The following is a 144,179-nucleotide window of genomic DNA, read 5'->3' as shown; positions in this document are numbered from 1 at the left end:
AGCAGAGACATTACTTTGCCAACAAAATTCCATCCTGTAAAAGCTATGGTTTTTTCCAGTAGTCATGTATGGATGTGAGAGTTGGACCGTAAAGAAAGCTGAGCATCGAAGAATTGGTGATTTTGAACTGTTGTGTTGGAGAAGACTCTTGAGAGTCCCTTGGACTGCAAGGAGATCCAACCAGTCAATACTAAAGAAATCGACCCTGACTATTTATTTATTTTTTTTAATTTAATTTTATTTTATTTTTAAACTTTACATAACTGTATTAGATTTGCCAAATATCAAAATGAATCCGCCACAGGCATACATGTGCTCCCCATCCCGAACCCTCCTCCCTCCTCCCTCCCCACTCCATCCCCCTGGGCCGTCCCAGTGCACCAGCCCCAAGCATGCAGCATCGTGCATCGAACCTGGACTGGCAACCCATCTCACACATGATATTTTACATGTTTCAACGCCATCCTCCCAAATCTTCCCACCCTCTCCCTCTCCCACAGAGTCCATAAGACTGTTCTATACATCAGTGTCTCTTTTGCTGTCTCGTACACAGGGTTATTGTTACCATCTTTCTAAATTCCATATATATGCTTTAGTATACTGTATTGGTGTTTTTCTTTCTGGCTTACTTCACTCTGTATAATAGGCTCCAGTTTCATCCACCTCATTAGAACTGATTCAAATGTATTCTTTTTAATGGCTGAATAATACTCCATTGTGTATATGTACCACAGCTTTCTTATCCATTCATCTGCTGATGGACATCTAGGTTGCTTCCATGTCCTGGCTATTATAAACAGTGCTGCGATGAACATTGGGGTACTCGTGTCTCTTTCCCTTCTGGTTTTCTCAGTGTGTATGCCCAGCAGTGGGATTGCTGGACCATAAGGCATGTCTATTTCCAGTTTTTTAAGGAATCTCCACACTGTTCTCCATAGTGGCTGTACTAGTTTGCATTCCCACCAACAGTGTAAGAGGGTTCCCTTTTCTCCACACCCTCTCCAGCATTTATTACTTGTAGACTTTTGGATCGCAGCCATTCTGACTGGTGTGAAATGGTACCTCATAGTGGTTTTGATTTGCATTTCTCTGATAATGAGTGATGTTGAGCATCTTTTCATGTGTTTGTTAGCCATCTGTATGTCTTCTTTGGAGAAATGTCTATTTAGTTCTTTGGCCCATTTTTTGATTGCAACCCTGACTATTTATTGAAAGGACTGATGCTGAAGCTGAAACTCCAATACTTTGGCCACCTGATGTGAAGAACTGACTCATTGGAAAAGAAAAGAAAGAGTACCTTCAGTTTTTTCTGATACTGGGAAAAATTGAAGGCAAAAGGAGAAGCTGGTGACCAAAGATGAGATGGTTAGAGAGTATGACCATTTCAAAAGACATAAATTTGAGCAAACTCTGCGAGAACAAAGAAAGAGGAGCCTGGCATTCTACAGTCTATAAAGTCAGAGTCAGACACGACTTCGCAGCTGAACAACATGGGGCTTTCAAAAATGTGACCATGCCGATCTTCACATAGTACACCAATTACCTGGATAGTGCCTTACTTTTATTTAGTTATCCCAACCTCTGTATACACTTTCAGGTGCAAAACAGATCATACATGTTCAAATGCTTGATCACAAATGTTCAAATTGAAACCATCTGATTTTATTAAGCTTCAAAGAAGAGATTTTATTTTACTTATCTTTGTATCCTTAAATAAAAAGTGTGACATTTGTTAGATAATCAGTACCTGTCTAAACAGTGAAAACTGATGAAATATCTGAAATTTATGATGTAATTACAATGACCCTCATAATAAGATGCAGAAAGAACAGGTCTTCTGGAATTGTTGCTAACATACTCTTTCACATGGAAATTCATGGATATGAATTATAATTCTCTGTATTAGGGTTATCAAAATAATAAAAAATAACAATAATAATAGCTTATTATATGCCAGATATGTAATAACTCATGCAATTTTTGTAATAGTATAAGAGGTAATATGATCTTAGTTATAGAGAAGAAATGTAGTACGGGGCAGTTATGTAAATTCACTCAAAGTCCTACAGACACAAAACATGGAATCAGAATTTTAATTTAGCACTTTGGTTTAGAATCTGGGGGAAGTTTAATTGGGACATTTAAAAAAGAACTTTCACAAACATATAGGGGTCACAAATAGAAAATGGCTCTCTCCCTTACCTCAGGGAAGCTTTTGGACAAGGCAGAACTGCAGAATTATTATTAGACAGTTGCAGAAATAGTCAAACCATTGAAGATTAACTCTTCATTAATAAAATATTGATGCTACAGTAAAATAATGACATGTATTTTAAAATATTAATTTTTTTCAGAAACATAGACTTCATAATTTGATATATTGTGTACTTTATATATTAGATGTATGAGATACATCATTAAAAGAATAAAGAAACTGAAGAACAGCTTTGAAGTCCAAATGTCTACTGATCTGTAGTCTGTTATAAATTACATATAAAAGACTAACAGCTTAATTTATTCACAAAATACACCACATGGTCCTTTTATTGCAGGCACCTCTATAATCAATTCAGCTCAATGTGGAAAGATCCATCAATCACTCACTCAGACAGTTAATCAAAATACACATTGAAAGTTTAATCAAGTCAGAATTCTGAAAGGAATTTAACTCCGATTATTTGAACACTAAAGATGCCTAGGTTTTCAGAGTTGAGTTGCTTTCAAAGAGAAGATAGAGTTATCTTTTTTCTATGAAATAGACTGTCCCAAGTTATTCAAAATGGGGTCAGCCAATCAATCAGCTTTCTGAAAAGCAATTTGTTCTAAATGTTTACAAATAGCCAAGCTTAGAAGAGAGATAACAGTGCAATAACAGTGTGCACTTTGTTCTTTTAACATTTCTACAGAAACGTGTTACCTGTAGAAAGATGAGAACTTTCAGTGACTCTAAACCCCTAAAAAGCAATTATATATCAAGGAAGAAATAAGATGAAGCAAAATCATTCCTGCCAACCGGACTTCTCCCCCTGTTGCTTCAGGCAGCAAGATGTGCGCTTTTATCTGAAGTCTCAAATTTTTGAGTGTCTCTCTCCTAAAGCAATCTCCAAAGTTGACTACAAGCTGTACAACTGGAACAAAAAATCATCTTCAACTTCATCACCACTTACAAACTCATAAGATAAATCTTTCATGTATATATAAACTGGCCAGTGCAGTTTAGAGGTTATTTATGCAGATATTTATAAATGTCTGAGGTCTTATATATGTATATGGAGAGACAGAATATGCCTGTCTAGCTATATATATATATATATATACATATATATATATGTATATATATATATGTATATATATATAAAAATCTTTGTTCTCTATTAGTCAATAAGACCTCAGACATTTATAAATATCTGCATAAATAACCTCTAAACTGCAGTGGTCATCACTTCTAATAGGGACAATTTGCATTCCTAAAAATCAGATGAATAAGTGTCCACCAAATGGGGGATATTTAGAACTTAGAATAAAATGTTAAAAGATAACTAATGTGAGAAACAAAATACATTCATTGCTAAACAATTCAATTCTAGTTTTTAAAAAACATTTGGATAACAATTTTGCACCTTACTTGTGTTAATCTGAGACATATTACAATTTGTTTCTCAAAATAATCTTGCAAAGTTAGCTTCAGAATTAATAAGAGAATTTTTAAAAGGGAACTTCGACTATGTTTGAAGTTGGTAACTTTGAACGAAAAGTGGGTAACTTTCCTCACCCCACATTCTTTATGGGGAAGATAAGAGTAGAGTTATTTCTATATCTATGCGTGCTCCATGACTACTGCATCATCTAGGATGGTTCAGGCCAATGACGTGTTTGTAGACAGCATCCATGAAGGGATAACTCTGTGAGCCCTTGGCTTGAACGGAGTCATTCTAGAATAGATTGCAGAAGAGGTGGTGTTCACCCAGCTACAAACAGGGAGGCAAAAACAAAGCCTGTATATTAGGTTCTGCCACGGTTTTTGCCCTAAGGATTCCCGCACCTTCATCTTGAGTCATTAATTCATATGTACTCAGCTTTCTATGATTTCCACTTTTGTGACATGGCATATTTCTCTTTACCAGAACAATCTGTCATGGTTCTAATCTGTGTTGTGTATGCTAGTAGTCCTTGATTCAGTTCAGTTCAGTTCAGTCCCTCAAACATGTCTGACTCTGCAACCCCATGAACTGCAACACACCAGGCTTCCCTATCCATCACCGACTCCCGGAACTTACTCATTCTCATGTCCATTGAGTCAGTGATGCCATCCAACCATCACATTCTCTGTCGTCCCCTTCTCCTGCCTTCAATCTTTCCCAGCATCAGGGTCTTTTCCAAGCCATTAGTGCTTCGCATCAAGTGGCCAAAGTATTGGAGTTTCAGCATCAATATCAGTTCTTCCAGTGAATATTCAGAACTGAGTTCCTTTAGGATGGACTGGGTGGATCTCCTTGCAGTTCAAGGGACTCTCAAGAATCTTCTCCAACACCACAGTTCAAAAGCATCAATTCTTCAGTGCTCAGCTTTCTTTATAGTCCAACTCTCACATTCATACATGACTACTGGAAAAACCAAAGCTTTGACTAGAAGGACCATTGTTGGCAAAGCAATATCTCTGCTTTTTAATATGCTGTATAGGTTGGTCATAGTGTTGCTTCCAAGGAGCAAGCATCTTTTAATTTTATGGCTGCAGTCACCATCTGTAGTGATTTTGGAGCCCCAAAATATAAAGCCTCTCACTGTTTCCATTGTTAACCCATCTATTTGCCATAAACTGATGGGACTGGATGATATGATCTTAGTTTTCTGAATGTTGAGCTTTAAGCCAACTTTTTCACTCTCCTCTTTCACTTCCATCAAGAGGCTCTTTAATTCTTCTTAAATTTCTGCCATAAGGATGGTGTCATCTGCATATTTGAGGTTATTCTCTGGGCAATCTTTATTCCAGTTGTGTTTCATCCAACCTGGCATTTTGCATGATGTACTATGCATATAAGTTACATAAACAGGGTGACAATATAGAGTCTTGACATACTCCTTTCCATTTGGAACCTATTTGTTGTTCCATGTCCAGTTCTAACTGTTGCTTCCTGACCTGAATACAGGTCTCTCAGGAGGCAAGTAAGGTGGCCTGGTTTTCCCATCTCTTTAAGAATTTCCACAGTTTGTTGTGATCCACACAGTCAAAGGTTCTAGCATAGTTAATAAAGCAGAAGTAGATGTTTTTCTGGAACTCTCTTGCTTTCTCAATGATCCAACGGATGTTGGCAATTTGATCTCGGGTTCCTCTGCCTTTTCTAAATCCAGTTTGAACATCTGGAAGTTGTCAATTCACATACACTTGAAGCCTGGCTTGGAGAATTTTGAGTATTACTTTGCTAGCATGTGAGATCGGAGAAGGCAATGACACCGCACTCCAGTACTCTTGCCTAGAAAATCCCATGGACGGAGGAGCATGGTAGGCTGCAGTCCATGGGGTCGCTAGAGTCGGACACGACTGAGCGACTTCACTTTCACTTTTCACTTCCATGCATTGGAGAAGGAAATGGCAACCCACTCCAGCGTTCTTGCCTGGAGAATCCCAGGGACGGGAAGCCTGGTGGGCTGCCGTCTATGGGGTCGCACAGAGTCGGACACGACTGAAGTGACAGCAGCAGCGGCAGCAGCAGCAGCAGTGTGTGAGATGAGTGCAATTGTGTGGTAGTTTGAGCATTCTTTGCATTGCCTTTCTTTGGGATTGGAATGAAAACTGACCTTTTCCAGTCCTGTGGCCACTGCTGAGTTTTCCAAATTTACTGGCACATTGAGTGCAGCACTTTCACAGCATCATCTTTTAGGATTTGAAATAGCTCCACTGGAATTCCATCATCTCCACTAGCTTTGTTCATAGTGATGCTTTCTAAGGCCCACTTGACTTCACATTCCAAGATGTCTGGCTCTAGGTGGGTGATCACACCATCATGGTTATCTGGGTCATGAAAATCTTTTTTTGTATAGTTCTGTATATTCTTGCCACCTCTTCTTAATATCTTCTACTTCTGTTAGGTCCATACATTTATTGGACACTTTATTGTTCTTTATTGTCCCCTTCTTTGTGTGAAATATTTCCTTGTATCTCTAATTTTCTTGAAGAGATCTCTAGTCTTTCCTGTTCTATTGTTTTCCTCTATTTCTTTGCATTGATCACTGAGGAAGTCTTTCTTATTTCTTCTTTGCTAGTCTTTGGAACTCTGCATTTAAATGGGTATATCTTTTGTTTTCTCCTTTCGCTTTTGCTTCTCTTCTTTTCTCAGCTATTTGTAAGGCCTTTTCAGACAACCATTTTTCTTTTTTGCATTTCTTTTTCTTGGGGATGGTCTTAATCACTGCCTTCTGTACAATGTCACGAACCTCCGTCCATAGTTCTTCAGGCACTCTGTCTATCAGATCTAATCCCTTGAATCTATTTGTCACTTTCATTGTATAATCATAAGGGATTTGATTTAGGTTATACCTGAATGGTCTAGTGGTTTTTCCTACTTTCTTCAATTTAAGTCTGAATTTGGCAATAAATTCATGATCTGAGCCACAGTTAGCTCCTGGTCTTGTTTTGCTGATGATGTAGAACTTCTCCATCTTTGACTGCAAATAATATAATCAATCTGATTTTGGTATTGACCATCTGGTGATGTTCCATATGTGAGTCATGTTTTGTGTTTTTGGAAGAGGGTGTTTGCTATGACCAGTGCATTCTCTAAGCAAAACTCTGTTAGACTTAGCCCTACTTCATTTTGTATTCCAGGGCCAAATATGCCTGTTACTCCAGGTATCTCTTGACTTTTTATTTTTGCATTCCAGTCTCCTATGATGAAAAGGACATCTTTCTGGGGTGTCAGTTCTAGAAGGTCTTGTAGGTCTTCAAAGAACTGTTCAACTTCAGCTTTCTCAGCAAAGGAGAAAGGAGTCCTTGATAGCTGACTCCTTTATCTAGGCATTTGAGAAAGTGGGCCAGGACTTTCCCCACCTTGGCTTGTGTATATGCACTCCTTTTGGGGGCTCTCTTGACAACATGGTCCCAGGTGGGCTGCTCTCCAATTCCTCTGGCTTACCACTGAAGGGATGGGCTCCTGTGAACTAGTCCTTCCTTTGGTTTTTTAATTCTTCTTCATCTGAAGTATCCCTTTAAGAAATCTCTTGAAGGCTGAGTTCACATGTTTCTCTCATTTGCTGTAGCATGGTGTTTCCCTAAAGGTGGAACTGAAGAAATGTGTTGCTAAATAAACAGCAAATGATTAACACCTCATCATTCATCAGTGATTTTATTTTTCGCTCAAGTTATAAAACACTTGACAGCATTAGGAAAAATCAAGGCCACAGTCTCTCTTTATAGGTGCCATTTAGAGAGCCTATAAATGTACAAATTTGTAAGAAAGTAACATTTTTGCCAAGTCAATCCACTGGTCAAGCTGAATGCATAAATTTCAAAGTGAAAATTTTCATGGATTTTCACTGTCTAAATTTATTACAGCATTAATTTTATCTATGTAATTATTTGCATCCTCCAGCATCCTAGGAATCATCACTCTCTGCAGGGAGAAGGGGAAATTGCCTGAATTTCAGCTAAGCTCTCTGAATCAGGCCTTGGAGAATGAGCATCTGGGGTCCATGCTTCCCTCAAGGTTATCACTCTTACATTTTACTTTATTTCCTGTTTCACAGAATTAAAAATGAATAAAAAGGATAAAAGAAATCATAAAATATAAATTTTAGGATAGTAATCCCATAGACAGATTAGCCTGGCAGGCAGCCGTCTATGAAGTTGCAAAAGATTCAGACACAGCTTAGCAACTAACAATAGTAAATACAATCACTGAGGACCAAACTCATTTCTCTGTCTAAAACAAAGTGACTACAAAGCCCTTGCTTAGAGCCTTAAACTCCTGGGGGAAGAAGTTGGGTTTCAGCTTTGGGGTGGAGTTCACTACAGGACCGATTCACTTCAGTTCATTCACTCAGTCGTGTCCGACTCTTTGAGAAACCATGAATCGCAGCACATCAGACCTCCCTGTCCATCACTAACTCCTGGAGTTTACCCAGACTCATGTCCATCGAGTTGGTGATGCCATCCAGCCATCTCATCCTCTGTCGTCCCCTTCTCCTCCTGCCCCCAATCTTTCCCAGCATCAGGGTCTTTTCCAATAAGTCAACTCTTCGCATGAGGTGGCCAAAGTATTGCAGTTTCAGCTTTAGCATCAGTCCTTCCAATGCACACCCAGGACTGATCTTCTTTAGGATGGACTGGTTGGATCTCCTTGCAGTCCAAGGGACTCTCAAGAGTCTTCTCCAAAACCACAGTTCAAAAGCATCAATTCTTCGGTGTTGAGCTTTCTTCACAGTCCAACTTTCACATCCATACATGACAACTGGAAAAACCATAGCCTTGACTAGACAGACCTTTGTTGGCAAAGTAATATCTCTGCTTTTTAATATGCTGTCTAGGTAAGTGTCTTTTACTTTCACAGCTGCAATCACCATCTACAGTGATTTTGGGAGTCTGCCACTGTTTCCACTGTTTCCCCATCTATTTCCCATGAAGTGATGGGATCAGATGCCATGATATTAGTTTTCTGAAAGTTGAGTTTTAAGCCAACTTTTTCACTCTCCTCTTTCACTTTCAAGAGGCTTTTTAGTTCCTCTTCACTTTCTGCCATAAGGGTGGTGTCATCTGCATATCTGAGGTTATTGATATTTCTTCTGGCAATCTTGATTCCAGCTTGTGCTTCAACCAGCCCAGGGTTTCTCATGATGTACTCTGCATATAAGTTAAATAAGCAAGGTGACAATATGCAGACTTGACATACTCCTTTTCCTATTTGGAGCCAGTCTGTTTTTCCATGTCCAGTTCTAACTGTTGCTTCCTGACCTGCATACAGGATTCTCAAGAGGCAGGTCAGGTGGTATGGTATTCCTATCTCTTTCAGAATTGTCCACAGTTTATTTTGATCCACAAAGTCAAAGGCTTTGGCATAGTCAATAAAGCAGAAATAGATGTTTTTCTGGAACTCTTTTGCTTTTTTGATGATCCAGCAGATGTTGACAATTTGATCTCTGGTTCCTTTGCCTTTTTTAAAACCAGCTTGAACATCTGAAAGTTCATGGTTCACGTATTGCTGAAGCCTGGCTTGGAGAATTTTGAGCATTACTCTACTAGTGTGTGAGATGAGTGCAATTGTGTGGTAGGTAGTTTGAGCATTCTTTGGCATTGCCTTTCTTTGGGATTGGAATGAAAACTGACCTTTTCCAGTCCTGTGGCCACTGCTGAGTGTTCCAAATTTGTTTACATATTGAGAGCAGCACTTTCACAGCATCATCTTTTAGGATTTGAAGTAGCTCCACTGGAATTTCATCACTTCCACTAGCTTTGTTCATAGTGATGCTTTCTAAGGCCCACTTGACTTCACATTCCAGGATGTCTGGCTCTAGGTGAGTGATCACACCATCGTGATTATCTGGGTTGTGAAGATCTTTTTTCCACAGTTCTTCTGTATATTCTTGCCACCTCTTCTTAATATCTTCTGCTTCTGTTAGGTCCATACCATTTCTGTCTTTTTTCGAGCCCATATTTGTATGAAATGTTCCCTTGGTATCTCTAATTTTCTTGTCGAAATCTCTAGTCTTTCCCATTCTGTTGTTTTCCTCTATTTCTTTGCATTGATCACTGAAGAAGGCTTTCTTATCTCTCCTTGCTATTCTTTGGAACTCTGCATTCAGATGCTTATATCTTTCCTTTTTTCCTTTGCTTTTCGCTTCTCTTCTTTTCACAGCTATTTGCAAGGCCTCCCCAGACAGCCATTTTACTTTTTTGCATTTCTTTTCCATGGAATGGTCTTGATCCCTGTCTCCTGTACAATGTCCCAAACCCTTCCATAGTTCATCAGGCACTCTGTCTATCAGATCTAGTCCCTTAAATCTATTTCTCACTTCCACTGTATAATCATAAGGGATTTGATTTAGGGCATACCTGAATGGTCTAGTGGTTTTCCCTACTTTCTTCAATTTAAGTCTGAATTTGGCAATAAGGAGTTCATGATCTGAGCCACAGTTTAATCAGAAGGACTGATTAGTGGCCTCCTAAGAGAATACCTGAGGGAAAATAGCCTTCCTCTGCCACAACTAATACCTCCATGAGAAGAGGAACCTATAATCAAGCAAGGCTGTAACTCAGCTATTCCTTTTCAACCCCGTGCAGATACCTACCCCTGCTTCCTCTGGATCCATACATTCTGTGCTCCTAGAGGAGCTTCTCTAGTTTCTTTCTTTTCACAAGTGAGCTCCTTTCTCATTGGTTCCTGTCAGGCTTGAGCACCTTCTCATTGGTTCCTCACTCTGACACTTATGAAGTGCCTGGCTTTGGACATGTTACTGACCTTCTTTGTGCCTCAGGGTCCCCAATAGCAAAATAGGATTAATAATACCACCAACTTCATAGATGACTTAATACATGTAAAGCATTTCAAACAAGATCCCAATAAGAAAGAGTCTAATACACATTAGGCATTGTCCATTGTCTTTTCCACTGTCCATTATCTTTTCTTTGCCAACAAAGGTCTGTCTAGTCAAAACTATGGTTTTTCCAGTAGTCATGTATGGTCTTAGAGTCGGACTATAAAAAGCTGAGTTCCAAAGAATTGATACTTTTGAACTGTGGTGTTGAAGAAGACTCTTTAGAGTCCCTTGAACAGCAAGGAGATCCACCCAGTCCATCCTAAAGAAAATCAGTCTTGAATATTCATTGGAAGGATTGATGTTGAAGCTGAAACTCCAATACTTTGGCCACCTGACTCATTTGAAAAGACCTTTTTAGTGGGAAAGATTGAAGGCAGAAGGAGAAGGGGACAACAAAGGATGAAATGGTTGGATGGCATCACCAACTCAGTGGATGTGATTTTGAGCAAGCTCCAGGAGTTGGTGATGGACAGAGAAGCCTGGCCTGTTGCAGTCCATGGGTTCACAAAGAGTTGGACACAACTGAGCAACTGAATTGAACTGAACTGATTGTCTTTTCAAAGCACACTACACATAGTATTAATCTAATTGTCATAGCCACACTATAACAAGGACTTCCCTGTAGCTCAGACAGTAAAGAATCTGCCTGCAATGCAAGAGACCCAGGTTCAATCCCTGGGTTGGGAAGATCCTCTGGAGTAGGGAATGGCAATCCACTCTAGTATTCTTGCCTGAAGAATCCTATGGACAGAGGAACCTGGTGGGCTACAGTCCTTGGGGTTACAAAGAGTTGGACACAACTGAGCAGCACTACTAGTCTAGTGAGGTGACTATCAGCCCCACTGATCCCACTGATCATGGTTAAGAAATTTACTCAGAATTTAAATGACTATGATTTGCCCAAGTTAATGTAGCTACCAAATGGTAGAACCAAGTCTGGGCCCCAAGTCTTCTTATGTTTTATCCAAAGTTCTTTTTACATACTATGCTGAGTTTTGAAACAGTCTTGGAGTCACCTACAGCAGTCTGTGCGCTTCCTCACATTTCACATCCCTGCCTCTAAGGTACTAGGGTACCAGAAAGAGAAGAGATATAAGTTCTCCATTAGTGGGTTGTGGACTGTTTATATTATGCTACTGCTGCTCATGGTGATAATAAACACTAGTACCTATTATTACCTGTCACTTAAGGAAAGCCAATCATTTCCAAGACTGCATAAGCATAAGAAATAACAAATGGTTGTGCTTTCATGGCACTAAGTTTTGAGGTGGTCTTTTACACAGCAATAGGTAATAGAAACAAGCATCATTGTCTTCAGTGGCCTTTCTAACCTTACACTATTCTGGAAAGTAATTGTTTATTAAAAAAATGAATCAGACCAACCCTATTCTTCCCAAATTCAGATCTCTATGTGATTCTATTCTACTCATTGACAAACATTGTCCACACTTGCCTGAGTCAATACCCAATACCCAGTCAGGCTACCATAAGGCAGAAAATGTGAACATGGAAACAATGGAGACAAAAAGGAGCATGAGTGAGTTTCTGTACCCAACAGAAAGCTTAAGGCTTCCTCTGGATGGTAAAAAAAGGGCAAGTTTATCCAGACCTTTGAGAGTCATCCACTCTTCTGCAGGCCTGAAACTTCCTTTGAAGAGAAGCCCATAAAAAGTAGAACTTTCACTTAGCGGCCCACTGAATTTCCTAATATGGGAGGCAGAATATGTGACTGACAGAGTGATCTCAAGAGTCAGGAGCCCAGGTTCTATACCTCACTTTGCCATTTACAAACTGAAATCTTAACCAAGTTACTTGAATTTTCTGTGCCTCTGGAAAAAAAAAGTGATATTAATAGCTCCTATCTTGTATGAATAATAAATAAGTCAAGCTCTGCCGTTTTCTTAGAAGAATGCCTGCCACTTAGTAATTCTCAGGAAGCATTGGCTGTTAATATTAATGCAGATCTTCCAGCAGCCTTTCTGTGACCTGCCTGCTCTACCACTGAGCAACTTGACTTGGTCTTACAGCATCATGCTAATAATCCCACTGGAACTTGGGATGTGTTAAAGACTGATAATCCTTTAGCTACATGGTTCAGCTTCCTTACCAGTGCCACTTATTTAGCATGTCCTCATTTATCCCCCAGCAGCCTGCCTCTATTATTCATAGCTTCCAAGCATATTTAAACATGTACGTATAAACGTATATACCTCCATCCATCCTTTATCTTCCCAAATTCAATTCTTCGTGTGACTATTCCACTCCTTAACAAACTGCATCCATGCTTTCCTGAGTCAATAACCAAACTCTATTAGTTCTCTATTGACAAGTCATCTGGAGTTGCCACATAACAGTGAATAAATTAATCTTTATCCTCCATTTTTCTTAACTATCCTTTTATTTTCTTACTTTCCCCAGTGACACCTTTACACACATCCTTCATTCTCAGTTTTTCTCTGTCTGTTGTTTCAGTCAGATCACAAAAATGCTCATCTCTGCACACACTAAAAATATTCCCTCAAGTCTACCATCTGTAGTTCATATTATACTATCACATTTCTCAAAAATGTAGTTTATACTCCCTGCCTGCACTTTACCTACAAACATCTTTACATCTGACTTCTGTTTAATAATACTGAGATGCTTTCTTTAAAGCACAAAGTATATGACACCTGGTGGAAAGGAGTACAGAGGTATAGGGTGTGTGCATTCACCCATCTGTGAGTCTTATTCTTCATCTTCCTAGGTCTCTATAACATCTGATGGTGTGATGATTGCTTTAACATTTTGATGCTACTTGTATTCTGTGACACTGAACTTTTCTCGATCTTTCTGCCTTGCTTACTCAGACTCAGAGTGAATAGATTGCTTTGAATCGGCTCATTTTCTTGTTTAAATGATGTATTGTTTTGCCACTACCTCCAATATCATCTTAGGTTATCATTTGTAACTAGCTTGATTTAGCTATAGCTTTTGTTCCTAATCGTTAAAAGTGTTTTATTTGACTATGAGATGCATTCTGTTTGCCACATTTATCGCTCTCTTCAGCCTCTCCCTGCTGTTGTGGCATCCACATGTGGTTATTGAATCACCTTGCTCTTGTCTTGGTCTGAGGGTCAGCTGGGAGACATGACCGCCCGAATTGTTATCACTCCCATCATGAATTCCATTTTCCCAACTTTATTGAGGTACTATTGGCAAAAAAAAAAAAAAAAAAATGTGTACACTTTAAGTATGTACACTATTTTGTGAATACATAGTGAAACATTTCTCCCAGTCAAGTTAATTAACATATCTATCACATTGTGAGGGGACGTGGAAAACCCTTAAGCTCTACTCTTAACAAATTCTTAGCAAATTTCAAGGACACAATAACAAATTCTGTGAACTCATATCCAGAATTCTAACAGGGGTCACCAAAAAATGCCCCTTACATGTTCTTGAAAACACACCTGGAGAACTGATATACCAGGGTATACCTGCTAAAACATTGTATATTCTGTGGAATCATTGATATTGAATTTTAATGTATATTAACTTGTAAAAGATTATGTAAACCGTCCATTTAGCCTTTTATTAATTCAGTAGAAAAATCCATATATAAATATATATTCACTATGTATTGATAATAGAATTCTTGTAGAAACACAAAATCTTACTGTAATCTTAGAGAGAAATTACTGAGTCAAATTTAACAAAAAAGGAAGCCCTTCCCAGGGTTCTACACTGAGCTAATTTTCTGAGACTTGCCTCTGTTTCACATGACTCAATTTTTTGTTCTCACTTCTAGACACAGTGACTATCTTTAAATATTGCAAGTTTTGCCAATGATGTTTTCCATAACATTCTGAAATACTATGCTTCTTTCATGTAAAGACAGTTTTAAAATTTTAGCCTGTCAAAAGGAACTGTAATCAATGCATGAATACTTACTCTGTACATCCTTTTACCCCTGGAGAAAGGCATGCCAACTCACATCAGATTTCTTGCCCGGAGAATCCCCATGGACATAGGAACCTGGTGGGCTGTAGTCCACGGTGTCACAAAGAGTTGGACACAACTGTGAGACTAAGCACAGTGCAGTACACCCTTTTTTAAAAATTTTGCATTTTATATTGGAGTATAGCTGATTAACAATGTTGTGTTTCAGGTAGATAGCAAAGGGACTCAGCCATATATACACATGTATCCATTCTCCCCAAAACTCCTTTCATCCAGGCTGCCACATAGCACTGAGCAGTTCCCTAGGCCATACAGTAGGTCCTTGTTGGTTATCCATTTTAAATACAGCAGTGTGTACACTGTTTTTTAAAGTGATCTTTATTGAGGTATAATTTCGATGCCATAGACAACTCTTATTCTTTTTTTTTAACTTTTTATTTTGTATTGGGGTATAGCCAATTAACAAATAATGTTATGACAGTCTCAGGTAGAGAGTAAAAGGACTCAGCCATATATATACATGGATCCATTCTCCCTTAAACCCCCCTCACCTCCAGCCTGCCACATAACATTGATCAGAGTTCCATGTGCTATACAACAGGTCCTTAACACCACCTATTCTTAAAGAGGTACACTTGATGAATTTTGACAAATGTATACACCCAGGTAATCATCATTATCAAGGTATAGAACATCTCCATCTCATCCAAAGTCTCCATGAACTGCTGCTGCATCTAATTTAATCAACAGAAAACAGGAAGAGAAGCATAGGAAACAACTCATTCACTGCAAGAGCTAGTTGAGTCAGCATTCAATAAAAAGTCACAAACATTTATTGACCGTCCACTGTGAGCCATATACTGTAGCTGAAGAAAAGACTAACAACTTTGTATAAACTTTTATGAGTATCTTAGCAATCAAGGGAAAGAGGAAAATATCATTATCTAATAAGAGAAATAGAAACGATACCAATTTAATGTGAAACACAACATTCTAAGCCCCTCCCTTTTTGTTTTCTGAGTGCTACTAGTTCCTGGGAACAAAGTAATAAATGACATAGTCAATAGCAAATCTAATAGAAATGCAAGCATACAGTTTTCTCACAAATGTTTTTTTGGTAAAATATTAGGACATAATTTTGGGAACAATGAAGGAGAGGCATAAAAAGAATGTCCAGTTTTGTAGCCTATTTATCAAGCTTTGTGGGGCTGTGAATTAAGACATGGAGGAAGCATCATCTTGAGGTTATTTCTTTTAAATTGTGTTGCCTCGGTTGTTGTGCAACAGAAGAGAGTTTGTACAACTTAGGATCCAGGTTGCCAGGTGTATGGGCAGGATTCTTCCGATCTCCATGGAGCTGGGTAATGGAAATATCTGAAATGAAAGAGTTCTCAAAAAGCAGTTGTGCATGTGATGCCATGTGTATCTACTTGCACAGAGCAGAAAAAAAAAAAAATGCTGCCCCATAAAGCTTGAAAGAAGTGCTTCTGAACCTCCTATGACTGGTGCTGTTTTTTTTTTTTTTTTAAACCTTATAAATCAACGTTTTATTTTATTTTATTTTATTTTTAAACTTTACATAATTGTATTAGTTTTGCCAAATATCAAAATGAATCCGCCACAGGTATACATGTGTTCCCCATCCTGAACCCTCCTCCCTCCTCCCTTCCCATACCATCCCTCTGGGTCGTCCCAGTGCCCCAGCCCCAAGCATCCAGTATCATGCTGTTTTAAAGTGGAATTAATGTGTCTCAGTGAACAGTGTGGAGATTCCTTAAAAAACTGAAAATAGAACTGCCTTATGATCCAGCAATCCCACTGCTGGGCATACACACTGAGGAAACCAGAAGGAAAAGAGACACGTGTACCCCAATGTTCATCGCAGCACTGTTTATAATAGCAACCTAGATGTCCATCAGCAGATGAATGGATAAGAAAGCTGTGGTACATATACACAATGGAGTATTACTCAGCCATTAAAAAGAATACATTTGAATCAGTTCTAATGAGGTGGATGAAACTGGAGCCTATTATACAGAGTGAAGTAAGCCAGAAAGAAAAACACCAATACAGTATACTAACGCATATATATGGAATTCAGAAAGATGGTAAAAATAACCCTGTGTACGAGACAGCAAAAGAGACACTGATGTATAGAACAGTCTTATGGATTCTGTGGGAGAGGGAGAGGGTGGGAAGATTTGGGAGAATGGCATTGAAACATGTAAAATATAATGTATGAAACGAGTTGCCAGTCCAGGTTCGATGCACGATACTGGATGCTTGGGGCTGGTGCACTGGGACGACCCAGAGGGATGGAATGGGGAGGGAGGAGGGAGGAGGGTTCAGGATGGGGAACACATGTATACCTGTGGCGGATTCATTTTGATATTTGGCAAAACTAATACAATTATGTAAAGTTTAAAAATAAAATTAAAAAAAAAAAAAGAAAAAAAAATGTGTCTCAGTGAGTGCTGTAGTGGAAGCTGGTGAGTCAGTGGCAGATGTTTGGTTCATTAAAGGAGACTGGACACCTCCTTGTCAAATCCAATTGACTTGGCTTCCTGGGCATCTGCAGTACTAGCAGTAGCCATTCAAGGTCAGTCACATGAATTCATTAGGTCCAGAGTACAATAAGCAAATTGTGTTTTAAGTAAGAATGTTGTTGTTTAGTTGCTAAGTCATGTCCTACTCCTTTGTGACCCCATGGGCTGTAGCCATCTAAGATTCTCTGTCCATGGGATTTCCCAGGCAAAAATATTGCAGTGGGTTGCAATTTCCTTCTTTGGGGGATCTTCCCAACCCAGGGATTGAACCCTCTTCTCCTGCATTACAGGCAGATTCTTTACCCCAGAGACACCAGGGAAGCTCACCAATCACATTATACACTCATATCCTTGAAAATTATTCCAGCTTATTCTGAGAAATCCTGGTTAACTATTAGAGAGATACTACTTGATTAATGATACCAATGAGTTACAGTTAACAGAATTTTCACTGAAAATAGCCACTGAGCCTGGATGCTGAGAGAAGCACTTAATGGGTGGTAAAAGAAGGAATCGGTGGTTTAAAAGCATCTATGTCTATATAAATTTTAAAATATCTCTTGCAACTCCAGTGTTTCTCAGTCCACAGGAAATAAACTAGACAATTTTTTCTTGAAGTGGCTCTGTGTCTTCATATGTAATAAGTACAAACATTAAAATAGTGAAACAAGTAATTTTTCCAGTTAAGGAGTCTTTTCAAGCAAAGAAATAGAAAAATGGACAGTAAAATTGGCAATATTACTTGCTTACACTTTTCCAAGTTAGAATATTGGTAGTGGAAATAACGTTTTGTGTTTCAATATTCATGTTCTTAAAGTTGAACCCTGTTTAGATCAGAAAATGAATCAAATTTGCAAATTATTTTCAGCTCTGCAATCTGGTTATTTAAGCGCCTATGAAAAAATAAATCTGTGGAACTATCTAAAACAGTATATAAACCCTTGATATATTGGGCTATTAAAACTACAGTTTGGAAGATACAATCTAATCCTTGGGCTCAGACACTGAAATTCATAATAAAATAAGTTCCTCCAGTAGCAATATAGTTATAATTACAATAATATTAATAACATGTGTTAACAGGAAAATATTGTCTCCTAGCAGTGGCCTCTACTTGAGGTTGGATGGAAATTTTTATGTCATTAAAAGGCAAATAATTCATTATTCAGATTAATAATGTCAGGAGAGTGTATATTTCTCGGTTCTTGTCTTGTCACAACAATGATTTGGGGCGACGGACATTAAAGCCCTCAGTGCGTCACAGTTCTCAGGTCTTGAACAAACCATGTCATAGCTCTTAGACAAATCAGTGTTACAGCTCTATTTTATTTAGAAGATAGCAGGAGAATACAATCCTCGAAGAAGAGAAGAGAGTGGAGGAGCACGCCAGCGCGGATGGTGCAGGGGTTGGTTGGGGGGGGGGGGGGCGGGTGGATAGAGAGATAGAGAGAGAGTAAGAGTGTACACACGCAGAAGAAAGAGCGAGAGAGCACTTGGCTCCTCCTTTTATATGTTTTCTTCCCCCTGGGCCTGCCCTATACAAATTGGGCTCAGCCAGGAGTGCTGTTCTACCTGAAGTCCTCACTCCGGTCCTTGGACCTTTCTTTGACCTTCTTTTGTTCTATTTTTGTGGGCTTTTCCCTTCCTTGTATTTTAGTCCCCGCCATTTTGGACTCCTTTTCCCTATTCTAACTACCTAACAATGACATCAGAAATTCAACTTGTAGAAAGATATTTTACTTAAATCATTCATTTTCCAAAAACTAAAGAAGCACACCAGCTGCGACAGAACTCGCAGAAGTGCAGCCGAGAAGAGCTACCCCACTTCCAAGGAGCAGCGGCTGCACGGGCAAAGGAGGGCCAAGAGGAGCTACTCCATGTTCAAGGTCAGGATGGGCAACCTCGTCCAAGGTAAGGAGCAGTGGCTGCACTTTGCTGGAGCAGCCGTGAAGAGATACCCCACGTTCAAGGTAACAGAAACCCAAGTAAGACAGTAGGTGTTGAGAGAGCGCATCAGAGGGCAAACACACTGAAACCATAATCACAGAAAACTAGCCAATCTGATGACATGGACCACAGCCTTGTCTAACTCAATGAAACTAAGCCATGCTGTGTGGAGCCACCCAAGACAGATGGATCATGGTGGAGAGGTCTGACAGAATGTGGTCCACTGGAGAAGGGAATGGCAAACCATGTCAGTATATTTGCCTTGAGAACCCCATGAACACTATGAAAAGGCAAAATGATATGATACTGAAAGAGGAACTCCCCAGGTCAGTAGGTGCCCAATATGCTACAGGAGGTCAGTGAAGAAATAACTCCAGAAAGAATGAAGGGATGGGGCCAAAGCAAGAACAATACCTAGTTGTGGATGTAACTGGTGATAGAAGCAAGGTCTGATGCTGTAAAGAGCAATATTGCATAGGAACCTGGAATGTTAGGTCCATGAACCAAGGTAAATTGGAAGTGGTCAAACAGGAGATGGCAAGAGTGAACGTTGACATTCTAGGAATCAGCGAATTAAAATGGACTGGAATGGGTAAATTTATATAACCATTATATCTACTACTGTGGGCAGCAATCCCTTAGAAGAAATGGAGTAGCCATCATGGTCAACAAAAGAGTCCGAAACGCAGTACTTGGATGCAATCTCAAAAACAACAGAATGATCTCTGTCTGTTTCCAAGGCAAACCATTCAATATCACAGTGATCCAAGCCTATGCCCCAACCAGTAACTCTGAAGAAGCTGAAGTTGAACGATTCTATGAAGACCTACAAGACCTTTTAGAACTAACACCCAAAAAAGATGTCCTTTTCATTATAGTGGACTGGAATGCAAAAGTAGGAAGTCAAGAAACACCTGGAGTCACAGGTAAATTTGGCCATGGAGTGCGGAATGAAGCAGGGCAAAGGCTAATAGAGTTTTGCCAAAAGGATGCACTGGTCATAGCAAACACCCTCTTCCAACAACACAAAAGAAGACTCTACACATGGGACATCACCAGATGATCAACACCAAAATCAGGTTGATTATATTCTTTGCAGCCAAAAATGAAGACGCTCTATACAGTTAGCAAAACAAGACCAGGAGCTGACTGTGGCTCAGATCATGAACTTCTTATTGCCAAATTCAGACTTAAATTGAAGAAAGTAGGGAAAACTACCAGACCATTCAGGTATGACCTAAATAAAATCCCTTATGATTATACAATGGGAGTGAGAAATAGATTTAAGAGACTAGATCTGATAGACAGAGTACCTGATGAACTATGGATTGAGGTTCATGACATTGTACAGGAGACAGGGTCCAAGACCATCCCCATGGAAAAGAAATGCAAAAAAGCAAAATGGCTGTCTGAGAAGGCCTTAAAAATAGCTGTGACAAGAAAAGAAGCCAAAAAGCAAAGGAAAAAAGGAAAGATATAAGCATCTGAATGCAGAGTTCCAAAGAATAGCAAGGAGAGATAAGAAAGCTTTCTTCAGCAATCAATGCAAAGAAATAGAGGAAAACAACAGAATGGGAAAGATTAGAAATCTCTTCAAGAAAATTAGAGATATAAGGGGAACATTTCATGCAGGAATGGGCTCAACAAAGGACAGAAATGGTATGGACCTAACAGAAGCAGAAGATATTAAGAAGAGATGGCAAGAATACACAGAAGAACTGTGGGAAAAAGATCTTCATGACCCAGATAATCACGATAGTGTGATCACTCACCTAGAGCCAGACATCCTGGAATGTGAAGTCAAGTGGGCCTTAGAAAGCATCACTACGAACAAAGCTAGTGGAGATGATGGAATTACAGTTAAGCTACTTCAAATCCTAAAAGATGATACTGTGAAAGTGCTGCACTCAATATGCCAGCAAATTTGGAAAACTCAGCAGTGGCCACAGGACTAGAAAAGGTCAGTTTTCATTCCAATTGCAAAGAAACGCAATGCCAAAGAATGCTCAAACTACTGCACAATTGCACTCATCTCACACGCTAGTAAAGTAATGTTCAAAATTCTCCAAGCCAGGCTTCAGCAATACGTGAACCATGAGCTTCCAGATGTTCAAGCTGGTTTTAGAAAAGGCAGAGAAGCCAGAGATCAAATTGCCAACATCCACTGAGTCATGGAAAAAGCAAGAGAGTTCCAGAAAAACATCTATTTTTGCTTTATTGACTATGCCAAAGCCTTTGACTGTGTGGATCACAATCAACTGTGGACAATTCTGAAAGAGATGGGAATACCAGACCACCTGACCTGCCTCTTGAGAAACCTGTATGCAGGTCAGGAAGCAACAGTTAGAACTGGACATGAATCAACAGACTGGTTCCAAATAGGAAAAGGAGTATGTCAAGGCTGTATATTGTCACCTTGCTTATTTAACTTCTATGCAGAGTACATCATGAGAAACGCTGGGTTGGAAGAAGCACAGGCTGGAATCATGATTGAGGGATATGCAGATGACACCACCCTTATGGCAGAAAGTGAAGAGGAACTAAAAAGCCTCTTGATGAAAGTGAAAGAGGAGAGTGAAAAAGTTGACTTAAAGCCCAACATTCAGAAAACTAAGATCATGGCATCTGGTCCCATCACTTCATGGGAAATAGATGGGGAAACAGTAGAAACAGTGTCAGACTTTATTTTGGGGGTCTCCAAAATCACTGCAGATGATGATTGCAGCCATGAAATTAACAGACGCTTACTCCTTGGAAGCAAAGTTATGGCCAGCCTAGATAGCATATTCAAAAACAGAGACATTACTTTGCCAAAAAAGGTCCGTCTAGTCAAGGCTATGGTTTTTCCAGTGGTCATGTATGGATGTGAGAGTTGGACTGTGAAGAAAGCTGAGTGCCGAAGAATTGATGCTTTTGAACTGTGGTGTTGGAGAAGGCTCTTGAGAGTCCCTTGGACTGCAAGGAGATCCAAACAGTCTATCCTAAATGAGACCAGTCCTGGGTGTTCATTGGAAGGGCTGATGCTGAGGCTGAAACTCCAATACTTTGGCCACGTTGACTCACTGGAAAAGACCATGATACTGGGAGGGATTGGGGGCAGGAGGGGAAGGGGACGACAAAGGATGAGATGGCTGGATGGCATCAGTGACTCAATGCACATGAGTTTGGGTGAACTCCAGGAGTTGGTGATGGACAGGGAGGCCTGGCATGCTGCGATTCATGGGGTTGCAAAGAGTTGAACGCTACTGAGTGACTGAACTGAACTGAACTGAAGGACTAGTAACTTTTAGTATATACATTTTGAAACATTATGAAGCTAGAAATTGTTATTAGAATACACACAAGTATAAATGACTTGAGTAAGGCTTAAACTTTCTTTTTAATTAAAAACAGCTCTCTTCTCTCCTTTTCCATCTATCTGTTGTTGAATTAGCTCCTCACCAAGTCTTGTCATCAGACTTTCAGGATCAAGTGATTCGTAGCCAAAAAATGAAACCTGAATTGCCCCATTCCCAATGGATTTGAATAAAAACTAATACAATTATGTAAAGTTTAAAAAATAAAATAAAATTTAAAAAAAAAAAAAAAACTAGTAATAAAATCAGGCACAACTGCAAAAGAAGCTATGGGAGAAGAACCAGTCTGGGTCTATATGAAATCCCACCTGAGTGGCAGCGTGTATATTTGTTCTTTGCCAGGGTCACTTGCATCTTACTTTGAAAAAAAATCACTATTATCCCAACAGCTGGATGTGTTTTATTGGGGAAATGATTTTTATCTCTGTGTTAGTGTTTCTGCACTAGTGCTTTGGCTCAGTAATAAATAAGTGAGAACTTTTGTTGGGAAAAAAACAAATAAAAACAATAAAAACAGAAGCTTCATATTCATAGCAGCTAACTCTGGAAAAATCAGTATTTCTCTTTTCAGTTTTATGTTCAAACTTTAGTAAAACAAGCTTGTATTGTTAATATGGTCAAAATTAAACCTATCAGTCTAATGCAAAAGTTAAATGTTTTATATTGTGTACATGTGGATTTTTTCCAGTTTCCAATTTATTCATCCCCTCCTTCTTTTCAGAATTGGTCCCTATGTCTTTTAAGCTGGAGATTACAATTTATATACAACTGAATGTGCTGGATCACTGCAGAACGGTGCCCAGCTCAAGAGTGTAAGTGTGCCCAGCACACTGAAATCTAGTGTGTGCTCTGCTTAAAATTTTGTGCAACCAGAAAGCTGCATCTAGTCAAAGTGAGGTATGTGTATATGTGTGGATAGAGGAGACTTATAATTTGCTCAAAGAAGCAACATGTGCTCCTAGAGGTCTTAAGAATAAATGAATTTTCTGTGCAAACTGATATTTTTCTTTCCAAGCAATTTTTTTTTATAAATTTTATTTTATTTTGAAACTTTACAATATTTTATTAGTTTTGCCAAATATCAAAATGAATCCGCCACAGGTATACATGTGTTCCCCATCCTGAACCCTCCTCCCTCCTCCCTCCTCCCTCCTCCCTCCTTCCTCCCCATACCATCCCTCTGGGTCGTCCCAGAGCACCAGCCCCAGGCATCCAGTATCGTGCATCGAACCTGGACTGGCGACTCATTTCATACATGATATTTTACATGTTTCAATGCCATTCTCGCAAATCCTCCCACCCTCTCCCTCTCCCACAGAGCCCGTAAGACTGATCTATACATCAGTGTCTCTTTTGCTGTCTCGTACACAGGGTTATTTTTACCATCTTTCTGAATTCCATATATATGCGTTAGTATACTGTATTGGTGTTTTTCTTTCTGGCTTACTTCACTCTGTATAATAGGCTCCAGTTTCATCCACCTCGTTGGAAGTGATTCAAATGTATTCTTTTTAGTGGCTGAGTAATACTCCATTGTGTATATGTACCACAGCTTTCTTATCCATTCATCTGCTGATGGACATCTAGGTTGCTTCCATGTCCTGGCTATTATAAACAGTGCTGCGATGAACATTGGGGTACATGTGTTTAAATAAAACAAGTTCTGTAATTCATAACCCTATTTCTAGACTAGAATTTGTCATTGTTGGGGTAAAGGTAGCTATCTTTAGTGAGTTTCAGGTTATTTGGCCTCTAGATAAGATGCCAATTATGGATGACTTAAGGCATCAGATGGATCAAACATACATATATATATATATATATATATATATATATATATGTATATTTGAATAATTTAGTCAACTGCACAGTCAAGACTAATCTGTGTGTAGAACCAAACTCTAGGAGACAGACGGAGCTGCTCTAAATGGGTGAGCGGGGATAGGAGACTATCAGAAAAGACAGAAAAGAAACACAGCCACCTAAAATCACACATGTGTACAAAGCTTTAAAAAGTAGATTTGCACTGCAAAAAAACTTTAAAACAAATTTAAAAGGTAGTTTTTTTTACTGAGCCCAAGTCCACTCTGTTCCCTGCATGACAGGCCAATAAATAGGGAGACAAATGATCAGGGCAAGGAATAATGAATTTAATCAGAAAGTTAACAGACTAAGAAGATGGCAGACTAGCATCTCAAAAATATCATCTCATTCTAGATCAAATTCAGGCTCCTTTTATGCAGAGGAGTGGGAGAAGGGTGGGGCCACAGGAGTGCCTGCTGAGCAGGGCTGCTATAGCTCATTCCTGCCCCATCCCATTACAGTTTTAATTAAACTTTGTATCTACATCTGGATAATGCTATTTGGAGGCCTCCCAAGTGGCACAGTGGGAAAGAATCCACCTGCCAATGCAGGAGACACAAGACATATGGGTTTAATATCTAGGTCCAGAAGATCCTTTGGAGGAGGAAATGGTAACCCACTCCAGTATTCTTTGCTGGAAGATTGCATGAACAGAGAAGCCTGGTGGGCTACAGTCCATGGAGGACAGACGCACAGTGCTATTTGGAAGAGTTAGGTAGGTAGAATAGGGAAAAGGAATCCAAAATGGCGGTGGCTAAAAGACAAGGAAGGGAAAAGCCCATGAAAATAGAACAAAAGAAGGTCCGAGGACTGGAGTGAGGACCTCAGGTAAAACAAACAACACTCCTGGCTGGATCAATTTACGTAGGACAGGCCCAGGGTGAGATAAACATATAAATATAGGAGCCAAAGCTAGCTCCTTCTCGCACATGCCGGGGCGCTCTTCTCCTTGTGTCTTTGGATCTACGTGCCCTCACGCCTCGAAGATGGATTTTCCTGCTATCTTCTAAATAAAATAGAGCTGTAACACTGAGCTGTAACACTGATTTGTCTAAGAGCTATAACACGGTCCATTCGAGACCTGAGAGCTATAACACGGTCTAACCAAGACCTGAGAGCTATGACATGCCGAGGGGGCTTTAATGTCCATCACTCCAAATCTTTGTTGTGACAAGACAAAGAGCCGAGGAACATACACTCACGGGACAGAAGGATCTCTTTAAAAAATTCTACCTACTGGATTAAAAAACGTTTCTTCACATTGACTAGCCAAAAATACATAAAAAATAAAAATACTTTCCTTTGATGACACATCTCAAAATATTCACATTTTCCTGATAATGGTTGCAAATATTCCCCAAAAAATCATAAAACTCATTTGATAAGATATGAAATAAAGAAAACTTATAGGAGTAAATAAAGGCAAACTATATTTTTTTCTTCCTATAACTCTTCACTGACTATGGGAAGATGTGGCTTCATAATTTATATACAATTTCAACATAAAATATTTGCATTTATCCTTTAATACAAAACAATAGAGATATTTCTAATGGCTAGCTATTTGTTTTAATATATTTTATGGGAAAAAAAGTTTTTTGAAAAAGCAATGCTTAATGCAATGTACAGAATGTAAGAAACTCAGACCTACACCCACACACAGCCATGGATTTAATGAAAATTATTTTATAATGAGAATTATTATGTTATATTATTTTCTTTGTTGTTTAGTTGCTCAGTTGTGTCTGACTCTTTTGTAACCCCATGAACTGTAGCCTGCCAGGATCCTCTGTCCATGGGATTTCCCAGGCAAGAATACTGTGGTGGGTTGCCATTTCCTTCTCCAGGGACTCTTCCCCACCCAGGGATTGAATCTGCATCTCCTGCATTGGCATGTGGTAACACTGAGACATGCAGGAAGCCCAGATAGAAGATTAAAAAAAAAAAACATATTCCTCATTCTCAAAGTCAGGAAACCTCCCTGACTACACATGCACAGAAAGGGGAGTGATGTTAAGTGATACCAACTACCCTTAGTCCTCTTCAGTAAGCCATTTCTATGTTTATCACAAGAATCCTTTCTTAATATTTTCAACCATAGCTTTATTAAAATTCTGAGATGGCAAGCAGGCAGCAACTTGCTTATTTCCAATTTGTCAACCTTATTCCATTTCTTTTCAGAAGTTTCAGTTATTACAGGCATCATACAAGATGTTATATGCCATTGAATAGTGTATTGTACTCTTCACTCACTAAGGCAGCATCTTTACAGTAGGCATAAATAAAAATTGATTAGAAATGTTTTCCTTACCATCTGGAACTTCAAATCTGTCTTATATGAATAACCTTCACTACTTATAAACTATAACATTCTGGCATTTTATGATACTATTGAAAAGGCAAAATCTAGTTATGTTTTTCCTTTGACCGAATAAAACTCCTGCAATTTTTATTTCAATTGACTTGTAAAGTGTGTAAAAAGTGAAAATATTGCAATGAGGTTTAACAAGTTAATGGTAAATTAATGCACTCTCTCCTCTATTAGGCAAATTTGCAAGGCTGTGGAACATTTAGCACTCTCTCCTGGATAGCACTTGACATTTTATATGCAGATGAGTCAACGACATTAGTGAACTTTTGCCTAACCTATGCCTTAATATACAAAATAAAGCAGTGAAGTTTTTTCCAATTGCTTAAGCAATCTGTATGCAGGGAAAAAGCCAATTCACCACTTCATATGGAGCACCATTTCTACTCATGTCACTCAGGGTGTTCCTACTCAAGGGTGAACAAAGAAACACTTATTTTTATTTTAAATTAAAATGTTTAATGTCTTCAATTAATTCTTCATATGAAAAGTGACTATAAGATACCAAACAATAAAATGAGTATAGTTTTCCTGTCACAAAGAATGGATAGCACTTTCTTATCTTGCAATAGTTCCCATCCATCCTCATTAATTCTGGCTGTGTCAAAAGACAAGAATCATTTTCCAATTTTTCAAAAGATGAAATCAGCCAAACAAAAGTTATTGAGGAATGATTCATTTTTATCTAAATCTATTTTTCTTCTGGTTTATAGATCTTGGTGCAGGCTCACCTTTTATTTGAGGATCAACTTGAAATTATATTTCTAAGTTGCCCATAGGTCCACAACTTTAACATTGTCTGCATTAATTCTATGCTTAATTACTTAGACTTTAAGGTTAATTTTTTAAGTTAATTTAACCAGTTTGAAAGTATAATAAAACAGTATATGTAGTGTAGATATAAGAGAAAGCAGAAAATGTTTTTTCTCAATGCAAGTTTAAAAGAAAAATAAGGGATGGCAGGCAGTGGCAGACATGGTTCTCTTTTCATTCCATCATCAGTAATCATATTGTTCTAGTCAGGGACTCCATTTCCATAAATTCACTGAAAGCCCTAGTGCATATTCCCAATTCTTTTATCTGTTTGCTTTTTATTCCTCCTTCACATCATATTTGATTCTGTCCTTCTCACTGCAGTAACTAAGTATATTTTTAATTTTATTTTATTTTTAATTTTTTTATTATTTTACAGTAGAGTATAGGGGCTTCACTGGTGGTTCAGACAGTAAAGAATCTGCCTTCAATGCAGGAGACCCAGGTTCGATCCCTGGGTCGGGAAGATCCCCTGGAGAAGGGAATGACAACCCACTCCAGTATTCTTGCCTGGGAAATCCCATGGACAGAGGAGCCTGGTGGGCTATAGTCCATGGGGTCACAAAGAGTTGGACACAACTGAAGGGCTAATCATTTCACATAGACAATAGCAGTTAACAATGTTGTGATAGCTTCAGGTGGGGAGCAAAGGAACTCAGCCATACATATGCAAGTATCCATTCTCTTCAAAACACCCACCTCATCCAGGTTGCCACATAATACTGAGCAGAGTTCCTGTGCTATAATGTAGGATATTGATGGTTGTCTATTTTAAAATAGAAAAGTGTGAGTATGTTGATCCCAACTGTTTTTCACTATTCTTCTCTTTCCCTCATTCTTGCATCATAACTCTCCCAATAGAAAACAATGTAGAAAGACTCTATATGTCACATTGAATTTTTTACTGTCTTGTCAATATTACCATTTAATTGCAGAAAGAGAGGACAAGTAGAAAACAGAAACAAATTTTTGACAAATTTCTGGAAAGTCAGTGGGAGAAAATAACCCATTTTCAAGGCAGACCAAGGAAAGTGTTATTTTCCAGGAAGTCAAATCAACACACAAAGCTTGAAAAATAACAATTGTATTTCACATTGTGCTAAATTATTGGAGTTGTTCATATATGTTGGGTCATATGGACACTGTTAGTATTTCCCTGTATTTACCATTGGCTTGATTTCCTCACCATTGCTGCTACTGCTAACTCGTTTCAGTCATGCCCGACTCTGTGCGACCCCATAGATGGCAGCCCACCAGGCTCTTCCATCCCTGGGATTCTCCAGGCAAGAATATGGAAGTGGGTTGCCATTTCCTTCTCCAACGCATGTATGCATGCTAAGTTGATTCAGTCATGTCTGACTCTATGCGACCCTATGAACAGCAGCCCACCAGCCTCCTCTGTACACAGGATTCTCTAGGCAAGAACACTGGAGTGGGTTGTCATTTCCTTATCCATTAACAGTGATAAAATTTACAAGTTCACACCAAACAACAATGAACTAAACTAAGGACAAAATAGCATAATGAGCAAAAAATAACATTTTACTCATTATGTAAGATAATGAGTTCAGTCAGTCAGTTCAGTGGCTCAGTCATGTCTGACTCTTTGCAACCCCATGAATTGCAGCACTCCAAGCCTCCCTGTCTATCACCAACTCCCAGAGTTCACCCAAACTCATGTCCATCGAGTCAGTGATGCCATCCAGCCATCTCATCCTCTGCCGTCCCCTTCTCCTCCTGCCCCCAATCCCTCCCAGCATCAGAGTCTTTTCCAGTAAGTCAACTCATCGCATGAGGTGGCCAAAGTATTGGAGTTTCAGCTTTAGCATCATTCCTTTCAAAGAACACCCAGAGCTGATCTCCTTCAGAATGGACTGGTTGGATCTCCTTGCAATCCAAGGAACTCTCAAGAGTCTTCTCCAACACCACAGTTCAAAAGCATCAATTCTTCGGCGCTCAGCTTTCTTCACAATCCAACTCTCACATCCATACATGACCACTAGAAAAACCATAGCTTTGACTAGATGGACCTTTGTTGGCAAAGTAATGTCTCTGCTTTTCAATATGCTGTCTAGGTTGGTCATAACTCTCCTTCCAAGGAGTAAGCATCTTTTAATTTCATGGCTGCAATCACCATCTGCAGTGATTTTTGGGGCTTCAAAAAATAAAGTCTGATACTGTTTCCACTGTTTCCCCATCTATTTCCCATGAAATGATGAGACCAGATGCCATGATCTTCGTTTTCTGAATGTTGAGCTTTAAGCCAACTTTTTCACTCTCCTCTTTCACTTTCATCAAGAGGCTTTTTAGTTCCTCTTCACTTTCTGCCATAAGGGTGGTATCATCTTCATATCTGAGGTTATTGATATTTCTTCCAGCAATCTTGATTCCAGCTTGTGTTCTTCCAGCCCAGCGTTTCTCATGATGTACTCTGCATATAAGTTAAATAAGCAGGGTGACAATATACAGCCTTGACTTACTCCTTTTCCTATTTGGAACCAGTCTGTTGTTCCATGTCCAGTTCTAACTGTTGCTTCCTGACCTGCATACAGGTTTCTCAAGAGGCAGGTCAGGTGGTCTGGTATTCCCATCTCTTGAAGAATTGTCCACAGTTTATTGTGATCCACACAGTCAAAGGCTTTGGTATAGTCAATAAAGCAGAAATAGATGTTTTTCTGGAACTCTCTTGCTTTTTCAATGATCCAGCAGATGTTGGCAATTTGATCTCTGGTTCCTTTGCCTTTTCTTAAACCAGCTTGAACATCTGTAAGCTCATGGATCAGGTATTGCTGAAGCCTGGCTTGGAGAATTTTCAGCATTACTTTACTAGCGTGTGAGATGAGTGCAATTGTGCCATAGTTTGAGCATTGGCAATCTTTGGCATTGCCTTTCTTTGGGATAGGAATGAAAACTGACATTTTCCAGTCCTGTGGCCACTGCTGAGTTTTCCAAATTTGCTAGCACATTGAGTGCAGCACTTTTTCAGCATCATCTCTCAGGATTTGAAATAGTGCAACTGGAAGTCCGTCACCTCCACTAGCTTTGTTCGTAGTGATGCTTTAGGATTCTCTATAATAAGATAACAACTGCAAATGAAGATAGTTTTAATTCTTTTTTTCTAATCTGTCTGCTTTTATTTTCCCATCTTATTGCTCTGTCCTATTTAGAATCCCCAGTACAATGCTGAATAGAAGTGGTGAGAGTAGACATCCTTGCCTTGTTCTGGATCTTAAGAAAAAGAGTTGTCTTTCACCAGTAAGTGTAATGTTGCCTCTAGGGTTTTCATAGATGTCCTTTACCAAGATGAGGAAGCTCAGTAATTCTTAATGAGGGTAAAATGTGTGCTAAGGGACCAGTGTCCAACTGGTAGCTCTCTAGTTCAAATGACAGAATAAGTAAACCACTATTTCTTAAATCTAACAAATTTGACATTTTTTTCACATATTAAACCTCACACTATGCATTATTTCCTCTAATCAATCCTCAATATTCATTGGAAGGACTGATGCTGAAATGAAGCTCCAATACTTCGGCCACCTGATGCAAAGAGCTGACTCATCGGAAAAGACCCTAATGCTGGGAAAGATTGAAGGCAGGAGGAGAAGGGAGTGAAAGCGGATGAGGTGGTTGAATGGCATACCCAACTCAATGGACATGAGTTTGAGCAAAGTCCAGGAGACAGTGAAGGACAGGGAAGCCTGGCGCGCTGAAGTCCACTGGGCCGCAAAGAGTCAGACATGACTAAGCAACTGAACAACAACAACAGACAAATAAAACAACTCTCAGGAAATTGTGTAACTTGCCTCAAATCATGAACACTACAGCAATGCCACGATTTGACCCAAAATCACTCAGGGTCCAGGAAAAACAATGACTAGTGTGAAACGGTGATATTAGGCTTGACTAAAAATGCTTTCTGTGAAAAAATATGGAAGGGTTCTTCCTACTGTACCAGACAAATTAAAGATAATTGGCTCCTTTGGCCATTGTTCTTTTAGGAGCCCTGAACTTTTTTCCACTAAACCACAACTTTCTTAAGATACAGCTTTAACTTATACTACTGTTATAGTACAGATATGCAAAAGTTTTTAATCAACAGTTTCATGTCTTTCTGTTCCCAACAAACAATGATATTCAGTTGTGAGTTTAATAGACAAAATATATGTTTTCCATCAAAAAATTCCCTTACAATGATATTTTCTTTAGCAACTATTTTTTCTCCTCTAGTTAAAAGACAGAATTAATCTTAAGAGTTCTAGCAATATCTGGGTACTGTTAGCACACACATACACACACACACACATACACACACACACACACATGCATCTAGTTATTTGGCAATGGTCTTCTTGCATTCAAATACTCTTTCAGACAGAAGACTGCTGAAAACCATTTGGGGTGAGAATGAGTTTTCTCTTATTTAAAGGAGAACTTTAAGTCAGTGCATTTATGGCCATGCTATTCTGTGCATCTTTAAAAAGTGGGAGAATGTAATTTCAGGCCAGAGCTGATAATTCAGAGGGTTGTATATCTGACAGAGTGAATGGAATTTTTTTCAAAATGCTATTTGGAAAAGGAGCTAAATATTTGGAATCCGGCTCCATCCAAAGATAAAGAACATTCTCCTAAGGAATAACTGCAAATAGAAGGGAGGAAAGGCTATCTGCTTGAGCCCCTTTTTAGCTGCCAGCTTATTATGCAGCATGAGAAAAATCACGAGGAGATTTCAATCTGACATACACACTCAGGCTGTGTTTGGCGGTGTGTCCTTCACCAGGAGTTTTCTGAGCAGAATTCTGACGTGATTAGGCTTCCTTACTAGCATATAATACAAAAAGGAAGGAAGGAAAAAAGAAAGGAAAAAAATAAACATATAATATTCACCATAGCCAATATCACTACACTAAATGAGACATCAGCACCCTAATATCTGATAAGAGTACAAATATATCTCAGAATATATCTTTTTATACTTTCAATTTCTACTGAATAAGCTGCAGAACTTCAGATTCACTTAAAACAGCTATTTCAAGGTTAAAAAAAAAATTTGATTTCTGTTTGTTGATAGAAACATTTCCTTTCTATCTCTTAAATCAAATTTTGAATTTCTTTCTTAAGTTTACCCACACTTAGCTTTCATCATATTCTCCTGGAGCGACATTCATAGAGTTTCATGGTGATTCAAAGTGACTGTAGCAAAAACCTCCCATGCATTGACTCTATTTAACCAACTTTAAAGACATATTCGGGGAATTAGTCAATTTCTAGGTGATGTAGATCTAGAAAATATGAAATATTTTCTTTGCTTTACTTTTCTGAGTTAAATACTACAGGTTAACTCTTGTGAGAAAAACATACATCCATAATTATTATATGGAAATAGCACAGAGTACCATATGGGAAATAAATCCAAGTATTGGGAATTCTCTGCTAACCATGAGTAAATTCCATAGCTAAATGCAATAACCAACATTACTAGACCTCACTTCACATGGTTACAGTATATGTACATTGGTTCAGTTTAATTTAGTCACTCAGTCTTGTCCGACTCTTTGCGACCCCATGGACTGCAGCACACCAGGCTTCCCTGTCCATCACCAATTCCAGAAGCTTTCTCAAACTTATGTCAATCGAGTTAGTGATACCATTCAACCATCTCATCCTCTGTCATCCCTTTCTCTTTATGCCTTCAGTCTTTCCCAGCATCAGGGTCTTTTCAAATTAGTCATTTCTTTGCATCAGGTGGTCAAAGTATTGGAGTTTCAGCTTCAACATCAGTCCTTCTAATGAACATTCAGGACTGATCTCCTTTAGGATGGACTTTCAGTCCATCCTAAAGTCCAAGGAACTCTCAAGAGTTTTCTCCAATACCAGTTCAAAAGCATTAATTCTTCGGCGCTCAGCTTTCTTTATAGTCCAACTCTCACATCCATACGTGACTATTGGAAAAACCATAGCTTTGAATAGATGGACCTTTGTTGGCAAAGTAATGTCTCTGCTTTTTAATATGCTGAGTTGGTCATAGCTTTTCTTCCAAGGAGCAGGAGTCTTTTAATTGCATAGCTACAGTCACCATCTGCAGTGATTTTGGAGCCCAAAATAACAGAGTCTGTCACTGTTTCCACTGTTTCCCTATCTATTTGCCATGAAGTGATGGGGCCAGATGCCATGACCTTAGTTTTCTGAATGTTGAGTTTTAAGCCAACTTTTTCACTCTCCTCTTTCAGTTTCATCATGAGGTTCTTTAGTTCTTCTTCACTTTCTGACATAAGTGCGGAGTCATCTTCATATCTGAGGTTATTGATATTTCTCCCAGCAATCTTGATTCCAATCTGTACCTAGATGGATAGATGGAGTCAAATATATCATGGACACTAAATAAACATTTGTTGAATTGAACTGAAGTAACTCAGGGTTCATTTTTTTTTCTTCTCTGGTGATTCTCAGTACTAAAAATGTATATTCAGAGCAACAAAACAAGGGTAGTGTGTGATATATAGGTTGACCTCAGTGAGTTATGTTGAACAAGACATCATCACTTTTCATGAACACGATTGAAATCTTCCCCAATAGAAACTAACTCTGAAAATGCAGTAACTGAAGAACAAAGATGCCAAACTTGAATATAATCAGAGACTTTATGATTCCAAGAGATTATCTGCACTCTACAATTTTATTTATCCATCACCATAATCCTCTTAATTGAAAGAACAAGATAGTGAATAATGTTTAAGAAAATGTAGAGTTTTGCACAGAGTACTAAGGGATATGAAACACAATTCCCATATCAGAATGAAAGTGAAAATGAAAATTCTTGCTAATGTAAGACCCTAACTGAGCAGAATTTAAAATCGATTGCTCTTGCAAAGTATATAGTCAAATTGGAAATATTGCCAAAAGTTTTTAAAATTTCCCTATGATTATACTGAGTAACATCACGTATAGGAATTTATCCTTTCACTTTCAATTTTTCAACTTCACTTTCACTTTTCATGCATTGGAGAAGGAAATGGCAACCCACTCCAGCGTTCTTGCCTGGAGAATCCCAGGGAGGGCAGAGCCTGGTGGGCTGCCGTCTACGGGGTAGCATAGAGTTGGACACGACTGAAGCGCCTTAGCAGCAGCAGTAGAAACAGCAGGAAATTGAAAGCATTTTCAATTCCTAAATTATGAATAATAGATTATTTTTTTTTAATTTTATTTTATTTTTAAACTTTACATAACTGTATTAGATTTGCCAAATATCAAAATGAATCCGCCACAGGTATACATGTGTTCCCCGTCCTGAACCCTCTTCCCTCCTCCCTCCCCATTCCATCCCTCTGGGTCGTCCCAGTGCACCAGCCCCAAGCATCCAGTATCGTGCATCGAACCTGGACTAGATTATTTATTTTTATGTAATCTTATAACAATTAGACTCACTATATTTAAATGTACAAGTAGATACTAAATGAAAAGCAATATTTTAATGTAGTTCTAGGGTTATAAAGATAAAACAATGTCTACCATTGCTTAGGCAGTAAAGAGATGGGAATTTTCATATACTATATCTATAATCAGAAAAATATATGATAAAAATATTGGTTTGTAGAGCAAACCAAATTGCATAAGAAATGTACCAACCAAAAGCATACCTGTATTTTTGAGATATGAACTCCATGAGACCAAGATTTTCATTGCATTCATCTTTGTTTCCTAGCACTGTGCCCAGCCCATGCTGCTGCTGCTGCTGCTCAGTCTCTTCAGTCTTGTCCGACTCTGTGCGACTCCACAGAGGGCAGCCCACCAGGCTCCCCGGTCCCTGGGATTCTCCAGGCAAGAACACTGGAGTGGGTTGCCATTTCCCTCTCCAGTGCCCAGCCCATAGGATATGTTTAATAAATGTTGCTTGAATGAACATAATCTATTGATCAATCAAAGATAAAATGGGGTTCTCAGTTCTTTCTCCTGAAATTGTGCAGAATTCCAATAATTATAATAGCTTTACTTGTTTCAATAGTGTTACCATTTCACAGGTCTTCCCTCCTCTTTAGTGGGGGAAAAGAACCACTATGGGCCTCCAACTCTTACTTATTTAAGTTTAATTCATCCAAAATACAAAACAATGCATGTCATCTGGGTCTAATTTCATTTCAGAAATGATATTTTGTAAAAATGCAATCTCAGTCAAGAAAGAACAGAAATATTTTGATTATATTGAATTTACCATTACAGATTCCTCTCTTCAGCTACCATTATTAAAAATATATTAGCAATCATAGTCTGTACATCTACATAACCTCATGACTTTAAATACTAATTTGAAAAATCTATTCAGTCACTTAGTCATGTCCAGCTGTTTGTGACCCTGTGGACTGTAGCCTGCCAGGCTCTTCTGTCTATGGAATGTTCAAGGCAAGCATATTGGAGTGGGTTTCTATTTCCTTCTCCAGAGGATCGAATGTGTGTCTCTTGCATCTCCTGCATTGACTGGCAGATTCTTTACCCCTGTGCCTCCTGAGAATACCATTTATATTCAGCAAAATTATGTATGTAGAAGGATTTCCCTTTGAGAAATATATTTTAATAACATTTATCACCTTGTAATACTTTTCTTTCAAAAGAGATTGCCTAGCTTATTCATTACTTCTACAAATTCAAATGTCAAATAGACATTGTCTCCAGGAACAAAAGGAAACATGAATACAATTTATGGAAAATGAGAAGAAAAGGAAATTAACCTCGTTATATCTAAATTATCACAGAGGCTGCTTTTCCTGCAGGAGCCCTATCATTATGAAAACCACACCTCTTACCTGCAGGCACAGGGGGATGTCCACCAAAGCACAATTTAAATCAAGAAGCTTTGTGTGATAAACAAAGGCATGTAGATGAAATACACCCAGTGCTCCAAGTTATTGCAGAAATGTATGAGGGTTTCCTCGATGGTTCTGCAGCTAAAGAACCCACCTACATGCAGGAGACAGACACAGGAGATTTGGGTTCAATCCCTGGGTCAGGAAGATCCCCTGGAGGAAGAAATGGCAACCCACTCCGGTAATCTTGCCTAGAGAATCCCATGGACAGAGGAACCTGGGAACAGAGGCTGCATACAGTCCAAAGGGTCACAAAGAGTCAGACAAGACTAAGCCTGTATGTAGATGCCTTGATGTGTCAATGTCTCCAAAGAGACAAAGGCATAAGGAAACGATTCTTACAGTGCAGAATACAGCTTTGTTTGGTGACTGATTCTGTAAGCTCTGTATCATCCACAGGGATTTTCCAGAAAAGAGGAGAAAAATAACTACTCTTTTCAGAAAAGAATTGTCCCCTTTTCTTGTTAGTTTCAAAGATATAGAAGAAAAAATAAGTGGAATAAGTTCTTTTTGGCTCACTGTGGCACTCAAATCTCTCTATGTGTGTCAGAATCCTTTTATGTTTTACATTTATTCTTAAAAACAAGAATTGAAATTTTATCAGCTCGGGGCATAGAATCTGAAAATTAAAAATGTATAGTATTTAAAACTTTATATATTCTTCAAGTGTGAAGGAAGTCCCTCTTTTTTATCTCTAATCATCAAAGAACAGAAGATTTTAAGTTCAAGAAGTCAGTATTATTGCACCCTATATTGCACTGTATTTCAAAACTTTCTAATTTAGTGATTTATTCATTTATTTATTCAACAGATTTTTACAGAAGGCCATTATACATTCTGAAAGTTATTCTTTACTGGGGATACAATAATTTTTAAAAATTCTTGGTCTTATGGATTTTACATGGTGAAGTGAAAGTGTTGGTCATTCAATTGTGTCCAACTCTTTGAGACCCCATGGACTGTAGCCCATCAGACTCCTCTGCCTGTGGAATTCTCCAGGCAAGGATACTGGACTGGGTTGCCATTCCCTGCTCCAGGGGATACTCCTGACCCGGGTCTTGGTGATTGAACCCAGGTCTCACTGCAGGCAGATTCTTTACCATTTGAACCACCAGGGAAGCTTGCTCTTATCTATTTTACATGGTATATATTTTTTTAATTTTATTTTATTTTTAAACTTTACATAATTGTATTAGTTTTGCCAAATATCAAAATGAATCCGCCACAGATATACATGTGTTATATTTTAAAATAACATAAAAATAAGTTAATTGCATAGCTTTTAGAAGCAAGCACTATTTTTTAAAAAACAGGAACAAACCAGAGAGCCAAGAAATAGATCCACATAAATATAGTCAACTGATCTTTTTCAAGGAAACAAAGGCAATACAATGAAGCAAAAATAGTCTTTTCACCAAATGTTGCTGCAACAACTGGACATAGACATGCAAAAAAAAGAAAATGAACCTAGATACAAATCTTACACCCTCCACAAGAATTAACTCAAAATAGATAACAGATCTAAATGTAAAACCTAAAACTTTAAAACCCCTAGAAAATTACATAAGAAAAACCCTACATGAACTTTGGAATGGTAATGACTTTTTAATTTTCTCAAACATGGCATGCTTCATGAATTTGCATGTCATCCTGGAGAAGGGGCCATGCTAATCTTCTTCATATCATTCCAGTTTTAGTACATGTGCTGCCAAAGCGAGCATGGCAATAGCTTTTAGATGCAATGCCAAAGGCACAGCCCATGAAAGAAACTGATAAGCTGGACTTCATCAAAATTAAAAAATTCTGCTCTTTGAAAGACATTATCAAGAAAATAAGACAAACCACAGACTGGGAAAAAAAATTTGCAAAAACCACATCTGACAAAGAACAATTATCAAAATAGACAAAGAACTTCTAAAACTCAACAGTAAGAAAACAAACAGGCTTCCCCCAGTGGCTCAGACAGTAAAGAATCTGCCTGTAAAGCAGGAAACCCCAGTTCAAGCCCTGGGTTGGGAAGATCCCCTGTAGGAGGGCATGGTAACCCACTCCAGTATTCTTGCCTGGAGAATTCCCTGGACAGAGGAATTGTGGGCTACAATCCATAGGGTAGCAAAGAGTTGGACACAACTGAGCAACTAACATTTTCACTTTCAAGAAAACAACAACGTGATTTAAAAAAATGAGCCAAAGACCCTAACAGAAAACTCACTAAAGAAGACATACAGATGGCAAATAAGCATACAGAAAGGTACTCTACATCATATGTCATGAGGAAAATGCAAATTAAAACAATAATGAAATATCACTACACACCTATTAGGATGGTCCAGAACACTGAAAACACCAAATGCTGGAGAGGATACAGGACAACAGAACTCTCATTCACTGCTAGTGGGAAAGCAAAATAGTTCAGATATTTTGGAATACAGTTTGTCAGTTTCTTACAAAAAGTAGATATTTTCTTACTGTATGATTCAACAATCACACTGCTTGGTATTTACCCAAAGGACTTAAAAGCATGTCCACAGAAAATGTGCACTTAGATGTTTGCAGCAGCTTTATTCATAATTGCCAAAATGTGGAAGCAATCAAGATGTCCTTTAGTAGGTGAATAGATAAAGACACTGTGCTAGGTACATTCAGACAATGGAATATTATTAAACACACACACACACACACACACACACAAAGAAATGAGCTATCAAACAATGAGAAGACATGGAGATAACTTAAATGCATGTTACTAAATGAAGGAAGTGAATGTGAAAAGGTTACATATTGTATGATGCCAACCATATGATATTTTGGAAAAAGAAAACTATGGAAACAGTAGAAACATTTCAGGGGTTGATGGAAAGGAAGAGTGTGATGAATATATAGCAGAGAGAAGATTTATAGAGCAGTGAAAATAACCTATGTGATACCATAATGATAGGTACATGTTATTATGCATGCATGCTAAGTCACTTCAGTTGTGTCCTACTCTTTATGGCCGTATGGACTGTAGCCCACCAGGCTCTTCTGTCCATGGGATTCTCCAGGCAAGAATACTGGAGCTCCTCCAGGGGATCTTCCTGACCCAGGGATCAAACTCACATCTCTTATGTCTCCTGCATTAGCAGGAGGGTTCTATAGACCAGTGCCACCTGTGAAGCCCCACGTGTTATTATACTTTTGTCTAAATCCATAGAATGTACAACACCAAGAGTGAACTGTAATGTTCTAACGTAAACTACGAACTTTAGGTGATAATGATATGTTAATGAAGGTTCATCAATTGTAACTAATGTATTTACTCTGGTGAAGGACACTGATAATGAGAGCCTATGCATGTGTGAGAGCAGAGGGTGCGTGAGATATCTCCACCTTCTCTGTTAATTTGTTGTGAATTTTGAACTGCTTTGAAAAAAAAAAAAATAGTTAGTTAAAAGAAATAATAATACATACAAAGCCAGATCAGAGGAAGTGATTGGATGTTTTAAAATGAATGGCTATGGTAATACACTTTTCCAGTGGTCATGTATGGATGTGAGAGTTGGACTGTGAAGAACGCTGAGCACCGAAGAATTGATGCTTTTGAACTGTGATGTTGGAGAAGACTCTTGAGAGTCCCTTGGACTGCAGGAAGATCCAACCAGTCCATTCTAAAGGAGATCAGCCCTGGGATTTCTTTGGAAGGAATGATGCTAAAGCTGAAATTCCAGTACTTTGGCCACCTTATGCGAAGAGCTGACTCATTGGAAAAGACTCTGATGCTGGGAAGGATTGGGGGCAGGAGGAGAAGGGGATGACAGAGGATGAGATGGCTGGATGGTATCACTGACTCGATGGACGTGAGTCTGAGTGAACTCTGGGAGTTGGTGATGGACAGGGAGGCCTGGCGTGCTGCGATTCATGGGGTGGCAAAGAGTCGGACATGACTGAGCAGCTGAACTGACTGATGGTAATACACAGTAAGAATGTGACATTTGGTCAAGAAAATGAAGGAAAAGATGGAATGAATCATACAGCTGTCGGATCCAAAAACATTCTGGGGAATTCCCTCATGTCCCAGGGGCTTGGACTCCATGCTTCCACTGCTGGGGATCCAGGTTCAATCCCTGACCCTTGGAACTAAGTTCCCTCAAGCTGTGTGATGCGGTTAAAAAAAAAAGTAAGAAAAAGGAAATACATTCTGGACAGAGGAAGCAGTTAATGCAAAGTCCAAGAGGTGGGAACATACTGTCATCTTCAGCAACAGCAAGAAACGCAGTGCATCTAATAAGGAATGAGCAAATGAGAGTATAAAGTGATGGAGTAGGAAAGGTAACAGTCCAGATCATATAGGACTCTATATGACCTGTATGATACGTGAGGCCTTTGTCAAGATGAGGAAACTTTCTTTTACTCCAGGTCTACTGGGAGTTTTTTTGTTTGTTTGTTTTTAGCCATGAATGGATATTGAATTTTATACAATACTTTTTCTGAATAAAATATGGATGCTTGTGTTATTTTTCTTTTTATTCTGCTTATGTGCTAAATTATAACCATTTGTGCTTTTGTAAATGTTTTATTAAGTACAGTTGATTACAATGTTGTGATGGTTTCAGGTGTGCAGCATATATATGTATATATGGGCTGAGGAAGCAGTTAATGTGTATATATTCATACATATATTCTTTTCTCAGATTCTTTTCCACTATAGGTTCTTACAGGGCATTGACTATAGTCCTCTATGCTATACAGCAGGACCTAGTTGTTTATCTGTTTGTATACAGTAGTATGTATCTGCTAATTCCAAGCTCCTTATTTATCCCTTCCTGCTTTTCCCCTTTGGTAGCCATGATTTTGTTTTCTCTTTCTGTGAATCTCTTTTTGTTTTATAAATAAGTTTTTTGTATCATTTTTAGATTCCACATATAAGTGATGTCATATGGTATTTATCTTTTTCTGACTTACTTCACTTAGTACAAAAAGCTCTAGGTCTATCTGCATTGCTGCAAATGGCATTATTTCATTTTTAATAGCTAAGTAATATTCTACTGTATATATGTACCACTCTTCTTATCCATCTGTTATTCATCTGTTAACAGATATTTAGGCTGCTTTCATATCTTGGCTATTGTAAACAGTACTGCTGTGAACACTGGGGTGTGTGTATCTTTTCAAACTAGAGTTTTCTCTTTTCTGGATAAATGCCTACCTAGGAGTAAGATTGCTGGATCATATGGTAACTCTATTTTAAGTATTTTAAGGAATTTCCATCTGTTCTTTATAGCTAGCCACTGATTTTTTTTCTTTTTTAATTATTTTAATTGGAGGATAATTACTTTACAGTATTGTGATGGTTTTTGCCATACATCAACACGAATCGGCCACAGGTATATATGTGTCCCCCTCCAACCTGAACCCCTGTCCCACCTCCCTCCCCCATATCCCTCTGGTTTGCCTCAGAGCACCAGCTTTGGGTGCCCTGCTTCATGCATCGAACTTCCACTGGTCATGTATTTTACATATGGTAATGTACATGTTTCAGTGCTGATTGATTTTTAAATGTTGAAACTGTCTTCCATTCCTGGGAGAAACCCCATTTGGTCATGACATGTATTTTCTTTGTATATATTATAGAATTTATTTTGTTTAAATTTCTTGGTAACTTTTATCTATGTTCACAGGAATTACTGACTGTAGTTTCTTATAGATAGTGTATCATGTTTTATCTAAATTGATAGGCCTGCCTTTTAGATGCAATGCAATTATTGATGTAGTTGTATTTCAGCCTGTCATCTTGCTTTCTGTTTTTTATTTGCTACCTCTGTTATTGATTTCTATTTCCCACCTTCTTCTGTATTAATTATTATTTGTTTATATTTTTATCTCTACTATTGGTTTAATGATTATGCCACTTTTTCAAAATTTTAGTGAATTTCTTAAGATGAACAATAAGCATTTTTAACTTAGTACCATCAAGTATTTTTACACCATTCATGTATACTTCCATTACCTCTTCCCCACCCTTTGAACTATTTTTCATACTTTTTACTTCTACATGCATAATAAACTCACAGTTATTTTATTACTAATTTGTCTCTAAAATCAATTATCTTTTAAAGAGTTTAATGTTAAATTTCCATCATACTTCATATTCCTCTGTCTGAGAAATTTCTTTCATGTATCTTGAATTATAGGTCTCTGACAATAAATTCTCTTGATATTTGAAAAATATTTATTATGCCTCCATTTTTGGAAGATATTTTCATTAAATATAGAAATCCAGCTGGCATTGTCTTTTTTTTTCCAGCATTTTAAATATTCTTCTTCAGCTATCTTCTGTCTTGTAAAATCTTTGATGAGATACCTGATACATCTCTTACCTTAACCCCTGTCTATATAGCCTTCCTTCACACATTCCCTCATAGGCACCTTTTAAATATTCTTTTTTTTTTTTTTAAACTTTACATAATTGTATTAGTTTTGCCAAATATCAAAATGAATCCGCCACAGGTATACATGTGTTCCCCATCCTGAACCCTCCTCCCTCCTCCCTCCCCATACCATCCCTCTGGGTCGTCCCAGTGCACCAGCCCCAAGCATCCAGTATCGTGCATCGAACCTGGACTGGCAACTCGTTTCATACATGATATTTTACATGTTTCAATGCCATTCTCCCAAATCTTCCCACCCTCTCCCTCTCCCACAGAGTCCATAAGACTGTTCTATACACCAGTGTCTCTTTTGCTGTCTCGTACACAGGGTTATTGTTACCATCTTTCTAAATTCCATATATATGCGTTAGTATACTGTATTGGTGTTTTTCTTTCTGACTTACTTCACTCTGTATAATAGGCTCCAGTTTCATCCACCTCATTAGAACTGATTCAAATGTATTCTTTTTAATGGCTGAGTAATACTCCACTGTGTATATGTACCACAGCTTTCTTATCCATTCATCTGCTGATGGACATCTAGGTTGCTTCCATGTCCTGGCTATTATAAACAGTGCTGCGATGAACATTGGAGTACACGTGTCTCTTTCCCTTCTGGTTTCCTCAGTGTGTATGCCCAGCAGTGTGCTTGCTGGATCATAAGGCAGGTCTATTTCCAGTTTCTTAAGGAATCTCCACACTGTTCTCCATAGTGGCTGTACTAGTTTGCATTCCCACCAACAGTGTAAGAGGGTTCCCTTTTCTCCACACCCTCTCCAGCATTTATTGCTTGTAGACTTTTGGATCGCAGCCATTCTGACTGGTGTGAAATGGTACCTCATAGTGGTTTTGATTTGCATTTCTCTGATAATGAGTGATGTTGAGCATCTTTTCATGTGTTTGTTAGCCATCTGTATGTCTTCTTTGGAGAAATGTCTATTTAGTTCTTTGGCCCATTTTTTGATTGGGTCATTTATTTGTCTGGAGTTGAGCTGTAGGAGTTGCTTGTATATTCTCGAGATTAGTTGTTTGTCAGTTGCTTTATTTGCTATTATCTTCTCCCATTCTGAAGGCTGTCTTTTCACCTTGCTAATAGTTTCCTTTGATGTTCAGAAGCTTTTAAGGTTAATTAGGTCCATTTGTTTATTTTTGCTTTTATTTCCAATATTCTGGGAGGTGGGTCATCAATAAAATTAGAAATGAAAATGGAGAGATCACAACAGACAACACAGAAATACAAAGGATCATAAGAGAGTACTATCAACAATTATATGCCAATAAAATGGACAACGTGGAAGAAATGGACAAATTCTTAGAAAACTACAACTTTCCAAAACTCGACCAGGAAGAAATAGAAAATCTTAACAGACCCATCACAAGCATGGAAATTGAAACTGTAATCAAAAATCTTCCAGAAAACAAAAGCCCAGGCCCAGATGGCTTCACAGCTAAATTCTACCAAAAATTTAGAGAAGAGCTAACACCTATCCTGCTCAAACTCTTCCAGAAAATTGCAGAGGATGGTAAACTTCCAAACTCATTCTATGAGGCCACCATCATCCTAATACCAAAACCTGACAAAGATGCCACAAAAAAAGAAAACTACAGGCCAATATCACTGATGAACATAGATGCAAAAATCCTTAACAAAATTCTAGTAATCAGAATCCAACAACACATTAAAAAGATCATACACCATGACCAAGTGGGCTTTATCCCAGGGATACAAGGATTCTTCAATATCTGTAAATCAATCAATGTAATACACCACATTAACAAATTGAAAAATAAAAACCATATGATTATCTCAATAGATGCAGAGAAAGCCTTTGACAAAATTCAACATCCATTTATGATAAAAACTCTCCAGAAAGCAGGAATAGAAGGAACATACCTCAACATAATAAAAGCTATATATGACAAACCCACAGCAAACATTATCCTCAATGGTGAAAAATTGAAAGCATTTCCTCTAAAGTCAGGAACAAGACAAGGGTGCCCACTTTCACCATTACTATTCAACATAGTTTTGGAAGTTTTGGCCACAGCAATCAGAGCAGAAAAAGAAATAAAAGGAATCCAAATTGGAAAAGAAGAAGTAAAGCTCTCACTGTTTGCAGATGACATGATCCTCTACATAGAAAACCCTAAAGACTCCACCAGAAAATTACTAGAACTAATCAATGACTATAGTAAAGTTGCAGGATATAAAATCAACACACAGAAATCCCTTGCATTCCTATACACTAATAATGAGAAAACAGAAAGAGAAATTAAGGAAACAATTCCATTCACCATTGCAATGGAAAGAATAAAATACTTAGGAATATATCTACCTAAAGAAACTAAAGACCTATATATAGAAAACTATAAAACACTGGTGAAAGAAATCAAAGAGGACACTAACAGATGGAGAAATATACCATGTTAATGGATTGGAAGAATCAATATAGTGAAAATGAGTATACTACCCAAAGCAATCTATAGATTCAATGCAATCCCTATCGAGCTACCAACAGTATTCTTCACAGAGCTAGAACAAATAATTTCACAATTTGTATGGAAATACAAAAAACCTCGAATAGCCAAAGCGATCTTGAGAAAGAAGAATGGAACTGGAGGAATCAACCTACCTGACTTCAGGCTCTACTACAAAGCCACAGTCATCAAGACAGTATGGTACTGGCACAAAGACAGAAATATAGATCAATGGAACAAAATAGAAAGCCCAGAGATAAATCCACGCACATATGGACACCTTATCTTTGACAAAGGAGGCAAGAATATACAATGGATTAAAGACAATCTCTTTAACAAGTGGTGCTGGGAAATCTGGTTAACCACTTGTAAAAGAATGAAACTAGAACACTTTCTAACACCATACACAAAAATAAACTCAAAATGGATTAAAGATCTAAATGTAAGACCAGAAACTATAAAACTCCTAGAGGAGAACATAGGCAAAACACTCTCTGACATACATCACAGCAGGATCCTAAATATTCTTTTTATATTTATTCTTTAGCAGATTGACTATGATGTGTCAAAGGGTGTGAGGTTGTTTTCATTACTATTCTTCATTTTGGTTTTTTTTTGTTGTTGTTGTTATTGTTTTTTTAATTTTATTTTATTTTTTAAACTTTACATAATTGTATTAGTTTTGCCAAATATCAAAATGAATCCGCCACAGGTATACATGTGTTTCCCCATCCTGAACCCTCCTCCCTCCTCCCTCCCCACACCATCCCTCTGGGTCGTCCCAGTGCACCAGCCCCAAGCTGATATCTATATTGCTTATGGCTATCTGACATATTGGATCTGTGGTTGCCTGTATTTCATTTATACTGGAAAATGTAATATATAACTCCTTGTCCCTCCCTGCACTCCTTGATTTCTCACCTGTCTTTGGATCAATTTTCTGGGCTCAAATCCTTATTTCTTATATACAGGCCAAATACTGGATTTAAAAATCTAAATTCAGCCTCTAGTTAGGTATTCCAACCTCACCCATCTTAGTATAATTGCTTTTTTGAGTCTTAGCATGTGATGCACAGTTTGGCAGATTCTTTTGCTCTGCAAAGAGGATCTTGTCTACATGTTAATGTAGACATCTCAGTTACTTCCATAATTGCCAAGACTGGGGGAAAAAAGGCGGGGGGTGGGGGGGAATGATGAATCATGCCCTAGACATAAAATCTCCCACCTGCAAGTGACACCCGTTACTTCCACCCATTTTAAGTCCCTTGAACTGCAAGGAGATCCAACCAGTCCATTCTAAAGGAGATCAGCCCTGGGTGTTCTTTGGAAGGAATGATGCTAAAGCTGAAACTCCAATACTTTAGCCACCTCATGAGAAGAGTTGACCCATTGGAAAAGACCCTGATGCTGGGAGGGATTGGGGGCAGGAGGAAAAGGGGACGACAGAGGATGAGATGGCTGGATGGCATCACTGACTCGATGGACATGAGTTTAAGTGAACTCCAGGAGATGGTGATGGACAGGGAGGCCTGGCGTGCTGCGATTCATGGGGTCGCAAAGAGTCGGACACGACTGAGCGACTGAACTGAACTGAACTGAACTGAAGTCACATGGATACACCTAACTTTAAGAAATGCCAGGAGGAGAAATTTTTGGTAAAAAACACTAGTAAAAAAAACAAAATATTAACTGCTTTTTTTCTAGAAGTTACAAAGACTAATGATTGAAATTTTCATCATTACCCTTTTCTGATAGCAATAATAAGTAAATATATGCCATATACTTCCTAGTCACTCAGCAGTAAAGTATCCTCCTGCCAATGCAGGAGATATAAGAGACTCAGGTTTGTTCCCTTGATTGGGAAGATCCCCTAGAGAAGGAAATGGCAACCCACTCCAGTATTCTTACCTGAAAAATTCCATGGACAAAAGAACCTTGTGGGTTACAGTTCATGTGGTGACAAAGGAGTCAGACACAACTTAAAGACTAAACAACAACCACAAATATGCAATATTATTTTCAATATTTAGTGAGATAGCATTATAGTAACTATTGCACCCATATTCCTTTATAAATAAAAAACATTTCATTTTCTTGTCTTCTGTATATTCCAAGATTTCATAGGGAATTTAGTTATCTCTGGGATCTGTACTTTTTCCATCCATAATTCTTCCTTTCTTTGGGAGGTCATAAATACATGCCATCTGGATCTAACCTGTATTATCAGATAATTTTAATTTCTTAATTATCTATTCTGGTTAAACAGTTTTCCTTAGGTGTTTATTTTTCCTGCCCTGAGAACTCTTTGTTTCTGGTGTTTGTCTCTCTGCCTTCCTCTGTCAACACAGAAGCAGGCAAAGCTTTGTGGGGGTTGGCAATGCCTCCATCTGCTGCAAATCCACTTCTCTTGCCATGTTTTATTGCTACAGTTCCCAGGAAACAGTTGTTAAAGAGCCATACTCTGACTGGGACTGGAGGTGCAGAGGGTAAGATTAACATTTTCTCATCAAACCAGAGAGTACTGCTCTGTGTCGGGGAAGAGATGCATCATTTGACCACTGGAACATGTTTTGACAGGCTCCTCCTTTAAGAAGAAAGTGTCGGAATTGAAAAGTTTACTGAGGAAATGTACACTGCAGTTCATCTTTAAGTACTATGAGATTTAAGATTTATTGGGCTTTGTCCTTCAGCCTTCATCTTGGATTCCATTTTAGCATTTGCAGGGCTTATAATAAATTAGCTAATTCTTCACTACACACCCACTTCATTTCAAATAGGCTTGCCATCCACTCTTGTATATATGTCAGTCACCTCCTTCACGATATTAGCACTTTTCATTTGGTGACTTATCACTCCCAGTCCAGTCTTTTTCCACTACTATATAGATAGAGGGCAAACTTAACCTTCAGGAATTATTTTACATCATTTATCTTGTCATACTTCCCATTTCCTCCCTGTGTATTTACTCCACATCATTTGGTTTCCTATTTCAAACCAGAGGAACACATGACACTTTTATTTCTTAGCTGTTTCTCAAGAGGGCACTTTAGCTGATTTTCCAGAGATTTGAGAATAATTTATAGCAGAATAGTATATTCATCCTAAGACCCAAAGTAATCTAATGGTTTAGTTTTGTATTTTTATTGTTTGCATAATGGGATGAGATGGAAAAACTTCAAAATATTGTTTCTAAAAAAATGTACAATGACAGTGATGAAAGATGAACAAAAGTTCATATTCAATATACAAGGTATATGTACATTATTTTAAAATTCATTTTAATCTAATTTTTATAACAATTACATCATATTTGTTAGCTTTCAGTCTCAGAAGTGCTTGAAAACCACTGGAGAATTGCATATCACCTTGGACTCCTTCTAGGACAATGGTTCACCTGATAAAAATATATGCAAAACCATTTCACCAGTTTACTCCTTTTCTATGAGCATGACTTCGTTAAAGCACTCCACTGTGGGGTATCACCCCTGACTTCACAGCTTCTTTGGCTTCTACCTCGTGCAGGTACTCAGAAAGTCATCCTTCTTCCAACAAAATTTTTTCAGTGATGAGCGAAGAGCATGCTGACTCCCTCCATCATGGTGAACCTGCATATGAGCCTTGAAGGAATTCTTTGCTTCCCTGGTGGCTCACATGGTAAAGTCTGCCTGCAATGCAGGAGACCCAGGTTTGATCCCTGGATAAGGAAGACCCCCTGAAGAAGGGAATAGCAACCCACTCCAGTATTCTTGTCTGGAGAATCCCTTGTACAAAGAAGTCTTGTGGCCTACAATCTATGAGGTCGCAAAGAGTAGGACACAATTGGTCACGCAACCATGTCTGACTCTTTGTGACACCATGGACTGCAGCATGCCAGGCTTCTCTGTCCTTCACCATCTCCCAGAGCTTGCTCAAACTCATGTTCATCGAGTAGGTGATGCCATCCAACCATTTTGTCCTCCGTTGTCCTCTTCTCCTCCTTCATTCAGTCTTTCCCAGCATTAGGGTCTTTTCTAATAAGTTGGCACTTAGAATCAGGTGGCCAAAGTACTGGAGCTTCAGCTTAAACATCAGTCCTTCCAATGAATATTCAGGGTTGATCTCTTTTAAGATGGACTGGTTGGATCTTCTTACAGTCCAAGGGACTCTCAAGAGTCTTCTCCAGCACCATGTTCAAAAGCATCAATTCTTCGGCGCTCAGCTTTCTTCACAGTCCAACTCTCACATCCATACACGACCACTGGAAAAACCACAGCTTTGACTAAATGGAACTTTGCTGGCAATATAATGTCTCTGTTTTTTTAATACACTGTCTACATTTCGCACAGCTTTTCTTTCAAGGAGCAAGTGTCTTTTAATTTCATGACTGCAGTCACCATCTGCAGTGAAGCCAAAAAAAACTACAGTCTCTCACTGTTTCCATTGTTTCCCCATCTATTTGCCATGAAGTGATGGGACTGGATGCCATGATCTGCACTTTTTTAATGTGGAGTTTTAACCCAGCTTTTTCACTCTCCTCCTTCACCTTCATCAAGAGGCTCTTTAATTCCTCTTCACTTTCTGCCATAAGGGTGGTGTCATCTGCATATCTGAGGTTATTGATATTTCTCCCAGCATTCTTGATTCCAGCTTGTGTTTCATCCAACCCAGCATTTCTCATGATATCCTCTGCATAGAATTTAAATAAGCAAGATGACAATATACAGCCTTGACGTACTCCTTTCCCAATTTGGAACCAGTCCATTGCTCAATGTCCAGCTCTATCTGTTTCTTCTTGACCTGTATATAGGTTTCTCAGGATAGCAGGTGAGATAGTCTGGTATTCCCTTCTCTTTAAGAATTTTCCACAGTTTGTTGTGATCCATGTAGTCAAAGACTTTAGCATAGTCAATGAAGCAGAAGTAGATGTTACTCTGGAATTTTCTTGCTTTTTTGATGACCCAGTAGATGTTGGCAATTTGATTTATGACTCCTCTGTCTTTTCTAAATCCAGCTGGAACATCTAGAAGTTCTCCGTTCACATAATGTTGATGCCTAGCTTGGAGAATTTTTCCTTTAGGAATTTACTCAAAATTTTAATTCTCAGGTATACCTCTCTTACCATGCTTTAAAGTAGCTAAACTCCATTTCCCATGAAAAGCCCAACCCCCACCACCATCTCCCTATGCTGCTTCTTTTTCTTTTTTTGCATTATATTTATCATCATCTGGGTCAGTTCCCATCTTTCTGGAAGCAGGCACAGAGAAAATGTTAGAAGCACAAAGAGTTTATTGGGGTATTTCTGTGGAAGATAAAGGAGAAAAGGAGCAAAAGCAGGTGAGCTTCAGTGGAGGTCTGACAGGTGTAGGAGAAGAGGGAAGAAGAGAGAGGACTTAGCAAGACCCTCAGGTAAAGCGCAACCCTGAAAAGTTCTTGACCAGCCCAACAGAGAGCTCTAGAGCAAAGATATCTTGTTAGAGGAGTGCTGAGTGGACACAAGTGGGGGTGCCCTACTCCTTCAATTGCCTAGTCATTGACTTGAACTGTCCATGCATGGCTCCAGGGTGGATTCCAAGGGCACTGTTTCTGGAAGCTCTACCCTGACTGCACTTTCTGCAGCAGGTTTTCTCTTGAAGGGATATCCTAGTGACACACATCCAGGGCTGCCACATCTTCTGAGTGGGCATGGTGTATTTATTACATTTTCATCTGTCTTTCTCACTAGCACCTAATTAGATACTCATATATATATATATATATATATATATATATATATTGTATATATAAAATATATATTGCATATATATAATATACATATATATATTGTCAACTACAGATTGGCACTTACCAAGAGAATTGCCAATGACTGAACAACAAAGGCATTTGCCACCTGCTTCTACGGAGATTGAACCCCAGGCTGCTATAGCTAAAGATCTTCAACAATCCCTGAGGGAGTTCAGGGTGCAGTGAAGCACTCTGTGCTCCAGGGAGCCTGGTGGGACAGGTCTTCAGATCAGTTCAGTTCAGTTCAGTTGCTCAGTCATGTCCGACTTTTTACGACCCCATGAATCACAGCATGCCAGGCCTCCCTGTCCATCACCAACTCCCGGAGTTCACCCAAACTCATGTCCATTGAGTCGGTGATACCATCCAGCAATCTCATCCTCTGTTGTCCCCTTCTCTTCCTGCCTCCAATCCCTTCCAGCATCAGGGTCTTTTCACTCTTCGCATGAGGTGGCCAAAATATTGGAGTTTCAGCTTCAACATCAGTCCTTCCAATGAACACCCAGGGTTGATCTTTAGAATGGACTAGTTGGATCTCCTTGCAGTCCAAGGGACTCTCAAGAGTCTTCTCCAACACCACAGTTCAAAAGCAACATTTCTGCAGCACTCAGCTTTCTTCACAGTCCAACTCTCACATCCATACAGAACCATTGGAAAAACCATAGCCTTGACTAGATGGACCTTTGTTGGTAAAGTAACGTCTCCACTTTTTAATATGCTATCTAGGTTGGTCATAACTTTCTTTCCAAGGAGTAAGCATCTTTTAATTTCATGGCTGCAGTCACCATCTGCAGTGATTTTGGAGCCCAAAACAAATAAAATCTGACACTGTTTCCACTGTTTCCCCATCTATTTCCCATGAAGTGATGAGACCAGATGCCATGATCTTCATTTTCTGAATGTTGAGCTTTAAGCCAACTTTTTCACTCTCCCTTTTCACTTTCATTAAGAGTTCCTCTTCACTTTCAGCTATAAGGGTGGGGTCATCTGTGTATCTGAGGTTATTGATATTTTTCCCGGCAATCTCGATTCCAGCTTGTGCCTCTTCCAGCCCGGCATTTCTCATGATGTACTCTGCATATAAGTTAAATAAGCAGGGTAACAATATACAGCCTTGATGTACTCCTTTTCCTATTTGGAACCAGTCTGTTGTTCCATGTCCAGTTCTAACTGTTGCTTCCTGACCTGCATATAGGTTTCTCAAGAGGCAGGTAAGGTGGTCTGGTATTCCCATCTCTTTCAGAATTTTCCACAGTTTATTGAGATCCACGCAGTCAAAGGTTTTATCATAGTCAATAAAGCAGAAATAGATGTTCTGGAACTCTCTTGCTTTTTTGATGATCCAGCAGATGTTGGCAATTTGATCTCTGGTTCCTCTGCCTTTTTTCTGGTTCCTCTGCCTTTTCTTGGAGAAGGCAATGGCACCCCACTCCAGTACTCTTGCCTGGAAAATCCCATGGATGGAGGAGCCTGGTGGGCTGCAGTCCATGGGGTCGCGAAGAGTAGGACACGACCGAGCGACTTGACTTTCACTTTTCACTTTCACACATTGGAGAAGGAAATGGCAACCCACTCCAGTGTTCTTGCCTGGAGAATCCCAGGGACAGAGGAGCCTGGTTGGCTGCCATCTATGGGGTCACACAGAGTCGGACACAACTGAAGTGACTTAGCAGCAGTAGCAGCAGCTGCCTTTTCTAAAACCAGCTTGAACATCTGGAAGGTCTTCAGTTAGTTGGGTGTTTTTAGGAACAGATTTTAGACTTCCCTGGTGGCTCAGATGGTAAAGATTCAGCCAACAATGTGGGAGACCCAGGTTCAATCCCTAGGTTGGGAAGATCCTCTGGAGAAGGAAAAGATTTTATGATCGAAGCCCTTGCGTGTCCTCATATCTAGAGAAGCACTAAATCCCTTAACGGTGACATCAGATCCTCATGACTAACAAAAACCCTTTTGTAAAATGAGTGTTTCATGGTAACTCCCCCTTCACCAAAATCTTATATATTGACTTCCCCGCACTGCTGCTTTGGAATAGTCTCTCACAGCTATTTGAGATGATGCCTCCCGGGCTGCAGTACTCATTTTGCACCAAATAAAACTAAACTCACACTCTCAAGTGAAAGTGAAGTCACTCAGTCGTGTCCAACTCTTTGTGACCCTATGGACTGTAGCCAGCCAGGCTCCTCCATTCATGGGATTTTCCAGGCAAGAATACTGGAGTGGGTTGCCATTTCCTTCTCCAGGGGATCTTCCCAACCCAGGGATCTAACTCTGGTCTCCCACATTGCAGGCAGACTCTTTACCATCTGCTGATGGGACAGGTCTTGTACATCCTTTTTTTAGTTGACTACATATATATATATACACATATATAGTACTCAAATATAATACACACACACATATATAGAGTTGTTGTTTCAGTCCCTAAGTTGTATTTGACTCCTTTGCAAGTCCATGGATTGCAGCCTGCCAGGTTCTTCTGTCCATGGGATTTCCCAAGGAAGAATATTGAAGTGGCCTGCCATTTCCTTCTCTGGGGGATCTTCTAGACCCAGGGATCAAACCCACATCTCCTGAATTGGCAGGAAGAATTTTTTTTTACCACTGAGCCAAGAGGGAAGCTATATATAAATATATAGCTTCTGTGTATATATACACATACATATATACATACATACATATATATGCATATATGTTAGATAAATACATGAATAAATGAATGAAATGACTCTAGTAGAAAGCCATTATTAGTGAAATATGTCACACCATAATAATTATTAATTGAATCATGACTAATTTAACATCTGGTTATTTTTATAAATAAAATAAATGTTGAAAAATAGCCTTTATTACAATAAATTTTGAGTTTTTTTAAGACAGATATTCAATATTTTTGTATTCTTGCACATCACTTGATATAAACTCTATAAAGTTTAACAAATGTGGAAACTAACAAATAACATTTCAATATGGCAATGAAAATATCCCTTGCTTTTTAAAAATTCAAGTACCAGCCATAACTTTGTGGTTTTGAATTCCTGTGTCATGTTTATTTTCATGAGTAATACCATAAGATTTCACAGCTTCAGGTATATACTGGATCAATGGTAGAAGCCATCTCTCCAAACTGGATGTAATATTACATCATATATACACATGTAATTGAAGAGCAAAATGGCAATTTCCCTCTTAGAGGAAAATTAAACCTCTGGAGGGTGATGTACTTAAATAGACAAATAGACTTAGGAAGTGACTTTAATCATATTGCATGTGGATTACACAGTAAAGAAGTATTACTGATGGGATTCAAGGTCTCATACTTTTGAGCCAGCTGTGTTCAATTAAACTGGGCTTCTTGAGAAGAGGAAGTGATAGATATCAGTAATATGCCTATGGGGAGGTTTCAGAGTCACAGCGCCTCGAGAATTCATTGATAAATAGTGCACTGGCCTTAACCAAAGAGATAAGGATTAAGAATGGAGTTGAAAGCTGAACTGTATATTTGTAGGCTTAGCACTGCAAAGTTCAACTATAAAGAGGGTTCTATGTAAGAACAGATGTACAAAGAAATGATGTAAAGCAAGGCTCTAGAACTCCAGAATCTGAGACTAACAGGGAACTCATCACCATAAGGAAAGCATAAACAAATCACTTCTAAAGTACATTATGTTCCTGCTTTTATAGTGAATGATGAAGAAACTGAGAATGCAAATTAATAAGTTTATTGACATGTTCCAATCTCCTACAGATAGTTCTTTATACATTTAATCTATAACAAACTTGGGTATTAAAAAGCCGAGTCATCAATTTGTCATCAATCATTTTTGACAAATGTCCATATAGTCAAAGTTATGGTTCTCCAGTAATCATGTAGAGATGTAAGAGTTGGGCCTTAAAAAAAAGGCTGAGCACTGAAAAAGTAATGCTTTTTAATTGTGGTGCTGGAGAAGACTCTTGAGAGTCCCTTGGACAGCAAGGAGAGCAAACCAGTCCATCCTAAAGGAAATCAACCCTGAATATTCATTGGAAGTACTGATGCTAAAGCTGAGGCTCCCTTTGAACCACCTGATGCAAAGAGCCAACTCATTGGAAAAGACCATGATGCTGGGAAAGATTGAGGGAATGAGGAGAAAGGGGTGACAGCGGATGAGATGGTTGGATAGCATCACCAATTCAATGGACTTAAGTTTGAGCAAACTCAGGGAGATAGTGAAGGACAAAGAACTCCAGTCCATGGGGTTGCAAAGAGTCAGACACGACTAAGTCACTGAACAACAACATACACTGAGTTAACCTTTAACTTATATATGAGATTCTAGAAAGAAACAGAACCAGTAAGACATATATAAACATGTATAAGGTAGGATTTGTCACAGGAATTGACTCACATGATTTTGAAGGCTGAGAAGTCTATGGTTTGCCATCTGCAAGCTGGAGAACCAGGAAAGCTGGTAGCATAGTTCCAGCCCAAACTGAAAGCCCTAAAAACCAGGGGAGACAGTGGCATACATCCTAATCAGAGTCTGAAAGTCAGAAAACTAGGAACACAGATGTTGGAGGTCAGCAGATAGATGTCTCAGGTCAAGCAAAGAGCAAATTCTCCCTTCCTCTGCTTTCTTGAGTTCTATTCAGTCCTCAATGGATTATATGAAGCCCACCCACATTGGGGAGGGTAATCTTTATTTAGTCTACAGATTTGAATGCTATTCTCTGCTGGAAACACCCTCACAGACACACCAAGAAATAATGTTACACCGGCTATTTGGGCATCCCTTAGTTTGGTCAAATTGACACATAAATTAATCATCATAACTTGTAAGATGTCATTTTCTTGATAACCCAAATGTACTAAGGTTTATAATGAAAGATTCCACTTAATTGCTTATATTAATTAATTTAAATACACATTTAAGAAATTCACTTTTTTAAAAAGTTTTAAAATATCGATGTATTCTTTTAAATGAAAATGATGGAAATTTGCCGACCAGATTTTACTATCTATATCCATAGCTTTTTCTTAAAAATAAAGCACACATGTAAAGTTTTCCCTCAAATCTAAAGACAAAATAAAGTAATTTCAATTCAGATTATTTGCATTTTATAATGACTTTAGTTATTTGGAAAGTCTAACATTGGAAAACTTCTTCCCTCATTAAATGCACTTTTTCCTGACACATATTTAATATACTATTTAAGGAATATAACTTCAATTTTTAGCTTTGTCTACCATGAATAATAGTATCAGCTGAATTCCATTCCATCTCTGCCTCAGGCATACTGTGAATTTGAAGTCCTTGCAATTTCTCATTCTCTTTAAGTTAATAATGAACTTAAAATGTCATAAGAATTTCAAACCTAGGTAGAAACTGTCTAGCCTAGTACCAATGGTTCCACTATGTCTTATGAAAGATTCATCTGGAGATAGCTCATAAATGATTATTATATGTCTGTGATTTAAAATATCACACTTTTAAAAATAAAAGTTAACAATTAAGTAGAATTGCAGAAAATCTTTTATACTCTTTTGTAGGTACTAATTTAAGCAATCTTCATTTGGGGCAGATGGAGGTAAAAGAAGATGATTTTTAAAAATCCATTATATTGTACATGTAAGTTCAAAACTCTTACTCATATTTTATGAAATTATTTTGAAATAAAATTAACTACAGAAGCAATACCTACATTTAATATGTTGCCAATTGGTTAATATGTTATCATATAAAAATTAAAAAAAAACCAAATATCTAAGATCCCCATATGTAAATTAGCAAGAAACACTGGTACAAATTAAGAAATATAGATTAAAACAAAATTTGTGGAGTATATTTAGTATCACCAGCAGTTATATAAATGGAAATGAGAGTAATTATGATGTCATATTTTGCTAACATAATTAGGAACAGTCAAAACTCTGGGCCAGAAAGTCAAACGCCAATGAAGAAAAAAACCACTACACCTCTTGGAAATTAGTTCACTCCTGTTGCAGACAATCAAGTGGAAAAGATAGCAAACTACGGTAAGTCCCCTACATACGAACCTTTGAGTTTTGAACTTTCCAAGATGCTAAGGTGAGTTCTCACGTCCGGTCAGGTAAGTTAGTTCGTATGTCTTGCATCCGTTTTCTCACGCAGGCATCCTCTACGGTGCCCATGCATCTGTGTACTTTACTGTACAGTATGGAGCAGAGTATGACTGCAGTATCTTTATTTCAAGCCCGGGATGTCCAGAAGCAAATGTAAAAGCAGCGGTGATATAGCTGGGACTACTGTATTGTTCAAGGTAAAATTTAAAATATTTTCTGTAATTTTTGTGTTTGCTTTTGATGTATTATTTCTGTGAAAAGTTTTATAAACCTATTACAGCATAATACTATAAAGACAATTATGTTAGTTGGATACCTAGGCTAACTCTGAAGGACTTACCAAAAAGCTGGACTTACAAACTTGCTTTCAGAATGGAACTCATTCGACTGTAGGGAACTTACTGTATATTGTCTGCTCTAGTGACAATAAAAATAGTTTTCAAAATACACATGTGCATGCAAGACAAAATTGGATTTGATAAAAATGAAAATATCAAATGTCTATAAAGATTGTTCTGCTGCTGCTGCTGCTGCTGCTGCTGCTAAGTCGCGTCAGTCGTGCCCGACTCTGTGCGATCCCATAGACGGCAGCCCACCAGGCTTCCCCGTCCCTGGGATTCTCCAGGCAAGAACACTGGAGTGGGTTGCCATTTCCTTCTCCAATGCATGAAAGTGAAAAATGAAAGTGAAGTCGCTCAGTCCTGTCTGACTCTTAGCGACCTCATGGACTGCAGCCTATCAGGCTCCTCCGTCCATGGGATTTTCTAGGCAAAAGTACTGGAGTGAGGTGCCATTGCCTTCTCCAAAGATTGTTCTAAGATGGTGAATTAAGAAACTTTTTTCTATTTATTCCTATTTCACACATTGTCTTTAAATGGTTTTAATGTTTTCATAATTTCTAAATTCTGATCATAAAAACACTATTGAAATTAAAAAAATTAAATATATTTTCTATTTAATATTAGCTAAAAATATAATTGAAAGTTTGTAGGAATGTGACAAGGGGGGTGGGGATCTTAAAAAAAATTTTTTTAATATATTTTTATTTAGATTTTGGAAACAAGAGTTTTTAAAATTATTTTTAGTTGACTTTATTGTAATTATAACATCTTTTGAACAAAAATTACACTGATGAATATATATTTCCCATCTGCTTAGATACTCTATGATTTATTGACAGATGTATACATCTATACATTTTAAAAGACTTACTCAAATCCTGTCCTGTGTGCGGTTTTTGTGTGCTGTGCTATTTGACTGTAAGAACTAATTTATTTTTTATTTTGTAGATGTTGTTATTCTATGTACAATTGATCTGTGAAAGGTGCAGCATAAAGTTTTTCTGGGTAAGTTTTCTCTATTTCAATGATATACTTTTCAGGAAAGCAAAAGTGTACTTTTTTTTTTTTTAAGTTGCAATGTTTTAGACAAAGGAAAAGGTAGCGCAGAAAAAGTGAATTCAAAAATGTTGATTCACTAAGATTTGAAGCAAAAAGGCTACCCTGGGTATGACTGCTGTTTGGGGATAATCCTTATGCTGCGCTGTGCTTAGTTGCTCAGTCATATCTGACTCTTTGCCACCCCATGAACTGTACTCTGCCAGGCTCCTCTGTCCGTGGAGTGTATCCTTATTGCACCCCAATCTCAAACATTTTGGTTACTTCACAGTAGCCTCAGCAGCAACAAGAAGCATTTATTGAGCCTTCTTTTGTGCTTGACACTTTACAGTTCTTCTCATATTTCATCCTCATCCCAGTTCTAGAAGGTTCCATTCCCATTTCATCCACAAAGAAACTTAGTATCCAAAAGATTTAATAATATGTTCAAGAATGTGTGGGAGGAAAGCGTGGGCCTGAGGGGCAAACACAAGTCAGTCTAATATGACCCTGGAGCTGAAATCTTGATAAAATCTCCGTTCTTCTTTTATTTCCTTGTCTCTTCTCTGCACCCCTGGATGATCCCATAACCATCACTCAGTAACCATCAGGCCTGTGAAAGTGAAAGTGAGAGTATTAGTTGCTGAGTTGTGTGGGACTCTTTGCCACCCCATGGACTGTAGCCTACCAGGCTTCTCTGTCCATGGAATTCTCCAGGCAAGAATCCTGGAATGGGTTGCCATTCCCTTCTCCAGGCGATCGTCCCAACCCTGGGATCGAACATGCATCACCTGCTTCACAGGCATATTCTTTATGCCTGTGATGTACCCTTAAAAGACCATTCACCCTCTTACTCATCAAGAAATAATCAATGAGCATCTTAATTTAACGTGGAGGCACCTCCCTTCCTTAGTTTTGAAATCCTGGCTTCAGAGATTTTCTTGGAGGAGAGATACGTGAGCAGTTTTTCTTGCCCCAGTTTACTTTTCTTCTGTGACTCATATATATAGGGTCACAAGATGTGAAAGGATTAGAGGAGAGTGGGTATGATTTTAGAGGACTGGTGCTGGATCAGGTTCTATGATGTCCTCTGGATTTGGCAGACATTCAAGCTGAAACTTTTCTTCTCAAATTCTGGGAGAGTTTTTCAGAAGTTCTCCAATAGCAATTCTCTGAAAGCAGTAGTGCGCCCTCTACTGGCTTCTCTCTCTTCTGCCTCAGTGGCTGGACTTAGGGGCTTACTCTACCAGATGCTCTTCAAGGCTCTCTCAGTGTTGGCATAGAAAACGCAGAGGTTCCCTTCATCAGGTTATCCCCAAAGCAATGCGCCCGTCTCTTTCTATTCTCTCTCTGTGGCAGGTCTAGATACACCTCCCACTGCAGGTTTGTTGTTGCTGTTACTCACTCACTAAGTCCTGTCCTATTCTTTGTGACCCCATGGACTGTAGCGTGCCAGGATCCTCTGTCTCCTGCTGTCTCCTTAGACTTTGCCCTCTCTTCTCTCTTTCTCCTTTGTGTTTGCTCCAATTCATGTCCATTGAGTCACTTTTGCTAGCTAACCATCACACCCTCTGTCACTCCCTTCTCCTTTTGTCTTCAATCTTTCCCAGCTTCGGGGTCTTTTCCAATGAGTTGGCACTTCACATCAGTTGGCCAAAGTATTAGCGCTCCAGCTTCAGCATCAGTTCTTCTGGTGAATATTCATGGTTGATTTCCTTTAGGATTGACTGGTTTGATCTCCTTGCTGTCCAAGGGACTCTTGGTGTCTCCTCCAGCACCACAGCTTGAAGGCATCAGTTGTTTAGTGCTCAGCCTTTTATATTATTCAGCTCTCACATGCATATATGACTACTGGAAAAATCATAGTTTTGACTATATGGACCTTTGTCAGCAAAGTAATGTGTCTGTTTTTTAATACACTGTCTAGGTTTGTCATAGCTTTTTCTTCCAAGGGGCAAACATCTTTTAATTTCATGCCTGCAGTCACTGTCTGTGGTGATTTTGGAGCCCCAAAAAATAAAATTTGTCACTGTTTTCACTGTTTCCCCTTCTGTTTGCCATAAGGTGATGGGAGCGGATGCTATGATATTAGTTTTTTGAATGTTGAGTGTTAAGCCAGGTTTTATCTGTGAAATAAACATTTCAGTAGAGGTAAGCTAATTAATATAAAATATTTAATAAACCACTTTGGAAGAATAATAATGAGAAAAGGTTGAAAAACATTGTATTAAATGAATTGGGTAAAGCTATCGAGGCAGGACCCCAATGCAGATTTTGTGACTCAGTTCATTCTTCTTTCTTTCATGGTATAGACACTTTAGCAGTTAAAAAAATAAAATGGAGAGAAATTTTACAAATATATGTTCTTTGAAAACCTAAATAATACATAAGGTTTACTTACATGAGGATATTTCTGTGTATTTTATTTTCTTTTTATTTGGTTTCACTATTTAAAACATCACTCAAAATTTACTAACCCTTTTCTATATTATGAATTCAGGCCCACACATGTACACCTTATCTAGATGAACCCTAATGACCTGGCTAATCCATTTTATATGACAAGTCCATATAAAGTTTATTTTTATTTTTATATAAATACACTTTTAAACACAGTCACCGAGTCCAAGGTTTTACGATGTAGGGAGTTGACAAAGATAATTCTTTGATTTGCTCTGGTGAAGATAATCTCTACCGAGTATTTCCAGCCCATTAACAATCACCCACCATCCACAGTGCAGACGGACCCTCCGCTGTCAAGTCAGATGAGCACTTTCCTTCGCTTTTTTGAAATCATTCCATGATGAAAAATCAACTGGTAGAACTGCACTACAACTGCCTGTCATTCATCTGAATCAGCTTCCTCGTGACCATTTGTCAAAACCAGTGCCAAAGACCTGAGGACATTTGTCAAATAATGGTAATGCTTGTCCAACATTTAGTGTACCTGAGATTTGTGCAGCAGTCACCACCAGAAAGAAGTCAACACCAGTGAATATCTATTGTGAATTATTATTTGCAGGAGGCAGAACTGAGTACTTATTATCTAGATTCTAAAAATGCATGTGATTCTGAGCTAAGCAATGAGAAAGAACATTTAGATCCAATTTATAGGAGCTAGAGGTCCAACCTGTTTCAACAAAGTCACAGTGAAATCACAAGTCTATGAGAATTAACCAAGTTTGTTCTTTAAAATTTATGAATCACAAATTCCTTCTTAAGTCCACAACAAATTAAAAAACAACAACAGGCAGCATACTTTATCAAGGCAATTCCTAGGCAGTTTCAAACATCCAATGAAGTTTTACACTTCCTAAGAATTGATGCTTTTGAACTGTGGTGTTGGAGAAGACTCTTGAGAGTCCCTTGGACTATCATGTATGACTAATACTTGGAAGAACAAACAATGAAAACAAACTATGAAAACAAACTGTGTAAGAAAAAGATTCTGGGCTCCACAGATGCAATAAGTGTTCCCTGGACTGGAGTGGAGGACTGATAGAAGAAAAGTGAAAGATGAGTAGATGGTGTGAGTCCCTGAGAAAGGTCACTTGCCCACCTCATCTTCTGATCCTAGCATGGAAATGAGCTAAGCAGAAAGGAGTATGGTATTTGAAAACACAAATTGCCATCCTCTATTTGCCCCCTTTCTTGAGTAGAACCTTTAAAAGTGAAAGTCACTCAGTTGTGTCTGATTCTTTGCAACTCCATGGACTGTAGCCCACCAGGCTCCACTGCCCATGGGATTTTCCAGGCAAGAATACTGAAGTGGCTTGCTATTCCCTGCCCCAGGGGATCTTCCTGATCCAGGGATCAAACTTGGGTCTTCTGCATTGCAGGTGGATTCTCTACCCTCTGAGTCACCAGGAATAGAAACTTGGGAATGCCTGGGTGAGGTGGCAGAGTGGGGGAGTGGTGGTGTTAATCAAGGTCAAGAGGGTGAGACAGCCTCATAGAATTCCTCAAGCCTCCGTAGGACCTGCAAAAGTGAAACGGTTCCCCAGCACCTGGAACAGCATGACACAAGCACAGACTTTAGATGATGCCACACAGGCCGGAAGCCCAGTGTGGGGCAAGGAAGCAGTAGAATGATCTCCTTGAACTGACAAGGAGTCCAGAGAGATCTTATGGGTTTATGAGACTGGAAAAGAAATAAAACACAGTAGTGACCTACATGGAATCGTGTTCATTGTCTAGATGGGATACTGTGTGTCTAAAGGATTCAAGGACAGACAGACAACCATACAGTCTCAGTGGCCCATCTATGCTGCTGCTGCTGCTGCTAAGTCACTTCAGTCATGTCCGACTCTGTGCGACCCCATAGACGGCAGCCCACCAGGCTCCCCCGTCCCTGGGATTCTCCAGGCAAGAACACTGGAGTGGGTTGCCATTTCCTTCTCCAATGCATGAAAGTGAAAAGTGAAAGTAAAGTCACTCAGTCATGTCCGACTCTTAGTGACCCCATGGACTGCAGCCCACCAGGCTCCTCCATCCATGGGATTTTCCAGGCAAGAGTACTGGAGTGGAGTGCCATTGCCTTCTCCATACCCTTTGCTTATCTCTGTCCCCATCCTTGCTAATCATCCACAAATCTTTTCTTTTACAAGAATTTTCTCAATTGCTTCACAATCTTTTCTTTCCTTCTTTTGACAAAAGCAAACCCATGGACTCGTTCCTCTCTTGTTCAGCTGCAGTGTGAAGGGGGAGGATGAGATCTCACTGATCTCACTCATAACAATGTTCTAGGCTTTAACACTGAACTCTTACCTCCACAGCAAGGGCTATAACCAAAGAAAGTCTACGGACAAAAACATAATTTGTTTTCAATTTGAAATGTTTGAGTAGTTTATGTAAATTTCCTGAAGGAAAACAATTTTAATGTAGTCTTCTTACTGAAAAAAAGAAAATCTTTTGCTTGATGAGTGTGGGTGTAGGGGGGTGGGGGTGGGGTTGGGGGTAGAATGCATGTGTAGCTTGAAACAAATATTATTATAACTTGTAGGTAAAATGAGCTTCCACCGGCTATTATCCACATTTGATATTTTTCATGGGGAAGTTTATTTGCTAATTTGCAAGGTGGAAGCAATTTTTCTTCCAATTGCATCATTGGACCTCTTCGTTTCATTTTAGATTTTAACAATTGAATTACCTAAGTAAAAGTAATCTTTGTTTCTTATGAAAGGAATAATTATTTGCTTCACATTTTAAAAAGGTAAGAAAGAATAAGCTTCTCAGCTGTGAAAAAGCAGAACTCAGAAAGATGTAAATGTCACATCAGTAGACCACAGAGTCTTAACAAATGCAGCCAATAATAAGTCACCAGTGCCCACCTGTGTGCAATGGCTTCATTTCCTTTATTTCTTTCTGTCTCTTTTATAAGAATTTTAACTCATTGATGTGGTCAGATACTGTGCCATCCATGGCTGTGTCCCTCTAGTGAATTCATCATGTAATCATAATGCTCAAATGGGTGTAAAGTATTTCACATTTTTGTCCACCCAAGAAAGGCTGGAGCATTCCACAGATTTCTCTGCTTACTCTCTCAGACAACCCTGTCATATCCATTCCTAGAAAAATGTGTCTGATCTCAAAACAATTTTTACTTTCTATCCTTTGTTCCATGTAGCTAGGGGGCAGGTTTACAATAAAATATGCTTCCCTTTCACTCCTCATAGGTCCCCACGTGGAGCGTCACGTGTGGAACATGTGTGTCATCATGCCAACATTCTTCTGCAGCAAAGTGCAGAGTGGAGGCGAGCCACATGCTGAGACCCACTGGGATGCTTCCTTCTCTCTCAGGATTCTTTGGTGTTTACTCTATACCTGTGATGCACTGCTCTCTCCAAATATTTTTAAAGCATGTTAGGAAAAATACTCAGTGTTTCCTTCTGGTCAGTCAAAAAAATATCTTGCATATGTTTTTTATTTGCTCAACTTAGTTTTTCAATACCTAAATTCAGAAACTTCCAGGTTTTAGTTCTAAATTAGTATATTAGTTCCTCAGGTGTGAATGACTCTTTGTGACACCATGGACTGTAGCCCCCAAGGCTTCTCTGTCCCTGGAATTCTGCAGGCAAGAATACTGCAGTGGGTTGCCCTTCTTTTCTCCAGAGGATCTTCCCAACCCAGGAATCAAATTTGGGTCTCCTGAATTAGAGGCAGATTCTTTGCCATCTGAGCTACCAGGGAAGCCTTTTAAAATTGTGTTGTGTATTTTTTTAATACAGAAACAAAACTTAACAGGATACAGTGAACAAGTCTGAAGATAATAGATTTTCTATGTTACATTTCTAGAAAAATTTGTTATGTTACATACAGGACTCTTCAATGAAAAAACTGATAAAATATAACCAGAAACATGAATTCACTACTCTAGAACCATCTGGACAGCTAAATATTGACTTCAAGAAGCAGCAGGTATTTACTGATAATTAACATTTATTGAGCACATTTAATTTATGCCTCCCACTCTTCCTAAAGATAAGAATGCATTAACTCATTTAGTCTTCACAATAAACCTATAGTATAGGTACATTATTCTCTTATTTTATTGATGAGGTGAAAGAAACAAACTTGTCTCGCACAGGTAATAAGAGTAGGAGCCTGGACTGAAATCCCTATTATCTTGCTTCAGAGATTCTATGCTTATTAGAGTGTATCAAATATAGAGCAAGTAAGGGTCATCACCTGATGCATCAGTGCATGCTGTGCTCAGTCACTTCAGTTCAGTTGCTCAGTCGTGTCTGACTATTTGTGAACCCATGGACTACAGCACACCAGGGCCTCCTGTCCATCAACAACTCCCAGAGCTTGATCAAACTCATGTCCATCGAGTCAGTGATGCCATCCAACCATCTCATCCTCTGTTGTCCCCTTGTCCTCCTGCCTTCAATCTTTCCCAGCATCAGGGTCTTTTCCAGGGAGTCAGTTCTTCGCATCAGGTGGCCAAAAGATTGGAGTTGCAGCTTCAGCATCAGTCCTTCCAATGAATATTCAAGACTGATTAGGATGGACTGGTTGGATCTCCTTGCAGCCCAGGGGACTCTCAAGAATCTTCTCCAACATGCCAGTTCAAATGCATCAGTTCTTCAGTGCTCAGCTTTCTTTATGGGCCAACTCTCATATCCATACATGATTACTGGAAAAGCCATAGCTTTGACCAGATGGACCTTTGTCAGTAAAGTAATGTCTCTGTTTTTTAATATGCTGTCTAGGTTTGGCATAGCTTTTCTTCCAAGAAACAAGTGTCTTTTAATTTCATAGCTGCAGTCACCATCTGCAGTGATTTTGGAGCCCTAGAAAATAAACTCACTTCAGTCGAGTCCAACTCTTTTACAACCCTATGGGCTGTAGCCTGCCAGGCTCCTCTGTCCATGGGATTCTCCAGGCAAGAATACTAGAGTGGATTGCCATAGTCTTCTCCAGGCAATCTTCCAGACCCAGGGATTGAACCCAAAGCTCTTAAGTCTCCTGCATTGGGAGGCAGATTCTTTACCACTAGCACCACCTGGTAATAAGAGCTGTGGTCTTGTCAGTAAGACCAATAAAACAAACAAACAAAAAAAACAGAAAATGCTTGGATGGATAACAGAGGGATGGACAGATGAGTGGATGGAGAGAGACGACAGATGATTGATGACAGATCGATAGATAGATAGGCATATCTGATCCTTGTTCCAAAGGCAGTATTCAAACTGGTCCACACTTCAAGCGTTACATCAATCTCATGTCTATATTTTGATTCAAAATTGTCTTCAGTTTATTACTCCACGAGCCCTGAATTCAGACATGAGCAAGATTCAGATCCTTGTCTTTAAGGAGTTCATAGTCTAGAAAGGAGGACATGAAAGAAAATAAATTAATATATTGTGTGTTAGTTGCTCAGCTATGTCTGATTCTTTTAGTAAGGAAGAGGGCAGGAAGAGATATTGATTGGTTTGGCAGCCAGCTGTTGTAGCTTGTTAATAACACTTGTGTATCAGGCTGAGTGTGTTAGTCACTCAATTGCATCCGACTCTTTGTGACCCTATGGACTGTTACCCACCAGGCTCCTCTGTCCATGAAATTCTCCAGGCAAGAATACTGGAGTGGGTTGCCATTCCCTTCTCAGGGGATCTTTGTGACCCAAGGATTGCACCCAGGTCTCCTGCATTGCAGGCAGATTCTTTACCATACGAGCCACCTTTACCACAATAGAAATATAGTAAAAATAAGGCAAAGCTGAAAAAGAGGAGAAGGAAAGAAATCAGGTCTCTATGATGTTGCTTTATAAAATATAACTTAGTGGTGGTTTAGTTGCTAATTCATGTCCAACTCTTACAATCCAACCCCATGGGCTATAGCCCGCCAGGCTCCTCTGTCCATGGGATTCTCCAGGCAGAACACTGGACTGGATTGCCATTTCCTTCTCCAGGGGATCTTCCCAACCCAGGAATTGAACCCCGGTCTCCTGCATTGCAGGCATATTCTTTACCGACTGAGCTACATATTTTGGGGAAGTGCATTTACTTTTTTTTTTTTTTTTAATTTTATTTTATTTTTAAACTTTACATAACTGTATTAGTTTTGCAAAATATCAAAATGAATCCACCACAGGTATACATGTGTTCCCCATCCTGAACCCTCCTCCCTCCTCCCTCCCCATTCCATCCCTCTGGGTCGTCCCAGTGCACCAGCCCCAAGCATCCAGTATCGTGCATCGAACCTGGACTAGCAACATGTTTCATACATGATATTTTACATGTTTCAATGCCATTCTCCCAAATCTTCCCACCCTCTCCCTCTCCCACAGAGTCCATAAGACTGTTCTATACATCAGTGTCTCTTTTGCTGTCTCGTACACAGGGTTATTGTTACCATCTTTCTAAATTCCATATATATGTGTTAGTATACTGTATTGGTGTTTTTCTTTCTGGCTTACTTCACTCTGTATAATAGGCTCCAGTTTCATCCACCTCATTAGAACTGGTTCAAATGTATTCTTTTTAATGGCTGAGTAATACTCCATCGTGTATATGTACCACAGCTTTCTTATCCATTCATCTGCTGATGGACATCTAGGTTGCTTCCATGTCCTGGCTATTATAAACAGTACTGCGATGAACATTGGGGTACACGTGTCTCTTTCCCTTCTGGTTTCCTCAGTGTGTATGCCCAGCAATGGGATTGCTGGATCATAAGGCAGGTCTATTTCCAGTTTTTTAAGGAATCTCCACACTGTTCTCCATAGTGGCTGTACTAGTTTGCATTCCCACCAACAGTGTAAGAGGGTTCCCTTTTCTCCACACCCTTGGGGAAGTGCATTTAAATCTGTATTCCAATGCTGATTGACTAGGAAGTTTCCGTCTCAGGTTTTGGTCAGGCTGGAGGCAGAGGTGAGGAGAATGTGTAGGGGGCACAGGGGCCTAAGAAACCATTTTCATGCTCTTTGTTATCTTGGTTTGACTCTCATGTCTGACAATTTGCAACCTTGTGGGTTTGAGGAAGTTAATTGTCATTCAGTAAGCTATGGGGTCACACAGAGTCGGACACGACTGAAGCAACTTAGCAGTAGCAGCAGCAAGCAAATACCGATGCTGATCTAAATTTTAATCCCAATTTAAAACACATAGATGTTCGTTTAAAAAACAGATTTTTTTTTTCTATCAAACACCTATTGTGTCTCATTTATTCTAGGTAATCGGCATTGTTTATTTTACAAGCACTTTCTCATTTTAAACGCGTAAGACTTACGACATCTTTCCACTTCACTCTGGAGGAAACTAAGTCACTGAGAGGTAAATGCCCAGCATCCCAGAGCTAATAGTGAAGTTGGATTCAAACCCGGATGGCCAAGCTGGAGAGTTCGCACTTAAAACCACCTCAGTCTAGTGCCCTCACTGTAGTACTCTAGTACTTTGCATGTATGTTACTGCACTTTGCTCTGTATCAGATCAAATATTTGCTCCATAAGTGACATTTGAAAGCCCAGGCCACTTTTAAGCTTGGCTGGTTCTAAATAAATGCTTTTCAAAGCAAATAGTTTTTGAGCTTGTTGCTCTTGCTCAGATAGCTGAAACAATTCCTCTGTAAGAGACTGCTCAGCTGATGCATGTCCAATGAGTAGTAAAGAAAGAATTTTCTTCGAGAACTTGCTGGCTGATTTAATGGCATTTAAACTTGTATGCATCTCAACATTACTTGTCTTTTAATGGGCCATCAGAAAGAATGATGTTCAAACTCCGAAAAATAAATGTTTATAATATACACATGAATAGACTATCTCACTAATCCCTAATTTTCCTGTTTGTTACTACCATCCAAAATTTCTTTATTGAAACAAGTTTTTATATCAAACAAGTTGTTTTATCTTAATAATGTTTAGAATATTTTCACAAATTTGTTATTTGTTTCACAAAGATACTATCATATGTTCAACTAATAATGTAATCAAAGCTATAATATTATTTAATGTTAAGGTAGTTTAGCTCAAATATTTGTTAGATATTTTTTAAACATCATTTTGTTTTTTTTTCATTTTGGGCCACACCCAGCTACATGTGGGAAGTCAGTTCCCCTCAGTTCAGTTCAGTTGCTTAGTCATGTCCAACTCATTGCCACCCCATGGACTGAAGCACACCAGTACTCTCTGTCCACCACCAACTCCTGGAATTTACTTAAACTCACGTCCATTGAGTTGGCAATGCCATCCAACCATCTTATCCTCCATCATCCCTTTCTCCTCCTGCCTTCAATCTTTCCCAGCATCAGTGTCTTTTCAAATGAGTCAGCTCTTTGCATGAGGTGGCCAAAGTATTGGAGTTTCAGCTTCAACATCAGTCCTTTCAATGAACATTCAGGACTGATCTCCTTTAGGATGGACTGGTTGGATCTCCTTGCAGTCCAAGGGACTCTCAAGAGTCTTCTCCAACACCACAGTTCAAAAGCACCAATTCTTCAGCACTCAGCTTTCTTTATAGTCCAACTCTCACATCCATACATGACCACTGGAAAAACCATAGCCTTGACTAGACGGACCTTATTTCCCCTATGAGGGATCAATTCTGTGCCCCTGCATTAGGAGGTCGAATCTTAACCACTGAACCACCAGGTAAGTCTCATTAACATTTTCCTTTGCACTTTCTACTTGTTCTAAGGCATTGTGCAACACAGCCTTAATACTCCTAATGAATCAAAAAATGAATAAAATTTTGTTATATCCATACAGCAAAATATCACTCAATGACAGAAAAGAATTAATTATCAATTAACATACTGTTACTGCTAAGTCACGTCAGTCGTGTCTGACTCTATTAAGAACATGGATAAATGTCACATTTAATGAGATGCTCTAAAAGACATTTACTGAAGGAACACACACACAGGTCCACACTGCACAGTCACATTTATAAGACTTCCAAGAGTACGATGATAGAAGTCAGAAATTTTACCTCTGTGGGTAGAGAAAATTAACTAGGAGAATACGTAATAGATTTTTCAAGTGATTAAAATGCTTTCTATATGTTATTTTTGATATGGTTACATGGATGTATCCAAATGTCAAAGTTAAAGAGACAAACATTTAAGATGGGTAATTTTTCATTGTTTATGCATTTTACCACAATAAAAAATAAATAAGTAAAAAGTAAATCTGCAAAAGCATTTATGCCATGAATTCATCCATGCATAATATACAAATATCTATATCTATAATACACATATGTAATATGTGTATTATAATATACATACATCTGTTTACTTCAGAACTTCTCAACTTTGTCACTGCTGACATTATGGACTATGTAAGTTTTTTCTGGGGATCCAGGGAAATTTGTCCTAGGTTTTGTATGATGTTTATAAGTATCCATAGCCCCTACCCACCAGATGTCAGTAGCACTTCCCAGTTGCGACAACCAAAATTACTTCAGACATAGGCAAATATCTCCTGGGCTGGGAGGGGTTGGGCAAATGACCTGATTGAGAATCATTGATCTGTATATATACACACACACACACAAGAAATGGTCGTCCCTGAAAGAATATTTAGCAAAACGAGTAATAGTGGTTACCTCTGAATTGTGGGAACTGTGATAACTCACTTTCTTCTTTGCAAATGGATATTTGTATATAATCACTATACATGAAGAGGTTAATAGTATTCATGCTCTGCAAACCTACATTTTTTTTTAATTTTATTTTATTTTTAAACTTTACATAATTGTATTAGTTTTGCCAAATGTCAAAATGAATCCGCCACAGGTATACATGTGTTCCCCATCCTGAACCCTCCTCCCTCCTCCCTCCCCATTCCATCCCTCTGGGTCGTCCCAGTGCACCAGCCCCAAGCATCCTGTATCGTGCATCGAACCCGGACTGGCAACTTGTTTCATACTAATACACCACATTAACAAACTGAAAAGTAAAACCTACATTTTTTTAAAAAAATTGAGATAAAAAGCACATCTCTTAAAGGTTTGAAGTTTGGTTTAATTAGTATTGACAATACACACATACGCACACAATCAGCATCTATCATATCAACCAAAGCTATTCTAAAATCTAAATGTCTTAAAACTAACACCATCTCATGTGGAAACACTCAAACCCAGTCTATTTCTCCACATTATTCTTTTGCCATGCTCATATCTCCACCCAACCTCCACTGCTTCTCCACGGATGAAGATGATGGTGAGAGGACTAGTTAGCAGAGGCAGGACTCTGTAGGACTCACAGTGAAGCTAGCAGTCTTCACAGCAACTAGGAAGGGCAAAACCCGGACAACAAAGCCAGGAACAGTATAACCCATGTAGCTCTGGAGATGGAGAGAAGGCTTGGTGTATCCCAAAGTAAGAGGGCTCAGAAGTTGGTTGTAAAGTTGGGATTTGGAATTGGACTCTGGGAGATGAGAACAAGTCAGGAACAAATGGGAAAGAGAGACGGTGGTAAAGAAAAGAAATATGGTGAAATGAGCCTAGAGCCTTCTACAGCCATTAAGCACTATTTTGTATTTTGCTTTCCTCAGGGTTCTCTGTCATCTTACTCTGTTTCAGTGTCCAGACAGCTCCTGAAGCTATTGGATTCATCTTACCTTTCTTACTCTGAGCTCAAGCCTGAGACACCAGGACAGAGCTGTACTACTTGATTTATGATGTTCCCAGTAACATGCCTGTCCTCCTCTGTCACTTTCCTGCTCTGGTCCTTTAAAATGTATACCTGTGGCGGATTCATTTTGATATTTGGCAAAACTAATACAATTATGTAAAGTTTAAAAATAAAATAAAATTTAAATAAATAAATTACATAAGCAAAAATAAATAAATAAATAAATAAATAAATAAAAGTTAACCTGAAAAAAAAAATAAAATGAAATAACCATCCCACTGACCCCATTTACTTTCCCGTGGCCCACCTCCTAAATCAGCCTGAATGAAGGTGCATCACGTGACAGAGGCAATGTACCACAGAAATCCCCCATATATAATATAATACACAGTAACCAAATAAACATGTCCAGAAAACCTAAAGCCAGCAAGCAGATTGCTCATTTATTAGGTGAGGAAAATCTGGTAAGTAATCAGTCTGTGAAAGGATCTTGGGGAATAGTGCTAAAGAATCCACCTGCCAAAGCAGGAGACGTGGATTCAATCTCTGGGCCAGGAAGACCCCCTGGAGAAGGAAAAGACAACCCATTGCAGTATTCTTGCCTGGAGAATTCCATGGATAGAGGAGCTACAGTCCATGAGGTCACAAAGAGTCAGATGACAGAGTGACTGAGCACACACATTTGAAAGGATCTTAGCAAAGATGGTTGATCTTAAGACATTTTATTTTCATTGTAATTCAGCTTCCTAGACAGTAAGAAGTTGAAATATCATAATTTCTGATGATAGTACCCTTGTTCTTCATCTTCAGACCCCATAATAATCACTGCAATCATTTGGACATAAAACAACACAATGGAGGAATATTTATTTTAATTATCTATAAGGCAAATTTACAAAAATGACGTTGAAAATTTAACCTTCCATTTCCTGTCTTAACCCATCCAAATAAACACATGGAATCACAAAATGAATCTCTAATTCTCCCCTCAACTTCAATGATCAAAATCAACAACATTTAATTGAGGAATTTCTCATTTCCAATGTTTCAGCTGTTCATTTCATTAACTCAAGTGGTCTTATCTAGCTGATATAACTTATAAAAGTTTTATTTTAACATTAAATAGGAATTTGGTAATTGTTTAATGTAATGATCCCAATATTGACTTAAAAAGGTAATCCAAAGAGAATTCTAAACTTACTCTCTTTTCTGTTTTCAACAAATGCAAACTCTTCAAGGATGATTCAAAATTAATGTGGCTAAATTGGCAAATACTTGTATTCTCTTGCTCCAGTTTCAAATTCATCATTTTGTTTTTCTCTTTACTGTCCAAATCAAAACGTATTCTCCACTTACTGAATACTTTATCATCAAAGTTACATACACAAAAACTATCAAGGATTTAGAGTGAAGTGGTTTTTCCAATGGTCATGTATGGATGTGAGAGTTGGACAATAAAGAAAGTTGAGCACCGAAGAATTGATGCTTTTGAATTGTGATGTTGGAGAAGACTCTTGAGAGTCCCTTGGACTGCAAGGAGATCCAACCAGTCCATCCTAAAGGAGATCAGACCTGGGTTTTCATTGGAAGGACTGATGCTGAAGCTGAAACTCCAATACTTTGGCCACTGATGTGAAGAGCTGACTCAATTTGAAAAGACCCTGATGCTGGGAAAGATTGAGGGCAGGAGGACAAGGGGACAACAGAGGATGAGGTGGTTGGATGGCATCACCGACTCGATGGACGTGGATTTGGGTGGACTCTGGGAATTTGTGATGGACAGGGAGGCCTGGTGTGCTGCGGTTCATGGGGTTGCAGGGAGTCAGACACGACTGAGAGACTGAACTGAACTGAACTGAAGGCACTGTTTGGGATCTTAAAAAAAAAAAAAAAGGTCTTTTCCATCTCACAAGAAACTTGGAATTGCAAGTATATATGAAAATCTTTATTTTCCCTAAAATGAGAGGTTAGTTATAAGTAAGATAAATATAAATGCTAATTCAAATGAAATGCTTTTGCTTTTTAAAATCTCATTGAATACTGGGTATTTAGGAAAGATGATTCAATATTTCTCAAAATATGTTCTTTAAATAAATTAGTTCATATTGTATGTGTTCACTATCATATCAAAGCAAAGTAAATCTCTATGCCCTTCAGAATAATTCTTTGCTCTATTAAATCCCAATTATATGGAATGATTGCTATTTGGATAACATTAATTTTCTTTCTATATTAATACATGATGCTCTAAAATTCAAATGCCATATTTATCCTGGTCAAATATTTACCCTAAGTTCTATGTAATCCTGAACTCTGAAATCTCTTAATATAACTAATATTACCAATATTCATTTCATAAATCCAATTGGAAATCTACTTACTGCCAAAGATGATTACAACCAGCAAAATATAATCACAAAGAACTGAAAGGTCAAACCACTTGATCTTCTAAACAGCAGTAGGCTTTTGAGAAAAAAGAATGTATTCCATTTAAGGGCAAATAGATAATCATATTTGGATTTGTTTCTTTACATTTCAAACAGAAATTAATACTTAGGTTTTTAAAAACATGATGCCTCCAATACACTTATACATAATTTTTATGTGAAACTATTTATGACATAGGCTTCCCTGGTGACTCAGTGCTAAAGAATCCACCTGCCAATTCAGGAAATGTGGGTTTGATCCTTGGGTTGGGAAGATTCCCTGAGGTAGGAAATGGCAACACACTCCAGTATTCTTGCCTGGGAAATCCCATGGACAGAGAAACCTGAGGGCTACCGTCCATGGGATCACTAAGAGTCAGACACAACTGATACACTAAGCAATAACAATATATGACCTTTTTTTGCCACTAGAGATTCATTTTAAAAGATGATATGCTGATTTGTAAAACTATTTTATCTGTACACTTTTTCCCAAAGCTTTCAGCCATGATATTTTGGTTAAAAAAAAAACTTGCAATACTTAAGAATTATACTAATAAAATATTTCATTCCTTTAAAATGTAAACATAGCTTCTGAAGCACTCTCTGTTTGACAATGATGGAATGAATGACACAAAGTTATCTATAAAAATTATAGAATCATATTTTCCTGAGATTAAAAGAAATGGACCCAACAGGACAAATTCTCTGAAATTCACTTCATAATAATCCAGAAGTAGGGGAGAGAGTTGAGAAGATAATAGATGAGACAAGACTAACCATGAGTAGATCATTTTTAAGGTCAGGTATTGAATTTTTAAGGTCAGGTATTGATGGAGGCTAGGGGTGTAGATAAGGAGGATTCTTATATTAATTGCTCTACTTTTGTATATGTTTGAAATGTTTTGTTTCATACATGGATACAAATTATATGCAATCCATGTTCTTCTATTATTTTTAAATTTTAAATAATATACATATGCATTTTTACTGTAAGAGCAAATGTATCAAAAAAATGTCTTATGTTGTCCAAGTAATCCTCATTTTTCTTGATTTAGCAGAAAGAAGTCTTTTAGAGAGTTTCTCTACTCACAAATGCGCCTCTTTTAGCATTTACATTTGCCCAACTTTTCTTTACAAAAGAATCAGATCGGTCTAAGGAAACGTTTCAATAAAACATTTGCCTCCAAATGATCTTTTCTGCCATATCGAATAGACCATTCTAGTCAAAACTTGTAATTACCACTTAATCAGTATGTTCGACTTGTGTATCTCTGTAGGATCAGTGAGCTGCAAAGGACCTCATTCAAATAGCAAATAGGTTGATTGCAAACAAGAGTCCCAGGATCTGTGTGGCCAAAATGAGAATTCTATGGAGAAGTAATTATTTTTGCTCACATGTATAGTCTACCAAAGCAGATAGGAAAACTATGGTTTGAATTAATAATATAATAAGTGCTCTAAGAATGAGCATTTGTGGAAGATTTACTGCAGCCCAGGTCTTCTTTATATCTGCTGCTGCTGCTGCTAAGTCGCTTCAGTCATGTCCAACTCTGTGCAACCCCATGAACTGCAGCCCACCAGGCTCCCCTGTCCCTGGGATTCTCCATGCAAGAATACTGGAGTGGGTTGCCATTTCCTTCTCCAATGCATAAAAGTGAAAAATGACTTCTCCTTTAATTATCTTGATAACCTCTGACTGTGTGCTCACTTAGTCATGTCCAACTCTTTGTGGCCCCATGGACTGTAGACCACCAGGCTCCTCTGCCCATGGAATTTTCCAAGGAAGAATACTGGAGTGAGGTACCATTTCCTACCTCAAGGGATCTTCACGACCCAGGGACTGAACCTGGGTATCTTGTGTCTCCTACATTGGCAGGTGGATCTTTACCACCAGCACAACCTGGGAAGCCCAACCTCTGAGATCAGCATTATTATTATAGACAAGGAAAGAAAAGCTCATAGAAGTTATGTACCTGCTTCGAACATGACTGAGTGACTGAACATAAAAACATAAACATAATACATAACATACGGCTCGCTGTAAACAATGAATCCAGAGATCCAAACTCCAATCTCTCTAAAATCCGCCCTCACGTTCTATACAGTACACTCTCACTAGTTATCTGAATGAGAAAAGGCAGTCCAAAAGGAAGGGATACATGTATACATTCAGCTGATTCACTTTGCTGTACACTACAAATTAACACGACACTGTCAACCAACTAAACTCCAATAAAAACTAATTTTAAAAAATAAAATCCACACACATAAAATGCCACATTTTTGATCATTAACACTTCATTTTTTAAATAGAATAAACTGTGAGATTCTATATCCTTTTTTTTTTTTGCCTTAGAAACATTATGTAAGGAAATAATGTAGTTTAGAATGATATTCATGTAAAGCAAGTATAGTGTAGACATGTGTAGACGTGTTAGTCACTCAGTCATGTCTGATTCTTTCTGACCCCATGGACTGTAGTCCACCAGGTTCCTCTGTCCCTGGGATTCTCCAGGCAAGAATGCTGGAGCAGGCTGCCATAGCCTCCTCCAGGGAGTCTTCCTGACTCAGGGATCAAACCCATGTCTCTTATGTCTCATGCATCGTCAGGCAGGTTCTTTACCACTACACCACATAGGAAACCCGCAGGAGGATATATGTATATAAAGATGTTAGTATTTACTGAGCATCACTTTTATAAGTTTTCACTTTATTCATTCATTCAATAAGTATTTATTTCAGGCCCATTTACATAAACTAGTGTGCTATATTACAGGGGGTAAAAAGATATCATTGTTCTCCCTTAAATTTCTTACCTGCAAGAACCAAAAATTTAGTCCCTATTTCACTAATTTCAAAACAAAGTCTATTGTAACCTTTGTTTCAGAACTAGTACTGTGTTTTTTTATCATTGCCTCACCTGAAATCACTGCTGTTGTTTTCATAATAGCAAAGTCATGAGAAATTGACTTAATTTTATCATATCCAATAACGAAACTAAATTAATCATCACATGTAATTTGGTTTGCTGGATGACGGGCATGCTGAAAGACAATATTTATAAATTATATTTAAAAAATATATAAGTGAGCATTTTGTGCTTCCCTATGCCCCTTTGAAATGTATTCACCCCTAGGGTAAAAGCTTAGCATGTCCCTTGACTTTTCTGCTCATTCAACCAAAGCAGTCACAAAAACATTCTCAATTCAGTCATGTCCAGCTTAAAATAGCAATTGAAAATCTGATCTTGATTTAGTTTTTCTCTCCTCACCAGTTTCAGACCTGCTTCAGGCTGGAAGCCTACAGTGGTTTTTCCATTTATCTTTATTATATCTTTTCCTATTCCCCAACCTGGCTAGTAGTTTTATACATTCTCATGCAACCCAGCAATTCCACTCTTAGATACTCACCCAAGTGAATTGAAAATTTATGTTCACATAAAACTTTACACAAATGTTTATAGCAGCCTCGTTCATGATCACCCAAAACTGAAAGCAACCTAGATGTCCTTCAACAGGTGAACAGAGAAATAAACTGTGATATGTTCCTGCAACGTAATACTATTCAGAAACAAAGAGGAATGAGCTAAATTCACACAAAAATACAAAAGGATTTTTAATGTGATTAGCTAAGTAAAAGATGCCAGGCAAAAAATGTTTACATATGGTCTGACTGCATCAATGTGACATTTCAGAAAATTTGAAAAGGTATGAACAGAAAACAGATTGCTGGGTGTCAGGGGTTGGAGACTGTGGAAAGGGGGCCATTCAGAGCTTTCTTAAGGTGACAGAACAGCTCTATATGGCACTGGAACGGTGCATACATGACTTTATGCTGTCATGAAGCACATAGAACTGTATGTAGCAAACAGTGATTTTTACTGTAAACAATATTTTTTTAATATCTATCAACCAAGATCTCAGGGGAACACTAGAAAGAATGCAGACCGTGACAGATGCATATAACTGTATGCGTGACATAGCCTCACTGAAGGGGAAAAGAATAACATTTCCTAAGTTATTTTGGGAAAAAATAGTGTTTTTACTTTTATACTGTAAATCTGAAGACAAAAAGAACTTTATACAAACACTGTACTCTTGTTGGTAACATTTCTCATAGGAGTGCACATTCAAAATTCCAAAACAACTTCATATTGTCAACTTCTGAGAGCTATTTTTCACCACTGTAGGAAAAAGAAGTTACAAGAAAAATGAGAATGTTAGAGGAAAATCATGCTGCCATACTGAAGTTGTATATATCAATATGAGTTCAAGTTTATGTTAATAAATATATAGATAAAGGAATAAACATAGATATAGGCTTACATATAGATCAGCAAGGATTCTTTGATAGTTCAGTTGGTAAAGAATCTGCCTGCAATGCAGGAGACCCCAGTTCAATTCTTGGGTCAGGAAGATCCACTGGAGAAGGGATCAGATAGGTCAGCAAACGCATAATACTCCCTGGCTTTATTTGCTGAAAGGACCGAGTAGTGACATCTGTAGTCATGTGCACACCTATCTCCAGGTACGGTTTTTTAAAATATAATTCTTCAGCAAAAGGAACCAGTGTTCCTTGGAGAAATGGCTGAGTCTAGCACTGGGGCATTGGAGAAGGAAATGGCAACCCACTCCAGTGTTCTTGCCTGGAGAATCCCATGGACGGAGAAGCCTGGTAGGCTGCAGTCCATGGGGTCACACAGAGTCGGACACAACTGAAGCGACTTGGCAGCAGCAGCAGCAGCAGCAGCCCTGGGGCTGGAAAAACATAAGATGCACCTGGAGAATTTTGTAGTGTCAGAAACTAAGGGGATGCTCTAAACACAAAGGGAGGAGTGCATGTCAAAGGAACACCAGAGCCAACCTAGAAGAGCTCCCGATTGCAAAATAAGAAATAAAGGAAAATATAGTGATTTTATATCCAAGATGCCATACTGGTACAAAGCATCCACTGGAATAATGAGTAAATAGAGAAGAGACAACTCTTCCTTACAAAAGAACTGCAACTAATGCGGGAAACAGAAAATCACCATTAAAACACAATACAGGTGAGGTGCTCTGTGACCACCTAGAGGCGTGGCCTGGGATGGGAGGTGGAAGGGAAGTTCAAGAGGGAGGGGACACGTGTATACTTATGGCTAATTCATGCTGATATGTGGCAGAGATCAGCATAATATTATAAAGCAATTATCCTCCAGTTAAAAATAAATAAATTTAAAATAAAAAATTTAAAAGATTACAAAGATTTAGAAGGGTGATGGTTGTGTTTGTTACCTTGACTGCAGTAATGGTCTCACAGACATATACAGACATGCCTAGGTCAAAGCTTACCAAATTGTATACTTTAAACATGTGCAGTTTATTCTGTCAGTTTTACCTCAATAAAGTGTTTAAGAAATAAAACAGAATATAAGGGTGGAGGAGTAAGAGGTTCATCTATTAGGTGTAAAATAAGCTACAAGAATATATTGTATTTCATAATAACTATAGAGTATAACCTTTAAACATTGTGAATCATTATATTGTATTAATATACCTGCAACTTATGTAATATTGTACAGCAACTATACTTCAACTGGAAAAAAAAGAAAAACAGCAATTGAATCAGGCAACATCTGCTGCCAAATGCCAAGTTTAGTGGAAGAAAATTTAAGAAAAGAGGATATTTGTAGAGCCCCCAAGTATCTTACCTCAAATATTTATTAATTATTGAATGGTTCTAACTTATCTCCACAAATTCTTTGATATTCCTCCCTGCAAGAGAGATTGTTTAATTCCTCTCCCCTTCAGTGTGGCTTGACTTGATGACTCCCTTCTAATGAAAACAACAGGGGTCAGCTAGTTTCATCGGAACAGATCGGAACATTACGTATTGTCTCTGTCTGCTTCACAGTTACATAGCACAGTTAACGCATTGTGACAGACACCATATGGCCCACAAAGCCTAAAATGTTTACTAACTGGCTTTCTTCCAGGCCTCTGGAATGGAGTGTGGAAAGAGGAAAAGAGTAACTTTACGAGGGATAAATCCTAGCAGATACCACCTTACCCAGGTGGTCACGGTTGGCATCACCAGTGATAATTCAGGTTGATATGAACACTCTGAGATGATATGAAGAGAAGCACACATCACCTCTCTGCTATTCTTTCTCTAAATCCATAACCAGTCTTTAAAATATCAAGGTCATGAATGACAAGAAATAAGAAACTCACAGATTGGAAGAGAGACTAAGAAAACATGATGCTTAAACACAATGTGAGCTCTAACACTGGATTCTGGAACAGAATGAGGGGGGGGAAAGGCTTATAAACTCTAAACAAAGTCTATAGTGAGTATTGTACTGATGTTAATTTCTTAATTGTGCTATTATGTGTGATATTAACATTACAGGAATCTGAGTAAAGGGTATCTGGGAAGTCGGTCCTATCTTTTCAGGACTTGCATAAATCTAAACCTATTTCAAAATGGAAAATTTTAAAAAGTTGAGGTGCAGACTTTTTCCTAATCCCATAGCACATGCTTAAAAGTAGTAAAAGACACAGCAGAAGTGTCTGTGTAGGTACTTTGAGATAATAATGATATATCGAGGCAGAGAGAACTTTCCATTTTCTTGTTAGAATCAGAAGTAGAGAGAAACTACAATCTTCAAGTGCAGATATCCATCTTGTGGCTATAAAAGGAAGCAGATCAAGGAAAAAGAAGGATAGAGGCACGTGAAATCTGCTGAAATTATTCAAATCAGTTGCCTCCAACTTCACAAGCCAAAGAATTCACTTTCTGCTTAACAAAAACAGCAAGAAGCCTATCACAGTCCCCTATCACAATGAACCATTCAAGTGGGATAACAAAACTTACACCTTTTGTTAACTGACTGTTGTCACTCAGCTATGATAAAAGCTTATGGAAAATAATTATTTGAGGACACAGATAGGGACCATAATATTGTACTAATGAACAAATCTATTGAATAGCTCAATGTTAAATGGAAGATATGAGAGAGGAGAAACTGGATGGACATAATAGTGGGTAAATGATGTGTATACCTCGTATAACAACTTTGGAAAGTCTCTTTAAACCACTACATTTCTCTTGCTTTACATGGAAAATGGATATAATAAACTTCCTGAAAGAAATGTTGTGAAGGTTCCAAATGAGTTAGCGAATGAAACACCATGTAAGAAATTTTTAAATACTGTGTAAATATAAGGCATTGTTGTTATTAGTCTATACATGAATTCCTGATATATATCCCTTAGGCATGTGCTAGAATTTTAGGACTTCAAAATGGCCACCATCCAGCTGGGGAGATATGCATTTAAAGAACGAAAGATTCTGTCTTTAGGGAACACAGCAGGGGCTATATACATATGAACTATGTCTTTCATATACAAAGGTGTATTAGATATGATTGAGAAATATAGTTTATCTACCATGTTTTTAATGTGGGTTTTTTTGAACAGCTTTGTTCAACAATAGCTAATATACAATAAATTCTGGATACTTGAAATGTAAATTTTTTAAGAATGTTTCACATTTACACCCATGAAAACATCGCCACTATCAAGACAATGAACATATCCATTATCCTCCAAAATTTCCTATTGTCCTTTTTAAATCTTTTCCAACTACCTCTTCCCTGCCTCCATTCCCAGGCAAACACTAATCCTTATATAATTTTGACCTAAAAGAGAAAGGTACCAGGGAAAGCTCGGCTTCAAAATTGCATGAACCGAGAACTTGTAGATGTACATGGTGGACTTAGAAAAAGCAGAGGAAGCAGAGATCAAATTACCAAAATCCGTTGGATCACAGAAAAATCAAGAGAATTTTTTTTTAATTTTATTTTATTTTTAAACTTTACATAACTGTATTAGTTTTGCCAAATAAAAAAAACCATCTACTTCTGCTTCATTGAATATTCTAAAGCCTTTGATTGTGTAGATCACAACCTGTCTCATGACAAACCTGTATGCAGGCCAAGAAGCAACAGTTAGAACCAGAATGGAACAACAGACTGGTTCAAAATTGGAAAAGGAGTATGTCAGACTATACATTGTCATAATGCTTTTTTAACTTATATGCAGAGTGCATCATGCGAAATGCTGAGCTGGATGAAACACAAGCTGGAATCAAGATTACCAGAGGAAACAACCTCAGATATGTAGATGATACCACTCTAATGGCAGAAAGTGAAGACGAACTACAGAGCCTCTTGATGGAAACTTAAAATCCAAAGAACTAAGATCATGGCATCTGGTCCCATCATTTCATGGCAAAAAGGTGGGTAAACAGTGAAAACAGTGACAAATTTTATTTTCTTGGGCTCCAAAATCACTCTGATGGTGAGTGCAGCCACCAAATGAAAAGACACTTGATCTTTTTTATAAGAAAAGCCATGACAAACCTAGATAGCATATTAAAAAGCAGAGATGTCACTTTGCCAGCAAAAGTCTATAAAGTCACAAGCTATGGTTTTTCCAGTAGTCATGTATGAATGTTAGAGTTACACTATAAAAAAGGCTGAGCACCAAAGAATTGATGATTTTGAACTGTGGTGTTGGAGAAGACTCTTGAGAGTCCCTTGGACTGCAAGGAAATAAACCCAGTCCCTCCTAAAGGAGATCACTCCTGAATATTCATTGGAAGGACTGATGCTGAAACTGAAGTTCCAATACTTTGACCACATGATGCGAAGAACTGACTCATTGGAAAAGATTCTGATGCTGGGAAAGATTGATGGCAGGAGGAGAAGGGGGTGACAGAAGATAAGATAGTTGGATGGCATCACCAACTCAATGGACATGAGTTTGAGCACTCCAGGAGATGGTGAAGGACAGGAAAGCCTGGTGTGCTGCAGTTTACGGGGTTGCAAAGAGCCATACACAACTTAGTGCCTGAACAACAACAACCAGGGAAATACGGTTTTGCCCTTAAGCAAAATTTAGGATCTTTCATTGACCGTAAGTTCCCTCCTCTGATTGTTGTAAAAAATATATGAACACACATTTATATTATGAAGTGAGCTGTGAGTGAAAGAAAGAAAAAAGAGAGATTTCCCACATTATAACAAACTGTGTGGCTCCCTTTTTCTAATATTCAATAAATACAGAACTACTGTGGGGTTTCTAAGGCTTAAGTAATATGTTTGCAGTCCAGGTAGTAATTCAGTTTGTTAACCTGGCAATTTGAGATAACTACACCTGCCACCAGAACCCTCAATGTCACCCATCCTGTCACTATATTATCATTGTCAGCACCGTGACATCTTGACATTTCTTTTCCAGCCTGTGCTTCTTTCAACTTGTTATTTTTTGCAAGACACCACAATAATGAAAACTACAACTTTTAATTTGTGATACAATGATAATAGAAGAAAATACAATGTATGCTCTTCAGATTGGAATTGCTTCTAAATTCTGATAGAAAAATAAAATGAGCCTAGTAAGGATTTTCGGAGAAGGCAATGGCACCCCACTCCAGTACTCTTGCCTGGAAAATCCCATGGACAGAGGAGCCTGGAAGGCTGCAGTCCATGGGGTTGCTGAGGGTCAGGCACGACTGAGTGACTTCCCTTGCACTTTTCACTTTCATGCATTGGAGCAGGAAATGGCAACCCACTTCAGTGTTCTTGCCTGGAGAATCCCAGGGACGGGGGAGCCTGGTGGGCTGCCGTCTATGGGGTCTCACAGAGTCGGACATGACTGAAGTGACTTAGCAGTAAGGATTTTAAAAACAAGGCTTAGACACAAAATAAAAGACATTCGTGGTGTTTTTCACCTATTTAAACCATGTCTTGGACCACAAGTATCGTGACATGTTTTAAATTATATTTTTATTTCCACATTTTTGCAAACTATAATTCTATAATGTTCTCTGATGACCCTGTAAGATATGAGTTCATGTTGCTTCAATATGAAAAGTACCAATCAGTACCTCTAGAGGTGGAACACATTCACCAGTGCACCAAAAAGTGGCAATAAAGTTTTATTCTCATCCTCCCTATTCTCAGTCTTCCTCTTACAGTGTATCTGAAGCTAAGCTCTATAAACAAATATTCTCCCATTGTTCCTTGCTTTGAGCATACAAGTTTTAGGTACATGTGATTTCTTTTGCTTTTGTATATACAGCTTTCATTGTGTCCAGCTCTTTGTGACCCCGTGGACTATAGCACACCAGGCATCCCTTCACTATCTCCTGGACCTTGCTCAAACTTGTGTCCATTGAGTCGGTGATGCCACCCAAACATCTCATCTTCTGTCGTCTCCTACTCCTCCTGCCTTCAATCTTTCCCAACATCAGTGTCTTTTCCAAGAGTCAGCTCTTCAAATCAGTTGGCCAAAGTATTGCAGTTTCAACATCAGTCCTTCCAGTGAATATTCAGGATTGCTTTCCTTAGGATTGACTGGTTTGGTCTCCTTGCAATCCAGGGGAATCTCAAAAGTCTTCTCCAACACCACCATTCAAAAGCATCAATTCTTCAGCCCTCAGCCTTCTTTATGGTCCAACTCTCACGTTTATACATAACTACTGGAAAAACCATAGCTTTGACTCTACAGACCTTTGTCAGCAAAGTAATATCTCTGCTTTTAAATACCCTGTCTAGGTTTGTCAATGGAGAAGGAAATGGCAACCCACTCCAGTGTTCTCGCCTGGAGAATCCCAGGGACAGGGGAGCCTGGTGGGCTGCCGGCTATGGGATTGCACAGAGTCGGACACGACTGAAGTGACTTAGCAGCTTAGCAGGTTTGTCATAGCTTTTCTTCCAACGAAAACCTTGATGCTTCCCTGGTGGCTTAGACAGTAAAGAATCTGCCGGCAATGCAGGAGACCAGGGCTCAGTCCTTGGGTAGGAAAGACCCCCTGGAGAAGAAGATGGCAACCCACTTCAGTATTCTTGCCTGGAGAATTCCATGGATTCTCCTCCATGGAGGAGTCTGGCAGGTTACAGTCCATGGGGTCCCAAAGAGCTGGCCATGACTGAGCGATAAACATCTTCATCTGCTTAAAGATTTCTATATTAGAGGCAGAAGGGTTTTAAAGCAGGAGTTTGACATGATAAACTTGGGCTCAAATTTCACTTTCATCAGTTCCCACTTTTGAACAACTCAGTCAAGTGTTTCATTTTTCTGAGACTGTTTTCTCTTTTGTAAAATATAGACTCTTAGGCACAGAGTAGCTGGGATATTTAAGTGAGGAAATATATATGAAGCAGGAAGCACTGCCTGTCACATAGTAAATGATCTTTAAACGTTATCTCCATGATCCCTGTAGTCATGGCCACAGTTATAATTTTGGTTATGAGCTGGATGAAGAAAAGGAAAAATATATTTAGGTGTAATAATAGGCTCCAATCCAAACTAGAAATGAAAATACAGGCAATATTTTACCTTTTCCAATTTGAATATTGAAAATATTTTAACTGAATAACTAGAGAATAGGAAATCAAGTGGGATGATTATTTTTTCAAAGTTTTCAAGGAAGTCTGCAAGTGTTTGTCTCAATGGACTGACAGAAGAGACCATTTGATAAGCTTCTGAATCATGCACCACTTTTAAGCATCCTGTTGGAAGAAACCTAGGGCGAATTCTGTTCAACTCTGTATCTGTTGTGCTATCTGTTTCCTGCTGCGAATGCATCATCATGAATGGGCACAAGGAAGTATCAAATAATTATATCTTCAAGATCAAACTTCTTACTCATCTCCAGCAGATGTGTGATCTGAAAGTATAATTTTTTATGCCACCTGTGGTGCAGCAGCTGAGTATCCCTTCTAACTTCCTAGGTAGGAAACTTAAAGATCACACAGGACTGAGCCTGCATCCCTGGGGTTACAGTGAATTGAACTGTAACATTCATGTGTCCAGAATATGATGCTACATGCTGCACTCTAGTTTATCATTTTAAGATCAGTGATTACATGGACTTTAAAATCTAGGCATACCCCAAAGAGTATATACACGTACACATACACAAAAGAGGGAATGTTTGGTTGACATTGAATAAGAATAAAAAAACATAATGTATCTACAAATAATATATTTTCTGTGCATCATTTGTGCACACATTAAAATATTTAAATTTCAGTTCTCAAAAGGTTTTTCAATTCATATCTAAGATTGTGAGTTAAATCTTGGTTAGGATCAAAAAAATTAGTCATCAAAGCACATGTTTATAGTTAACTAGATATCTGAACTCCAAGAATCCAATTCAAATGTTTGAGAAGAGTGTCCGAGTAGTTTCTTCTAAGTAGTTTCTTTTTTAAACATCTTTTTAAAAAAATAATCCCTGACAGCAATGAATAAAATTTACATATATATTCACATATAGAGGAGATGGTATGCATGATTTTCTCCCATTTTATAAAATCACTATAAAGGACAGTTTTATAAATATGCTTTTGAAATCTCAATACTTTCTTTTCCTCAGTTATCTTACAAGAGCATAATAATACGTCTCTAAGTCTCCAGTTGCCTACATTTAAAAAAATTTTATGTCTTTGATTTATTCTATAGAAGATTTATAGAATAGAGATCTCTTCAAGAAAATTAGAGATACCAAGGGAACATTTCATGCAAATATGGGCTCAATAAAGGACAGAAATGGTATGGACCTAACAGAAGCAGAAGATATTAAGAAGAGGTGGCAAGAATACACAGAAAAACTGTACAAAAAAGATCTTCATGACCCAGATAATCACAATGGTGTAATCACTCACCTAGAGCCAGACATCCTGGAATGTGAAGTCAAGTGGGCCTTAGGAAGCATCACTACGAACAAAGCTAGTGGAGGTGATGGAATTCCAGTGGAGCTATTTCAAATCCTGAAAGATGAGGCTGTGAAAGTGCTGTACTCAATATGCTGGCAAATTTGGAAAACTCAGTAGTGGCCACAGGACTGGAAAAGGTCAGTTTTCATTCCAATTCCAAAGAAAGGCAATGCCAAAGAATGCTCAAACTACCGCACAATTGCATTCATCTCACACGCTAGTAAAGTAATGCTCAAAATTCTCCAAGCCAGGCTTCAGCAATATGTGAACCGTGAACTTCCTGATGTTCAAGCTGGTTTTAGAAAAGGCAGAAGAACCAGAGATCAAATTGCCAACATCTGCTATATCATCGAAAAAAGCAAGAGAGTTGAAAAACATCTATTTCTGCTTTATTGACTATGCCAAAGCTTTTGACTGTGTGGATCACAATAAACTGTGGAAAATTCTGAAAGAGATGGGCATACCAGACCACCTGACCTGCCTCTTGAGAAACCTGTATGCAGGTCAGGAAGCAACAGTTAGAACTGGACATGAATCAACAGACTAGTTCCAAATAGGAAAAAGAGTACGTCAAGGCTGTATATTGTCACCCTGATTTTTTAACTTATATGCAGAGTACATCATGAGAAACACTGGGCTGGAAGAAGCACAAGCTGGAATCAAGATTGCAGGGAGAAATATCAATAACCTCAGATATGTAGATGACACCACCCTTATGGCAGAAAGTGATGAGGAACTAAAAAGCCTCTTGATAAAAGTGAAAGAGGAGAGTGAAAAAGTTGGCTTAAAGCTCAACATTCAGAAAACAAAGATCATGGCATCTGGTCCCATCACTTCATGGGAAATAGATGAAGAAACAGTGGAAACAGTGTCAGACTTTATTTTTCTGGGCTCCAAAATCACTGCAGACAGTGACTGCAGCCATGAAATTAAAAGATGCTTACTCCTTGGAAGGAAAGTTATGACCAATCTAGATAGCGTGTTAAAAAGCAGAGACATTACTTTGCCAACAAAGGTCCGCCTAGTCAAGGCTATGATTTTTCCAGTGGTCATGTATGGATGTGAGAGTTGGACTGTGAAGAAAGCTGAGTGCCAAGAATTGATGTTTTTGAACTGTGGTGTTGGAGAAGACTCTTGAGAGTCCCTTGGACTGCAAGGAGATCCAACCAGTCCATTCTAAAGGAGATCAGTCTTGGGTGTTCTTTGGAAGCAATGATGCTAAAGTTGAAACTCCAATACTCTACCCACCTCATGTGAAGAGTTGACTCATTGGAAAAGACTCTGATGCTGGGAAGATTGGGGGCAGGAGGAAAAGGGGACGACAGAGGATGAGATGGCTGGATGGCATCACTGACTCGATGGACGTGAGTCTGAGTGAACTCCGGGAGTTGATGATGGACAGGAGGCCTGGCGTGCTGTGATTCATGGGGTCGCAAAGAGTCGGACACAACTGAGTGACTGAAATGAACTGAACTGAACTGATAGAAGATTTATCCTTTGCTATTTGAAATTTTTTTAACTGTGCTCCTGCACAAAAGTAATGCCTCAAGTGAATAAAATACAATTGTCTTTTCAAAAATTCAATGATAAAGAATCACATAAGTTTTTCCTTTATTTTATTTAGCTCTCTTCTATCTAATTTCCTGGTGGCTCAGTGGTAAAGAATTCCCCTGCCAAGGGAGGAGAGTCAGGCTTGATCCCTGGATTCCTGGAAAAGGAAATGGCAACCCACTCTTAGTATTCTTGCCTGGAAAATCGTGTGGACAGAGGAGTCTGATGTTGGGGTGGGAAAGACTCGGATGCAACTTAGCAACTAAACAACAACATCTAGTTATGTCACACATTTAAATTGAGGTAAAGATTTTTTTAAGAAAAAAAAAACTTGCATGGATTTGAAAGTATAAGAAATCTTTCCACAAGCTATAAACCATATAGTATCTCTACTCCCAATAGTGAAAATCCAGTATCTGAACTATAGGAGTAGAACTGCACATGCATATTCATACATACGCAGGCTAACATTCAAAAATAAAGAAGTCAATCCATTTTACATCTGCTTTCACAATAGCCAAACTTCCACAGCATTCTAAGCAGAAAACTAGAGAGAATATTGGATTTCAAATGAATATTCAAACACAAGGATAATAATAACAATATACTAAGTACAGCCAGCTAAGGTAGGTCACATATATAAGAGATGAATGCATTGACCATACACAAAAATGAAACGGAGACAAGCTCCACGTGGTGTGGGAGTGCACAGAAACGAGGCAGCACTTCTCTGCAGAATAATCAGGGGAGATTTCTTAGGAACTATGATGTTAATTTTATGTGTCATTATTACTGGTTCATGAGGTATCCAAGTTTTAGTTAAACTTATTTAGGGTATATCAGTGAGAGTATTTCTGGATGAGATTAACCTTTGAAAATAGGTAGACTGAGTAAAGCAGATTGCCCTCTACGATGTGAATGCATCTCATCCAATCTATACTGATGTGACCAATATCATTAATCACCAGGGAAATGTAAGTCAAAACCACAATAAGGTATCTTACACCTGTCAGGATGGCTATTATCAAAAAACAAAAGACAACAAATATTGACAAGGATGTGGAGAAATTGAAACCCTCACACACTATTGGTAGGAATGCAAAATGATGCAGGAGCCATGGGAAACAATATGGAGGTTTCACAAAATCTTAAAAATAGAACTATCAGGACTTCCCTGACAATCCAGTGATTAAAAATCCACCTTCCAACCCAGGGGATGAAGGTTCCATCCCTGATAACGGAAACAAGATCCCACAGGCTGAGGGGCAGCTAAGCCTGAATGCGGCAACTAGAGAAGTCCACACACCACGATGAAGACTTGGCCCAGCCAAAAAATTAAAAAATAAATAAAATTATCATATGATCCAGATTCCGACCTGTGAGTATTTATCCACCAGAACTGATTCAGGTTATCAAAGAGATATAAATAGTCCCTATGTTCATTGCAGCACTACTTACAATAACTGAGATATGAAAACAATCTAAATGCCCATCAGTGAATGAACGAATGGATAAAGAGAATGTAGTATATATACAGAATGGAATATTATTCACCTTTTTTAAAAGAAGGAAATTCTGCAATATGCAACCACATGGATGAATCTTAAGGATATTCTGGTAAGCGAAATAATCCAGCCGCAGACAGGCAAATACTACCTTAGTCCACTTACAGGAGTATCTAAAATAGTCAAATTGATAGAAGCAAAGAGTGAAATTGGTGATTGCTAAGGGTTCTGAGGAGGGGGAAAGAGAAAGTTATTAACTACAAAATCTTCAATCAAGCAAGAGAAATAAGCTTGCTATTTGATCTGCTATTTGACACTGTACCTATAGTCAACAGTAATATGTTGAACACAAATATTTCTTAGAGGGTAGACCTCAAGTTAAGTGTTCTTACCAAAATGAATTGGAGAAGGAAATGGAAAGCCACCCCAGGATTGTTTCCTGGGAAACCTCATGGACAGATGAGCCTGGTGGGCTACAGTCCATGGGTCACAAACAGTCAGACACAACTGAGCACACACACAAACACACATTCCAAAATGGAAAAAAAAAAAAAAAAAAAGGTACTGTCTTTCCTTTTCCTTTCACTTTAGGATAAGAGCAATAAGGAAGACTGAGAAACTTTAAACTAAGTTTCATCTTTGGTTCCAGTCTTCTCTGAATACAAACTTTTCTTTAATGAAGTCTTTCAATGACCATGGATATAGAGCACATGAAAAATGTACCTTGTTTTCAAGAAAAATCCATAGAAAGAGATTATGCCAACACTGCACTGACAAATTGTTCAGCAGCAATACACATTTCTGACTGAATTATCACCAGCTCAAACTTTGGCCAAAATTTATGATTTATCAATTTTTAGCATTCCAAAATTTGTCTTTGGCTACTTCTAAGAGCAAAGCTTACTCAAGCCATTCCACAGAATGCTTACCTTTCCAGAAAAGTGTCAGAAATCAGAGCAGCCTTCTGAGTGGTACCTAGGCTTCCTTCTAAATTCAATTAAATCCTCTTCCCAGCCCTGTCTTCCATAATCAACCCATACGATCATACACCTGAACAAGGGAGTACAAATACATATTTAGTTTACCCTTTGTCATTCCTGGCATTGCCTGGAGTTTTCCCTTTGCCCATCATTTCTGTTTATAAGAAAGATTTCCACATCCATTATATCCTCATCTCCTCTCTGCCTAGTTAAACCTTGCTCAGAAATCTACCTGTCCTGCAAAGCTTTGACATCATCACAGCCTCAAACCTGTCATCTCACCTCTGGCCATTACCATGATTTTGATTTTATTTCACACCTCTTTCTCCTCCACAGTTTCCTTAAGCACCCCACCTTTCTTCTTCTTTGAGCCTTGGACTTCTCATGTCAACACGTAAAATGATTAGAAGAGATCCACCACCTTGCTGCCATTATAGCAGTTGTAGCAGTTTGTAGTACTAGTAATAACAGTAGCAGAATTCCTCTCCTGATGAAAGCCAAGCTCATTCCACCACTGTTTGGAGTGAACTTACCCCTGATCTTCACCTACTTAGATCTTTTGTGTCATTCAGTTCTTAGTCCAGCATTGCCTTCTGTTCAGAGAGACCTTCTTTTCCCATTTAAAGTTGCCGTTCTTGCTTTCAAATGACTCTCCGTTTATCATTGTTTTTTTAAAAAAATGATTATTTATAATTGTTTTGCTTTTTTTTTTTTTTTGGTCTCCACACTTCATTGCAAGCTCCCTGAGAGCAGGAACCTTTTTGAAGTCAACTTCCAGAGCCTGGAAGAACACTTGGTCCGTACTAAATGCCCAATAAATATGTATATATTAAGTAATAAATAACTTGAGGAAATTACCTCAAGTACTGTTGGGAGACAATTCTCTGTGGGTCTCCCATGCTCCCAGACATCTTATAATCAGAGACGCTGATTATCTTTATGCTAGATTATCTCTTCAAGCAAATTAAGCTAAGAACAGTCTTGGAAAGATAGACACAGCCTCTCCTTCTGGAGCCAAGGACAAGTTTGCTGCCAGACTTGGAATATGGGGATAGTGATTCCCCTTGGTGAAACATAGAACATACTCATGGCTAATATAATAATGTCTCTCTCCAGGGCCAAGTTCAAGCAGCCCACTGACCGCAAGAAAAGATTCAGACTCTAAACTCAGAGCTCCGGTCCTATAACACATCCCACTGTGTGTACAGGTATTGTCTTCTGCCCTTTGTGCTTCCTGGTGGGAACTGATGCTTGGGGAATTGGAGCACGTGTTTATACTCTGGTTACTGCCATTGTTTCTGATCCAGGAATCTGGTACCCTCTGCCTGAATCCATGAGACTGTAGTTGGCTAACTTGTTAGCTTCTATAAAAGATAAAAATCTCAAGCCTTCACAGTTCTTGACAGGTACAACCTAATTGCTTCTATGTTATCCTCTTCATAGCATAGGCTAAGTCAAGCTGCAGTAACAAAAAATATATTTTATCACAGTGTTTCATTCAGGCCAAGTCTGTACCTGTTCCAAGTGAATCTCCAGGACAACTGTTCTCACCTGTTGGCTCTGTATTCTGGCAGTTTCCATCATATGTTTTCTGCACATAAGCTGCTGCTGCCACAATTTCTGAGAAATAACTGCCTCAGGACCTGAGCATCTGAAATCAGATGCTTTCCCACATGAGGATCACATGTCACTTCCTCTCACCTTCATTGATCAAAGGAAGGTACCCATCTAACCATAAGTGGTTCTAGAAGTATCATCTTCCACATGGTTGGAAGTCAAGGAAAATGATGTTTATAAATAGGAAACAAACAAACAAAAAAGGCTATCACAACTTTTACTTTCACATATGTATTTTTTATGCTTCTTGAGGGCAGAAATAGTCTCATTTTATAAAGAATTCTCCATAATGAATGACACAGCATAATTATTTCAGTATTATTTTATCAATTACTCTAAAATTACTATCTTTATTGAGTTATTAGGGTCAGATAATAAGAGCTAAAATCAGAATCATCAGCCCTTCAGATAATAGCCTTCAAGATTAGGCCTAGGCTGTATGGGAAGGTTGTTTCTCATAACAGAGTAAGCATGAGGGTGAGCGGTTCTCATGTTTCAGTGTAATTGATATTAAACTGAAATATGAGTAGAGTTAGCACTTGCCCAGTGATATCCATGCTTTTCACATAGCGTTCCATTGCTCATCTTTAGGTCAACATTTCTCAAGGAGTTACAATAGAAGTAGCTGTTATGTGGTGAAAGTGGGCATTTATGAAGTGCTAACCTTCAGAAATTCACAAAGCTAAACATGTTTATTTAGTATAGGATAATTCAGAGTTTACAGTGTGATAAACTCATTTTATGAATTAATTCAGAAATATAAGACAGCATCTGTCAAAAATATCTACAGGTAAATTTTATCCTCATTCTCCAAGGCTGAGCTTTAATCTCAGGAGGCCAGTATGAATGACTAGAAAACACTAATAAAAGATCTCATTACAAATTTGTTATTGTGGATAACTGGTGGTAGCTTTCTCTGGCATTTGAGATGGCTTATGAAATGAGTTTTAAAACTCTACACCTAAGGGATTTAAGGAGAAAGCCCCTATCTTCCAGACTTAATCGCAGACTCTGGGGTCTAAGGTAACCTCACAGGTATCAACTTCCCTAGTATTCCCAAAATTTGCATGTGTAACAGTGAGTTTCCTCAAATAGTCCACCCCATAATACCAGAGGAGCACAGAGGACATACAGTTCACCCTCAGTATAAACAGGGGATTGATTCCAGGCCCCTACCTCCCCCATCCTGTGGATACCAAAATCCACAAAAGCTCAGATCCCTTCTATAAAATAGTGTAGTGCATACTACACTATGTATGTCTACGCAAAACCTAATGCAATGTAAATGCTATCTGTGTGTGTGCTAAGCCTCTTCAGTGGTGTCCAACACTTTGCAACCCAATGGACTGTAGCCCGCCAGGCTCCTCTGTCCACAGGGATTCTCCAGGCAAGAACACTGGAGCGGGTTGCCATGCCTCTCTCCAGGAAAATGCTATATTAATAGTTATAAATACAATGTAATTGCTACATTGTTGTTGTTGTTGTTTAGTCACTAAGCTATATCCGACTCTTTGCAACCACATGGACTGTAGCCCTCCAGGCTCCTCCATCCATGGGATTTCCCAGGCAAGAATCCTGAAGTGGGTGTCATTTCCTTTCTCCAGGGGATCTTCCCAATTCAGGAATCTAACCCACGTCTCCTGTGTTGCAGGTGGATTCTTTACCACTAAACCACCAGGGAATCCCAAATGCTACATTAATAGTTGCAAATTCAAATTTTGCTTTGGGGAATTTTCTGGGATATTTTTGTCAAATATTCTTGATCATTGGTTGGTTTAAACTGTGGATGTAGAACCTAAGGATGTGGAAGGCCAACTGCAGTGAGAAGTATGTGGACAGAGCTTGAGGAGAATGACTGTCAGATTAGACCTGTTCTAAGTTATCCAGGGAATGCTCAGAACTGGTGGCTGCAGCAGCTTCTGGGAAAGAAGTGGTCAGGAGGACTTGCAACTCTGATAAAATATTGGACTCTTTTTTTCAAAGATCATCCTGTGGAACTATTTTGGAAAAAACAAATCTAAGTTACCTATACTGTAACACTTAACTATCACAAGTTGAAAAAGTGATAAAATATATTACAAAGCTACTGATGTTCTTAAAAATAAAACAACACTTTTAAAGCCATGAGGAGTAAAGGCAGCGTAGCCAATGCCCCCACATTTTTAGGATTTTTAAATTCTTTTCCAATAATGCAAAATAAGTGTGACCATAAAAGGATTCACATTCAGAAACAAAACAGACCTCGGTCAGAATAATGAATCGTCCTGTGATAGAATTTGAAATCAAAGTTGTAAAGAAACTTCGAATATAACTTGTAAGCAACACTGACTGTTTGAAGACTTTTATAATTATTGCAAAATTCATGAATATCTGTTTGTTTTTACAAATAATATCACATTTTCTATAAAAAAACTTTACATCCTCAATTCTTAGGTTTTTGTATTGCAAACACATTCATGTCTAATGAGATTATTATTACTTTCATAAGTGTAACATCTGTAGCTCAATTAAAAGCAAGACTACAAAGGCAAAATTCCACAATACAAACATTCTGGAGTTGTATACACAAAGATAAACATTCATTAAGTAATCAGCATATCAGAGAGGTGCTACAAGGGAAAAGAAAGAAAACAACAATCAAGAAAAGCGATTCCAAAATGAGAAGGAATAATAAGCTACAAAATTGACTTTTAATACTCACAGACAAGCATTTGGGTTTTGTTTTTGTTTTTTTATATACATCTATTTGAAGTCTTTATCACGATTTTTCCTACACTGATTTCCTTTCTGACGTTTCCTTTTTTGACTAAAAAGTTATTTCCTTAATTGTTTAATTTCCCCCAAGCCATCATATGGAAATATTGTGTACAAGATGAGCTTTATCATTAAGTTTACAAATGATGTAAAATAGCATAAGACTACCACTAATTAATTTTGTGACCTTGGAAGATTTATTTAAGCATTCATTTTCCTCACCTGCCAGATGTCAACCATAATTCTTACTAGTTCAGACACCTATGAAATTCCCAGGTGAAAGGTGTTATGTAAAAACAATACACAGTTACTAGAGCCATCTGATGGAGAAGGCGATGGCACCCCACTCCAGTACTCTTGCCTGGAAAATCCAATGGATGGAGGAGCCCTGTAGGCTGCAGTCCATGGGGTCGCTCAGAGTCGGACACGACTGAGCGACTTCACTTTCACTTTTCACCTTTATGCATTGGAGAAGGAAATGGCAACCCACCCCAGTATTGTTGCCTGGAGAATCCCAGGGACAGGGGAGCCTGGTGGGCTGCCGTCTATGGGGTCGCACAGGGTCGGACATGACTGAAGCGACTTAGCAGCAGCAGCAGAGCCATCTGAAGAATATAGGTCAAATGCGTTCTTATAAGTAGTAATAAGGTTGTTTCCCTGGTGTTACTGCTTTTGAAACCAGTATTCTTTGACCATAAGTTTCGAATTTCCACATTTTCATTTTTTCGAACCCTAACATCATATATATATTTTTACTTTTATTTATGGGCAAATATGTGGCTTCCCTGGTGGCTCAGAGGGTAAAGAATCTGCCAATGTGGGAGACCCAGTTTCCATCCCTGGGTTAGGAAGATCTCCTGGAGAAGGGAATGGCAATCCACTCCAGTTTTCTTGCTTGGAGAATTCCATGGGCAGAGGAATGGTGAGCTAGAGTCCATGGGATCACAAGGAGTCAGACACAACTGAGCAACTAACACACACACACACACACACACACACACGGGTAAATGTATCATTTGATTAAAGGCTTATCTTCCATATCTAAATCCCATTGCATGAACAGAGTCCCACCATATTTACTAAAAGCCAATATGTAGACTCTAAAATTCAAATTTTAGACACATGTACAACCTGTATTGATTTTTAACACTAACAACCGCATTAACATTGTTCTCCATAATTATGAAATATTATTTGCTGTTGTTCAGTCAATGAGTCATGTCTGACTCTTTGAGACCTATGGACTCCAGCCTGCCAGGCTTCCCTCTCCTTAACCATCTCCTGGAGTTTGCTCAAACTCGTTTCCATTGAGTTGATGATGCCATCCAACCATCTAATCCTCTGTTGTCCCCTTCTCCTCCTGACTTCAATCTTTCCTGGCATCACAGTCTTTTCCAGTGAGTTGGCTCTTCAAATCAGGTGGCCAAAGTATTGGAGCTTCAGCATCAGTTCTTTCAGTAAGTATTCGGGGTTGATTTCCTTTAAGATTGATTGGTTTGATTTCCTTGCTGTCCAAGAGACTCTCAATTATCTTCTCCAGCATCACAGTTCGAAAGCACTAATTCTTCAGCACTCAGCCTTTTTTATAGTCCAACTCTTACATCCATACATGACAACTGGAAAAACTATAACTTTAACTAGATGGTCTCTCACTCTTTCCATTGTTTGTCCATCTATTTGCCATGAATTAATGGGACTGGATGCCATGATCTTATTTTTTTGAATGTTGAGTTTTAAGCCAGCTTTTTCACTCTCCTCTTTCATCCGCATCAACAGGCTCTTTAGTGCCTCTTCACTTTATGCCATTGGTGGTGGTGGTTTAGTCACAAAGTTGTGTCTGACTCTTGTGATCCAAAGCAATGGAGCCCACTAGACGCCTCTGTTCATGGGATTTTCTAGGCAACAGTACTAGAGCGGTTTGCCATTCCATTCTCCAGAAGATCTTCTTGACCCAGGGATCAAACCTAGTCTCCTGCACTACAAGCAGATTTTTCACCAAATAAGCTACCAAGGAAGTCCTTAGGTGGTATCATCTGCATATCTGAGGTTATTGATATTTCTCCCAGAAATATTGATTCTAGCTTGTGTTTTTTCCACCCCAGGATTTTGCATTATGTACTCTTCATAGAAGTTAATAAGCAGGATAACAATACACAGCCTTGATGTACTCCTTTACCAATTTTGAACCAGTCCATTGTACCATGTCCAGTTCTAAATCTCAGTATTAAAGAAAAGTCACACTGGACAAGATGAGCAAAATCGGCAACAGGAAAGACAGCCCACAGATCCAGTTCTTGCACTCAGTCTTGCTGAAACAAAGAATGGGAAGTCTTTTAAGAACTGGGGACGGTTGGGGAGAATCAAAGACCATCTATATATGCTAATATTCTTTACTTAAAGGAAGAGTAAGCTTTCTCATATCTTCTTGTTAAGAGATAATTTCACAATTTGTGTTACTTAACATAGTCCATGTGCCCAAAGCACAGTGAGCCAAAATAAACTGAAACATCAGCGTTTGGAGCAGAGAAAGGTTTACTTCAGGGCCAAGAAAGAAGAACAGATGACTCAAGCTCAAAAACTCCAAGCTCACTGATGGTTTGTGGGGGAAAGTTTTTGATATGCAGAATTTGCCATGAGAGCTTTAAGGTGTGGGATTTTCTTCTGATTGATTGGTGGTAAGGCAACAGGGCAGTGATTCAAGAATCTTGTGCTGAGGCACCCTCCATTTTGGGGGGGGGGGCGGGGCAAAAAACCTTAAAGATAATCTTATGTATATTCCTTGAGGAGGAACCAGGACCCTACTTTGATAACTGCTCCATGGTTTCTTGCCAACAAAGGCCCATATAGTCAAAGCTATGGCTTTTCCAGTAGTCATGTATGGATGTGAGAGTTAGACCATAAAGAAGGCTGAGTGCTAAAGAAAGATGTTTTCGAAATGTGGTGTTAGAGAAGACTCTTGAGAGTCCCCTGGACTGCAAGGAGATCAAACCAGTCAATCCTAAAGGAAATCAACCCTGAATATTCATTGGAAGGACTGATGCTGAAGATCCAATACTTTGGCCACCTGATGCGAAGAGCCTACTCACTGGAAAAGACCCTGATGCTGGGAAAGATTGAAGGCAGGAGGAAAAGGGGGTGACAGAGGATGAGATGGTTGGATGGCATTATTGACTCAATGGACATGAGTTTGATCAAACTGGAAGATGGTGAAGGACAGGGAAAACTAGTGTACTGTAGTCCATGGGGTCTCAAGGAGTCAGACACAACTGAGGGACTGAACAAATATTTCTTGGCTGCCCCTCCCTTGTTTCTGCATTCCCTCCCTTCCCTGATTAGCAATTGTTTGAATCTGCCCTTTGAAATACAGAAAAGGTCTTGGAGGCTGAATGAAACCTATTTCCAACAAATAAGAAGTGGGTCACAAAAAGGACTTGTGCTCTAGAGCCCCACAGGGTCCTGCTAAGTTTCACTGGAAGTGAAGCACCTGCTGAAATTAAGCTCCTAGCTTCCCACAGGTACTGAGAAATAGCACTATCTCCCTCGGTTAATACATTTCAGAGGCACAGATCCCTTTGAAAGACAATCCTAGACTACAAAGCTAACAAGAGGGTTTTTAAAAGGTTTACATTTCAAAGGATCAAAGAAGAAATTAATGTTTTCCAAAGTAAATGTTCTAAGAAAATAGAGGTCAGGGTATAGACTGAAGAAAAAAATCTAAGGTCTAGTTAAGCTCAGGGGAGCAATAACTGTCTCAGTCACTATTGTAGGGGAGTAAAATAAGCCATGAAAAATATGATTGTTTGGCAAATTTATTATTCTGAGCTGATTATTTTTGAGAGGCTACAGACAAAGGCAAACCTGAAAAGAGTGGAAGTTACCATTTTGTAAGTGTAAAAAGATTAAACAGAAACCTCAAGTAAATAGAGTTGGGAAAGCAGAAGAGAGAGCTGTCCTGCCCTGCCATGATAGCACAGATCAACAGAAAGAAAATTCCCCTTCTTTTCTGGCAAGAACTCAGCCAATGAGAGGTCATGACCTCTTTGTCTATTAGAGCCCTCTCAACTTGCTTGTCCCCTCTGTAAAAGATTCCTCCTTTCCTCTGCCATGCTGACACTTGCACATGGTTCCCTATCATTGCAGATCCTGAATTGCAACTCTCTGTTGACCCCAAACAAATCAAGCTTAGCTGAAGAAATATCTAGCAGTCTATTTGTTTTCCATCAACATATGTGACATTTACATTTATAAGGGAAATCTCCATTAATAAAAGAGTTTCCCTCTCTGTACCAGGAATAGAAGTATGACTAAAATCTTTAGAAACTCTTATCAATGGAAGGGGCAATGATTTAGAATTGCATAACAACCTTACTCTTGTTACCTGTCACTATGCTTTTCCTGGTAACCTACAAGTAATAGGTCTTTCCCACCTCCCCTCCAATAGCTTTCTGAAGACATTACTTAAGGTAATGTGCATGCATGAGTGCTAAGTCACTTCAGTCATGTTCAGCTCTTCAAAACCATATGGACTGTAGCCTGTCATGTTCCTCTGTTTGTGGAATTCTCCAGTCAAGAATACTGGAGTAGGTTGCCACGCCCTCCTCTAGGGGATCTTCTCAACCCAGGGACCAAACCCATATCTCTTATGTCTCCTGCATTGGCAGGTAGGTTCTTTACCATTAGCACTGCCTGGGAAGCCCAATTATTTTGGAGAGTTAGTTTTCTTAGGTGCTTCCCCTGCATACAGGAGATATATATGTTATTAACCTTCTGTTGAAGTTTTTCTTTTAATCCATCTTTTATTACAGGATGGTGCCTAGTACCTAGAAGGCTTCCCTGGTGGCTCAAGGGTAAAGAATCTGGTTGCCAATGCAAGAGACGTAAGAGATGCAGGTTCAATCACTGGGTTTGGAAGATTCCTTGGAGAAGGAAATGGCAGCCCACTTTGGTATTCTTGCCTGGAAAGTCCCATGGATAGAGGAGCCTGGTGGGCTACAGTCCATTGGGTTGCAAAAATCGGACACAACTAAGCAACTGAACACACACATATCTTGTCATTCAACAATTAATCATTTCAACAAAATACAAGAAAGACTATAATAATTACAAATACTTTCTTCCGTTTCTTTAATTCTGTTCAACTTACAAAATAACTTGGAAGAGATGGGGACTAGGTGATAATTAAACTTTATATTTTACAGCAATACAAGAAAAAATTAAAATTTTTCTCCACCCTTTCAGTCCTCCTCCTTTCCCTTTAGTATATATTCTGCACCTACATAAATGAGACCTCCTTAGATTTTTTTAATGCATTTTTCTTCTTTTTTCCTTTTTTTTTTTTTTTTTTTTTTTGCTGTGCCACATGCTTGCAGAATCTTAGCTCCTTGACCAGGGACTTAAACCAGCCCCCAGCAGGGAAAATGTTGAGTCCCAACCACTGGACCACCAGAGAATTCCCTAACCAAACCTCCTTAGGAGATAATAATCATTCTTAATCTTGTAAGGGGTAAAGGGTTATGATGATCCACTACTTGTTCTGTACATAAAGACCTGGATTGTGTCAACTGTCAATACATCATCTGATGTAAAACTCTTTATCTCAAAAATGTATATAATTGTGCTTTGTCTGACCTCTAATAGATGGAACAGTTCTCAGAGCTTTCTGAAAGACTGTCTCCCAAGTAATAATCCTCAGGTTGGCCTGAATAAAATTTTCCATTTCTTTCTGAGATTCATTATTAACTTTTTTCATCCACATTGCATGGCATAGTCAACAGGATATCAGCAATGCCCTCCAGAGGACATTAGAAGTCCACACGAAACCAGAGCTTGGTAATAGCACAGGCTGTTTGAGCCCCACCATCTTCTCTGTACTCCTCAGGTGTTCTGGTGAGTTCTCCTGATATCTGGATCTCATCATTTTTAAGTGATAATCCTACAAATTTTATTTAAGCTGATTTTACTTAAGACTTGGAGTCTTCAGAAACACTGGTGTATTTCCCAGTCAGGGACCTAAGGGTAAGGCTGGAGAAAGAGAGACGGCTAGGTTTTTGTTAAATTTGGCTTCAATTGAAAACAACAACAATAGTAACAGCAAAAATTTCAAGTTGATATGTGGTCTGAACAAACCGTTTCCTAAGGAGATGAAGAATTGAAGCACTCAGCTCCAAAAAACAAGAGACATTAGCTGCTACTGACAGCAAGGTGTTCTTTGGTGACTGAAAACCCAGTAAAAGTGTCTGAGGATCAATCTTTGTGGTGTGCAGTAGTCACACAGGGACCCCCACCACAATCATTAAGAAAATAATGCTCTTCTGATGACACACAAGATAGACTAATCACCTACCACTCCAAGAACCCACAGCAGTTTTAGACTGTTGGAAGGAGGAATCAACTCTTCTAAAAGAGTCAAACCAACACAAGGATATGTCAAATGGCACTTGCCAAAGGCATTTGCTATCTGTAGCTATTGACCTTCAACACCTTCTGTGGGAGTTCAGGGTGCAATAGGGCACTCTATGTTTCAGGGAATCTGGTGGAACAGGTCTTTAGATAATTAGACATTTTCAGGAACTCATTTCATGATCCTAATCTTTGCATCTCCTCATATCTAGAAATTCACTAAATCCCTTCATGGTGACATCAGCTCCTTGTGACTAGCAGAAAACCTTTTGTAAAGTAAGCATTTGATTTCATGGAACTCCTCCTTCACTTAAATCTTATATATATTGACCTTGACCCACTGCCTCTTTGGAGCAGTCTCTCAGAAGTCTCTGAGGTGGTGTCTCCCAATCTACAGTCCTCATTTTACCCCAAATAAAACACAACTCACAACTCTAAAGTTGTGCATCCTTTTAGTTGACAGATAACTCCTTGGAATCTAGCCCAGAAGCAGGACATATTCAATCCACCACACTGTCCTCAGAAGGTTGTTCAGATCATATCTCCTATCTAAATTAGGTTACCAAATTAATAATAGGAAATTGTATCTCAAAGACCAAACAGCTCTCTGATGGATAACTATCTATTAGGGTACAAGCTGAGTTTATATATAACACTTACAAAACTGATACTTGTAGTAGTATCTGTACCTTGTACCAGTTCAGTAACTTGTACCAGTTCAGTTTCAGTTCAGTCATTCAGTCGTTCAGTCATGTCCGACTCTTTGAAACCCCGTAAACTGCACCACGCCAGGCCTCTCTGTCCATCACCAACTCCCAGAGTCCACACAAACCCATGTCCATCTAGTCGGTGATGCTATCCAACCATCTCATCCTCTGTTGTCCCCTTCTCCTCCTGCCCTCAATCTTTCCCAGCATCAGGGTCTTTTCCAATGAGTCAGCAGTCAAGTGACCAAAGTATTGGAGTTTCAGCTTCAACATCAGTCCCTCCAATGAACACCCAGGACTGATCTCCTTTAGGATGGACTGGTTGGATCTCCTTGCAGTCCAAGGGACTCTCAAGAGTCTTCTCCAACACCACAATTGGGCTTCCCTGGTAGCTCAGCGGTTAAAGCGTTTGCCTGCAATGCGGGAGACCTGGGTTCGATCCCTGGGTTGGGAAGATCCCCTGGAGAATGAAATGGCAACCCACTCCAGTATTCTTGCCTGGAGAATCCCATGGACAGAGGAGCCTGGTGGGCTACAGTCTACCGGGTCGCAAAGAGTTGGACACGACTGAGCGACTTCACTTTCACTTTACACCTAATTAAGAAATTAATTAGAACTTAAAAAAAAATCCTACCCTGAAACTGCCATGATGGGGTTCTTTTGGCATTCCAAAACTGATTTTTGTATGTGCAGTTAGAGAAAATCAACAAATGGTAAGAATTCTTACCATTCTTACCAATCTTCTGGATCCCTGCCTGCAGGGTATAATGGAAACAATAGTTGTCAGGGAACGTTTAATTTTAAGGAATCCTATATGTTGTTTTCTGTTTCTCAAGGGCCTTCTGTTCCTTTCCCGTTCCTGGAAAACAGGAACAAGCAGAGCTGCACGCAGTTCTCAGGACTGAGGTCATGAGATGGAGCTCATACGTGGATTCCTTTCAGCAACCTTTTACTTTTCTGTAAAACTATTTAGTCATGTTCCTATTTCCAATACATGGATTGTCTTCTGGCCCTGTGACGATTGTTATTCCCCTCGTTACTGTTGTTATGCATCTGGTTTAGGTGTTTTTGCTCAACTTTATTTTTTGCCTAAAGCTTCCTTGTATAACAATATAAAAGCACATGCTGCCATGAATAAAGCACCCTTGTTTCACTCGAGACTTTGGGTCCCCCACATCCTTCTTTTCGTTGACTGTCGTACCCAGGTTCCAGTCTGTAAAGACCATAACAAATAGTTGTAAGAACTTTTCTGTTTTCTAAAATTAGATTAGCAGAAGAAAAAAAAAATGTAGAGTTAGTTCTTTGGATCCTTTGAAATGGGAAGATTTTAAAATTCTTAAAATTTTAGAGAATTCTCATTTTAAACTACTATAGTGGTGTAGTGGGTATATAGTGTTAGTTGCTCAGTCATTTCTGACTCTTAGCAACCCCATGAACTGTAGCCCATCAGGCTCCTCTGTCCATGGAATTCTCCAGGCAAGAATACTGCAGTGGGTAGCCATTCCCTTCTCCAGCTAATCTTCCCAACCCAGGGATGGAGCCTACCTTTTCTGCATTGGCAGGCAGATTCTTTACCATCTGAGCCACTTGGGAAGGATAAATATGTGGAGACAGTTAACTATTGTTTATAATTTAAATAAATTCTTTAATTAATGTGCAGAACCACCAAAAGGTTTTGAAATTTCACATTCACCTTGTTGAATGATTTTTTTTGCAGAAGGCTAATGCAAGATGGGCTCCAAAATCACTGCAGATGGTGACAGCAGCCATGAAATTAAAAAACACTTGCTCCTTGGAAGGAAAGCTTTGACCAACCTAGACAGCTTACTAAAAAGCAGAGACATTACTTTACCAACAAAGGTCCATCTAGTCAAGGCTATGGTTTTTCCGGTGGTCATGTATGGATATGAGAGTTGGACTGTAAAGAAAGCTGAGTGTCAAAGAATTGATGCTTTTGAACTGTGGTGTTGGAAAAGACTTGAAAGTCCTTTGGACTGTGAGGAGATCCAACCAGTCCATCCCAAAGGAAACCAGTCTTGAATAATCATTAGAAGGACTGATGCTGAAACTGAAACTCCAATACTTTGGCCACCTGATGCGAAGAGCTGATTCATATGAAAAGACCCTGATGCTGGGAAAGGTTGAAGGCAGGAGGAGAAGGGGACGACAGAGGATGAGATGGTTGGATGGCATCACCAACTCAATGGACGTGAGTTTGAGTAAACTCTGGGAGTTGGTGATGGACAAGGAGGCCTGGTGTGCTGTGGTTCATGGGGTCGCAGAGTCAGACACGACTGAGTGACTGAACTGAACTGAACTGAATGGAAGATTAATGAAATAAGAGGCATCTAAAATAAAAATCTATAACCTGACATAACTACTACTGCCCTCTATCCTTTGAGTACTCATTCTAGTAATCCTCTGTCTGAAAAGGCTATTAAAAGTTACCTTTAGAAATGGAGCCAAGTGAGGCTATAGGAGATCCTCTTCAGATCAAGGCTGAATAGGAAGCTATAGTTAAAGAACTTCTTAAACCTTGAGAGGACTCCCAAAATTTTTTGTAAAAAGTTTATCAGGATGAGAGGACACCAGTATGACTAAACTTGTGGCCATAGTTGATATTCAAAGCATGATAGATTTTTTTTTTTTTGTCTTCTCTAATAAGCTAAATGAGAGAAAGAAAAACATTCTACTATAGGTGGACTATGCCAAAGCCTTTGACTGTGTGGATCACAACAAACTGTGGAAAATCCTTAAAGAAATGGGAATACCAGATCACCTCACCTGCCTCCTGAGAAATCTGTATTCAGGTCAAGAAGAAACAGAACTGGACATGGAACAACAAACTGGTTCAAAATTGGGAAGGGAGTATGTCAAGGCTGTATATTGTCACCCTGTTTATTTAACTTATATGCAGAGTACATCATGCGAAATGCCGGGCTGGATAAAGCACAAGCTGGAATCAAAATTGCCAGGAGAAATATCAATAACCTCAGATACACAGATGACACCACCCTATGGCAGAAAGCGAGGAGGAACCTAAGAGCCTCTTGACGAAAGTGAGAGAGGAGAGTGAAAAAATTGGCAGACATGACTGAGCGACTGAACTGTACTGATAGGTGGATAGGTATGTCAGTCCATTGATATCATTTAGGGGGGCACCCAATTATTTGAGAAATTAAAAACAGGTGTCCTTTTTTTTGTTTGTTTTTTTTAACATATCTAGTCTTTACAGGACTAGTAGAGTGGCTCAGAAACAATTTAAATTCCAATTAACTACTTTTACCACTCCGAAATAACCCCTACTATTTATCTTAGTGAAGTGAGATGAAAGTTGCTCAATTATGTCTGACTCTTTGCAACCCCATGAACTGTACAGTCAGTGGAATTCTCCAGACCAGAATACAGGAGTGGATAGCCTTTCCCTTCTCCAGGGGATTTTCCCAACCCAGGGATCCAACAGAGGTCTCCCACATTTCCGGCAGATTCTTAACCAGTTGAGCCACATCTTAAGACGCTTGTTAAAAAAAAAAAAAAAAAAAAAAAAAAAAAGATGGCCTTAATGTAACAAAAATTCCCCAGGAGGAACTTAAATCTCTCCTTTAATGCCTTTGAGATGTTAATGTTCAGCTTGGTCTGCTTCTAAATGTTGCTTCTTGACCTGCAACAGATCAAGAGAACCTGACTGGTTGCTCAAGAGGGAGGTAAGATGGTCTGGTATTTCCATCTCTTTAAGAATTTTCCACAGTTTGTTTTAATCCACACAGTCAAAGGCTTTATCATAGTCAGTGAAGCAGAGGCAGATGTTTTTCTGGAATTCTATTGTTTTTTCTATGATCCAACAGATCATTGGCAATTTGATCTCTGGTTCCTCTACCTTTTCTAAATCCATCTTGAACATCTGGAAGTTCTCAGTTTACTGCTGAAGCTAAACTTGAAGAATTTTGAGCATTACTTTGCTAGCATGTGAAATGAGTGCAGTTGTGCAATAGTTTAAACATTGTTTGGCATTGCCTTTCTTTGGGATTGGAATGAAAACTGACCTTTTCTAGTCTGTGGCCACTGTTGAGTTTTCCAAATTTGCTGGCATATTAATTGCAGCACTTTAACAGCATCATCTTTTAGGGTTTTTAAATAGCTCAGCTGGAATTCCATCACCTCCACCATAACCATCACATGTTTATGGTATGTCTGCCTAAAAATAGTTTCCAGAATTTTGCTAGCTTTAAACTTTAGAGTCTTGCTAAATTAAGTTAAATGATGGAAGTTTATTAAGTATCTAATGAAAGTCATTCAGTCATGTCTGACTCTTTGCAACCCCATGGAATACAGCTAGGAAAGACAACATTTTCTTAGACTATAGATGTGCTTTTGATAACAGGTTGTAAAGTTCTTTATCTTTTAATAATTTGTTGTAACTTTCTGTATTTGTCCTTGAAATCTTTTATTGTCACTTAGTTAAATGAATAAGTATTGTTTCACATACAGTCCATGGAATTCTCCAGGCCAGAATACTGGAGTGTGTAGCCATTCCCTCCTCCACGGGATCTTCCCAACCCAGGGATCAAACCTAGATTTCCCGCATTGCAGGCAAATTCTTTACCATCTGAGCTACCCCAAGAACCCTGGAGTGGGTAGCCTATCCTTTCTCCAGGGGACCTTTCTGACTCAGCAGTCAAACCAGCATTGCAGGTGGATTCTTTAAGGGAAGCCCATTAAATATCTAGGTCAGTCCCAAATAAAATAAGATACTAAAACATTATTATTGAACATAGGTTTCCTTTTACAGAGTAACTAAAGAGATTTAGGATTATTAATTTGTTCAGTGTCACACTGAAAAAAGAAAAAACCCTATAAAGGAACACTTTTTTAGAAACCATAATAGTATTTATAAATTTGCCAATCTACAAAATACCAGCTAAGACATTTCATAATTGCATTCTTAATTTTTTTAAGAAATGAAGTTTTTTTAACAGTTTAGAATTCTAATTAAAATGTGTACCTAAAGCTTCTGAAAATTAATGAGGAGAACATCTTTCAGTACAAGGGAAAAGAAGATACAAGAAATGGAAATGCATTGTGTTAGGGGGAAAGAAATTAATTTTGTCATAAAGATGAGATGGGGCAAACCGTGAATTTGGTTTCTTTCTCTGTTAAGAACACAAAATTTTCTTAGAATATTGATGTGCTTTTGATAACAGGTTGTAAAGTTCTTTACCTTTTAAGTAATTTGTTGTAGCTTTCTGTATTTTTCCTTGAAATCTTTTATCGTCACTTTAGTTAAATGAATAAGAATTATTTCACAGTGTCCTATGATCCTATTTGACCAATTGTTTTAAAACTTTTTTGATATATTTGATAAACTTCCCAAGCATCACACTCTGAGTCCTTTTGACCCCCTAGCTGGTTTGGGGATGTTTCTGAGAGCCAGAATGATATATTAAATTAATTAAGTTTATTTGGTATGTTAAATTACATGGGAAGCATTGTCAAATGAGCGGCGATAAACCTTCTTTGGTTGTACTGTATGGGTAAATGCCATTAATATAAAAGTTCTAGAAATTATATTAAATTTCTAAAATTTAAATATGCCCTGGTATATTTTTAGTCATAATTCCAGTTATCTTAAAATGTTATATGTCACATTGGTAACCAAGTTTATTTGTCAAATGCATTGTAATCAGGTCTTTAACAGTGCGTTTTTTACTTTCTTTTTTTGTCATTTATAGACAATTACTGTTGTACTCTGATGCTTTTGCCAAAAATGCTTTATCTTCTAGAAAATTCATAGAAAAGACAAGTATATATTTCTAATAACTTTCAGATCATACTACCAAACTGAGTAAGAAATTAAAGAATAAAACCCGATAGCTTTGTTAACTGCTAAAAAAGATCAACAAGAATTAGTTACAAAGGGCTGTTTAATCTTTATTTTCCAGAAGTAAAGAGATCTTTAGCCTGATGCTAATTATGACTTACAGCAGTTTGGTAAAGTATATATTTTCTAAGCAGAATTAAAATGTTTATCTTTTCCCCTTACTGGATTGCTCCAGAAACTGAAAACCCTTAGGTTCACAGCAGGCTTATCAGATGATTAAGAAATACCAATGCCTAACAGGTGGCAGAATTTCAAGATATTTGAAGAATCTCAAGAAAAGAGGAATTCACCTAAATCTATAGATATCACTTGTAGAATCTGATGCCAAGTCCTTGGCATGACCTTCCTGGTCTTGAGAGTCCTTTTAAAAGTTCAGTTTGAGATTCTTTATAAAAAGCTTCAGCATAGCCAACTTAAGAGTCTGTAGGATCAGTTGCACATATGGAAATAATCTGGCCAAGTTTATTGAAACTAGACTTATTTTGCAAACAAATTAGTCTTAATTTGGCTACATTTGGTAGAACTTTGGGTAATTTGGGGGAACTTCGGGAGAGATTGAAGGCAAGAGGAGAAGGGGACGACAGAGGATGAGATGGTTGGATGGCATCACTGACTCGATGGACATGAGTTTTAACAAGCTCCGGGAGTTGGTGATGGACAGAGAAGCCTGGCATCCTGCAGTCCATGGAGTCGCAAAGAGCTGGACACGATTGAGCAACTGAACTGAACTGGACTGGGTAATGTTATAGAGAAAAATTAGATTTTGGTTGGTGTTAAGGTTTTGTGTTGTCTTTGAGTTTTTTTTGTTTTTACTGTCTAAGACTCACTTCCCAGATGGTTCCTTGTTGTGATATTGCGTTATCATAAAACTTAACTAAATTATTGTAAGGACATTCTAAGTTTGTTTCTAAAGCTTATCACAGTAATCTATCTTTGCATGAAGATCAGATGCCCCATGACCTAAAACTGGGAGATTATGCATATCAGAAACTACAGCAGACAAAGGACTCTTTATTGCTGACTTGGAAAGAGTCACATCAGGGCTCCTCTCCAGAATTGAGTGCAACTCCTGTCTCTGACAAACTGACTTTCACTAACTAAGACCAGCACTACCAGATCAGGACGAGAAGATGCCATCTGAACTGGACAGCTGATCTAAGATGTTGGGTATACATTTTTGATTTACAGTTATACTTACAAATATTACATATACATTTATCAGAAAAGAGAAAGATGGATTATTAAATGCTCAAAGACATATATTAAAAGAATAAATTTAAACTAAACTAAATTACAGTGACATTTGTGTGGAAAAGAAGTGTAATAGATTACCAAAGAAGCCAGGATGGTAGTTCCTTTTGATGGGGGTGTTAGAGGTAAAGTTTGATTAGGGGGAAAGCAGGATCACATTAAAAGTGTGTAAGATGGCTGGGACTGTTCTGTTTCCTATCTTGGATGGTGTTTACAAGGGTGTACATCTTGTGATCATTGTGTGCTGAGACACTCAGGCATATCCAACTCTTTGTGACCCCATGGATGGTAGCCTGCTAAGCTCCTCTGTTCGCAGGAGTCTCCTGGCAAGAATACAGGAGTGGGGTGCCATTAACTTTAAGCTGTACATTTGTGTGAACTTATGAATTTATATAATAATGACCACTAAGGTTAAAAATTCTTTAAAGCTTAAGAATTACTGGACTGAACATGGTTAAACACATTTCTTTACTTTGGGACCTCTCAGAAACTTTAAAAATGCCACTACATATTGTGAATAGTTAGGATGGTAATTTAGTTTGCAACATTTAACAATCTAATTTAGCCAAGAAATTCTTTTTTCCCAAAACACCTATTAGCAGTTCTCAGGACACTAGTGTTCTGTGAAGCATAGCTCAAGATATGTCTACTTATTTAAAGCATCAGGGTAAAAAACTGGTATTCTGGGTCCTTTAGAAAACATATATATTATATCAAAAGGCCACTTATCTAATACTACTGACTTAACTTACTAAACTCTCAGTACAAATAATTTTAAACACATCATGCTTGCCGATAAGAAGTGTTATTTAGGCCAAGAATATTCCAATCCTTAATGGGTAGTCTTTGCCTTCATTCAGTAATAAACTTACAGTTACCGGTTTCTTAGCAATATCTATGTTTCTTGACTTGGGCTTCTTTTGTGCCTCAGCTGGTAAAGAATCCGCCTGCAATGCAAGAGACCTGGGTTTGATCCCTGGGTTGTGAAGATCCCCTAGAGAAGGGAAAGGCTATCCATTCCAGTGTTCTGGCCTGGAGAATTCCAAGTCACAAAGAGTCCACCGTGACTAGAGACTTTCACCCTCACTTTCAAAACAGAATAACTTTGTCTAATAAGGACAATGAGCCTAAGCTTTAATAGGAGAGTACAAAATTAAGTTCAATGAATTTAAAATCTCATAGCTATAGCAGTTGTATAACAGTTTTGTTATATATTGTGGAAAAAATAGGTATAAAAAGATAACTTAACTTATTTGTTCCCAGTAACTGCTTTCACAATCATGCAAGATAAAGAAGACAGATTTTAAAGTTAATTTGAAAAGAAAGCAAGAATTCAGGCTGATCTTCTCATGTGGGACCAAGATGCCCTGGCTATGTGTTGCTTGTTCCACCCAGACAAACTATGTTTAGAAGGCAAGGTAATTCCAATATAAGCTGAGACTATTATACTATATATGAAGGAGATAATAATGGATAGAGATCTTGGGAGAGGAGAGGCCATCCTAGTATACGCTGAGGACATTAACGCCATACAATGTAGAACAGATACAAATGGACAGAGACCCTAGGGTGCTAAGTTAATGCTGATTCCAAAAGGCAGATTTTTATCAGAGAAGATAAAGACATTCAAAATAATTTATTTTTTCACTGGAAAAATTATATTTACACCTTTTATTTCTATTTTGCCCAAAAGGTAAGGGCAAGTGAGAATTAGAAATTTTCAGTCTAAGGTTCTTTTCTGCAAAATCAAAGTATTTGAGAAATTAATATTTTTGTTAGAAGTAAGAAATTAATATAAAAAAGTCATTTCAAAAGAACTCCATTGAGTGCAAAATGATGTTATGAGTACCAAAATGGTCTTTAACACCCTTTCCTACTGTGCCACAGAATGATGGTAGGTTTCTCAGCTCACTCCGTTAAAAATCTGCATGAAAATATCAGTACCCTTTATTTCAAAAGAAATTCATACAGTGAAAATTGTAACAACAGTTGTGTTTTAAAATGTAATTTGTTCATCTATTATAGCTCCAAAATTAACTGTAGTAGGTCTTTGTTCCATCACAGTGCTTGGGGAGCCAAAGCTGGAGGGTCATTTATGTGAAGGACTGCTTTGTGTAATGAGATCCTTTATGTATTGATATATTCAGATAGCTACATGCTTAATGTCAAACTACAAAAGCAAGCAAATTGTGGTGAGCTGTGTCCACATTTTATTTATTTAATGTGGAGTATTGATCTTAGGCAAATGACAGAGTTGGACTGACTTTTTCTTTTTTCTTTCTAACTTCAAAAATCAGCATTAGTAAGCCATTAAAAGTCTACATACATAATAGGTAAGTGAAAGTTATGACCAACCTAGATAGCATATTAAAAAGCAGAGACATTACTTTGCCAACAAAGGTCCATCTAGTCAAGGCTATGGTTTTTCCAGTGGTCATGTATGGATGTGAGAGTTGGACTGTGAAGAAGGCTGAGCGCTGAAGAATTGATGCTTTTGAACTGTGGTGTTGGAGAAGACGCTTGAGAGTCCCTTGGACTGCAAGGAGATCCAACCAATCCATTCTAAAGATCAGTCTTGGGTGTCCTTTGGAATGACTGATGCTAAAGCTGAAACTCCAATACTTTGACCACCTGATGTGAAGAACTGACTCATTGGAAAAGACCCTGATGCTGGGAGGGATTGGCAGCAGGAGGAGAAGGGGACGACAGAGGATGAGATGGCTGGATGGCATCACCGACTCGGCAGACATTAGTTTGAATGAACTCCGGGAGATGGTGATGGACAGGGAGGCCTGGCGTGCTGCAATTCATGGGGTCGCAAAGAGTCGGACACGACTGAGTGATTGAACTGAACTGAACCTTGGTCTTAATCCTTCAAAAATAAGCACGATAATAGCCATTATTAAATATCTTACCAGGCTAAACTAGTTACACTTATAACTGTAATGGAACCCTTCTCAGAAAAAAATACAGATACCTGAAACAGGTTGTGGTGGTGGTGATTTAGTCGCTAACTCATGTCCAACTCTTGCCACCCTGATGGACTGTAGCCTGCCAGGTTCCATTGATCATGGGATTTCCCAGGCAAGAATACTAGAATGGGTTGCCATTCCCTTTTCCAGGGGGTCTTCCTGACCCAGGGATCAAACCCACATCTCCTGCATTGGCAGGAAGATTCTTTACCGACTGAGGCACCAGAGAACCACACCTATAACAGCTCACATGTATTCAATCACTCATTAATTCAAGAATACTTCCTGAGAACCTTCAAATTGCCAGGCACTAAGTGTGCTCGCTACTGGGGATACAATAGAGTTAAGGTGGATAGGGTTCCTGCTCTCAGGAAGTGTGAAAGCAAGCAAGAAAATCAGAGGAGAAAAGAAGCAATCAATTTCCCTTTGAGTGCAGTGCACTTGAGCATCTGCGAGAGGCTATGTTAGGAGCACTAACCATGGTTTTGAAAATGAGCAGAGACTCTTAGAAAAATTATCTTCTAGATTAGATGAGGACTTTGTCAAACTATGATAGAAGCACTCCAGGCGAGGCAAAACATGCCAGTGCCCAGACCCAAAGGAGACTGGGCATTTGAGTAATTAGCAAATAAATCAGTCCGGCTGAAGTTTAAGTGAAAGGGGGTTGGTGGACAGAAGGCCAAAGAGATGGGCTGAAGTTAGGGGGTAGGAGAGAGTTCTCTAGGATGCTTGAAGCTCATCCAAAAGGCAGAGAAGACTTAGTCTCATTTGCCTTGAATTCAAGTAGCCACTTCACAGACCTCATAGCATTGGTTTTCATACCACATGTGGCTTCAGGAATCTCCATGCTTCTTACTATACAATTATGTAAAGTTTAAAAATAAAATAAAATTTAAAAAAAAAAGAAAATTAAAAGTGGCATGGATGACAACATTTGCTTTATGAGAAGGAAAAAAAGGCAAGCTTAACAGGAAGGGCTGATATAACTCTAGAGACATAGTAAGTCTTTTCTTTAGACTTAGATGTATTTTGTAAATATTACATTTAATTATATAGAATGTTTATATAAATATTGTTGTCATCTCTCCATTCTATGGACTTAATTTTATTTCTAGTCAAATAACATCTTTTAATTAGAGGATATCTGAGGTACCTCTTTCATTACAGAATAGAAGCCTTTCATACCACATTAGCATATTAATATGTTTGTAATAGGTACTACTCGGAGAAGGCAATGGCAAGCCACTCCAGTACTCTTGCCTAGAAAATCCCATGGACGGAAGAGCCTGGTAGGCTGCAGTCTATGGGGTCGCTACGAGTCGGACACGACTGAGCGACTTCACTTTCACTTTTCACCTTCATGAATTGGAGAAGGAAATGGCAACCCACTCCAGTGTTCTTGCCTGGAGAATCTCAGGGACGGCAGAGCCTGGTGGGCTGCCATCTATGGGGTCACACAGAGTCGGACACGACTGAAGCGACTTAGTAGCAGCAGCAGCTTAGCAGCAGGTGCTACTTTCAAAATTGATTTCTGTACCAAGCATGCAGCTGAAATTTGCCACAGTATGAGGAAATCTAAGGTAAATTTATGATGTTCTCAAAATGATTTTCCTTTACTCAACTTTTCAATGTATTCATTTAGAAAGTGGAATTTGTTGGTCAATAAACGGTGTAAATAAAGTTACTATTACAGAGTCCATCTCCATATGAATCATATGGAGAAACTGACTCTCCATATGAATTACAAAAAAATTCTGATCGAGCATCAAAACTGTACCATACCTTCAGAACGGAAAAAAACAAAGCTGGAGAAAATTGATTTCTTAATTTAACTTCTATTTCTAATGAAGCATCAACTCTCCCTGATGGTAGAGAAACAGGAAAGGCTCATTGTGTAAAGTACAGGACTCTGATGACTTTGTTTTAATACATTCAAAAGTAGAGTGGGAACTAGACCTGAGAATATAAATAAAATAATACAATATCTGAAAAGGTTAAGCAGCAAAATTTCTTTTTTTGATAACATGATATTGCAAAATAACTTATTAAACTTATAGAACAACATTTCTAAGCATTCTAAAGCATTTCTAGAATATTGACAAACCATATACCAAAAAAGACTGAAATATAGTAAAAATCTAAAAAAAAAAATACAATGTGATTAATCTTCTAACCATAAAAATTCTCTTATGTCAGTGAACAGAATAATAAGTGACTTACCTATCATTGGACTTCCCTACTGGCTCAGTGGTAAAGAATCTACCTGCCAATGCGAGGGAATGCAGGTTACATCCCTGGTTCGGAAAGATCCCCTGGAGAAGGAAATGGCAATACACTCCAGTGTTCTTGCCTGGAGAACCCCATGGAGCCTGGTGTGGTACAGTCTATGGGGATGCAAAGAGTTGGACATTACTTGGCAACTGAATAACAACATCACAACAACTATAACAACTGTCTATCATTACCAAAATGTTAAGCATTAAGTAATTAAGTTCAAAAGCCCACTATTTAATGCCAGGTAGAGAATACAAAAAAAAAAAAACAGCATCTGCCCTTCAGGTAACTGAAGAGACAGACACATGAGCACAGTTGTAGAATGAAATGGTCTCACAGTCAGAGATAAGCATAAAGTGTTAATAACATGAAGCACATTGCAAGGGCATTTTAGGAACTGCTGTTTCAATTTTCACCAAATGCAAATCTAACAATTCAGTTGGATATCCAGGAAATATTAAACATCAGGTGTCAGAGGAATTCATAGATACAAAGATTCATGAAAAAGACTCAATGACCAAATGTGAGCCATTTCAATTCAACAAATGTTACCCATATTTGAGGACCTACTGGGTTCATATGACCTGCTGATAACAGACACCAAGCACAGCCTCAGCCTCAAAGAGCTCATAGACCAGCAAAACTTTATATTAAACAAAAGACTATGTAGAAGGAAACATGTGTTAGAAAAATTTAATAACAAGAGCTCAGTCTTTGACTTGGTACACACCTGTATCCTAGAACACTTATATTTGGGGAATCCAACTTTGTTGTCATATTTACCAATTGGTATTGTTTTCTTCTTAACCATCTTCTTGAAAGCTATTAAATTTGAAAATGACACATGGTGCTTCTAAGGGAGTTTCCAATAGTGTTGACCCTTAAGAGTTGTATTCATCTCAGTAAAGCTAACGTATTTAAATATATAATCTAAAGTTTCTAAATTGGTCATATAAATAATTTCATCCATTAGATGATATCCTTTCCAGATCACTTGATCTGATTTGAGATTTTTTTTTTTAATCAATGTGAATTGGTTCAGATGTTGCAACTACACAATATCAGCCAGTGAGTAAAGTCAGCTTCCCCACTGTGAGTATTTGGACAGAGCTTAAACTACATAACTCAGACCTCAGAGCTAAGAGATATCCAAGAACATGCATTTGAGTCCACATTAACATGTTCTCCTCAAGCATCTTCATGATTGAAGGATTATTTTTATATTACAGAAAGCCCAATTTTCCTTTTGCAAATACAAGTTCTATTTAAAGAAAGGTACACAGACCTGGGTGAATGCTTACAAGAGCCCTCTGGATTTAATCTAAAATTATTAGCCTTTCTGCTGTGTGCCTATCAGTGAAGCATAGTACAACATAATAACCAGATCGACCACAATTAAGGCCCTGAATTAAAGGCAAGAAATGAGACATTTTGACAGCTCTGGAACACTGCATTTCAAGGGCCTCAGTGCACAGCTAGGTAGCACAGGTGTTCCTGTAATTGCAGTACAATGGAAAATTCAGCGCTCAATGGCCTTCAAATTCCCTTGTGTGATGGGGTGTGAAGATCGGATGTCAGTACTGTCTCCATGTCATTACGTGAAACACAACGAAAAACACTTTAGATGTTTAGCTGTTCCAAAACCAAGTTAAGGGTATGTACTGGGTTTCTTTGTCATGTAGTGATGGCATTTGTAACTAAGTACATCTCCTTTTACAAATATAGAAAGAAATATTTCAAGAGCAGCAGCTGATAAAAAAATTCATATACTATCTTCCTTTTCTAGTTTTAAAATAGTGCACCCAAACTCTGCCACTTTCATAGTTTATCTGCAAAAATTATCTCTAACCATGTTTTGGGAATAAAAAGAATGTGGTTTAGTTGTTTCTTTCACCAGAAACAGGATAAGGAGGAGGAGGAGGAAGAGGAGAAAAATGCATTCTATGGCCAATTATGAACATGGTATTTGCAAATCACAAACCCTTTTCTGTTCCCTGACAGAGAGTAGTCATTGCTCAGGGACCTCTGGAAACACGGGCTGAAGCCCAAGAGTATACTCTGAAAAGTGCTGGGGAAACAGTAGAATGAGCTACTACTGTGGGGAGAATGCATATGACACTAAGGAAGTGGCAAATGTAGGCAGCCTGTCATCTGCTGCAGAACATTCCGCAGGGGAATGGATTCATCTTTGGAGCACAGCAGGGGCAACCCACACCCACAGCCCTGGCCTTGCTCAGTGAAACTCCAGCCAGGCTTCCATGGTGTGTTAGTGTTAGTCGCTCAGTCCGTCCAACTCTTTCTGACACCATGGACAGACACCATGACACCATGACACCCCGCCAGGCTCCTCCTCTGTCAATGGGATTCTCCAGGCAAGAACACTGGAGTGGGTTGCCATGCCTTCCTCCAGGGAATCTTCCTGACCCAGGGCTCCACAGAGCTGCCCACATCTGCCGCACAGAGTAACAGGCACAGTGAGCAACAATTTCACACACTAGCGGAGTGGCTTTCACTGCCCACTTAAAGAAACCTCCAAGTATCAAAAACAGGAACAATTTAGAAACAATGCCATTTGCAGCAACATGGATAGACCTAGAGATTATCGTACTAAGTGAAGTCGGACAGAGAAGGACAGATATCATATGATGTTATTTATATGTGGAATCTAAATTATAACACAGATGACCTTATTACCAAACAGAAACAGACTCAGACATAGACAACAAACTTATGGTTGCCTAAGAGAAAAGGAGATGGGAGAGGGATAAATTAAGTGTTTGAGATTAGCAGATACAAAATACTATATGTAAAATAGATAAAATAACAAGGAATTATATTCAATATACTGTAATAAACAATAATGGAAAAGAATATGAAAAGGAATATATATATATGTGTATATATATATATATATATATATATATATATATAACTGAATCACTTTGCTATGCACCAGAGACTAACACAAAGTTGTAAATCTACTATACTGCAATAAAAAAAGAACATTTTACTCTCTTGGAAAATAACACTTTGTTCAAATATACCCTATAAAAATATTTCTAAATCTATGAGTCGGGGGGGGAATACTCTGTTCCCTGATTTGAGCTGTAATACTTTGGCCACCTCATGCGAAGAGTTGACTCATTGGAAAAGACTCTGATGCTGGGAGGGATTGGGGGCAGGAGGAGAAGGGGACAACAGAGGATGAGATGGCTGGATGGCATCACCAACTCGATGGACATGAGTTTGAGTGAACTCCAGGAGATGGTGATGGACAAGGAGGCCTGGCGTGCTGCAATTCATGGGGTCGCAAAGAGTCGGACACGACTGAACTGAACTGTGTCCCTAAAAAATGCATTGTATTGATCATTACAGGAATGTGGAAAGACTAAGGCCTGCAGTGACTTTTAGGTCATAACAGACCCTCGAAGCACAGGTAGTCATCCATGGCAATAAAGATTTTGTCTGGACAGTTTACAGCCATTAAGTTCATACACTGAAACAGAACCTACAGCTGACTCTGCAAGGGACACATGTGTGAAGCCATTGACTGCTGCTGAGAGTAGCTTTCTCCTTTAACCGAAAACTCAGAGTGGGCATCACTTTCCCTTCATTTCTGTAACCACCATCCTTCTCCTACTCAAATGTTCCATCCTGAAGCCATCAGCCATGCTCCTAATCAATGAACTGTATGTGAAAGACGCACTGAATTGTCCACAGAATTATCTCTTCTCAGAGAAAGAGGCTGGGTGGTGAGCAAAATAGCAATGATGTGGCACCAGAGTCACCCTGCCACTTCACACTAAAGATTAATGCTTTTATTACCTATTTCTGACCACTGACAATTTGTAATTTTGAGCCATATTTTCAGAATGATTTCCATAATGGGATTATTTCACAGCCAATTTTTGTGTTGCTGCTTTTCAGCCCACAAAAGAAGAATATAGTGGCAGACAGAAGACCACCTGGAAGAAGGATCGAGATGAACTAGAGTGGTTACTTAAGGCCTTTCATCTTCTCCATTGGTGTGGAATTCAGCAACCTAGGCAGTCTTTATTTTTGGGGGCTCAAAATCACTGCAGATGGTGATTGCAGCCATGAAATTAAAAGACGCTTACTCCTTGGAAGGAAAGTTATGACCAACCTAGATAGCATATTGAAAAGAAGAGACATTATTTTGCCAACAAAGATCCGTCTAGTCAAGGCTATGGTTTTTCCTGTGGTCATGTATGGATGTGAGAGTAGGACTGTAAAGAAAGCTGAGCACTGAAGAATTGATGCTTTTGAACTGTGGAGTTGGAGAAGACTTTTGAGAGTCCCTTGGACTGCAAGGAGATCCAATAAGTCCATTCTGAAGGAGATCAGCCCTGGGTGTTCTTTGGAAGGAATGATGCTAAAGCTGAAACTCCAGTACTTTGGCCACCTCATGCGAAGAGTTGACTCACTGGAAAAGACTCTGCTGCTGGGAGGGATTTGGGGCAGGAGGAGAAGGGGACGACAGAGGATGAGATGGCTGGATGGCATCACTGACTTGATGGACGTGAGTTTGAGTGAACTCCGGGAGTTGGTGATGGACAGGGAGGCCTGGCATGATGCAATTCATGGGGTCGCAAAGAGTCGGACACGACTGAGCAACTGAACTGAACTAAGGCAATCAAAAGGAACCGTTACAGCATGAAAGAGAAAGAAAGGTTGTGCTTCGTGTTTGCAGCTTAGAAATCACCAGAGGTTCCCCAAGGGCAAAAATTGATACCTCAAGAGTATGCTTCGGATGACCCTCAATTCAGCCTTGTAGTCATTCCTAACATCAACTTTAACCGGGCCAGTTTCCACGTTGTTCCTCAAGGCATCCTGTGGTCAGAGGTAAACCTCTCAACCCCTCTCCTGATTCTGTCTTCCTTGGGGAGGAAACACTTGTAGCTGTAGGGATCCCAGCCTTTCCTCACCCTTTCCTGACTCCTTTTCCCCAGTGAGGAAGAATTTATGAATACCATTGCTGAGACTGGAAAGAGACATTAGACACCCGCTTTCAGGTTCTTGTCTCCTGCCTCATGAACAAGCCTGCCTACAGTAAACACACATATTCCTCCTTAATCCATGCCTTAGACTTTAAAGGGTCCTGCTCCAAATTGAAGCTGTAGTGGAGTGAAGTGGTGTGGAATAGGAAAGCTGATTCTTCTGACTAGTTTGGGGATTTTTCACGTTAGAAAACCCTTGACCACAGAAGGAGCATTTTTGTTCCCCTTGCTTTGCTACTCTCATATTTTCAACCAGTTCAGAATACACTGAAGGAGCAGGGGTGCTATTTCAGGCTCACCTCAAAGACCACAGAACTCTATTTATTTACAGCTTCGTGTTCCAGGAGTTTCTGCCATCTGGAAGGCACTTCCTCATTCTTTTCACCTTTTCCAAATCTATGCATCATTCAGGCTTTTTTCTCAAGTCTTAACCTCAACCACAAAACTTTCCATGGGGTAGCTGTGATCTTTAAATAATGCAGTATGTGTGAAAGCAGTGTGCCTGGAGCCATAGATATATTCTAGGCGCAACTTTTCTTTTCTCTTCTTAGTCATTCACATCCGTGTTCACCCTCACCATACACTGCTGGTTTGAGTACCAAGGGTGCATATTTCTAGAAATCAGTTTGATGGTATGCCCAAAGAGCCATAAAATTAACCATGCACTTTGACTCAAAACTCTGCTTCTGAGAATGTATGCTGAGTTAAAGCTTGAACTGGTAAATATTGATACACCAAGATAAATGTATGATGATCACTAAAGAAATGACTAAGTGAATTGCGGTACAGCCATATAATGGATTGCTAGGCAACATTTTAAATCATAGTAGTAAGCTTTTAAAGATGATGAAAGCATTTTTATTCTCCATGATCTTGCCACAGTGGTAATCATTCCCTTTCCTACAAGATAATGTAAAACTAAGTGTGTTGCTTTGTTTTTCACTTCCATTCTTATATCATTTCTCAGCATTGCATTTTAGAGTATTTTTAAATATTTTCTATTATTAGAATCATCATCTCAAAACATAAAATTACATGCGATAAAGCATAATGGTAAAGAATACAAAAAATAATGCATGTATGTGTGTAACTGAGTCACTTTGCTGTACAGCAAATTAACACAACATTGTAAATCAACTATGGTTCAAATTAAAAGTTTTAGAAAAATTAGATGTGCTGATGTTATAAGCATTGCAATATGAGGATTTCCTTAGACTGTGTCTTCTAGAAGTTTATAATCCAAGGTAAATGACCACATTGTATAGTAAAAACTCAACACATATTTCTGAAGTAATTGATTGAATGTTCTACAGTAGTGCATAGAACAAAAGTCCAGATATCAAGTCAATATCCATGCAAGATCTGAATAAATAAATAAATGAATAATCCACCATCTCTTCTTTCTAATTGTATATAAGTCATCTGTTGTTTTTTACTTTTCTTCAGAAGACACTAATTCTTTGGCCCATGATTTCCCCAACACTTATTTTGTTCATTTCAGGAGGTAATCATTCCTCAGCCACCCACCAGGTCCTTGGTGTCATCATCTGTAAAGCATGAAATGGAACAGGATTTCAGAATGAAGCAGGTAATCAGGAAATTCCCAGTCACGGGCACACATAACACTAACTTTCCCACTTCAATATAGTGGCACCCCACCCCATTTGCATGTATTCAGTACAAAACATTCCTCTCTCTTGATGGCCCTCAGAAACTGACAGATCATTTATGTCCAGAAACTTTACATAAGTGTGTTCATAAGCAAAGATGTTAGAGAATCTTTTTTTTTTTTTTCTTATCACCTCAAGTAGCCAGTTCTCAGATATATTATGAAACATGCACTGTGAGACTTAAGTACCAGTTTAAAATATTGGAAGGGCTATTTAAAATTTGCCATAACTGTTTTTACTTAAAAAAATATTGCAACAGTTTTATGGGTCATCTCAATAGTAGTGGTATCATATATATATATATATATATATATATATATATATATATATATATAGGCTGTGCTGTCTTTGTTGCTGCGTGTGTTTTTCTCTACTTGCAGAGGACGGGAGCTACCATCTAGCTATGGTGCCTCCCATTGTGGAAGCTTCTCTTGTTCCAGAGCACAGACTCTAAGGCGCGTGGGCTCAGTAGTCGCGGCTCCTGGGCCCTAGTGCTCAGGCTCAGTATTGTGGCACGTGGATTTAGTTGTTCTGCAGCACGTGGAATCTTGGGATCGATCAAACCTGGACCAGGGATCAAACATGAGTCTCCCACATTGGCAGGCAGATTCTTCACCTCTGAGTCACCAAAGAAGCCCAAGTATTTTTAAATGGCATATTGACCACTACCAACATAAATCAGATGACAATGCCTGGATAATATGGCCCTGAGTTCTCCTGCTTAATCGCAAATATCACAATGTCTGGCTGCCCACTCCCATGTCAGGCCTACTTTTCCCTGTACCTAGTCTTTCCTTGTAAGTCACATATTTTCCTAGGTAGAACCACATTAGTCATTAACATCCATAACCTAGGAAACTTTTGTTCAGATACAGAGCATTTTCTGGACCATCAGAGCACTTGACTGAACTTGTAGTTTCTACATGTTCAGAGATTCATAGAGCCTTAGAAAACCTTAACAAATCACCTTAAATATTTTCTATTGATTGAAAGATAAATCAGTATACATAGAGAATGGTTTCCAAATTTTAATCCAGTGAGTTAATCTCCTAAAATGTTTTCAATGTCTGAGGCCCCTTCAAAGTCTGAGAAGCTGACTGATAATTTTAAGTTTTATAAATGTTTTTAAACTTTCAGGAAGCAATTCACAAGACTTTTCTTGGTGAACAATTCTCCATGACAGCATCATTCTTTGGAAAGCAGAAAAGGTTTTCAGGGAAACCTCATTAACATGATTTTTTAGATCCTGAACATACTCCTTGTGTTTCAGCTGGAGTACGCTGAGATGGGAAAATATCACCCTTGGAACAGACTGTCACTAACCAAATTCCTGGAAGGATATAGAAATTAGACGCCATTTATGAATTTACATTAAGAAGTTCAACTGCCAACAAAAGTAAATACTCCTATCCACTGAGCAGTAAACTATGCACCTATGGATGTATGCGTCTACACTGAAAGACAGATTGCTACTATATTGCCTGGTGAGTATGGACACAAAGAGAGAACGATCCTTATGTTGGTATCATCAAGTAATGACCATATGTAACATTCTACAGACAGATTTTTGAGTTTTTAGGTCACTCTTCTTTCTAGGCAAAATGTTAGATATACGCTGAAAAGTTATAATTGCATTTCACTTTTCAAACCAGTTTCCCAGTTTTTGTTCAGAAAGGGAATATGTCATGGATTATATTTTGGTATGGGGGTGGTATTTGGTTTAGTTTGTGTTTTACAGACACTTTTCAATCAAGTACATTCCTGCCATACTGCTATATTTCTTTTTGCTAATGGTGTCAGGTTCCTTCTGCAGCTGGCCTACCTTTTTCATTATACCAGTGGTTCTTAATTTATTTTGTATTTATTTATTTCTATCTCAGATACCCTTAAAATATACTAACATTTTAGGCCTTTTCCCAGGAAAAAAAATAAAAATACATTACACACACACAAAATTTTGCACAATCTTTAAAGTGTTTGACAGGAATCCTAAAATTAGTTTGTGTAATACAGATCTGTTGAACTTGGGCTATCTTACCCATCCAAACCAGATTATACTTATTCTTTTTAGAGTGATTAAAAAAAATTCAGGACTCAAAAAGGCAAATACACATTTTGATTTTTACATGTTTTACTAGACACGGTGCCTGGACAATGCCTAGAGGTCATCTGAAGGAAGAAATAGTCAGAGATGATATTCAACCTAAGCTGCAAAGATGCCTTTGCCCATTTTATGGATGATGGTGAGCAAGCAACCGAGGACTTATCTGCAGTTCCCAGTGAAGGGAAAAGCTAGCCTTAATCCTCTTTGCACTTTATTACAAGCAAGAGTTATGGGTCATGATGATTCACCTACCCTGGGAGTCTAAGGAGCATTAGAGAACAGGTTTTATCCTATTCTATATAAAAATAGAAATCAAACAGACACAATTTCTAAACAGAGATCTTTTTATCTCCAGTCAGCAGACGGTATACATTCTCCTCTGCTGTTGTAGTAATTCAGCCTGTTTTCAGAGAGCACACAAAGGCCTTGGTGCCTTTTGTTTAGGAAAAATAAGCAATAGTTACCATCCCATTTATTTCCCAGGAAATAGTGGTTTCAGGAAATCTCCAGGCATACATAGGAGACTTCTCAGGGTTTTCCACAATGCACTGGTTTTTCCTAATTTTACTCAGACAGTAGAAGTTTGAGGAATACCTTATTGCATTCCTTTTATTTCCTTTCATTTTTCTTTTACACAAAAGTATTGGTGATGTATGACTATATCACTTATTGATTTTTTTAAAGTGGAGCCTAATTTCCAATAGCTAAACTGACAGCTTTTCAGATTTTTCTTATTGTTCAAAGAGTTAATAATAAAATATGTTTTTCTCTGCCCCAAAAAAAAGCTTTGGTGACAAGCATGTGGTATAGAGCAGTGAGACAGATTTGTAACATATTTGTAAGTGCTTTTTAGAGGGCATCATGCTGTGTTTCTCTGCCTCCATAATATGTATCACACTGCCTTATTTGTGGATTATCAATTTACACTTGAGTGTATTTGATACCTTGTATCTGTATGTCACCAAAGTCATTTATTTGGTCATTAAATCTGTAGCTACTCTTTTATTTCAGGGGCCATAAAGCTATATTCATCCTATTTTTTATTAAATTTGCTTCTCTTCCTTTTAATTTAGTAGGCATCCAATTACTTTTAATTTTTCATACATCCAAGGACTGTTGTCTTTGAAAAGTAGAGGATTCTGTTCACTTTAATATTTGCTTGCCTACACTTCTATTAGATTAAACTATGTGAAATTACCATTTTTTGCTAAAATATGGTAAATATTGGTGATTTAAGATAGCTCATCAATAATTTATGTATATTTGGAAAAAATTGAAATATTTTTTAAGGCAAATGTAGGCCAATTGCTTGACAGATAAGGGCTTCTCTATGTGTTGCTTTTATTGTTATTATCATAGCTATCATTATTACTAATTAAACCAATTCAGTGCTGTCTATAAAAAGAGTCTGATGTAATATTTCATGTCTTCTTCTCAAGTATGTGGGTACAATGTTCGAACAGCTATTTTAATATTTTTTAAGACTATTTTTTAGATGTGGGCCATTTTTATTTTAATATATATTTTTTAAGACTATTTTTAGATGTGGACCATTTTTAAAGTCCTTATTGAACTTGTTACAACTTTGCTTCTGTTTAATGTTTTGTTTTGTTTTGGATTTTTTGGCCATAAGTCATGTGAGATTTTTGCTTCCCAACCAGGTATTGAACCTACATCCCCTGCTTGGAAGGTGTAGTCTTAACCACTGGACAACCAGGGAAATTCCTGTATAGCCATTTTACAGTGAGATCTTTGAGCATATGATTTAACTTTCTTTAGTCATGCTAAGCTGTTTTTAAATTTCCAGGTTTTAGTATTTATCATCTTCAGGGAACTTGTTCAATTACATTTATATCCAGTCATGTTGACAAACTAATGTTATCCTCTTTACAATAATATATCCCTCAGGAGCATGTATTAATAAGTACTTAAAAGTGAAAGTGACTCAGTCGTGTTCGACTCTTTGCGACCCCATGGACTATACAGTCCATGGAATTTTCCAGGCAAGAATACTGGAGTGGGTAGTTGTTCCCTTCTCCAGGGGATCTTCCCAACCCAGGGATCAAACCCAGGTCTCCCACATTTGCAGGTGGGCTCTTTACCAGCTGAACCCCAAGGGAAGCCCAAGAATACTGGAGTGAGTAGCCTATCCCTTCTCCAGTGGATCTTCCTGACCCAGGAATCAAACTGGGGTCTCCTGCATTGCAGGCGGATTCTTTACTAACTGAGCTATCAGGGAAACCCTAATAAGTTCTTAAGGAAATAAATTCAAAGGAAACGATCTATATATTTTAGGCGTTCTAAAATATCATACAGCAAACATATCAAATATTCTAATTTATCATTATTTCTATTCAAATTTGCATGGATCAAATCCTCAAGCAAAATTTTCTTCAAATCCTTTTCAGTGACCCCTATATTCTTAAGTGGTCTTTATATCATAATAATTTTTTAACTGAACGGAACTGACTGAACTGAATTTTGTAATCAGTCTCAAAGCACACAGAGGAGACATAAAATAAATGGTTTTCTCCCTGAACTTATGATGATCAGTTTCAGAACTTAGACTCATGGCAAGTATTTATGTTGAGTTGATTTAGGCAAAAATTTCATTCAAAAGATAAAGTTATTTAAGGGCCAAACTAAAGGATTTGCTAAATAAACTGTGGACTTAATTTTTATTTGAAACATCAACAATTGCTTCTGTTAATGAAGTATTGTCATGGAAAATGGGTGGCTTTGGAAACACACTTGTCATTGTCATAATTAATCCTCACTTGGAACAAGCACAACATTCATCACATTTTGATGGTGCTCTACACACTGTGTCAGAACAGAAGGAAGGCGTGATTGACAAAATGTTTATGTGACAGATACATTCACCATATAAATACACATCTGATGAACTCGAAAATTAGCCTGCTGTCTGGAAGGGTGGTGCATATTTTAAAAGAGCAACTCTGCAGAAAGGCTATTTTCCACTGCTCATTTCAGCTACAAAGAGAATAATAACATAAAGCTCATACACCAAAACAAAATGATTTACTTTATTCAGCCATTTCAAACAACTGATGGCAGAAAATAGCAGGAAACTTAAGACCAGACCACTTAAATTCCAATAACATGTAAGGAGTGAATTTTTTTTTCTTCCATTGGGAGAGAAAGCCAGGTATTTTATTTTTGTCTAGTGCTAATATCTGTTGACACATTTTATTGTGTGTGTGTGTGTGTGTGTGCACACTCAGTCATGTCTGACTCTTTGCAACCCCATGGGCTGTAGCATGCCAGTCTCCTCTGTCCTTGGGATTTTCCAGGCAAGAATACTGGAGTGGGTTGCCATTTCCTTCTCCAGGGAATCTTCCCGACAAGTTTTACAAAATCTTAGATATTACTTTTTTGTCATTTTAAGCACGCATACTTATTTGTAACTATCTTAGTCTTTAGGTTTAGCAATGCACACACACTAACTGAGCTATATTTTCAGTTCACCTGATCCTCAGTTTCCAGTCCTTAATTCTGTCTCTTTTCCCTGCTTCTCCATTATGCTTCCCAAAATATATTCCACTCCCTCCTACTTCCTTATGTAATGCTCAGTTACCCAGCTCCTCAGCCTTTTTTATCAGCTGACTATGGCTTTGGTCACCTGATACAAAGAGTCGACTCATTGGAACAGACCTTGATGCTGGGAAAGGCTGAGAGCAGGAGGAGAAGGGGGCCACAGAGGATAAGGTGGTTGGGTGGCATCACTGACTCAATGTACATGAGTTTGAACAAACTCTGAGAGATAGTGAAGGACAGGGAAGCCTGGCACACTGCAGTCCATGGGGTCGCAAAGAATTGGACAGGACTTAGAGATGGAACAACAACATTGCTATGTAAAAAACAATCTCAGAAATTAAATGGCTTAATATAATGACCACTTATTGTAGCCCATGAATCTGCAGCTTGACTGAGTAGTTGTGCTGACCTGGGTCATGCTTGTTTGCTACTATGTGGGTTTCTTTAGATATGAGCAGCTCAGCTGTGGCCTGGATCTTTGCAGATGGGTTCATTCATATGTCTGGCACCGTTGGCTGTTGGTTGGGGCAACAAGGATACTGGACCACCTGTCTCTCACCATTCAGTCTGAGCTTTCCTCACAGCAGCTGGGCAGGATCAAGCACAAGCTTTCAAGATCTCCTGAAGCTTAAGCCTAGAACCCTAGAACTGATGCAGTTCAATTCTGCCACATTCTTTTAGCCAAAGCAAGTCACAAGGCTACCCTAGATCCAAGAATAGGGACCTTGATTTTACCTCTTGATGGGAGAAGCTTCAATGTCACACACAGCAAAGCACATTATATAAAAAGTGAAGAATTAGAAACCCTTTTGCAATCACCTAATCACATCTGTCTATCATTATTTTAAATATGGCTTCCCTCGTGGCTTAGATGCTAAAGAATCTGCCTGCGATGCAGGAGTCCCAGGTTTGGTCTCTGGGTTAGGAAGATCCCCTGGAGAAAGGAATAGCAACCCACTCCAGTATTCTTGCCTGGGAAATCCCAAGGACAGAGGAGCCTGGCGAGCTACAGTCCATGAGGTCGCAAACAGTCCGACACGACTGAGCGACTAACATACACACACACACACACACACACACACACAATCACATCTCTCTATCATTATTTTAAAGTTTACTCTACAACCTTTTTTCCTATGTCCACATTCCTAAAAAACCAAATGGACTTTGTTGACTAACTTACAACAGACAGAGAAATTGAGCCTAGAAACCAAATCAAGGAACAAAGCCAAAAGGCAGGAGATAGGTTGGCATACCTTCAGTTTATTAAATATGCACCTATATTTAAAAAAGAAAAAGCAAAATAAAGCCCCCTCCATGCTATTATCTTTGAAGTGAATTCATACCATACTGTTGATTGTTTGAAATGTGATCTCAGATCTTGGGAAATTTTTCAAAACATAGTATATAGATATATTTTAATGGAGGCAATTTTTATCTGGTAAAACTCTCCCACTTTTTTAAAGATTCATTGGCTCTTTGAATTGGACATGAAAGGAGGTTAATTTAGATGGGGAAATATACACAAATTTTTTGACATCAGGTAGACCTGAATTCAAATTTTGCTTCTTCAGCTCACTACCTTGTGATTTGAGCCAAACTGCTTGGCCACTCTAACTTCACATGTGATACAGTGAGTATATATATTGGGAAATGATCAAATTTCCCTTTCCTAATATATTTGTTCACCCTTTAACAGAAATAAGAGGAGGACAGGAAAGAACCTATGGAAAGTCAGTCAGAATTCTCCAATCTAATAGAGATTCTTAGGTCCACTTTTAAGCTATTTGAGAAAAAAAATCAATAATTTTAGTTAACATTCTTCATTGAGATTATCAGCTCAACAAGTTGCATAAAATAATAAAACTTCTCCAAACATATTTTCATGCCTGAACTCTCGCCTTTTCTCAGATTCAACTCTCTCCTTTAACCTATTATGAAAAAGAAGATGTCCAAAGAAATATGTTCCTTCAATCAAACCTGTCAGTTAAATGAATATCTTGTACCTTTGCTTTCATTAGGGTCTGTATCAGTTAGCCACAAACCCCTCAATTCCTTGATAAGCATGACAAAAATGTACTGACAACTCATGAAGCAAAAACAAACAAACAAGCAAACAATGATTTGATGTTTCTGTAAGATTTTTTTTGCTACGAGAGAGAAGGAAGTCAATCTTAAGGCCACTTAAAAGAAAGTTTGCTTACATCTTCAATACCCAAAAGAAATAAGCAAATCATTGTTTTATCAAGTTGGAAGGCAATGTTTACTATTTCATAGAAATCTCAACTATCCATATGCTTAGAGTCACAGTTAGTGTGCAGTTCATGGGTATTTTGAGATAGTCTATTGTGTAATATTCTTTCATTTATTTCAAATATAGATAATTCACTTATTTGTACACTATCTACTTCTTTGCCAAGTTCAGTGATATACTGTGATGCTTTTTGCCTGTGGGCAGAGAAAAATGCATTCCTGAAGAAATTAAGGCTGGAAGCTTTAGTTTTCAGGGTGGTGGTACCCAGGAAGAAAACTGCCTAGGAAGGATCAATAGTCTTTAATTCTATCAGGAGTATAATCTTGTAATGAAGCCTGAAATTTTCATTTTTGTTAATAAAAAAAGAACCAGCATGAGATGTGCAGAAACCATTTCCACCGGCAGCTAACACAGCCACGCTGAGTCATCACAGACTGAGCATAATAAAAAATGATTTAATTATGTTGAGAAGAGGGAGGGGATGGACTGAACCAAGCAAAGCAAGCAAGGCACCCAGCTCCCAGCTGCACATAATGGAGAAGTGATATGCTTCAAGTGTAGAGCTAAGGTGCTCCTTTTTGACTTCACCATCCTCAGATGTCTTGTCTGGTAGGAATGATGCTATGCTATGCTATGCTAAGTCACTTCAGTCGTGTCCGACTCTGTGCGACCCCATAGATGGCAGCCCACCAGACTCCCCTGTCCCTGGGATTCTCCAGGCAAGAACACTGGAGTGGGTTGCCATTTCCTTCTCCAATGCATGAAAGTGAAAAATGAAAGTGAAGTCGCTCAGTCGTGTCCGACTCTTAGCGACCCCATGGATTGCAGCCTAACAGGCTCCTCCATCCATGAGATTTTCCAAGCAAGAGTACTGGTGTGGGGTGCCATTGCTTTCTCCAGGTAGGAATGATAGTCTTACTGAAAAGCATCTCTCCCTTTCTGGGAGTCTTATCTATTCTTTCTCCTATGAAATCTCTGGAACAGAACATCAACTGAACCAACTGGAAAAACATAAATGGCATGCTCATTCCTTTGGACCTCTCCTTAATGGTCCAGGACATTCGTTCTTATAATCTAAAGTATTTTCCACTTAAGAGGTCCAGGGACATTTACCAAATGCACATGGAATCAATCTATTTTACCTTAAGATTACATTCCTATCAAATTGTTAGAATAGCACACACACACAAGAATAAAATAGCACACACACACATATATATTACATATTGTGTGCACATATAATACATGATATTATACATATATTTAATGTAATATACAAGTATGTTATAATATATACTCATTAGTGAAGTGAAAGTGAAGTCACTCAGTCGTGTCTCACTCTTTGTGACCCCATGGACTATAGCCTACCAGACTCCTCCATCCATGGAATTTTCCAGGCAAGAGTACTGGAGTGGGCTGCCATTTCCTTCTCCAGAGGATCTTCCCAACCCAGGGATTGAACCTGGGTCTCCCACATTGCAGGCAGACGCTTTACTGTCTGAGTCACCAAGGAAGCCCTTAATACATAATGGCAATTATCTAATTGTTATATAGGACTTCCCTGGTAACTCAGCTGGTAAAGAATCCACCTGCAATTCAGGAGACCCCGATTGATTCCTGGGTCAGGAAGCTTCCCTGGAGAAGAGATAGGCTACCAGCTCCAATATTCTTGGGCTTCCCTGGTGGCTCAGATGGTAAAGAATCTGCCTGCAGTGTGGGAGACCTGGGTTCGATCCCTGGGTTGGGAAGATTCCCTGGAGGAGGGCATAGCAACCCACTCCAGTATTCTTGTCTGGAGAATCCCCATGGACAGAGGAACCTGGCGGGCTACAGTCCATGGGGTCACAAAGAGTTGACACGACTGAGCAACTAAGCACTCACACACATAGTAACTTGCATACTAACTTATATAATCTGCTGTATATGTAACTGTTTTGATCTGTTATAGATAACATAAATTTGTATACAGACAGGACTTCCCAGGTGGCTCAGTGGTAAAGAATCCACTGCCAATGCAGGAGATGCAGGAGACGTGAGTTCGATCCCTGGGTCGGGGAGATCCCCTGGAGGAGGAAATGGCAACCCATTCCAATATTCTTGCCTGGAAAACTCCATGGACAGAGGAGCCTGGCAGGCTACCGTCCATGGGATCTCAAGGAGTTGGACAAGACTGAGCAATTGAGCACACAGCACATGTTTATAAACATAGTTTACATAAAAACTGTGAGCAAATAGGTTACACTTCAAATGGAAGGACAGCACAGCAGAGACTGGATTAGAGTCAGGAACTTTACTGTCAGTCCAGTGACCATGGTGGATAGTTCGCTTCAGTTTATAACGCTTTCTGAGTGATCTTTCTGTGCTATAGATTTCTCATTTATAAAATTAAAGGACTGACTGAGATAATCAACAAAGCTTCTCTCAGCTGAAAAGTTCTATGATCTAAGATCATTTACTAGAAATCTATAAGTTGTCTAAAGTTATGGCCAATATAACCCAAAGCTAAGTCTATATTTTTAAGTAGTTTATACGCATAAATTAAAGATACAGGCAGAAATACGTGGCCAATATTCCATTCCAAGAACCCTGAAGCAATTTGTCTTATAAAATGAAATTACGTCTTTGCAAAAACATACTTCAAAGATATTCCACTTAGAGTTCAAACTTTTTCTCATCCTTTTAATGTACCAGAATCAGAGAAGATATATGAAAATTGATCAGTTTTCTTGTCTTTCTTCCCTACTTTATACACTGATTTTTTTTCTTATTTGCCAATGTCCCACATGAACATACACATTATTACCTTACCCTTGGACTGTCACAGAATTAATGAACTGTTGCAATAGCCAATCATAATTTGTGTTTATAGTTTAGTTTCTTGTCAGGTTTATAATTATTTTTGGTGCAAATCTGCTAGTCCAGTAAGTGCCTTCATTATTCTTGGAGCTGAAGAAGCTGTTGGTTATGCAGAGCTCGTCTTGTCCCTGCACCTTCCTTCTTGGCCACCACTTGTAGTAAATATTCTTTTTGCTCCATTTTAATGGAGCTGCCTGCAGAAGGTCATTTATTAGGTAATCACTTGTCTGTGAAAAATCCTAATTACTCCATGTTTGTCAAAGAGAGGAAAATAGCATGCATTTGAATGTTGAATGAGGGGTAAACCAGCATGCAGATGAGTTAATCAGAGTGTTGTTTTTTTTTTAATTGGCAGTTAAATTTGTTACATGCACGTATACCTTGAGGGTTAAAAAGAAAAGATACATTATCAGCTATAGTAAAGATAAAAAAGGACAGAGTTTATGGTGTTATCAGTTTGAAGTTAAAGCAAAAGAAAAATAATTTATGAATGCTATAGGGATATATTTCTCCTGTGGAAACTTAGTGCCCCCTGCTGATCCTCAAAAAAAATGTTTTACATTGAAAAGAGTCCATGTTCTTTCTTTCTAGCTGGATAATTTTTCTATTATGCTATTTCTTCTTCAACCCCAGGAAATCTTTCCTATATAAGACTCCATATCAGCAGTATACATTTTAGGATCTGTGGTTTCTCATAGAAAAATACATGATTAATCAAGAATGCATATTTACATGTTTTAAAGATAGAAAGCAAAGTGTTTGAAATGAAAACCTGATATTATAACTAAACAAGGTGAACTTGTTAGTTAAAAAGTCTAGATATCACCACTTTGGAAACAAGACCCTTATGAAAGTGAAAACACATACTATAATTATCAGGGACCAAAACCACAATTCTGTTTCTGAAATGGATACTTGTTGAAACAGACTATTTATGTTCATCTTAGTTCATAGCCAGGCATATCAGACATCAAGATACAACACATTTCCAGATACCACATTATTAATAATATTAATTTCGTCCATATTTTAGATTTCTCCAGTACATTATCTGTGATAGAAGTATTACTATTCCTATCCAAGAGGTGAGGAAAATGAGACTCATAAAGCTAATATAACTTACTGAAACATTGTACAACCATTTACTGGCAGAGAATCATCTTAGATTATTTTTAGAAAAAAATGGAGTCTAAATACATTTCCTACACCTATTTCCCACTCCACCCTAGATGATTTCAAAACAAATTACAGACCTCTATAAATTGTATTTACCTCAAAAGATAAAAAATATTTTTTAAATCAAGCAGAACCAAGATTTGTAACAATGGTGTCAACCTCCAAGTTCTCTCTGTATATTAATCATGTCTTATATTTTCTGTATTCCAATTCGTTTTTAAGCCACACTGCATGGCAAGGCACATGGGATCTTAATTCCCTGACCAGGGATCTAACCCATCTCCCTGCCCTGAGAGTGAGTCTTAACCACTGGACCACCAGGAAAGTCCCCTGAAAATATATTTTCTGTATTCTAATGCTTTAATGGTGGATTACAGTCCATGGGGCTTTCCCTATGGCTCAGTGATAAGAATCTGCCTGCAATGCAGTAGTCTCAGGAGATACAGTTTCAGTCCCTGGGTCCAGAAGATCCACTGGAGAAGGAAATGACAACCCACTCCAGTATTATTGCCTGGGAAATTCCATGGACAGAGGAGCCTGGTGGACTATATACAGTCCATGGGGTTGCAAAGTTGGACATGAATTAGTGACTGAATAACAACAACAATGATTTAACATCTGAGGCCTTGCTGACCCTGGAGGGACTGCCCCTCCTAAGATCAGTGAATTCCTAGAGATGGTAAACAACATGTCCCTGTGTGTACTTTTCAAATGCAAATCAGCCAATCCAGAGCCCATATTCCCAACCATCTCCCTTATGGGGCAAACACACTCTGGGCCACTATCCAACTGCCCATCACCCCAGGGCCTTGTACTAGACAGCTAGGGACAGCCCATATGCCCCAGAGTCCACTGAAATTATTTACACTGGCCAATCCTAAACCTGCTTGCCCTACTCCATCCATTCTTTCTCATGGAAACCACAATAAAGGCTCTTTCCTACGGTTCCTCCTCTCTCTGTATCTCCTAACCAAACCCAGTGCTTCCTGATCTAGCCCCCATGGCATGGTCCCTTCTCTTGGGATCTGTGGGTATAACAAACTACCTTTTCAATAGCAGTTGTCTACTGATGTATTGGTCTTCCTATACCTAAATAATGATAAAACCTGTTAAAAGTCTACTCCACAACAATTGTTCATCATCTCTTTCCATTCTATTTCAATGAGACAATAAAACTGATACAAGCTAAGTATGTGGATCATTGAAGCACAAAACATTTTTTGCACAAGTAGACTAAGGCTCTCTCGTTAAATTAAAATGAGGGCCAATTTTTCACATCATTGCATCAGGTCATTTACACCCCTGGGTATCAGAGTCATTTCGCCAAACTACCAACTATCACACAATTTCTGATCCTCAATAACACCAAGCAGCCCCCTCCACTATGCAGTGAGACTTTAATAATATTACTATGGTTTTGAAGATAAAAGATATCTTGAAATCAGTCAGGTTGAGGTGTTGCAGGAAAAGCTCTGAGAAGAGAAAACTTAGAGGTCCAATTTTCCATCTGACTGAGAAACCGACTTGGTTCAATAGTAGGGTTTGACACTTAACATCAGAGTTCCCATTACAAATTTTCCATCTGCATTATCTCATTTTCAACTCACCATTCTTTTATCAATGAGACTTAAATTATCCTTATTTATAGACCTAGAGGTCAAGACTCAGAAGATGGTAAGAACCTTGACTGCCATATTTCAAAATCTTATTCTGACTCTATACACATCATATTCTCCCCACTAGGGCTCAACATGACCACAAAAATCTCAAATTCTTCAGCCAATGTTGTTCTATTTCAAATAAATATTTGGCGCTATTAATCGGTCATCCTATTTTTAATACTAAATTTGAGTGAAGTTCCAGGTGGTATGCTATAAAAACCTCAAATTTAATTTTCAGTAAATATCAAGCTTAACACCAGTAGGCAATAGTCATTCTCCAGTGTCTCCGTGTAGTATGCTTTCCATCACTTGCTAGATCATACCACTCTCCCCCCGAGACTCAACTCTAGTACCAAGATCCAGTTCAGCATGGAGACATCCTCAGCCCAGAATGGGTTAGCTAGATTTAAGAGGAAAAAAGGGGACACCCAGTAAAATTTGAATTCCAGATAAACAGCAAATGATATTTATTTAGTATTTGTATGGGCTTCCTTGGTGGCTCAGCTGATAAAGAATCTGCCTGCAATGCAGGAGACTCGGGTTTGACCCCTCAGTTGGGAAGATCCCCTGGAGAAGAGAAAGGCAACCCACTCCAATATTCTTAGCTGGAGAATTCCAAGGACAGAGGAGCCTGGCAGACTACAGTCTGCAAAGAGTTGGCCACAACTAAGCAACCAGCACATTCACTTTCAATATATGTATATCCTGTGTAATATTTGGGACTTACTTCTATCAATAGAAAAATATTCTCTCTTTATCTTAAATGCTAATTTAACTTTCATACTGAAAATATATTCATCTGAAATACTAGTTTAACTGTGTTTTATACTGAGATTTAAATTTATCTGTGTTTTATCTGGCAACCTTAGCTCAAAATATTCCAAAGAATCTGAATTCCTTCTGTGGTTTCATAGAGACATAATTCTATACTGAGAAAGAATGATGAATCCAGAACCCTAGCCCCATGCATTTCCTAAAATAAGCATTAGCCATAATTAAGAATAATTTAATAGTTAATTTTCTAATAAAATGTAAAAGTCTCCTCTAGACCACATCTGTGGACATTTTCACATCAACTTTGTTGTTGTTCAGTTGACCAGTTATGTTTGATTCTTTGCGACCCCATGGACTGCAGCACGCCAGGTTTCCCTATCCCTCACCATCTCCTGTATTTTGCCCAAGTTCATGTTCATTGTATTGGTGATGCCATCCATCCGTCTCATCCTCTGACGTCCTATTCTCCTTCTGCCCTCAATCTTTCCCAGCATCAAGGACTTTTCCAGTGAATTGTGTGTTCACATCAGATGACCAAAATACTGAAGCTTCAGCTTCAGTATCAGTCCTTCCAAGGAATATTCAGAGTTGATCTCCCTTAAGATTGACTGGTTTGATCTCCTTGCTGTCCATGGGACTTTCAAGGGTCTTCTCCAGTACCACAGTTTGAAGGTATCAATTCTTTGGCATTCTGCCTTCTTTACAGTCCAGCTCTCACAATGGTATGTGACCACTGGGAAGAACATAGCCTTGACTATATGGAGCTTTGTCAACAGATAAATGTCTCTGCTTTTCAACACAGTGTCTAAGTTTGTCATCTCTTTCCTGCCAAGAAACAACAGTCTTCTGATTTCATGGCTGCAGTTACCATCCGCAATAATTTTGTAGCTCAAGAAGAGGAAATCTGTCACTACTTCCACCATTTCCCCTTCTATTTGCCATGCAGTAATGGAGCCAGATGCCATGATCTTAGTTTTTTTTTTTTAATATTTGGTCTTAAGCTGGCCCTTTCACTCTCCTCCTTCACCCTCATCAAGAGCTCTTTACTTCCTCTTCGCTTTCTACCATTAGAGGGGTATCATCCACATATCTGAGGTTACTGATGTTTCTCCTGCCTATCTTGATTCAGCTTGTAACTCATGCAGCCCAGATTTTCTCATGTTGTGCATTCACATCCATAGCCCATCCTGTCTGGAACAGGAAATTGTTGGGATAACCTAAAACCAGATGACCCCACCAGGTAGTGAAGGCAAGATACCATGATTATTTATTTCACTGTCTCATTTCTTCCCTCAGCAAGGCCTGCTGAATCTCAGGCTCAACATCTAATACTTTCATGCAAGATAGATGTGAGAATGTAAGAAAGACATTACAGAAGACAGATGAGAAGGGTAGTTGTCATTAATTAAACCTAGAAGTCAATAAGTTGCATATAATGCCACTTTAATATATCAAAGTAGTTTTTATTGTAACAGTTCACTTCAGTACCTCAGTTGTGTCTGGCTATTTGTGACCCCATGGACTGCAGCATGCCAGGCCTCCCTGTCCATCACCAACTCCCGGAGTTGACTCAAACTCGCATCCATTGAGTTGGTGATGCTGTCCAATCATCTTATCCTCTGTCATCCCCTTCTTCTCCTGCCTTCAATCTTTCCCAGCATCAGGGTCTTTTCAAATGAGTTTGTTCTTCACATCAGATGGCCAAAGTATTGGAGTTTCAGCTTCAGCATCAGTCCTTTCAATAAATATTCAGGACTGATCTCCTTTAGGATGGACTGGTTGGATCTCCTTGCCATCCAAGGGACTCTCAAGAGTCCTCTCCAACACCACAGTTCAAAAGCATCAATTTTTTGGCTCTCAGCTTTCTTTATAGTCCAACTCTCACATTCATACATGACTACTGGAAAAACCATAGCTTTGACTAGATGGAACTTTGTTGGCAAAGTAATGTAAATATGCAGTCTAGGTTGGTCATAGCTTTTCCTCCAAGGAGTAAGTATCTTTTAATTTCATGGCTGCAGTCACCATCTGCAGTGATTTGAGAGCTTAAAAAAATAAAGACTCTCACTGTTTCCTTTGTTTCCCCATCTATTTGCCATGAAGTGATGAGACCAGATGCCATCATCTTCGTTTTTTGAATGTTGAGTTTTGCTCTAATTTTAAATTGCATTTCCCGACAACAAACAGTTCAGAGCATTATTTTAGACAAAGTGGTGTTTCTGTTTCAGGCTATTTGGAAAAGGCCTATATTTAATCCACTATAATATTTCTTAATTCTTTTTGTGCTGATTTTAACCTCTTGGCAGGTTGGGCTTGCTTGGACTCATAAGATATGGAAAGATTCTTTGTGTTAATATTGTTTGTTGTGAGAATAATTCATTTTTAGAGAAAATATAATTTATTTATCAGAAGCCAGACTGCTATTGCTGTACATTCCCTGAAAATATTTTATGAGGTTTTTTGATTATTTTTTACACCTTGAAAACTTGTAACCTTTTAACTGAAAGATGAAATTGACAGCTGCAGCCTCACACTTGGTGTTCAAAAGGGCGCTGACGTAAGGGAATAGTGGTGACTTGGTGACATCAATCTTAGTATGTGTTCCTACAACAGTGAATATCATATTGTTCCACTTTCCAAAATGTCGTAAATTTGTAGCTTGCTTCAAAAAATACCATTAATGCTGGCTGTGAAATTTCCTTTGACTTAAATGGAAGGATGATAAAACATGCGCTCTTTTGTGTAAGATTGTTATTAGTAAAGCATTTTAAATCAAAATCAATTTTTTGGGCCAATCATGTACTCAAAATACCTGATTTTAGACTCCCAACCTGTGAGTAAAGAAAATTTAGAAGGTAAATAGCTTCTTAGAATTGACTTCTAAAAATCAGATTTAGAGCCCCCTTGACTCGAATCCAGGGAGATCATGGTCCAAGATCTTTCCATGATTAAGATGAGCAGAATGAAGGCAGTGTTAGGAATGTATTCACTATGTAAATAAACAATGAAACAAGAATATCTACACCTGGGAAATAGATACCAGAGATTTAACCAAATACCTTAAGCTGATAGTGAGGTTATCATCACAAAACCTGTCCAAACACTAACAGGAAACATCATGTGGATGGAAAAGCATATCCTGACTCTGGAAATTTAGAGTTGTTTGTACATGATAACCTTGAAAGCTATTTCCAACCTTGAGGTTCCATGATTCTCTGATTATCAGAAAATTCTCATCATACATTTCAGGACATATTTGTAGATAAGAGAAAAATCATTCACATTTTAAGGAAATGCTTCTCATAACTGACATATCTTTTAAAATCAGTTATCATTCATTTGTATTTTTTAGTCCAATATTTTGCTTCAGAGCACACCCAAGACTCAAATCTTATTAATGGAATTTTACAAAAATTAAAGTTAATATGGTGGATATCATATATAATTATTTGATATGTTTACATTATTTTCCAAGTGTTAATGATCCTTGGGATACTAATCATCAAAGAAATCCTGATCCTTTTTCTTATTATTGTGTGGACACACAGGTCTGGGAATCTCTTCAAGCATCTAGTTTATCCTTAATTTAAAAACAAAACAAAAAAAAAGAAACAAACAACAACAAAAAAAGAAACAAACTATGTTGGTAGCTCTTTCTATGACTTAGAATAGCAGTTTTCAAGCTGTGTACTCAAGAGACATCTAGGGGTCCTTGTGTTCTTTTCAGAGTGTCAATGAAGTTCAACCTACTTTCACAACAATACCAAAATGTCCCTTGTCATTTGCCATTTTTATGATATTGACATTTGCACTCCCTGTACAAAAGCAATGGTGGGTAAACCTGTTGGTGCTTTAGCATAAATCCAAGCAGTGACACAGAGTGGTCATAGCCACTGCATGTGTCAAAAATAAATAAATAAACAGTTACCCTGTCTGGCTTCCTTCGCTTAGTATGATAGTATCTGTTGTTTTAGTTGCTAAGAGGTGTCTGACTCTTTTGCCACCCTATGGATTGTAGCCTGCCAGGCTCCTCTGTCCAAGGGAATTCCCAGGCAAGAATACTGGAGCAGGTTGCCATTCCCTTTTCCAGGGGATCTTCCCAACCCAGGGATCGAAACTGCATGTGCAGCATTGGCATGCAGATTCTTGACCACTAAGCCACCTGGCAATCTCTAGTTTCCTGTAAATGGCTATGTCTCATCCTTTTTTATGGCTGAGTAATATTCTGTTATATATATATTTATATATACACACACACATACATACCACATCTTCTTTATCCATTCATCTGTTGATAGACATTTAAGCCAGACAAAGACAGCTATTATATGATATTGTTTATATGCAGAACCTAAGGCGAGGAAAAGACACAAATGGACTTATCTCCAAAGCAGAAAAAGACTCACAAACATAGAAAACAAAATTATGGTTACCAAAGGAGGAATGGGGAGGGGAAGGAATGAATTAGGACACATTTGCAAAAGAAAAAATACCAAATATGATCAACCTCAAAATTACCCAAATATTGGAACTAGCAGGCAAAGATTTTTAAGAAGCTATTATAATTCTCTCAACAAAGTAAAGCAAAATATGCTGTCAATGAATGAAGCATAGGAAATTGCAGTAGCAGGAAAAAGTAAATAATAAAAAATAATTTTAAAAATGTTAAAAGAAATCCTATAACCCAAAATATACAATATCTAAAATAAAATTTTACTGGAGGGACATAATAGTCTATTTGATCAACCAGACAATAAATCATCAAAGACATAGAATATATGAATAACATGACCAAGCACATTGACAGGAATATCCATGGCTAAACTTACATTTTTAACATTATGGATGATATCAGAATCAAGTCTTAACAATGATCATATTAATTTGCAATATCTTATTCCTAAATAGATCAGTAGAATGCATTTTTCCATTCAAGTACATCAAAAGCATTTGAGCATAATCAAGATTTAGAAATGATTACTATAATGAATTAAATATAGATAATCCCCCATAGCAGTTAAGATGTGGGCTCTATTTATCTGGAGAAAACTCTGGTTCAAAAAGATATATGCACTCAATGTTCATAGCAGCACTATTTACAATAGCCAAGACATGGAATCAATCTAAACAATCTAAATCTGTCCATCAACAGATGAATGGATACAGAAGATGTGATTATTTGTATATGTGTGTATATATATAGATACAATGGAACAGTGTATATATATACTATATATATATATGTGTGTATGTATATATATATATATATATTCTATACAATGGAATAGTGAAAATGAAAATTGCTAAGCCATAAAAAAGAATGAAATAATGCCATTTGCAGCAATACAGATGGACATGGAGATTATCATACTAAGTGAAGTAAATCACACAAAAAAAGATAAATATCATATGATATCACATGAGCAATGTAAAATATGATACAAATGAACTTATATACAAAACAGAAATAAACTCAAAAGCATGGAAAAAAAAGTTTACAGTTACCAAAAGTGAAAGGGAGTGGGGGAGGGATAAATTTGGAATTTGGAATTAGCAGATACAAACTACTATATATAAAATAGATAAATAACAAGGTCCTACTGTTTAGCGCAAGGAGCTATATTCATCATCTTGTGATAAACCATAATGGAAAAGAATATTAGAAAGGGTATGTGTGTATGTGTGTATAAGTGAATCACTTTCTATACACCAGAAACTAACACAACATTGTAAATCTACTATTCTTCAATACAAAAATTTTTAATGATATGGTTCTTGAATGGATTCTTGAATCAGATAAACTTAGTAAAATCCAGGCCTGCCTCTTCCTAGTTACATGGCCTTGTGTGTACTATTTCATCTTCTAGGATTCTTCACTTTATCTTCTTTAAATGGAGATGATGATACAACACCTATCCTGGAGTTAAGCAAGATATTAGCATCAAAGTATTGTAACTATCACTGTATAATTATCAAAAACATGAGCCAAGTTTGCTTGGCATTTCAGTAAATAAAGGAATTTTATTTGGAAAGTACAGATGAATCTAACTCGGGATGATCACAAGGAGCCTTTTAAAACCACTGAAGTCAGTGGAGGATTATCCTGCAAGGCTACTGAGATCAGATCTGAGAAGTTCAAATCTTTACACCAAAGCTGAACCCCCTACGGTTCAACGGATTTTGCCTGGAAATACATATGCCTGAGTAGAGTTTTCAATTTGTTTCTTTTTTGAAAGTTGTACCGTTTCCCCTCCATTGCACCCATATATTTCTTATTTCTTTCCCCAGGTTGACAAAGAATATTGATTTTGGTCACAAGAGAGTTCTCTCCAGAGAGGTTAGAGGGTTGTTTTTTTTTTTTTTTCTTTTCTTTTTTCTTTTGATACTGTCTGCTTTAAAATGTCATTTAAGTTGTTTGCTTTTCTGGGCACTAAATAAAAGGAAAATGATTTATGGCTAGCAAGCGAGCCTACAAAGATGGCACAAGTGGAGACCACCTGCCTCCGAGTGGAACTGCAGCATGAAGTGTTTCTTTCCTTTGGGTTGGCCTTTCAATCAAGTACAGGCCAATTTTAAATATGTTACCCAAGAACCTTTGATTGTTTTCATGGTTTTTCCAAACTGAAAAAATTTAGAGTAGTACTGCTATGATACTAAGCAGAAAAATCTTTAATGAGATAAGTTTTGAGATTCTTTTTCTTTTCTAGCAGTTTCTTATTATAATGAACTCACCAAAGTAAAATTTTTTACTTCTGGAGTGAAAAAGAATATACTTGCATATGGTTTTTGTCAATAAAGGCTCTCAAGATTGCTTTCAAAGCAAATGCAGAAGATGAATGCTACATATACTTGTTTCTCAATTCAAATAAACTTGTTTAACAAAATTTCATTAATTGTTCATTTCATGAAACCTGAGTGTTCATACAAGAAGAATATTTACCAAGGCTATAATAATAATGATGCTCCACTATAATTTGTCAACTGCCCTCAGTTCAGTTACATTCAGTCGCTCAGTTGTGTCCAACCATTTGCAACCCCATGGACTGCAGCACGCCAGGCCTCGCTGTGCATCACCAACTCCCAGAGTTTACTCAAGCTCATGTCCATTGAGTCAGTGATGCCATCCAACCATCTCATCCTCTGTTGCCCCCTTCTCCTCCCGCCTTCAATCTTTCCCAGCATCAGGATCTTAGCTGATTGTAAATTATGTTCTCCATTCTTTCTAATGATCATGATATAGGCAGTGTTCCTCACAGTGGGAATATGGACTACTGGCATCAGAATTACCTGATGGACTTGTTAAAAAATAGTCATGTAATGTGTCCCAGTTCTTCCAAATCTGAATCTCTAGGACTGGATACCTGAAATCTACATTTTATCAATATCTCCATATGATGCCATACAAGCCAAAAGTTGAGAATTTCTCTTCAAGATTTGGGGATGATGAGAGAGCTTGGAAGTTCACAGAGCCCTCATCCACACAATAAAGTAAAAACATTTTATAATTTATTCAATAGGTTGATGCCCAATTATTAAGCATCATCACACAGGATAAAAAAAAAATAGCTATATCGTTACATTTTTGAGTTCTCACAGGAGATGAGCACACATCCTTCTACTCCACCATCTTGTGTGTTAATGGTGTACTTATACATCAAATATTTCTAGAGAGGTCTGAAACTCAAATGATGACAGCTGATGGCCTGAAGTAAGGTTAGAGTCATTAGCCAAGGACCCGCTCCTCCACCAAGCTCTGTACAGTTGTGGGTGTGACTGTTGATGTCAGTAAAGTCCAATGCTGTAAAGAACAATATCGCATGGGAACCTGGTATGTTAGGTCCATGAATCAAGATAAATTGGAAGTGGTCAAACAGGAGATGGCAAGACTGAACATTGGCATTTTAAGAATCAGTGATATAAAATGGACTGGAATGCATCAATTTACTCAGATGACCATTATATCTACTAACCTGGGAAAGAATCCCTTAGAAGAGAATGGAGTAGCCATCATAGTCAACAAAAGAGTCCAAAACACAGTTCTTGAGTACAATCTCAAAAGCAACAGAAAGATCTCTGTTTGCTTCCAAGGCAAACCATTCAATATCATAGTAATCCAAGTCTATGCCCCAACTGGTAATGCTGAAGAAGCTCAAGATGAATGCTTCTATGAAGACCTACAAGACCTAGAAATAACAGCCATAAAAAGATGTCCTTTTCATTATAGGGGACTGGAATGCAAAAGTAGGGAGTCAAGTGATACCTGGAGTAACAGGCCAATTTGGCCTTGGAGTGCAAAATGAAGCACAGCAAAGTCTAACAGTTTTGTCAAGAGAACACATGGGTCATAGCAAACACACTTTTCCAACAACACAAGAGAAGATTCTACACATGGATATCCCCAGATAGTCAACACCAAAATCAGATTTATTACATTCATTGAAGCCAGAGATAAAGAAACTCTATCAGGTCAGTTGAGTCAATGAGTCGTGTCTGACTATTTGCAAACCCATGGACTGCAGCACGCCAGGCTTCCCTGTCCATCACCAACCTCCAGAGACTACTCAAACTCAACTCCATCATGTCAGTGATGCCAGCCAACCATCTCATCCTCTGTCATCCCCTTCTCCT

The 144,179-nt window shown here is 38.4% G+C and overlaps 1 non-coding gene across 1 annotated transcript; it reads right to left on the bottom strand.

Moving 5' to 3' along the window:
* Positions 1 to 37,831: 37,831 nt before the first annotated feature.
* On the bottom strand, positions 37,832 to 37,938 carry LOC129645116 (U6 spliceosomal RNA). Its single transcript, XR_008711211.1, has one exon. It is a non-coding gene; the product is annotated as a U6 spliceosomal RNA (small nuclear RNA).
* Positions 37,939 to 144,179: the final 106,241 nt, after the last annotated feature.

Source organism: Bubalus kerabau, chromosome 2, assembly GCF_029407905.1.
Source record: "Bubalus kerabau isolate K-KA32 ecotype Philippines breed swamp buffalo chromosome 2, PCC_UOA_SB_1v2, whole genome shotgun sequence".
NCBI lineage: Eukaryota > Metazoa > Chordata > Mammalia > Artiodactyla > Bovidae > Bubalus > Bubalus kerabau.
The sequence above is the reverse complement of the archived record's forward strand: the minus strand, read 5'-3'. Positions and strand labels throughout refer to the sequence as shown.